General features: G+C 48.5%; 1 protein-coding gene across 1 annotated transcript; it reads right to left on the bottom strand.

Annotated features, from left to right (window-relative positions):
- Positions 1–3150: 3150 nt before the first annotated feature.
- MAP2K2 (mitogen-activated protein kinase kinase 2) lies at positions 3151–63731 on the bottom strand. The gene is made up of 11 exons (XM_029614252.1): positions 62921–63731; positions 57006–57216; positions 56121–56267; positions 23342–23419; positions 22615–22666; positions 22378–22502; positions 15319–15532; positions 14338–14402; positions 8157–8218; positions 6916–6961; positions 3151–6352 (listed from the first exon to the last, which is right to left on the bottom strand). The coding sequence occupies exons 1-11, from the start codon at positions 63010–63012 to the stop codon at positions 6242–6244; spliced, it is 1203 nt and encodes a 400-aa protein (XP_029470112.1). The 5' UTR covers positions 63013–63731; the 3' UTR covers positions 3151–6241.
- Positions 63732–123774: the final 60043 nt, after the last annotated feature.

Genomic DNA, 123774 nt, shown 5'->3' with positions numbered 1-123774 from the left:
GACCTCAAACACCCTTTTGAGATACACCTCCAGCTTCCGGTCCTGCAGGTCTCGCAGTGCCGTGCCACCAGTAACCGAAATAGTCGTACGCTTCATGACCGCTGAGTCAACCTTCGGGACCTTGAGGAGATCCAGGAAGTCCTCCGGAAGGGGGTAGAGCTTCTCCATCGCCCTGCTGACTTTCAGTGATGATTCGGGTGCATCCCATTCCCTGGCTAGCAGCTGCATGAAGGTGGGATGAGTAGGGAAGGCTCTAGCCAGGGGACAAAGGCCCGCTAGAGCAGGGTCCCCTTTCTTCCCCGACGTGGAGGATCCTGGCAGATCCTGGGGCGCATCAATATCTAACTCCTGAATGATATGTGGGATGAGATCATCCAGCTCTTCCCTCTGAAAAATGCGCAAAACCCTTGGGTCGTCACCTTCCAGCTGAGACGCCAGGAGCGGGTCATCCAGGCCTGGCGGTGGATCCGCGGGAACGGGATCCGGAGCTGAGAAAACTCCCTCTACCGGGGGCAGCGCAAGCCCTACCCGGGAGGCCCCATGTGATGTCCCTGACGCCCCGGCCCCAGGGGTATCCGCCACCCTGGGGGCCTTAAAAGGTGGTGGTCCTGGCGCTGGGTCTGGAACGTGGCCCATACTTGCCACATATGCATTGTGCATTAGTAACACAAATTCAGTGGTGAAGGGAGAAGGCCCCAAAGGGGCCAGCGCAGGAGGGTCCCCAGGCTGCCACTCGGAGACCAAAGGCTGAACCGGAGTGAGAATCGGAGGCTGGCTATGCACTAGATCCTCCATTTCCTCTCCCTCCGGCGATGAACGTGCTGCCTCCGAATTCAAAATGGCCACCATTCGCACCATGGACGGGATCGGGGCCGACCCAGCAATCTACAGGCGCGCTGCATCACGCGAAGAAGGCCATCTCGTCGGCTGCAAGGTGCCCTCCCCACCAGGGAGGCACCTCGAGCACACCCCCTCGCGGGAGAGCCGGAAACCCGGCTCCCCGCAGGCAGAGCAGCGATGAGCTCTCGGCATGATGGCCGAGAGGGAAGGAAGGAGGGAGGGGGGGCCGCGAGGAAACCTATGCCGTGGGCAACAGGAAGACGCATCCGCTGTACCTCAGCCCCACTGCTGAGCAACGTGCTCTTCGCAGTCGGCAGCCCCGAGGAATGCGCATCTCGGGGCCGCGGGTCAAACCGCAGCAAGGGGGGAGGGGCTGAAGTCTTCAGCGATCACCCCCGAGCAAAAACAGATCCACCAATCCTGAAAACAAAAATAACCACCAAGACTTACCCCTAAGAAGTCAGACTGGAGAAGAAAGAAGCAGAAATAGGCAAGCCCCCAAGGGGCAGAATTGTTTGCAAGTTCTGAGAGAGGCAGTGCCCGCTAATAGTGAAACTAAACTTTTTTTTTTTTAAACAAACTTAATCCACCAACACAGGATAACATAAAAGAGAAACAGGGAGAAAGAACAAAATCTCTTCAGACCCAGGGGAGCTGAGGCTCCCCATCTCCTATCTGCTGGAGTCAGAAGAATACTGAGACTCCACAGAGGGTGCACTGGCTTATAGGACAGCACCCTCCGAAGCTTTGTTCTGACTCCATCTGCTGGACAGGGGACATAACCCACCGTCTGGACTGATCCAGGTACGTACAGGGAATGAGCATTTTATACGACCTCAGTCACTCCCTCCAGATTGTGGATCTCCTTTTTAACTGGTAGACTGCAACCATCAACTGAAACTGGCCCCCCCACACTGAGCCTATCTTCACAATTAGGAATCCTCTATTCTTATCCTAAGCCTTCTTGAATTACCTTACTGTTTTTGACTCCATGCTTTCACTAGGAGATTGTTCCATGCACCCACCACCTTGTAATGGGCATTGTGAAAAATAAATCCTGCTGTTGCTTCTAAGTCAGATCCTCATGGTATGACCTCTTGTTCTAGAACATTCTTTTCTCTGCAAAAGGTTTGCTTAAGCCTGTTTCAAGCATTTGAATGTCTCCCTCTTACCTCCAGTCAACCCTCCTTCCCCCTAGTCTCTTCTCTCCTTTAGTTTATACATTTAGATCCTTAGTTCCATTAAACAGAGTTTTGCTGTAGACCTTGCACCATTTTGATAGCCTCTTTGATCTGCCTATATGTATCACTGTGAAGGTATGGTCTCTAGACCTGGACACGCTTCTAAAGGAGGTCTCACCAATGACCTCTAAAGAGGCTCTCTCAACTTTTTTTTTTTTTTTTGTATTGGTTATGCCGCTCCCTGTGATCTAGCATCCCTCAGACTTTGGACAGCACCTTATCACATGGTTTTGCTACCTCCAGCTCATGATCATACCCTTGGTACACAATTTTGCATTTAAGTAGAACCGCCAAGCATTGAACCACAGGCTCTCTTAGATCTTCTCATTCTGTCTTCTCCTTCAGGGGTGTCCAAGTCTGTTGAAGATCTGCATCATTTGCAAAAAAAAAAAAAAATCCTCTTTCTTGGATCCTCCTTTTTCTTTCTTGCCTCTATCAGAAATTTAGAGCCCATAAGTATTCTAGTTGTTTTTCAAATGCCATTGCAATTACACCTTCATGTGTATTTAACCACCACCTGAAGAAGGAACTTTCATGGCCCTGGAAACTCATGTATTACTTAGTTCTCACACTCTACAGACTCAATACAGCTACTGGGCATGCGTATTTCAGGGTACTGAAAGCAAACAGTGTAGTGCGCCTACTAGTTCCCTTCTCTCCTGGCAGGCTCCCCACCCCCATAAAAAAAAAAAAGCTGCACAATAACTTGCTCCTAATGTCTGTGAAATAGGAAGGTAAAGCCTTTTTTTTTTTTTTGCTTCAATTAGTGTTCACTATTTTTGATTTTATGTGCACTATTTGGAAAGTAGTGCACACTAAAAATTAACAAAAAAAAAAAGCATAACATGAGAAAAATTTACAAAGACAAGTTTGACTGCACAGCCCTACTATGAAAATGATACTTTTCAAAATAATTAACTGAGAAATTAGATAAATAACTCTTCACTATTATTGAACCTGAGTTGTGAAATGGTATGAACTACAGCAGTGGGTTCAGGTAAATAGTCCAACACATTGTCATTAAAAGTTAATATGAAAAAGAAAAAAAAAAAAGAAGCAAAATGCACTGTTATGCTTTTATCTCTTTATTGTTTTGGTTCATCTGTTTTAAACACTCAGCATGTCTGAACCACAATCTGCATGAAATGAACCTTGTAAGGACAGCCCCTCTCACAGGACTAATCAGTAATGAATCAGTCCCAGAGACTTCAGGGACTCCAGTCAGTGTTGTCCCCTTCTCCCCCACCAGTGAGATAAATGCAGCAAAACCTAGCAGCAAAATGACCCCTTCCCCCCACTGTCTCGCTCCACCCTAGCCAACTTCCCAGCCACCTACTACAAAGGATCTCAAACAGAAAAAGACCCTGTCTCTTCTTGGCTAAACTCGTACCTGGAGGCAGTACTATGCGCTACTGAATCCAAAGCACAGGGCAAAAAAAAAAAAAAAGTGCTGACAATTTTTTTTTTATTTTTAATATATCTTTAAAATCCTCCTGCCCAGCCACTGGTCTCATCTTCCCCTCATACCCAGTATTAATAATCAGAGAACAGGTGAAATTTAACACACCTCAGCTTATTCAAAACAAAAAAACCATGAACATCCTTAAAGCACTATATCACTTTATGGACATAACGAGCACATAATTCATTAATAGCTATTAAAAATAAATGTTATGTTTTAGATACAATCTCTGCCTGAAAAGCAACCCTGAAGTGAGAGAGGGAAAGGGGGCAGAGAGAAGAGGAATTAGGGGCATATTCTTCTATATCATGCTGTCCTATCTTCCTGGTCATCTTTATTTGAAAAACAGACATATACAGCTTCACATTACAGGATGAGCAAACAGCGGATCTATTTTTTTGCACGAAGAAGAGCTGGAATTCTCAAGGGCAGCATCAAACCTTGCGAGTCCCTACATAATATTCTGTCAGGATGGGCAGTTCCATGACTGGATGCTGTCCGAGAAGTGCCAAAAGCACATGCATTGTCATCTAAAATCACCAGGAACCCTCAGCCATGGAAAAGTCCTATGGAGATGACCGGCTCACATTCTCAATGTGTTAGATGGAAAAGGGTTGAAGACTGGGCAGTTAGGGGAGATGAGAAAGGGTTCAAATGATCAAACTGTGGAAGGGGTTTTTTTTCCCTCCCAGCATAAGAGATACTCAGCTTTTAAAGATTTGCTTAGCCTCTCTTTTGGAAGTGGCTAACCTGTCCACTGTCTGGAATGTCCTTAATGCAATTCACCAAGCCAAAGGAGAGACATGCTAAGACTCAATGCATACTTGCATCAAATTCAGACTTGCCCATGCTTCAGCAGCTCAACCATAATGTGGTGCTGTTCTGACATCTCAGAAGCCCCACCTTCTCTCCCCTAGAGATTCAAGGGTTGCAATATGGATGCCTCCACCGCGTACAGAAAAAAAAAAAAAACTAGAACCAAATTTTGCAGAGCTGATTAAAAAAAAAAAAATTTCACTCACTTTTTACCAATGCCTCCTTTCTCTCAGTGAAAAATTCTCAGCAAATAATTAAAATTCAGCTTAAAGCAGAAGTGTGAAAAAAAAAAAAAAGCAATTTACTGTTTTTTCGGATCAGCAAAAAAACAAAACAACAAACAAAAAAAACATTAAATAAAGCACAAGTTTGTTTTGGTTTTTTTTTTAAACAGGAATCCTCTTTCTGCATTTCACAGTCTGCATATGGTACAGAAATGACCTCTGTTGGGTCACGTGTCACCACTCAGGCTGGCATCATGATTTAGGCCTAAGTTGCCTATTGAACCCACAATACAGGAGGGATTAATGGACACATTTTCTCAGCTAACAGCAAAAGTACAAAGCAATTCTAAAATGTCTGGGGTCAAGGATTTTTTGTTTCTACATTCAACAGAACAGTGATATTGATTAAAATCCAAGCTGCTTTGCTTTTCCTTCTTCTCACCTCAAAGCCACTGAGGCTGGCTTACTCTCCACACCTATTGCACTACCTGAGTACAGTGGAATGGTGTTTAAAAAAAAAACCAAAAAACAATCCAGAACTGGATCTGGTGTCAGGTAGCAAGGTTTGATGTGTTGACCCTCCTCTGCCTCACGGCTGTAGGAGATACAGGCAGTACTAGGTATGGTGCAAGCAGTCAGGGCACCCTTTACACGCAGCTAATCAATGATCACCCACTCAGACAGGAGGCAACAGCACAGTTGACAAACCCAAGGAAACCAAGCTGCATTCGGTGTTGCTTTAGTTCTGTGGCTGCAGGGGCTTATCCCTTGGTAAGAAAGCAGATGACTTCTTCCACCCATTCTCATCAAAGATGGATCTCTGATTAATGCTGCACCTACTTGTCAACCCTCTGATCGCTAATAATTCAACCCCAAAATATTAGTACCCAGAGCTGAACATTACTGTATCCTCTCTATCTAAAGAAGCACATAGCTAGGGTCTACACAAGCCTACAAGGGCTTTATATCCTTCCAAAACACAAGAGTCATGAAGTCCCCATTCCCTCGACCCTAGAATTGAGTGGTGACGTATCAGGGAAGAGGAAGCATTCTTGTGCAAGATAGAAAGGCCTCTGGGTCCACCCATTTCACATCCCACTCTCAATCTCCAAAAATACCAAAGGCCCGTTTGCAGGACAGATTTCTCTGATGCAATCCCAATCCTGCTCATTTTCCACTCCCCTCAATGAATTTTCTCAACAAAGTTCTAATAAGCAAGATACAATTCACATTCTGCATCAGCAGCTCTTTCTTTGATTCCATAATCACACCACTGAAAAGAAAACAAAAGAAAAATAGAAAGGAAACAGACCCTAGTATGAAGCCCGTGACCTTTTCCAGCTCTCCCCTTAGCGACTGCTTCAATAGGTCATGAGTGAAAAAGCAGCAGCAGCATCACATTTCCCAGAATGTCCAAGGCCTCAGTACGACTGAGCCGTGAATAAAAGAACAAATAAAAATCCAAAGCAAGCTGTCTGCAGATTTATTCCCTTCTCGCCCTTCCCCCAGTGCCCTCACTGTCAGGGGGAGGGGTCTTTCATGGACAGTGAGGTGTAATAAAGGGAGCAAAGCAAGGGGGTAGGGGAAGGAGCAGGAGACTGTTCTGCTTCCCACAGAGACAGATGGATGGATGGACACAAGATGGTCTGGCTTGCATTTTACACAGCAGTGCGGGTTGGGGTGCTGGGCTGGTTTAAGCCCAGGGTTTTACACAGCCAGCCTGCAAAATCCACCTCTTCCACCTCTGAGCGCTTGATGAAGGTATGATTCTACAAGGCAAGATGACATCATTACTTTCTCTACAGTAGCCGTTCCCCACTCCCCCCCTACCCTCCCCCCCCCCCCCTTGCAAACTGGACCAGTTACACACACCAGAACTGGTTTACTGCCCCATAATACACTAAACCCAGCAGCGGTAACTGGTTTCTCTTTCACATTATGCCAGTCTGACATGCAGAGCAATCTGCAAATATAGACAAGTGGTTGGAAATGGGGGACTGGCACAATCCTAGAGATCCCTGGCAGCAAGGCGGCAACAGGAAAGGCCAGAGTTTGATTGCAATCTATGGCACTGTGCCGGCAAGAACTGAGCAGACTGGATGGGCCAACTGTGCCTAGGACAAAATATTCTAACACTTCCAATGCCCATGTCCTTATTTACTGGTATACCCTAAATTTCAAACTTTACACAGCCTAGGCTTCTTTGGGCACAATGAAAAATCTTCCCATTTTTGGCCTTCAATAGACAGCTGTGTTCTGGAAAACTCAAGCCCCCGGAGTTCCACACAACAGTCCTCAGACCGAAACTGACCCTCTCCCAAACCATCCTTACCATCAGCATCTTCAGATCTGCCCTGTCTGCTGGATTCTTAATTAAACTGAAAACAAAAAACAGAAGAGGTAAGTTCTCAGCACTTTTGCTTCCCTTACAGCACAAGGGACTGTTGTGTAAAACGGGAGTGTGATTGGGATTAGCGCATTTCAAAGGGGCATAGCTGCTGCACAGGCTGGAGCCAACACCTCCTCTCCCTCTGCCTACCGCCCATTTACCGAGGTTTGGAAAGAATTTCACTCATAAATCCAGTACTGAACAAGTCAAGAAGCGAATTTTCAGAGATCCCTGAGCGGCTCAATTTGGGTTCTCATTTACTTTGTTAATCAAAAATGCTTTTCTTTTGGGCTGAAAATCAGCTTTAAGACAGCTATTGATCTGCCCAAGTTAAGAAGCCCAGCACTGGAAATCAATGCTGAGTGTTTAACTTCATTCTCCTGAGTGGCCCTACCCACTTTTAAGAAGCCTCAATTCTGATGCTCAGCAGGGGGAATTTTCACATATGTGGTTCCCACCATCTCACATCAGGTATATAGATCTTTTCAGTATTGACCTCCATGTTCTCAATCAGGAGCACCCTTCCAACCTCCAATTTCAAAATGTTTACCTGTATAGTCAACATCCAATAAGAACACTGGACAAGTTTTATTCTGTGTGATTTAAGAAATCTTTGTATGGAACAATGAACAAAAAGTTTTAGAAAGCAAAAAAAAGCGTTTCATGTTAAACCAACATAGGCTGAAGATCCAGTCTCTTTAAAGAGCAGTTAGTATGTTTGGCAGGAGAGGGAAAGATTTCAATGCTAGAGCAGCAAGAGATGCTACAGACCAACAGTAAACTGCACTGGAAGAGCTCAGTACTGAACCCAAGGAGTCCTGCAGGTCATAACTCAGGGCAGATCTGTGTGTGGGGGCGGGGTCTCACTACTGGAATAGCAGGAGGTGCTGCTGGGCAGGAGTGAGGTGCATTGGCAGAGCTGTGTGCAGGGGCTGGGTGGGGGATCTCAATACTGAAATAGACAGTGCTGCAGGGCAGGACTGGAATGCACTGGCAGTATATCCCAGTACCGTTTCAGTGAGTGCTGCTGACTTATGCCTTGGCAGTGTTGTTTGTGGCACAGAACAGGAAATAATGAGTGCCAGAAGCCAGTACTAACGGAGAAAAACGCCAGGCTTAGGTGTTTCCTAAATGCAATAGCTGTTTAGGGATCTCTCACTTTTGCTACACAGCAAAGTCCTTACCATTTATGTACAAACTCCTGGAAGTCCTGCGTGAAAACTCCACTTGGTAGTTTCGGAGGAGGCTGGGAGACAGGAGGATAAGCAGTCAGCAGAAACCCAAATCAGCCTACCCTGGACAGCAACCAGGAAATCTACAGCTCTTTTCTTAAAAGGTTCACCACATAAGAAAATTATTCCTTACCTGCTAATTTTCATTCCCCCTTCCAGCAGATGGAGTCAAATAGAACTTTGAAGGATGCTTCCTTATAAGGTAGTGCACCCTCTACTAATCCTCAGTATGGAGTATATCAAAGCAAAGAGGAAAATCAGGATGGATCAAGAACAATAGAATTAAGTAACAAATAACAGTGTGCAAAAGGCACAAAACAGTGTCAAACAACAAACTTGCAGAATGAACCATTAACCAGCCAAAGGAAAAAAGGCACTGAAGAACAATTTGAGCAGAGAGGCAATCCCAAACCCAATAAAACAGTCAGGGAGGGCATCTGGACTGATCCTTGGTACTACAGGAATGAAAATTAGCAGGTAAGGAATAATTTTCTTTTCCCTGTACGTACCAGGATCAGTCCAGACAGTGGGATGTACCAAAGCTTCCCTACGTAGGGTGGGCCCCGGAAAGCCCTGCTCGAATGACCCTAGACCCAAAGGAGCCAAAAGTAGGCAACTGTATGTGTAGACAATAATGATGAGCAAAGGAATATTACGATTTCCAAGTTGCTGCTCGACAAATCTCCTGGAACGAGACAGATTGCATCTCCGCCCAGGAAGCAGCCCGAGCTTGAAGAGAACGGGCCTCGACACCCGCCGGAGGTTGTCGACCCGCTCCAATGTAGGCCACAGAGATTGCCTCCTTCAGCCAGCGAGCAAATGGTAGTTTTCAACACCTTGGCCCCCTTCCTCGGACCATGCCAGAGAACAAAAAGATGGTCCGACAACCGAAAATCATTAGTGACTTCCAGACAGCAAATGAGGATATGCTTGACATCTAGCTTGCGTAGATCCGCCGATGCGTCCGCTGAGAAGGACAGAAGTTCTACCGTCTGATTCAAGTGGAACTCTGAAACCACCTTGGGCAGAAAAGCAGGCACAGTGCACAAGGAAACTCCTGAATCCATAAAACTAAGGTAGGGCTCTCTGCATGAGAGTGCTTGAAGCTCCGAGATTCTGCGGGCAGAACAAACAGCTACCAGGAAAATCGTCTTGAGAGTGATATCCTTGAGGGTCGCGGAACGCATGGGTTCAAAGGGTGGACCGACGAAGATTCGGAGAACGAGATTGAGACTCCACAAAGGATAAAGAGCGTGGACCGGGGGTTTCACGTGCTTCACCCTCCTGAGGAATCGGATGATATCCAGGTGAGAGGAGAGGGAAGTTCCCTCTCGCTGATGAAGTAGAGAGCCTAGGGCAAAGACTTGCACTCTCAGCGAGTTGTAGGCCAGACCCTTGTCCCGTCCCTGTTGAAGAAAAGATAGGAACTGAGCCACTGAGGCGGTCCGTGGCAAAACAGGTATGGAAGCACACCAGTTCTCAAAAACTTTCCATACCCTGATATAGGAGATGGAGGTAGACGTCTTTCTAGCCTTGAGGAGGATCGAGATAACGGCCTCTGAGTATCCACGCCGTCTCAGCTGGCGCCTCTCAAAAGCCAGGCCGCAAGACAGAAGCGATCAGCCTGGGCGAAAGATACCGGACCCTGATGCAGCAAGCGTGGAAGGTGACCCAGACGAAGAGGTCCATCCACTGCGAGGTTGATCAAGTCTGCAAACCAGACACGACGGGGCCATTCTGGCGCCACCAGCATTACCGGACCCTGGTGGGACTATTCTCCGGAGCACCTTGCCCACCAGAGGCCAAGGGGGAAACACGTAGAGGAGAACGTGACGGGGCCAGGGGAGGAACTAAGGCATTCACTCCCTCTGTGCCGTACTCTCTTCTGCGACTGAAGAACCAAGCTGCCTTGGCATTCCGGGAGGTTGCCATTAGATCCAGATAGGGGGTCCCCCATCTGTGGAACAAGAGATTCACCACCTCCTCTGAGAGTTCCCACTCTCCGGGATCTAGATGTTGATGACTGAGAAAGTCGGCTTGAACGTTGTCTATGCCTGCGATGTGGGAAGCCGCTAGGCAGGAGAGATGAGTCTCCGCCCACGCCATCAACCTGTCTGTCTCCTGAGAGATATGCCGGCTTCTCGTGCCCCCTTGGTGATTTATGTAGGCCCAGTGGTCGCATTGTCTGAGAGTATTCGGACTGCGTGATGATGGACGAGAGGTAGGAAGTGTTTCAATGCCAGACGCACTGCTCTGGTCTCCAAGCGATTGATCGGCCAAGTTGCTTGGGACGGCGTCCACTTCCCTTGCGCAGAACTCTTCTGACACACCGCTCCCAAGCCAGAGAGACTGGCGTCCGTCGTGACGATTACCCATTTCGGGATGTCCAAAGGAACACCCTGGAGAAGATGAGACAGGTTGAACCACCACGAGAGACTGTCCTTGGCTCCCTGCGGGAGAGGAAGGATGGCTTGGAAGTCCCGAGACACCGGCTTCCAGCGGGAGAGCAAGGCGAGCTGTAAGGGATGCATATGTGCAAACGCCCAGGGGACCAGATCGATGGTGGAAGCCATGTATCCCAGGACCTGGAGGTAATCCCACACCGTTGGAAGCGAGAGACCAATGAATCGCTGTATCTGAGCTATGAGTGTATGACCCCTGTCTGGGGACAGAGACACCTTGCCCAGCGCTGTGTCGAAATGTGCCCCCAGGAAGTCCAGAGACTGAGATGGAGAAAGGCTGCTCTTGGCGAAGTTGACCACCAACCGAGGGAGTGAAGAAGCGTCAACACCTCGACCGCCCAGTGGCACTGGGCTGAGGACTTTGCCTGAATGAGCCAGTCGTCCAGGTATGGGTGCACCAAGATTCCCTCCCTCCGGAGAGCGGCAGCTCCTACTATCAGCACCTTTGTGAAGGTTCGAGGAGCGGTCGCAAGACCAAAGGGTAGAGCCGGGAACTGGAAATGCTGTCCCAGAATTTTGAATCACAGAAAACGCTGATGCGCTTGGAGGATGGGAATGTGTAGATAAGCTTCCATCAGATCCAGGGAGGCCAAAAATTCTCCGGAGTGTACCACCGCTATCATGGAGCGCAAGGTTTCCATCCGAAAGTGGGGAATCTTGAGGGCCCTGTTTACCATCTTGAGATCGGGCGGAAGGAACCTTCCTTCTTGGGAACTACGAAGTATAACAAATAATGTCCCCGGCCTACTACCAGGGAGGGGGGAGGGGGGGGGGGGGAGACCGGACGAATCGCTCCAAGAGCCAGAAGCCTGTCGAGTGTCTGCCGGACTATGCGTTGTTTCTGGACTGGGCCACCTGGCGAGAAGAGGAACCTGTCTCTTAGCGGCCGAGCAAATTCCAACGCGTAGCCGTTTCTTAGAATATCCAGGACCCACTGATCTGACATGATGTTGACCCACTCCTCGTAGAAAAGGGAAAGACGTCCCCCTATCCTGGGGATCGGGGAGTGGGCCGGCATAGCTTCATTGTGAAGACTTAGAGGACGTCCCCTGGGCCGGATCAGAGCTGGGCTGTCTTCAGGCACGAAAGGACTGAGTCCAGGATTGAGATCGAGAGGACAGCTGACGAGGAGCTGCAGTCCTTGCCTGGCGGAAACGACGTTGATTCCTGAATCACTTCTAGTGGAATTAAAAGACCTAGAAGAACGAGGGCGATCCTCTGGCAGTTTGTGTACCTTATTCTCTCCGAGGGACTTTATAATCTGGTCCAGATCCTCCCCAAATAGTAGCTTGCCCTATAAGGGTAGGGATCCCAGCTGCGACTTGGAAGAAGAATCCGCCGACCAGTTGCAAAGCCAGAGGAGGCATCTAGCCGAGACTGCAGAAACCATAGATCTGGCCAATACTCTCAGAATTTCATATATAGAGCATCTGCTCCATATGCTATGACGGCCTCCAGGTGGTCTGCCTGAAGTGCTTCCTCAGGAGGCAAATCCTGGGAGCTGAGCAGCTGTTGAAGCCAGCGGAGGACTGCACGCTGAGCGAAGGAACTACAAATGGCCGCCCGGACCCCCAGGGCGGACACCTCGAAAACTCTTAAGATAAACTTCCAGCTTTCGATCTTGAAGATCTCGCAAGGCTGCACCACCCGTTACTGGAATGGTAGTTCTTTTCCTCACCGCTGAGACTGCAGAATCTACTTTGGGAACCTTAAGAAGCTCCAGGAAATCATCCGGGAGAGGATATAGCTTATCCATGGCTCTGCTGACCTTGAGGGAGGTCTCCAGAGAATCCCATTCCCTGGATAACAGTTGAAGGAAAGGACCTACACGGCGGACGTAGACCAGCCAGAAGGGGGTCCCCTTTCTTCGCTGGTGGATTAGGCTCAGGCGGGTCCGGAGGGGCCTCAATGTCCAATTCCTGTAGTATATGTGGAATGAGGGGGTCCAGCTCATCCCTCTGGAAGATCCGCAGGACTCCAATTGAGCCGTCGTTGAAGGTTCATCTGGATCTGGGTCCTGCTGAGGAACAGACCCCCCCCCCCCTGCAGAGGGGTGTACCAAATGGACCCTTGGAGCGCTTGAGGTGGTTGGAGGTACACCTGGTCCCAGGACCGCTGACCCTTGGGCACTCCCCACGGTCTGGGCATTTCCAAAGACCTCAGTGGAATCAGCCAGTCTGGGTACCTTAGGAGGAGGAGGTCCCGCCAAAACTTCCTGGTGCTGGCCCATTCTGGCCAGGTAAGCATTGTGAAGCAGGAGAACAAAATCCATGGAAGACGGAGGTGGCCCCGATGGAGGAAGAGTGGGAAGATCCCCTGACGGAGGAAAAAGCTCCAGTGGTGGAACGGGTGTCAAAACCGGCGGCTGAGATGAAAAAGGAGCATCCTGCTCTTCTCCTGTTAGCGCCGGAGCAGCCGAGTCTGGAGACAAAAGGGCCGCCGTTCCCGCAATCAGCCCCTGAGCGTTGAGGCGTGCCAGAAGACGAGAACCAGAGTGGCCCGGCAAGCTGTGCAAATCCCCTTAAGGGAGAGCCTCGACCTGGGCTCTCCACAAGCACAGCACCTGGATGAACGAGGCATGAGGAACCCCGACGGAGCCGCAAGGGAACCAGCTGTTCTTAACGCGAGAAACAGGCAAGGTTTACAGCTGCGGGAAAAAACCGGTTCGTGGCTGTAAGAAGTGGGTAATAGCCTCCGCTTCAGTCCTGTTCTCTCTCTATCCCTCAGCAACCCACAGATAGAGACACAGAGGAATAATGCCTCTCTGTGCCGGCTGCCCAGAGAAAAACGGCGTCTCAGGAGCAGCGGGTCGGACAGCAGCCACAGGGGGAGAGGTCGGCACCACTGACTTGCACCCCGGAGAGAGGAAATAACCTGTCAAAAGGAAATAAAAACAAACTTACCCCGAAAACGGAGATGGGAGGGGTGGGGAGAGCTGCAAATAGTACTGCCTGCAAGCAATAGAATGCTCCCACTAAAACAGGAGCGGAGGCTACAGGAAAGCTCTCCAAATAATTCCCTCAGAAAATTCAAAATTCAAAGATTTTTTTTTTTTTTAAATTAGACTTGATCCATCCAAAAGAAAGGAAAGCTGAGGAAAATAGAGAAAATTCCTAAAATAGCTTTCTAATTATCTCAGTGGGGAACGAAAGCCACCACTTATCTGCTGGAGTCCAGAGAATACTGAGGATTAGTAGAGGGTGCACTACCTTATAAGGAAGCGTCCTTCAAAGTTCTATCTGACGCCATCTGCTGGAAGGGGGAGATAACCCACTGTCTGGACTGATCCTGGTACGTACAGGGAACAGTAAAAGATGCGCAGGATTCACTCTTTCCCAACTCAGAATGTTACCAGTCATCCAAAGAAAGAGCCGGGGTCTTTAGCAAGTTTAATCACAACCCACAGCCTGGAACAACCCCATGGATCCACCCCACATACTGTATCTATCAGCACACTCTCACAGCCAAGCATGCTAAAGGAAAACAGAGAGCATTTTCAGAACGGCTGGCTTTTGGGGGGCAGGGCATAGTAGACAACAGAACTTTGCTAGGAATCCCACGATTCTTTTGATTGATACAGACAACTTCCACCTGGAAGAACTGCAAGGCCACACAGTGAAAATGACTGCAGGGTTTAGAGGGGTTGAGAAGGAGACAAATAATGTACAAACCTCATTGACAATGTAGTCCAGGAGCTCAAATATGGCCATAGCTGGCCGGCTGTCCATGCCATGCCCTAGAGTGAAAACAGTGAACAAATCTTAAGTATGCCTGTCTTAGGAAAGATGCCCACTGGAAATGCTCCCAATTTAGCCTCCTTCACAAATGCTGTTTGTATAAGCGTTCCCAGAATGCTCACAACACCACCTCTCTGGCTTTTCTCAACTTCTTTCCACATTTGAACCTAGCCACTGAGCTGGGGAACCAGACCACCTAACCTTGAGGGTAAACATGGCATCCAGCAATTAGAATCCGTACTCGGTCAAATACTATCAGGCCGATTCAGTAAGAATTGTGGGAGAATGGGCACTCCATGTTCAGCGCTTGTTCTCCCAACGTGCCCAGCAACCTCTCCTGGGCGCGTGATCCTGTATCTAAAATGAGGGGTTGTGCTAAAAGGAAGCCCTAGGGATGATTATGCGTCCTTAGCGCCTCCTTGGCTCAGGAGAGGTGGCTCTGTCAGTGAGTTCAGGAAACCCGCACTCAATTTTACGAGCGTCTGTTTTCCGAACCTGCTCGGTTAGGAAAACAGATGCCGTTAAAATTGAGCCTCTGTTCTCCTAACCGGACGGCACATTTTTAAAAATTTTTTTACATTTTTGGGCAGGCGTTAATTTCTGAGCATAAAATGTGTGGACTGGCCACACATTTTACTTTCAGTATACCGAGTGACTAACTAATAGCCTTATCAACATGCAAGTGATGAGTGCTATTAGTTTCTAGGGGGGTTTGGCGGTGCGTTTGACGCGCTAAACCCCTTACAGTATAAGGGGTAATAAACGTATGTCGAAAACACATTGCCAATCGCGTGTCAAACAGTGCACTCTGTCGAGCGCACTTTTCAGAATCGGCCGATTGTGTTTGCAAAGTCTGAGCTGTTCGCCTGCCTGGCCAGCAGGTGTCACTATGAGAACAGCACTTCAGGATCTTACCACTGATAGGGCGTCCTGGGGGTCTTGGCCGTGGTGAGATACTGTGAGGTTCTCCCTCTGCCCCATCCACCACAGGACGGCCAAATATCGCTTCCAGCTCCTTGGCATCTGGTGGGGGTATGGGATACCTGCCGATCGAGAGCTCCACCAGGGATAAACCCATACTCCAGATATCGGACTGAACAGAGTAATGTGTACCTTGTAAGCGCTCCGGCTGAAAGAATGAACACAGGCAGATTGCAGTTAAATTGCTATCCTCAAACAGTGCAGTAGAGTCTGTGGTTGAGAGATCTCATCAACAATACAATACAGATCTAAACAACGGCGTGGAACTGGAACAGACTTTTGCATTTTTTTTTTTTTTTTTTGAGACAAACAAATTTGCTCATGACATAATAAAAGTGTACAAGAACACAGGAAGAATCTTTCAAACAAGGATGCTGTGAGTGCAGTACTGTCCCATAATGGAAATCAGCCCAAACTCTTTCCACTGTGATGACTTTTTTTCACTGCTTTGCTGATCCTACAGGCCCCACACCCCACGCTCTGGGCCTTTATTCCTACAGAAGCTGAGATGTCATCTCATCCCAGCTCTCGAATTTTCCCTGTCCCTATCTGGACAACAAGTTCTCCACCCAAGTGCATGGATTCACAAGAGAGCTCCCTGCTGCTAACAGCAACCCTACTGTGCTAGGGCAGCAAAGCTCCAATGTCAGTATGTCCTGCCCTGCTGTGGGAAATGAGGTCATAACGATATCAATCACTACTCTGGTGTAGTTGGAACAATATGGATGCTTCAAGCAGCAGCAATAGACAGCTTTTACATAAGCTACCTTGAACCTAAAAGTTATTGCTTAGCCATTACTGGTATGCTCAGCTGTGAGAAGGGGGGGGGGGGGGGCCGGGCTTTTAATTAATCTGATATTCTCACCAGCACTAATTGCTGCTGGCAGGGTGTGGGGGAGGCAGAGTTTCTCAAACCCAGTTCCCTGTACGTACCAGGATCAGTCCAGGACACCTGGGTTGTGACTCCGCACCAGTAGATGGAGACAGACTAAAACTTGTGGGCGGAGCATATATGCCCCTGTGCCAGTCACAGCCCCTCAGTCTTACTCTGTCTCCAGTAGGTGGTGCAGGTCTGGTCACAGCCCTGTCGGGCCTGATTCTGTGTGGTTAGTCAGGTTCGCTTTTGGCTTTTATTTTCTATTAGGCCTATTTGGGTTTTTTTTCTGCAAATTGAGGTTTGTTTAATTGTTTAGTTTAGTCCCGGTTGCCCTGCCTCCCTGGGGAGTTGAGAGGTCCTGAGGGGACTACCCTCCCCAGGTTGAGGCCGCTGCTAGGGTCGAGGACCCGGCTGGTCTAGTAGCAGCGTCAGGGGTGACACCGGGGAGCCCGGTTCACTCACCCCTGCAGGACATAGGGCTTTTAAGTACCAGGGACAGCGTTTTTTTCTGTTAAAAAAAAAAAAAAAAAGTGTTTTATTTTTATTTTCTGTCGGCTCTCCGTTTCCTGGCGTTGCGCTCCGTTCCACTCAAGGGGGGGGCATCGTCGGCAGGGGGGAGGTTGCCGTTTTCTGCCGCGGTGATTTTCTAATTTTTTTCAGCATCCCTCATTGTTTTTCGGCGCGTACTTTTCTTTCCCGCGGTTTCAGCCATGCCGCGCGGCTCGCAGTGCAGGGCCTGCGGCTCGGCGCGCGCGCGTCTCTCCCGGGACGGCCTTTACTCGGACTGCGTCCTGGGAGACGAGGGATCATCGGGGGCACCTCGGGGGGCCCGTTCCCGGGTGGCACGATCGCCGTCGCAGGTGGGGGGAGCCCCTGACAGGCCTTCTGATCCTTTCCCGATTTCTGCGGGAGTGGCGGCCATCTTGTCCACCGGCCGGGTAGTCTCGCGCGAGACGGTGGGGGGCCTCGGTCTTGCCCCCTGAGCTATCCCCGCAGCGGGGTGCGGCGGGGGAGGGCCCCTCGGAGGGGCCCCGGTCCCGGGGGACTTCGGAAAACGATTCCTCGGATTCAGGCGAGTTCTCAGAGGTTTTGGTGCTTTTGCTGCGCAAGGTGCTCCGATATAGGCGAAGTAAGCACAGCCGGGGGGACGCCTCGCGCGCGCGGGTCCACCGGTCCCCGCCGAAGAAGAAGCCGGCCAGGAGGGCGGCGAAGGTCGCCCAGGGCGCGGACCGGAGCAAGCGGCTTCCGCGAGGGGTGCCGCAGGACTCGGAGTCCGAAGAATCCGCCGGGGCGGACACGGAGGCCTCTGAGGAGCCCGGGCCGGGACGGCAGCGTCAGATGGCTCCGCGCAGCCCAGTACAGGGAAAGGAGCACAGGCCGTCGACGGGGATGACCCCAAGGTGGTGCGTTTGTTCCGTAGGGAGGAACTGTCGCCGCTTATCCCGGCCATTCTCCAGGAGTTGGGGATTGAAGCCCCTCCGGTGGTGGTCCGCCAGGAGGCAAATATGGATCCCGTTCTGCTCGGGCTCACAGGGCCGGCGGTCGCTTTTCCTTTTCATTTTTCGGCCACGGATATCCTCTTCAAGGAATGGGATACTCAGGAGTTGGGTCTGAAGGTCAGCAAAGCCACGGACAAGCTTTACCCTTTGCCGGAGGACGCGCTGGAGCTCCTCCGGCTTCCAAAGGTGGATTCGGCGGTGTCCGCTGTCACGAAGAGGTCTACCATCCCGGTCACGGGAGCAACAGCCCTCCGGGATATTCAAGACCGGAAGTTGGAGGTTCAACTCAAAAAGATTTTCGAGGTTTCTGCCCTAGGAGTGCGGGCCGCCATTTGCATGAATTTTGCTATGCGGGCTAGTCTGCGCTGGGCTCAAGTCCTTCAGGCGAATGCGGATCTCTCTGCAGAGGAGGCTTCTCAAGCAGACAGGTTGGAGGCGGCCATTGCCTATGGGGCTGATGCTCTCCATGATCTTTTGCGCACCTCAGCTCGCTCCATGGTGGCAGCGGTGTCGGCGTGGCGTCTTCTTTGGCTGCGCAACTGGGCAGCGGATGGCTCTTCCAAGGCTCACCTCGGGGCATTGCCATTTAAGGGGAAATTGCTATTCGGCAAGGAGTTAGACGATTTGATGGTTTCCCTGGGTGAGAATCGAGCGTTTAAGCTGCCGGAGGTTAGGGCCCGGCCGCGATCTTCCTTCTCAGGAAGAGCCCGGTTCCGGGGGCCCAGGAAGTCCAGACCGCAAAGATCCTCTGGACCCACATATAGACCGTCCTCCTCGCGGAACGTTCAGTGGCAGCAGTCCTTTCGGGGCAAACGTTTTGGCCGGCAAGGAGGGGCTCCGTCTGGTGCGGGGTCCAAGCCTTCACAATGAAGTTCGGCCGGCCCATCCCTCCTCGCGTCCTCGGCACGTTGTTCCAAACGTGGGGGCGCGTCTCTCCTTCTTCCTCGAGGAATGGGCCAGCATGACGTCGGATCAGTGGGTCCTCGACGTGATAAGACACGGCTACGAGTTAGATTTTGCTCGCATCCCAGCGGACAAATTTCTGGTCTCACCCTGCAAGGATCCCAAGAAGAAGGCGGCGGTGCTAGACACCATCCAAAGACTAGAAAGCTTGGGAGCCATCTCTCCGGTTCTGGCCGATCAGTACGGCAAGGGCCGTTACTCCATTTACTTCATAGTCCCCAAGAAAGACGGCTCTTTCCGCCCCATTCTGGATCTGAAGGGAGTCAACAGATTTCTTCGGGTCCCTCATTTCAAGATGGAAACCATTCGTTCCGTGATCGCGTCAGTGCGCCCCGGCGAATTCCTGGCGTCCCTAGATCTCACAGAAGCAAACCTTCATGTGGGCATCCATCCAGCGTATCAGCAGTTCCTGCGGTTTTGCATTCTGGGCAGGCACTTCCAGTTCCGGGCGCTCCCGTTCGGCCTGGCGACAGCGCCTCGGACATTCACGAAAGTGATGGTGGTCGTAGCGGCGCAGTTGCGACGGGAAGGCCTGCTGGTTCACCCTTACCTCGACGATTGGCTGATCCGGGCGAAGTCTCAGAGTCTGTGTCGGCAGGCGGTGGCCAGGGTGTTACAGCTCTTGCAGTCCCTGGGCTGGGTGGTCAACTACAACAAGAGTCATCTCGAACCTTCTCAGTCCTTGGAGTATCTTGGAGCCCTTTTCGACACGAAACGAGGCAAGGTGATTCTCTCTCAGGAACGAATATGCAAACTGCAGTCTCAGGTACTACGTCTTCTGTCGCTACACCAGCCACGAGTCTGCGATTACCTGACGGTTCTGGGATCTATGGCATCCACGCTGGCGTTAGTCCCTTGGGCGTTCGCTCATCTACGGCCGCTGCAGTCCTCATTGCTTTCCTGCTGGAAACCAGTTTTCAGAGGAGTTCTATCTACCTCTACCTCTCGAGGGGAAGGCGCGATCCAGCCTGAGCTGGTGGCTGGATTCCACACATCTCTCCTGTGGCGTGTCCCTTATGGTGCCCGACTGGACGGTGGTGTCCACGGATGCCAGTCTTTCCGGCTGGGGGGCAGTGGGCCAAGGGAAGTCGGTTCAGGGTCTGTGGTCAGAGTCGCAGACCCGGTGGTCTATCAACCGGCTGGAGACCAGAGCAGTCCTTCTGGCGCTGCATGCCTTTCTACCCCTAGTACGCGGACGGGCGGTCCGGGTATTGTCGGACAACGCTACCACCGTGGCTTACATCAATCGCCAGGGCGGGACAAGAAGTCCTCTAGTGGCGGAGGAGGCGCGGCTCTTGATGCTCTGGGCAGAGCGGCATCTCAGCCATCTCGCTGCGTCCCACATCGCAGGAGTCGACAACGTACAGGCGGATTTTCTCAGCCGTCACCGCCTGGATCCCGGAGAGTGGGAGCTGGCGGACGAGGCGTTTCTCTTCATCTGCAAGACTTGGGGAACGCCCCACATGGATCTGATGGCCATGTGGCACAACGCAAAGGCTCCGAGATTTTACAGTCGACGTCGCGAAAGGGGCGCAGAGGGAGTCGATGCGTTGGTGCTTCCCTGGCCGGCGGGAGTGCTTCTGTATGTGTTCCCACCGTGGCCCATGATTGGCAAGATTCTGCGGCGCATAGAATTGCACCCGTCCAACGTGATCATGGTGGCGCCGGAGTGGCCGCGCCGTCCCTGGTTTGCGGACTTAGTCCAGTTGTCGGTGGCTGCACCCCTTCGACTTCAGGGGTTCGCGGGGCTTCTTCGGCAGGGCCCCGTCTGTTTGGAGGATGCGGATCACTTCTGTCTCGCGGCATGGCTTTTGAGAGGTATCGCTTGAAAAGAAAAGGCTACTCTGATGCGGTCGTTGCTACGTTGCTGAGATCCAGAAAGCAGTCTACATCCCTAGCTTATGTTCGGGTCTGGGTCGTCTTTGAGGAATGGTGCGTGGAGCGGGGTCTGGATCCCACTTCCGCTTCTATTTCCGATATTTTGGCGTTTCTCCAGGCGGGGCTCGCCAAAGGCTTAGTGTGCAATTCCCTTCGGGTTCAAGTGGCGGCGCTTGGGTGTTTGCGAGGTAAGGTCCGGGGAGTCTCTCTGGCTCTTCACCCGGATATCTCCCGTTTTCTTCGGGGGGCTAAACACCTCCGTCCTCCTTTGCGCCTCCCTTGCCCGTCTTGGAACCTCAACTGGGTGCTCTCTGCCTTATGTTCCGCGCCGTTTGAGCCCCTGAAACGTTCTACGCTCAAGGATCTCACGTTAAAAACTGTATTCCTGGAGGCGATTGCGTCGGCCCGTCGTGTTTCGGAATTACAGGCATTGTCCTGTAGGGAGCCCTTCTTGCGCATCTCCGATTCCGGGGTTTCCTTGCGGACGGTTCCTTCCTTTCTTCCTAAGGTCGTGTCGGCTTTCCATTTGAATCAATCGATTGAACTCCCCGCTTTCGCGGTTGGGGAGTCTTCGGACCCGAAAACGAGAGACTTGAGAAAGCTAGATGTGCGGAGGTCCCTTCTTCGCTATCTTGAGGTTACCAACCCGTTTCGGGTGACGGATCATCTGTTTGTGTTGACTTCGGGCCCAAAGAAAGGTTCTGCGGCGTCCCGCACAACCATTGCCCGTTGGCTCAAGGAAGCCATTGGTTCCGCGTACATTCTGTGCGGAAAATCGCCGCCGGTGGGTCTTCGGGCTCATTCGACGCGGTCTCACGCTGCGTCTTGGGCGGAATCTACTCAGGTGTCGCCTCGAGATTTGCAGGGCGGCTACCTGGAAGTCGTTGCATACCTTCATTAAACATTACCGGTTGGATGTTCAAGCTCCTGAAGCTGGGGGTTTTGGAGAGAGGGTACTCCGAGCGGGACTCTCTGCTTCCCACCCTTGGTAAGTTAGCTCTGGTACATCCCAGGTGTCCTGGACTGATCCTGGTACGTACAGGGAAAGGAAAATTAGTTTCTTACCTGATAATTTTCGTTCCTGTAGTACCAAGGATCAGTCCAGGATCCCGCCCACAGTGCTGCGCTATAGTAACGGAGAGTCCGCTCATTATTGTTTTCAGTGCGCTGACCCCTTGTTTATTCGTTCTCCCGGTTGGAGAGTCTGGTTCCTGTAGGGGTGTTGGAATTTTTTTCCGTTTAAATAGCAAGTTTGTATGGTTAGCTATGGTTGCCTTATGGCTTTTCTACTTTGACATTACGTATGACTGAGGGGCTGTGACTGGCACAGGGGCATATATGCTCCGCCCACAAGTTTTAGTCTGTCTCCATCTACTGGTGCGGAGTCACAACCCAGGTGTCCTGGACTGATCCTTGGTACTACAGGAACGAAAATTATCAGGTAAGAAACTAATTTTCCTTTGATCACAATTCACAATTTTGCATCCAAAAAACATAAGCGATAATGAGTGCTGGTGCACATCCCTCAATCCCTACAAGAACCATTTTCTTTAATAGGTATTTGAGACACACAGGGAACTGGTCTCTACATGCACTATACTTAATTTTGTCATCATGAACTCATGATGAATAAGCAAACAGCATGCATGCTAACACCCCCACCCCCTTCTGATCAGCAGGTTGCTGAACAGCCATCAGTAAATATGAATGTACTGTTTGAAAAGCTAGTGACAATGAAGGATGTGAAGCAAGCTAAAGAAGGATATGGTGACATACAGACATGTAGGAGCGGGTGCCCACAAAGGAGTTGGCCATGGAGTCGATGAGCTGCCCACTGACTCCAAAGTCGCACAGCTTGATCTCCCCTCGGGAGTTCACCAGGATGTTGGATGGTTTCACATCTGCAGAGAAAAGGGGGAAAAAAAAAGCTAGGAGATGAGGCAGGGGCTGGAGAAGATGGGAGCAGCATTGGACCCCAATAGCACTAAGGGCAGGAAAAGGCACTCAAGTTACCTCTGTGCATAATCTGGTGCTTCTCTCTTAAATACGCCAAACCCCGCAGAACCTGCAGCAAAAAAGCACTGCGAATGAGAGAGAATTAGGGAAAGGGCTGACAGCAGGGCTGGGTGTCACCTTGAAAGGGTTCTGTATAGAGTCTAAGGGTGCAATATTCAAATTGATTGAATTAATGCAAAACCCACTTGTACTTTTTACCCAGGATCTTTGCATCAATCTTTAAGGACTTTCGCTTTGAACAATGCCAAGGGTACAAAGTACACACGGTCACTTGCAGCTGCTTTTTCTGCAGGTAGAATTTTGCTGGAAAATTATAACGCATACATTTAAAAATGCAATCTACACATATTCCAATCTAAAGGCATCGCTGGGGACATCACCTCTCAATGTGGCTGAATACATGCGCTGTTCAAAGCATCAAGGGAGAGGAATTTTCAGTGGATGTACCTATGTAAATCAATCACTTTGATAAACACTGTCCAGGTGAGCAGCAAGGAGAACTCACCACGATTATGGAGAGCACCTTTCAGCCAGGCAGCCTACAGTCCTACCTGAATACATAAAATTCTTGCAAATCTTATCAGATATACAGCCAATAAAGGATGGAATAGCTTATTTGCCTTGTTTAAAAACAAACTGGCATTTGGTTAATGATCTTGCCTTAAGTTTAAAAAAATAAATGAATAAATAAAAAGTTTAGAGGAAACGAGACTTCAGTACTTACAGCAATGCTGACTTTACCCAAGATCTCTTCAGGGATCCTTCGGGCTTCCTTCAACACCTGGTCTAGAGATCCTCCATCCTACATGGCCAGGAAAAAGAACCAAGATATGAATCCAGTAAGCACAGTATTGCCTTTCTGGGGTCATAAGAACACAAGAAAATGCCATACTGGGTCAGACCAAGGGTCCATCAAGCCCAGCATCCTGTTTCCAACAGTGGCCAATCCAGGCCATAAGAACCTGGCAAGTACCCAAAAACTAAGTCTATTCCATGTTACCATTGCTAATGGCAGTGGCTATTCTCTAAGTGAACTTAATAGCAGGTAATGGACTTCTCCTCCAATAACTTATCCAATCCTTTTTTAAACACAGCTATACTAACTGCACTAACCACATCCTCTGGCAACAAATTCCAGAGTTTAATTGTGCGTTGAGTAAAAAAGAACTTTCGCCGATTAGTTCTAAATGTGCCCCATGCTAACTTCATGGAGTGCCCCTTAGTCCTTCTACTATCCGAAAGAGTAAATAACCGATTCACATCTAATGTAATGCCACTGGATCACTGAATGGGATCCTCACTCTCACCAGAGGTCAAGGCTCGATATATCTGAACAGAATGGTAAGCAAACTGGGAGATGGGAAAATTGAATCTGACCTGCTAATTTTTGTTCCTGGAATACCACAGATCAGTCCAGACTCCTGGGTTTCGCATCCCTGCCAGCAGATGGAGACAGAGAACATTTCACTGACACTGCTACATAACCTAGAGTGCCACCTGTAGTCCCTCAGTATTGACCTATACGCAAGCCAAGATGACACCAATTGCACCAACACTAAGAACCTTGAATCCAAACTCCCACAAGCAGGAAGGTGAAGTAGCCACAAAATGGAAATTTGTTCCCAAAAATAATGTAAAAAACAGTATTGAAACTCTCAATAAATCTGCTTTATATACAAACCATCAGTACAAGTGATGGACTCTTCTCTTCAATGGGCGGGTCTCTGGACTGATCGGTGGTATTCCAGGAATGAAAATTATCAGGTAAGAACCATTTCTCCTTTCCTGTCGATATCCCAGATCAATCCAGACTCCTAGGCTATACCTAAGTTACCCTAAACAGAGTGGGACCTTGAGAGTCCCGCTCATAGAAAACTCTCACCAAAGCACATGGAAGCCAGAGCCCTAACATTCAAGTGATAATGCCTGGTGAAAGTGTGCAACAATTTCCAAAGTTGCCACCCTGCAAATTTCCTGCAGAGACACCTGAGAACCAGTCGAGTGAGACCTTACTCTTTCAGGTACAGGACGACCCTTAGAAATATAAGTCGAGCCAATCGCCTCCTTTAGCCAATGTGCAATTGTAGCCTTCGAAGCCTTACACCCCTTCTTCGGACAACTCCACGGTACAAAGAGGTGATCCATTCTCTGAAAATCACTAATAACCTTCAGATACCTCAAAGTCTGCCTTACATCCAAAGTTTAAGATCTCTCAAGTGAGGTTTGGAGGAATCAAAATCCGGAAAGGCTGGAAGTTCCACAGTTTGACTAAGATGGAACGCCAAAACAACCTTTGGCAGAAGGAAGGCACTGGGCATAACAATACTCCAGACTCTGAAATCGGAAGAAAATTAGTTCGACATGACAAAGCCTGGAGCTCCAAGATTCTCCTGGCTAAAAGCCACAAGAAAAACCACCTTAATAGTTAAGTCTTCATCAGTGGTTCAAACAGAGACTCACACATTTCTCTAAGCACCAGATTAAGATTCCAAGAGGAACAGATCTTTCTCACTGGAGGACACAAATTATTTGCTTCCCGAAGAAAACATATTACATCTGGATGTGCTGACAAAGGATATCCCTGACCTTACCCCAGAGACAGTCCAAGGCCGCTACCTGCACTCAGAGTAAAAGGCCAGACGTTTGACCAATCCCTCCTGCAGAAAACCCAAAATATGACACTGTAGACTGAATAGGCTGCACCCAGTTAACTGTACACCAGGAGTCAAAGATACTCCAAATCCTCACATACACTAAGGATGTGGAAGGTCGCCTAGCCTGCAATAATTTAACTTCTTCAGAATATCCCCTCTGTCTCAGCCATCTCCTCTCAAAAGCCAGGCCATGAGAAAGAAGTGAGCTGTCTGATCTGAAAATACTGAGCCTTGGTAGAGAAGATTCAACAGATGGCCATGTTGACCAGATCTGCAAACCATGGACGATGTGGCCACTCTAGAGCCACCAGAATTACATTACCTGGATGTGTCTTATCCACCGTAAAACCTTGCCCACCAGTGGCCATGAAGGAAAGACAAAGAAGAATGCCTCAAGCCATGATAGAATTAGAGCATAGATTCCTTCTGCAACATGTTCTCTCCAGTGGCTGTAAAAACAAGACACCTTGGCGTTGCGTCTGGTCACTATTAAGTCCATATTGGGTTACCCTCATTTCCTGTGAATGAGACGCATCCCACTTCCCGGGACTGCAAAAATCCACCTGAACATTTTCCACTCTGGCAATGTGAGACACTGCTAGCTGCTCTACTGTTCTGCCAGAGAACCAACTCCTGGGCCTCCTGAGCCACCGCCTGACTTTTCGTTTCTCCCTGCCGATTGATGTATTTCACAATTGTTGCACTGTCCGATAGAACCCACCCAGACAGATGTGTAACTGTGGCAGAAAGGCAAGCAAAGTGTAATGTACCACTATCATCTCTAACCAATTGATAGATCATGAAGTTCTTTCTTTGACCACTAGCCCTGTGCCAACCAATCCTGACACACCCCTCCCTAGCCTGAAAGGCTGACATCGGTGTTGTGTATCATCCAATCTGGAACTTCCAAACTCCACACCATGCTCCAGATTGGCACAAATAAGCCACCATGAAAAACTCTCTCTGCCTTCCTCTGATTATGGATTCCACCGGGAGAGAAGAGCCTTCTGAAGAGGCTGCATATATTCAAATACCCAAGGCACTAGCTCCAATGCTGATGCCAAAGAGCCCAAAGCTTGCAAATAGTCCTAGACCTTGGGCATGAAAGTCCTAACAGGTATCAAATCTTACCCTGCAGGGTCAGCATCCTCTCTTCTGTGAGAAACACTCTTCCCTCCATGTCGAACCAAGCCCCCAGATACTCTAGATCTGACAGAAAACGAGATGGCTCTTTGCCAGATTCATCACCCAGCCCAGACTTCAACCGCCACATTACCTTCTAAACTGCACATCTCTTAAAGCAGCAGACCCTGCTACCGGAATGGTGGTCTTCTTGGTTACTGCTGACACCGAAGCATCGACCTTAGAAGAGCCAAAAGTTACATCTCTGGCAACAGAAAGCTTCACCATTGCACTGCCAACTTTTAAGCTGGTCTCCGAAGTGTCCCACTCTCGAACTACTAATTTCTTCACTAACATATGAAAGAGAAAGGTTCTCGCTGGAACCCGTAATCCATTCACAGGATCCGCCTGTTCCAGGTCAGACTCCTCTTGCGAAACCTTGGATTGCCAGCTCCTTCAGTATATATGGAATCAAGGGACAAAGCTCCTTGCTGCGAAAAAGGTGCACCACTTTGGAGTCATCCTCTTTGGCTACCAGAACCTTCTCTGGTTCCCTGCCTGAGTTTGTCCCTTCAGGTGCCATGTCTACTCCAGGGGAATCCCCCACCACAGAAACAGAATCCTAAGTATCTCCCTTGGCACTTTCTACATGAGAGGAAAGACTCAAAATACGTCAAATGCATGATGACTGCTTTATTTTTGCCTGCACAGGTCTTTTCATTGGCCGAGGACCAACAGTTGACCAAGAATGGGACAAAGTGCATATCCCCTGCTGCCCTCCTTGCTAAATATGCCTTATGCATGAACAAAACAAAATCCTCAGAAAATGCTTGTGATCCATCAGAATCCTAATCCGGGGGAAATCCTCAGAATCAGAGCCTCCTCGCTCCTCCCTGGGGCTGGTAATAACCGACGACAACTGAGCTAGGGATCACCCTGCCTCCGCTGCAGACCTTGTTAAAAAATTCATTATGGCCACCTTCCCGCACTGATAGGGAAAGCCTCCACGGCAGAATCGGACACCCATGAGGCTTCATCAGGCGTAGAAGCAGCACTGGGCACGTCCAAAGTGCCTTCCCACCCGAAATACAAACAGAGCACATGCTGGCACAATTAAGATGAGACCTCGATTTCCCACAAGAACAGCAAAAGTCTTGCCACACGCCATTGCCAGGTGGTCCGGGGCCACACACCGTCTCACTGACTTCAGATAGGGCATCTGGCGATCACCTCTGCAATGAACGGACATCACAAATGCCGTAAACAGCAAGGCAGGCACTAACACTACCATCTGCTGGAGATACAGAAATACTGAGGGACTACAAATGGCACACTAGGTTATGTAGCAGTGTCAGTGAAACTTTCTCTGTCTCCATCTGCTGGCAGAGATGCAAAACCCAGGCGTCTGGACTGATCTGAGGCAGGACAATGATTTATATCATTCATCTAGTAGTAAAAACTTCACATATGGACAGAAAGGACCTCTCTCTATATTATCCTTCTGCTTGGTTAAAAGACACCAAGATAACGGCTAGGGCCATGGTGTCGGATTCTGGCCATGCTCAGAGGAAAGGATGGGAGGAGAAAGCAAACTCTCTCTCATGTTAACATTTCTGGAAGTCACTCATATCCACGGAACTTCGTTTCAGTTTTTAATTTATTTTCCCTGGGAATTTATCAGTGTTTATTATAATGAACAAAAGTGGAAGAAAAATCAATGGAAACGAAAGTTATTTTTTCTACCGATACTAATAAACTCCAGTAAAAATAAAATAAAAAATGAAAATGAAAATCCCTACTCATGTGACAGATGTTTCATTTAAGAAGCAATTTGTCCTGCTAATCCTCAACTTCAATCTACTTAATTGGGGTCCAACAGAGGACTTCCTTTGCTACAAAGCCACTTGCCCTTATTTGGCAGCAACATTATCTGACCTCGATCCCCATCCTGCCCGCTGAAGTGTTTCTTCAGAGAGGGTGAACCTGAAAGCAGAACTCCTCTCAGGTCTGAATCAAGCAGGAAATACCTCCTTGCTACCCTGCTAATGGAAAACCCCTTCGAGAGATTTAACTTGTTCTGCTTCCGCATAGGAAATACATCTCCGAGGTTAGCTTTTTTGGGGGGGGGGGGGGGAGAGGGAAACTATTGTTTATGTTTGGTATGTGCAATTGTTGCTGTGACAATGTGTGGAAATCTACAATTATTCTGTATTGCTGTGTGCCCGTTGTTACATGTATGAAAAATAAACCCAATTTCTACTAAAATACATCCAGCTGCATAAGATAAAAATGAAAGTGTTCTTTTGTGAAAGAGTCCTGGTCTGCTGCAGAGCGCTCTTTTCACTAGCAAGAAGATTAAGAGTCTCGACCCACAAACTGGATGATAAGAACTGCCCCTCACCAAGAAAAGGAAGGTGGCAGCGACAGGATAACAACTTTTCGCAGGCCTCAACTGGACGATTTCCCCAAGCAAAGGGCTGGCTCGTCAGCCACATTTACAGAAACCCACCACGTGTGCTGGAGGCTTGTGAGATAATCATCCCAGGAAGGACTCAGCCACACTGACCACACCCAACTGCAGGTCAGCGTGGGACTTGCACACACAGCATTTCCTCGACAAAGCCTCAAACCTTCACTTCTGTTTTTCATGAAGTGAGCATCTCTATAACATAAAGGCTTGAGTTACCGTACCAGACAGCATATGCAGTCAATGACTCCTGCATGCATTAGAACCTTTAGCAAAACTTGCATAAACCCAGAATAGGAATTCATATTCATCTTATTTATTGTTTCCACCCTAGCTTGAAACTCCTTCTGAACACAAATAAACCCCACTGGCAGCTTTGAGAGTTTGGGTCAATAAATAAAAAGCAGCCTTTAGAACTCAGGCTCGGAGTTTTGCTTTCAGCTAATCTTACATAGCTTTAATTGAATTGTGCAAACCAGCATATCCTGCACATACAGCTGAGACTTGATGTCTTGGTTGATACTGCACATATCTAAAACTGACCATGGTGAAATTACTTCCTACCTGATCATTTCTTTTCCTCCAGAACAGTCTGGCTAGTCCATATGAATAGGTTATCCATACCAACCAGCAGGTGGAGACAGAGCAATAGTCTTGCTGATGTCACCCTTTTATATACTTCTCTGTTGCTACCAGACTATTATTTCTGTAAAAGCTAATTGTGGACAACGTGAAAACATACTGTTCATTACTCTAGAGTTCAACTTTCCTTTAAATTTTTTTTTAAACTTCTAGAAGTGCAAAGAAGCGAAAACAGCAGAATTATAGAACAAAAGTCAAGAGTTATACACACTCAACAGAAAATGAATTTCAGGCTTGAAACGTCTGCAAGATGCCTTCAATCCCCAATTCTAAAAGGGCTTAAAACAGACAATAGCCACAAAAGAGCATTAGGAGGAGTCGAATTGGCTCGACTGTTCTAGAGGAAAGGAAATGATCAGGTAAGAAGTAAATTTCATCTTCCTCTTCATCCAGTCAGGCCAGTCCATATGAATGGGATGAACCAAAACTACTCCTCTCAGGGTGGAATGCTGCCCCAGCCCCTTGCAACACTGCTGAGGCAAGAGAGGATTCCTTCCTAACTTGGATATCCAGACCCTGGAGAACATATACAAGGAAGACCATATTGCCACTTTATAAATCTCAGAGGTAACTTGTGCCTTTGTTGAGTGAGCCCGAATTTGCTTTGGCAGAGGAATCCCCAAGACCACATATACCATTGTAACCACATCCCTGTACCCCTAGAGACCACCTTTCCCTTCTTCATGACACCATACAACACAAAATGAACTGATCTCCAGAACTCAGTCAACTTGAGATACCACAAAAGACATCGTACATCCAATGGACAGAAAAATCGCATAATCCTCAGTCTTCCCCTATTTATCCAACGAGGACAAGAAAAACTGATTTAGGTGAATGTTCGACACCACCTTTGGAAGAAAGGAAGGAATGGAACAAAGCTGTACCTTATCCTGAGTAATTGTCAGGAAGGGTTTTTCTGCAAGAGAGCGCCTGTAACTCAGATATCCTCAATGAACAGCAATGAGAAATGCTGTTTTCAAGGTAATAACCGCAAGGAAATGCCCTTGAGAGGAGAAAACTGCTCTCCTATAAAAAAAAGACAAGACCACATTAAGATCCCAACGAAGAACTGGAATACAAAGAGCAGGTCAAATATGGTTAACACTCCTCAAGAACAGCACACATCCGGGTGAGATGACAGCCTCTATAAAAAGAGTGCCGCCACCTGTATCCTCAAAATTATTAAGGTCCAACCTTTTAGAAAGGCCCTCCTGCAGAAAATCCAAAAATCAGTGGTATGGAGGTCATTATGACCAAAACACAAATCTTCAAAAAAACCCTCCAAACATGCACATAACCTATGGATGTGGAAAACGTCACCACTCTCAATAGAATGCTCACTACCACTGCTAAATAACCTTTCACCAAATGCACCCTTTCAAGGGCCAGACCATAAGACAGAATCGATCCAGATCTTAGTGAAACAACAAACCCTAGCAAATCAAATATATGAGTCAGGAGTTGAAGAGGACAGCCATATAGAGGCCACAGATCTGCATACCACAGCCTTTGCAGCCAATCTGAGGCTATCAGAACCATTAGACCAGGAAACCTCGCAATCCTCTGAAGCAACATGCCTCTCATGGGCCACAGAAGAAACACATACAAGATCTCCCTTGGCTAATCCTGCAGTAGAGCATGAATTCCAGATGACTGCAGATCTCTTCTGCAACTGAAAAATCATCACACTTTGGCATTTCCAGCAGTCGCCATCAAGTCAGAAACGGAAGACCCCATTTGGCGACTATGAAGTTGAAGGCCTCAGATGACAGACCACCTGTCTCCTGGGTCCACTAAATCTGCCTACATATTATTCATGCCCGCTATGTGAGGCACCAACAAGGCCTGTAGATGCTGTTTGGTCCAAAGTAGAAGATGATCCATCTCCAAGGAGACCTCCTGATTGCAAAGTCCACCCTGATAATTTATGTACACCACCTCTGTGACAACGGACATAACTCTTACCTCTTGCCCAAGCAGGCGGGGCACGAAGTCAAGAAGTGGCAATCAAATCACCCAAACTTCCAGGCTACCCCTTTAGCAGTAGAGCAGGCCAGATCATATCCAGCATCTTCCAAAAAGGCAAAAAGGCCACCGCTGGCTCCAAAGATAGGAAATCTTCCCCCAACTTCTCTTGCGCCTCCTGCACCAGCCGAAGCCTCAAGTGCACCACAATACAACAGCATGCTGTGATCTGAAGATTTATGGCAACCACCTCAAAAGCTTGACTTAGCATTGCTTCAATCTTAAGAGCAACATCCCTCTCCACCAGAATGATTTTCTTAAGTCACTGAGCAAATCAGGGCATTCACTCAAGGAAAATGAAACTGCTCCTTCACCTGACGGTCCAATGTATAAATAAATGCCTGCTAGGGATTGTCCCCTTTGAAATTAGCCTAAGGAGTGCCCCATTACAGGCCAATCAAATCCTGCAGTGCTTCATGAAGGGGAAAAAACACAAGATGCCTTCCTCAAACTAACCATGATGGGATCTCCTTTTGACACCTTAGCCACCTCTCCGGTCTCCTCATCCAGCTGCAACATAAAGAGAGACTGCGAGATCAGGGGCAGCATATCAACCCTATGGAAGAGCCACAGCATTGACGTATGGGCTTCCCCTTCAAGGGAAACATCTTCCTCGGCATCCTCATCATCACCTGCAGAAAAACCTCTGGAATCCCCCCCCCCCCCTCCCGGTGGATCCTCCATTTCCTTCCAGGAACATTTCTTTACCCGGGGCTGCATGGAATTCACAGGAACAGGATCCGACCCGCGAAGCCCCCTGGCCCATTCAGAAGACCTGTGGGCCCTTATAAACCTCCATCCAGGAGTAGAAGACATCTATCCCAGAGGCAAGGGGCGCTGACATCAAATGAAGGAGCAAAGCCATCTGTTCCCCAGTTCACTGTAGGGATAATGAAGGCAGTCCAAGTATTCATCAGTACTCTGCTACCCTGACATGGCTGCCAAACCTCTGACCCATGGAGAGGGACCCTCCACCTGAGCTGCTAACCTGGTGCCCCCTGCTGAAACAAAATCCAAGAGCAAGACTCTCTCCCAGGCCGCAGCATACTCCTTGCATAAGTGCAAAGTATCTCCTGGCTGCACAAATCGGGGGGGGAAGGGGGGGGGGGAACAGATTGTGTACAAGGCCCACTTCCTCCTGCACAGGTTGACCAGTATCATCTTGACCTATCCATGCATCTCCTACATTTGCTTACACACCAAAAATAGCCACCAATCTTTTACCCCTCCTAGTCTCCAGATGCTCCCCCAGTGCTGCTATGGTCAACAATGCTAGTCCCTGACTTTCTGGAGAATGCACACAAAGTTCCTGCACTGGAGATCCTGGTGACCTTTTTATTTTCTTTTGAATTTATTGTTCCCCTGACACAGAACAAAAAAGGCTTAAAGGAAAAGTGATCCACAAAGAAGGGGCAGACTCAGCGCCTGGTGGGGATGGGGGTGGTCGGTCAGAAAGATAAGGTCTCTATGCAGAATTTGACAAGACAAGCTACCTTGCCCTCCTGGAAGCCTTTCTGCCAGCTCAACAGATGGAGCAAACACCTTACTGTCAACCTCTGGAGCTCCCTCTCACTTCAGACAGACTGCTACTGGCTTATCTGAGGGAGAGACATTAAGCTGTCACTTAAGAAGCCTCTGTCCTAGTCCACTCTAGCAAGGCCTGAGTCCACAGTACAGTATGCACATCCACCATCTGCGGGAGAGAGAATGCACCACCTGCTGAGACAGTGATATATAGTAAAGGGGCGACATCAACAAGCCTATTGATCCCGTCTCCATCTGCTGGTTGGCATGAATAACCAGTTCATATGGAATGACCTGACTGGATGAAGAGGAATGCTGTGTTAAAATAAAACATGGGTGGGAAGTGATGTCATGGATGGGGATAGACGCCTGAAATTCAATCAGCACAGAATCCTCCTAAAATTCATCAATGAGTCTAGGTGCTCACTTAAGAATCGCCATAACCGCAAAAAAAAAAAAAAAAAAGTTGATTTCCAGCATTTCTCTTATAATAAAGGCGGACTTGTCTGAGACAGAGGAGCAAGAGGTAAGCATGGGCAATGCGCAAGATGGCGCCGACCAGCTTTCACCGCTTGCATATACAGAGGTCGACCCGACCGATCACTCTAACCAGGCGCCCTCCAAGCATTCCACATGGGCCGAATTCCGCGAGTGCTTCGCGAGCCTCCGGGCCGACATTAAAACCTACCGCCTAATAACCACTCCTTCCCTCAAGCACATTCAACAAAAAGTGCAATACTTCTGCTGGAATTTGTGTAATTCTGCGGCGATTACCGCAGAATTACGCAAATCCACAGCACTTTTCAGGGAGACTTGGACACCATTCATGGACTGGGCAAACACAGTTGTTTCATAGATATGCTTCGTTATAGAGCGATGATTTCTTATATTTTTGGGGGTCCATTTTGCAACTCTATTCTACCCAGTTGCATATTCTGAGTTGCGATATTCTTGTATTGTTATTGGTGAGCTCATGGCAGGGGGGTATCGAGGGTCTTGAGGGGGAGTAAGGGTGATGAAACAACCAGTTGAAAATGTTGAATGACTATGTTCCGTGACACAGAAGTGTTATGTATATCCTCTTTGCTTGTTTCTTTTTCAACTTAATAAAATTATAAATTAAAAAAGAAAACCTACCGCCAAGAGATGATAACTCACATGGAGGAGCTAAAGGACGAAATGTCCACGATGGACCACAGGATAAACGAGAGCTGGATACCAGGTTAGACAGCCAGGCTGAGACGCTCAAACAGGCCACTATTATCCTGCAAGGAGCTCCAAGCAGACACTCAGCAACTAAAGGCTAAAATCGCTGACCTGGAAAACAGAGCTAGGCACAGTAACCTGCGCTTTTGTGGCTCTGTGGAAAATGCTGCCAATGAAAATTTCACTGAAGTTCTAAAAAAAATTTTGTAACCACCTTCTCCTTTCTCATGCAGCAGGGGACTTTTATTGCTGGATATTAAATTTGATAGAGCTCATAGGGCTCTCCATGCCCCCCTCCCAAATAAGGGGCATGACATCGTGGCCTGCTTCACGACTATTCAATAAAGGAGTAGGTGTTGCAGGCAGCTAAAGCCCAAAACGCATGGCGGTGAGAAGTTCAGGACATCTCTACATATGCTGATTTATCTCAAATCTCAAGATTTATAGTCATTCAACATTCCTCTTGCCACGCCGACCCGACCGCCAACACCGCGCTCCGAGCTGCAGGCGCTGACCTGCTGGGGTCAGGAGCGGCCAGAACTCCAGGACCCGCAACCGGACCTGGCAACCAGGTCTGAAGCCCGCGCAACAAGAGGTACCCGACAGGCACGCCTGCCACGCCTCCTCCCGGCTTCTCCTGCGGCCCACCTCAAGATGACCCGACATCAATCACGCGACAGTGACGTCATCGCCGCGACGGCCGGAGAGCCCTTTAAATCTGCGGCCTCCTCGGGCGTCGCTCTCTTGCCACGCCGACCCAACCGCCAACACCGCGCTCCGTGCTGCCGGCACTGACCCGCTGCGGTCAGGAGCGGCCGGAACTCCAGGACCCACGACCAGGCCCAAAGCCTGCGACCGACCCGGAGCCAGGCCCGACCGACACAGCAACCAGGCCCGAAGCCCGCCCAACGAAAGGTACCGGACCGGCACGCCTGCCACGCCACCTCCCGGCTTCTCCCGCAACCCACCTCGAGACAACCTAACGTCAATCATGCGACAGTGACTTCATCGCCGCGACGGCCGGAGAGCCCTTTAAATCTGCAGCCTCCGCAGGCGTTGCATGCACAAAGGAGCGCGACAAAGGAGCCTGCCCCTTTGCTCGCCCCTTTGTGCACACCAAGATCACATCCCCCAGCCCACTACCACCTTAACGGACACTCTCCCTTCATAACCCCTGGCCCCCATCCCCCCCACCTCTCATCCAATACCCCCACTCAGCCCTCCATCACTCCCAGATCAACATCCAGGGACGCCCACAGCACACAGAACCAACGCCCTCAATCCACCTCCCCCCACAACATCCCCCCTTCACCCAGCACCACCATGCATACCTACCCCAAAGTACCCCTTCTCTACTGCAACTGACCCCCATACATTAGACATCACATTCCCCCCCACTCAAGACGCCTCACCCCAATCCCCACCACCCTCAACACCCCTCTCACGGCACTCTCAATACTCTCTCTGCTACTCATCAACGCGCAATCCATCTCCAAAAAAGTCCCCATCCTACATGACCTCATAACAGATACCCACCCTGACATCTTCTGCATCACTGAAACATGGCTCAAAAAAATCAGACACAGCCCTAATCAATCAACTCCCCCAAGCAACATACAACATCTTCTCCCTACCCAGACCTTAAAAAAAAAAAAAAAAAAAAGGGGGTGGCCTTCTAATAGCTCTTAAAAAGCTCAACCTCACATACATCCCCATCAACACCCCCCCCCCCACTAGAAATTGGCCTCTTCAAATCCAAAAATCTCCAAATCCTCCTACTATACGCCCCTCCCAAATGCCTAGATCAAAACCTTTCCCCCCTCATCGAAACCATTTCCTCACAAATCAACATGGATCTACCAGCCATAGTATTAGGAGACGTCAACCTCCACATGGACAGCTCCCCACTCCCTCCCCAATGCAAACTCCTCCTCAACACCATGACCGCAATGAACTTCAAGCAAATCATCCACTCCCCTACACAAAAATCAGGTCACACCCTCGACCTGATATTCATCAACAATAAAATCTCAACTTCCAACAACCCACCCACCACCAACAGCATCCCTTGGTCCGACCACCCTACATATCAAAACCCCTCCCCCTCACAATAACTCCAAAAAATACATCAATTTCCACAAACCTTGCTCCAGCGATGACCTCACCGAAGCTCTCCCCAGCGCCCTTCACCACCTTAGACCTCAACGATCCAAACACAGCCATCAACTCCTGGCTGAACATCAACGCAGAAATCGCCAAAAGCAAATGCCCCATCATCTACAAAGCAATCAACAACAACTCCTACAAAACTCCTTGGTTCACCCCAGAACTGAAACACACTAAAAGACTCCTCCGACAAGCTGAAAAAACATGAAGACATCCCTCTCCTCCCCACCTCGACAGTTACAGAACCTTACTCCACATCTACAGAACAGACACCAACAAAGCCAAGCGAGAGTTCTACGGAAAGAAAATCCATCAACATATGCACAACCCCATAGCCCTTTTTGACAGTCTCCAAACTAACGCAACCCAACCTCGTTGCTCCAACCACAGACAACAACGCAAAGACCTGCCAGGAACTCTCCCGCTTCTTCTCCGATAAAGTCACCAAACTCATAACTCCCAACCCCCACACAAAAGAAGAAACACCGACCCTACCAAACGAAGCACTACCCACTTGGTCCAATTTCGAACTCATTGCCTCCACCGAAGTCAAGAAAATCATACAGAAAATCAACCCTGCATTGCACCCCATCGACTCCATCCCAGTCAAGACTCTCAAACTCATCCCTGAGATTATCGCCAAACCCATTGCTGACATAATAAATACCTCACTCAAACAAGGCATCTTCCCAGAAGCCCTGAAATGTGCCATAATCAAACCCATTCTAAAAAAACCACACACCTCAACCCCACCGATCTCTCCAACTACAGACCCATCTCAAATCTCTCATTCATATCCAAGAGCATCGAGAAGCATGTGAATCTCCAACTCTCCGAACACCTAGAAAACCAAAGCATCCTGTACTCCACCCAGCATGGCTTCAGAAAATCGCTCAGCACTGAGACACTCCTCCTATCGCTAACAGACACAGCTCTATGAGGCATCGACGCTGGCCACTCCTACCTTCTCATCATTCGACATCTCTGCCGCCTTCGACACCGTAAACCATGAAATACTAATCACACGACTAACGGAGATTGGACTAATTGAAAATACCAAATGGTTTCAATCCTACCTAGCCAACAGATCCCAAAGTTTACCTCAAGAACTGCGAATCAGACCAATTCCGACTCCCACAAGGAGTACCTCAAGGATCATCCCCTCTCCTCTACCCTGTTCAATATATATATATGCTCTCCCTCTGCAAACTCCTCTCCAGCCTGGACCTCTCATTCTACATCTACGCAGACGACGTCCAGATCCTTCTCCCCATCAAAGTAAGCATTTCAGACACCATCGCATACTGGGATTCCCTCTCCATCCAAATAAAGAACCTCCTCGCCCAGCTATTGCTCACCCTCAATCACAAAAAAACAGAAATCCTACACATTGCAAACAAACCCTCCATAAAAACCTTGCAAGACTTCACCGCCAGTCAACCTATCCCCCCCTCCTTACCAATGAAGTCAGAGATCTCAGTATCACCCTCGACTCCGAACTCAACATGAAAAAACATCAACCTAACCATCAAAGAAGGCTTTTACAAACTCCAAGTCCTCAAAAGACTCAAACCTCTTCTAACAACGCCAACTTCCGATCAGTACTCCAAGCGCTTATCTTTGCTAGTCCCGATTACTGTAACGCCCTTATGCTAGGCCTACCATACACGTCACTAAGACCACTACAGATATTACAAAACACAGCTGCTAGAATTTTAACCGGCAAAAGCAAGAGACCACATCACAGAAACCCTAGCAGAATTACACTGGCTACCCATTGAACAAAGAATTCAGTACAAAGCACTATGCACCATACATAAATTAATACACAATGAAAAAGCAGACTGGCTAAACACAGCCCTTCGTGTACACGTCCCAAATAGGAACCTGAGATCTGCCAACAAAGCACTCCTCATTATTCCATCAGTCAAAACAGCTAGACTCACACAAGTAAGAGAAAGAGCTCTATCCTTGGCAGGACCCATACTTTGGAACACCATGCCCACAGAGTTGAGACTACAAAGCAACAACAAAACCTTCAGAAAAAATCTAAAAACCTGGCTTTTTAAACTAGCTTACCAAAAAGAGAAAGGAGAATAGTACTCAAGGGAAAGCAGGTACAAACAATTGAACAAACACATAACCAAAATCAATGTGTGTAATTTTTAATCAGATTAAGTTTCATTCTTTTAAAACTCAGCAAAAGGGTGAAATTACTATGATAAAGGTAATCTAGTAACCTAAACTGTTAAAATGTGAATTGGAAATGACTCATTACACTTACCAATTTATATCATTTACAAACTATGTTACCGACCCTAAAATGGCACCTATGTAACTTAAGATACATTAGCCTCATTTTATGTGCCTTAATGTAAACCGTTGTGACGGTTCCCACCAAACGACGGTATAGAAAAATGTTAAATAAATATAAATAAATATTCCACCATGATTACTGCACAGTACTACAGTCGCTCATCCTCTCCAAGCTCGACTATTGTAACTCCCTCTTCCTCGGACTACCTGCCTCCACCACAAAACCTCTACAATTGCTGCAAAACACAGCAGCCAGATCTCTCACAAACACCAATCGCTCATCACACATCACCCCCATCCTAAAAAAACTCCACTGGCTCCCAAAACGCACAGGTCACAATACAAAATCCTCACCCTCCTTCACAAAACCATCTACACTGGAAAAAACAACTGGTCTATTGACCCTCCCCAACCCCACGATTGCCAGAGAAACCTGCGGTTCCAAAACACAGGCCTGCTTGCTATCCCCCACACAAAACTAGCCCGCCTTACCTCCACCAGACAAGGTACCTTCTCAGTAGCTGGCCCCACCCTCTGGAACAAACTACCCTCCCAACTCAGACTGGAACCCTCCACCCAATCGTTTAAAAAACAATTAAAGACACGGCTATTCCACAAAGCCTACCAACACACAGCCAACCCCCCACCCTCCCCCCCATACCTCCCTTAAGACTCCCTAATCACAAGATATATATCGTTTACACGCCACACTGTGTATTCTATTCCGTCTCATGCCACCTGTATATATATATCTTAGTTTTTTGTATATATTGTATCTTAGTTTATTTGTTAAGAAGCCCCCCTAACCCAGTTCATTTTCTGACTCCCTCAACTTCCTATGCCTAATTTATATGCTTACTCTTTGTTCTATGTTGATCCATTAAGGTTTAAGGTTACAATGTAAAATAGTATGTCACCCCTGTCATGCTATCACACTAGTTATAATGTGAACCGATGTGATGTACTCTAACGAATGTCTGTATATAAAAGCTAATAAATAAAGCAAGCCATACTTCAGTATCGCTATTCGCTTCGGGATGTTACAGCTTTCCTCAGAAAGGAAAGCATTAAGTACCGCTGGCTACACCCCTATGGACTCTCCTTTTCCTTGGAAGGAGTATCCCACAGAATTCACACGCTGGCTGAGGACCTCCCTATACTGCAACCACGAGGTTTTACTACCACCTTGCCGCAGGCCAGCTCATCCACAGCATCTTCGGCAGGCTTCCCTACCCCTGCATGGCAGAGGGTTGGAAAAAGAAATAGTCGATTGCGGAGGCACTCAGGTGGATCTCAAACCAGCCAAGCCACCACATGAACCTACATCTGCGGAGAGCTGTGAGCATCTCAATCCAATCCGGCTTCATTTTTATATGAACAGGCAGAAATTTTGTTCTCTGGAACTTAAAAGGACACCTGCAGCACACAACCATATTCTATAGGAGGTTATTCCTTTTCTTTGTATAATGTTTTTATGATCCTTACCTTTTTGTTATAAGTATTTGCCATATCGGCGATGGGAGGGCCCTCATCCCCATTTATGACTATAACACCCTCCAGATTAGGAGAGTGTATAGCTTGCAGGGAGGTAAGGCAGGTAAAAAACTGTTCACAGGGGACAAATTACATTTCGTGCTGTTTATTGGTTTTCTCACTGATTTGACCGCAGACGGTCAAATCAGTGAGAAAATGCAACAGGAGTTACCTATTCCTTCCTCACTCATTTCACATCATGAGTCCTACATTGCACTGGGTTTGTTACCTACTGGTGAAATGGCGCATTGTGTCGTGGTCTCACGATGGGGAATTGCCCACCTTCCGATCTGCAAGGGGCGAGCCTCTGTTTTTGACATTTCCAAAAACTAATATGAATGGCTAAAATATGTATTATGTCCCTAAACATAAAGGGGTTAAATTCACCGCAGAAGCGGAGACTCCTTTTTTGGGAACTGGATTTAAGATCTCCCAAGACAGTGATCCTTCAAGAGACCCACTTATCCAAGAGGTATGAATACCTGATGAGATCACCTAAATATAACAGACAATATTTCATGCCCAATAATAAATTACCCAAATATACAGGAGTTGGGATACTGTTTCTGCAAACTTTTATATTTGAATGTACGTTGTCTTTTAGATCCCAAAGGCAGATATATCCTACTTTGTATTAAAGCCAATGGGTCCCTCTATACAATAGTAAACGTCTATGCACCCAACAGAGCTCAGGCCCTCTATCAAAATCTGCTACAACAGAGTGGGTCGGCTAATATTGGGGGTGACTTTAATGTAGTGCTTTCCCATCAATTAAACACCTCCAAGGAACATGTACAGACTGCTAAACTCCACAGCAGGGCCATTAGGGACCTTATGACTAATCTGCAGCTCGTAGACCCCTGGAGGCTACAGTATCCCCACTCTCGATCCTATAGCTAACTATTCCAAATCTCATGACTCCTATTCCCGAATAGACTATATTCTGGTGGCCAAATCACTTTTTCATTATATCCAAAATCCCGAGGTTGGGATCATTACATGGATCGATCATGCTCCTATTAGTCTGGACTCACCATGAGGGGAGATAATGCTGGTAGGCGGTTTTGGAGAGTTAATGATTCTATATTGACTTATTTTTCCTATACACAAGATACAGCCCAAGTCATCAATGACTTCTTCAGAACCCCTGACCCCTGTGGTGGTCTGGGACTGCTTTAAGGCATATATCAGAGGACTCTCTATATCTTGCACTTCGTTCCTTAAGAAACAAAAGAATAAGACAAGCTCTCAGTTACGGGATGAGATCCAACTTCTCTCAAAGAAGCACACTTAGATTGGATCCCCAGCTATTTTAATCCGCCTCACTAAAGCTAGAGAGGATCTCCTCTGATTGGAAGCTGATTCTATTGCTCATTCCCTGGAGCTCTCACGCCAAGAACACTTTGAAGGAGGCGAGAAAGCAGGGAAGTTGTTGGCTAACAAACTGAAACAACTTACCTTCCAAATTATATTCTAAAAATTAAAAATGATAAGAGGCGAGATTCTATCAACCTCGTCAGAGATTGATAAAATTTCAGAAATTGCTGGCCAAACTCTAGATACTGCCAGAGACTATACATTCTTACTTGGGCTCTATCCCCCTTCCCTGTCTCACTATGGAAATGAGGGAACTCCTCAATGCAGATATCTCTACTCCAGAACTGCTGCTGACTATAAAGGGTTTCAAGGCAGGAAAGGCTCCTGGTCCTGATGGACTTACCGCAAGATTTTATAAATTCTTTGCCCCCCAGCTGGTTGCGCCTATGCAAAAATTATTTAATCACTTGCAGACCGGCGGCTCATTGCTCCCCGACTCAAATCTTGCTGGTATTACAATCATAGTCAAACCAAGCCGTGACCCCATCCTTTGTGGCTCATACTGCCCAATATCCCTGATTAATCTTGATTTAAAGATGTTGGCCAAAATGCTGGCAGCCCGCCTCAATGGCTTTATTGCCCACATTATTCACCCGGACCAAGCTGGGTTTATTCCTGGCAGGTTGGCCAGTAATAATGTATGGAAAATTATAAATTTAATTTTGGGGCACACAGCAGCTGCTCATGCACCTCCTTGATATAGATGCTGAAAAGGCCTTTGACATGGTGCATTGGCCATTCCTCTGAGACTCTGAAGGTCATGAACTTTGGCGATGCATTTTACAATTGGATTCAGGCTCTTTCGATAAACCAAAGGCATGTTTGAAAATAAATGGAGGATACTCGGATACCTTCACTGTATAAAGGGGCACAAGATAAGGCTGCCCACTATCACCCATACTATTCGCCATCTTTCTGGAACCATTGGCCATCACTATCCATAATAATCCCCTCAGCGGCTTTCCCTTGGGTTCCGAGACCTACAAACCCTCGTTATTTGCGGATTACATCCTCTTTACAATTACTAATCCACACATATCAATGCAGGCTATTGAAAATAATTTGGCCTCCTTTAGTGCAGTTTCTGGCTTTAAAATTAATTGGGATAAGTCAAAAAATATGACTGTCACGTGTGATTCCCAAACTACGCTGTATCTGAAATCTACTCATCCATTCAAATGGGCACAGTCCAAACAAATATTTAGGAATCCAAATGGGGAAAAATCTATAGGAAAATTGGTTCTTACCTGCTAATTTTCATTCCTGTAGTACCAAGGATCAGTCCGGACCGCTGGGTTGTGTCTCCCTTCCAGAGGGAGTCAGAGAAAAAAAAATACTGAAAAGGCACCCCTCTTAATCTGGGTGCCTCCTGCGATCCCTCAGTATATACGATATCAAAGCAGAATAACCAATAAAGGAGAACAAATCCCCAAACATAACAACCAGTGGCTACACCAATAAGCGCGGTAAAAGAAACAAACCGTACCACCGCATAACATATCAATCAAGAAGATTCCTTCCCATGCCTGAAAAGAACTCTGACGAGGTAAGAAGGAAGAAAAAATACAGAAAATACAGACTCTCCAAAAAACCCAAGGGCGGGTGTCTGGACTGATCCTTGGTACTACAGGAACGAACATTAGCAGATAAAAGCCAATTTTCCTTTCCCTGTACGTACCAGGATCAGTCCAGACCACTGGGGTGTACCAGAGCTGCCCTAATTGGAGTGGGATCTGGAGAGTCCCACACGAAGAACACTGCTGCCAAAACAGTCGACCTCTGGATCCCGGACGTCCACACGATAATGTTTCGCAAAAGTATGCAAGGATTTCCAAGTGGCTGCTCTACAAATCTCCTGCAGCGAGACCAACTGGCTCTCCGCCCAAGAGACCGCTTGAGACCTGGTAGTGCGCGCTTTCAAGCCTTCTGGTATGACACGCCCAGCGCAAAGATAAGTGGAGGAAATGGCCTCCTTCAACCATCTAGCAACCGTAGCTTTGGATGCCTTGTGTCCCCCGTCTAGGACCAGTCAAATAAGAAACAAATGATCCGATAATCGAAAAGCATTGGTCACCTCTAGATAGCGAAGGAGAACCCGGCGCACATCCAACTTATGCAAATCTTTTTCCTTCGCAGAAGTCTGATTCAAATTCGGGAAGGCCAATAACTCTACCGTCTGATTGACATGAAAGGTCGACACCACCTTGGGCAAGGAGGAGGGAATGGTCCGCAGCGAAACTCCGGAATCCGAAATACGAAGATACGGATCCCGACACGACAAAGCTTGAAGCTCTGAAATTCGCAGTGCGGAGGTAATGGCTACCAAAAAAAAAAAAACCAGTCTTGAGTGTCAAATCCTTAAACATAGCCCGCCGGAGGGGCTCAAAAGGAAGACCACATAAGCCCTTGAGAACTAAATTCAAGCTCCAGGCAGGACAAATTTGTCATACCGGCAGGCGCAAATGCTTGCCCCTTCAAAACACGGGACATATCTGGATGAGCTGCCAGTAAAAAGCCATCAATCTTGCCCCGCAGGCAACCCAGTGCCGCGACCTGCACCCGGAGAGAACTGCAAGCTAAACCTTTCTTCAGACCCTCCTGCAGGAAGGATAGGATGTGTGCCACCGAAGCCAGACGCGGGGGGATGTTCAAACCTTGGCACCAAGAGTCAAAAACTCTCCAAACACTAATATAGGCCAACGACGTGGACGATTTCCGTGCTTACAAGAGGGTAGAAATAACCGAATCCGAATATCCCCTCTTCCTCAATTGCCTCCTCTCATAAGCCAGGCCGCTAGATAAAAGCGATCCGCTCGATCTAAAAATACTGGATCTTGTCCAAGAAGATTCAGAAGGTGGGTGAGACGCACCGGACTGTTGATCGCCAACGAGATCAGATCCGCAAACCACGGCCTTCAGGGCCACTCTGGGGCTACCAGAATGACAGACCCCACGTGGTTCTCTATCCAACGCACGATCTTGCCCACTAGTGGCCAAGGCGGAAACATACAGTAGTACGCCGCGAGGCCATGGAAGGACAAGAGCATCCACTCCTTCCGACCCGTGGTCTCTCTGACGACTGAAAAACCGGGGCGTCTTTGCATTTGTCCAAGTTGCCATCAGGTCGAGGTGTGGAACCCCCCAACGACAAGTGATCAGCCGGAAAGCTGCGTCAGACAATTCCCACTCGCCAGGATCTAGATGCTGGCGGCTGAGAAATTCTGCCTGCACGTTGTCCACCCCGGCTATGTGCGAGGCCACCAACCGGACTAGATGTCGAATAAGAAAAGGGAAGTGATCCTCCTCTTGTACAGGTCCTTGGTGAGGCCTCACCTGGAGTACTGTGTTCAGTTCTGGAGACCGTATCTACAAAGAGACAAAGACAAGATGGAAGCAGTACAGAGAAGGGCGACCAGGAAGGTGGAGGGTCTTCATCAGATGACATACGAGGAGAGATTGAAGAATCTAAATATGTATTCCCTGGAGGAAAGGAGGAGCAGGGGTGATATGATTCAGACTTTCAGATACTTGAAAAACTTTAATGATCTAAAGACAAACGACAAACCTTTTCCATCAGAAAAAAATCAGCAGAACCAGAGGTCACGAGCTGAGGCTCCAGGGAGGAAGACTAAGAACCAATGTCAGGAAGTATTTCTTCACGGAAAGGGTGGTGGATGCCTGGAATGCCCTTCCAGAGGAAGTCTAAAACTGTGAAGGACTTCAAAGGGCGTGGGATAAGCACTGTGGATCCATCAAGTCTAGAGGATGTGAATAAAGAGGAGGCAGCAAAACACTGCACGGAGCGGCAGTAGCCACAGAGGCATTCACGGAGCAGGATGACAGTGGTTGGTGTTCCACCTTCAGGGAGCGGAAGGATGGAGGGCTGTCATCTCCAAAAAAACAAACAAACCAGGGGTGGGTAAGAGTATGGGGCAGGGGTGTGGCCTGCTTGTTGCAGCGGTTGCTACCCCTAATTGAGCTGGATGTTCACTTGGATGCAGATTCGGTGCTGCTCTCTACATTGGTGGTGGGGTGGAGGGGAATTAGGGCTGGAGGGTACTGGAAGCCAATAGTAACAGATGGGAGAGAGAAAAAGATTAAAAAAAAGGATAAAGTGCGTAGCTTGCTGGGCAGACTGGATGGGCCGTTCGGTCTTCTTCTGCCGTCATTTCTATGTTTCTATGTCGCTCTGCCCACATCATGAGCCTTTCAGCCTCCCAGGCCACCGACCGGCTCCTGGGTCCCCCTCGGCGGTTTATGTAGGCTACAGTCGTCGTGTTGTCTGTCAAGACTCGCACTACACACTGGACTACCAGAGGGAGAAAAACACGTAATGCCAGGCGTACCGCCCTGGTTTCCAATCGACTGATTGACCACGTCGCCTGATAACTTGTCCAACGACCCTGAGCGGATTGTGACTGGCAAACTGCTCCCCAACCAGTGAGGCTGGCATCAGTCGTAACTATTACCCACTGCGGCTCCTCCAGGTCCATCCCCTGTAACAAGTGGGCCGGAATCAACCACCAATCGAGACTGGACCTGGCTGGTTCCATCAGTGGCAAAGGCAGGCAAAACTCCTCCGATATGGATCCCACTGAGAAAGCAATGTGCGTTGTAATGGTCTCATAAGCGCCCACGCCCAGGGAACCACCTCCAGAGTAGACGCCATGGAACCAAGTACCTGCAAATAATCTCATACTATGGGCAGGGGTAAGGACATGAGCCGAAGGATCTGCACCACTAACTTGAGCCTCCTCTCCCAAGTGAGGAAGACCTTGCCTACCGAAGTATCAAAGCGTGCTCCCAGGAAGCTGAGAACCTGAGATGGTACCAACTGGCTCTTGGCAAAGTTGACCACCCAACCAAGGGACTGGAGCTGGAGTAGAACCTTGCTCACTGCTTCCCGACAGAGGCTCTCCGATTTGGCCCGGATGAGCCAATCATCCAGGTATGGGTGAACCAAGATCCCCTCCCGCCAGAGGGCCGCTGCTACGACTACCATTACCTTGGTGAAGACCCGAGGCGCTGTTGCTAAGCCGAACGGAAGAGCTTGGAACTGATAATGCTCCCCCAGGACCATGAACCGGAGAAACCGCTGACGCTCTCATATTCCGATGTGAAGATACACCTCGGTCAAGTCCAAAGAGGCCAAATATTCTCCTGAGTGGACGGCCGCAATGACCCACTGTAGAGTCTCCATGCGAAATCGGGAAATCCGAAGTGCTCGGTTGACTGCCTTGAGATCCAATATTGGCCGGAAGGACCCCTCCTTCTTCGGGACTACGAAATAGATGGAGTACCTGCTGGCCCTGCGCTCTTCTGGAGGGACCGGAACAATAGCCCCCAGGGATTTCAAACGACTCAGGGTTTGCCCAACTACCTCTTGCTTGGCCAGAGAGACGGTGGGAGAAATCAGAAAAAAGATCCCTTAACGGGTGGGCAAAATCCAACTCATAACCGTGAGCGATGATATTGAAGGCCCACTGGTCCGACGTGATCCTGACCCACTCCTCGAGAAACAGGGAGAGACGACCTCCCACCACTGGAACCGGGGAGAGGGTCGGAACACCTTCATTGGGACTGCTTACCTCCAGAGGCCCCTTGAGAGCCTCCCTCCCAAAATGGCTTCCGACCACGAAAGGAAGTAGGCCAAGACTGAGCCCTCTGAGACAGTTGTCAGGCTGGAAAAGAGGGTGGCCGCAACTGCCGAAATCTGCGCTGTCTTCGGAAACGGCAACGCGCTGCCCCAAAGGGCCTGGAAGACTTAGGCTTGTCTTCTGGCAATTTATACACCTTATTCTCCCCAAGAGACTTGATAAGGGCGTCAAGTTCCTCCCCAACAACAATTTTCCCTTAAAAGGAAGATTGCCCAACTGAGTTTTGGAAGAAATGTCCGCGGACCAGTTTCCAGAGCCAGAGAAGCAGTCTAGCCGAAACTGCAGTGGCCATGTTGCGTGAAGATGCCCACAACAGATCATAATGCATCCGCTGTGTAAGCTACCGCGGACTCCATTCTAGTCGCCTGATCTGCTTCCTCTGGCGGCAACACCTGTGATGTGAGCATTTGCAGGACTCACCCGAGGGTTGCTCTCCTGCATGAGGCTGCATGAGGCGCTGACAGCTGAAAAAATGCGTTTGAGGAGGACTTCTAGCCACCTATCCTGTAAGTCCTTAAGAGCCGTCGCTCCCATAACAGGAATGGTGGTCCGCTTGGTGACCACAGTAACCGACGCGTCCACCTTGGAAATCCTGAGGATATCCAAGGCTTCCTCGGATAAAGGGTAGAGTTTGTCCATCGCCCGTCCCACCCGCAGGGTCGCATCCGGAGATTCCCACTCCCAAGTGACAAATTGTTTAAGCATTGGGTGGAAAGGAAAGGTTTGGGGGTAGGGCACGCAGCCCCAAGAGCACTGGTTTCCCCTTAACTGGCTCCGAACTGGGGACTGGTGCCCTCCACTTCCTCCAGGACATAGGGGATCAAGGGATCCAATTCCTCCAGGCGAAACAGCAGAGATACCCGGGGGTCATCCCCCTCTACTGGAGCGGACTCATCAACACCCCCATCTAGGTTTTGGAGGAGAGGATCCAGAAAAGATTCCAAGGGAGCAGGATCCGGAGCCCCCCCAAGGGCCGAAATGGCATCCAGAGACGCATCCTGCCGCGCAAACCTTCGCGGGAGGGGGCTGCTCATCCTGCTGATGAGCTTCCGCCTCCAAAAAGCGCTATGCATAAGTAAAATAAATTTTGAAAAGAAAAAACTAACTGGCTCTTTAAGGGATCAGATAGGTGAGGGGGAGGAGGAGGAGGGGGGAGGACCGGGCTCCTGAGGGGGGCGGGCCCCCAGATCGCGCGGTCGAACGGGTCTCAGACTGGGAGGAGAAATCGGAGAATCCTCTCCCCCAGTCGGCAGGCAGGGCTCCGACAAAATGGCCGTCGTTCCCGTGCGCGCCAGCGACGGACCAGGACCCGATCGTGATCGCCGTTCCGCGGCTCGTGGCAAAATGGGCCCAAAATCACCCCCGGATGAGCCCTCCCCCCTGGGGAGGCAGTGGGTGCAAACCCCGTCCTGCGAGAGGCACAACCCCGCCTCCCCACATGCTGAGCACGATAGCCCTCGTGGCATCCCGGGGGGGCGGGGGGGGGGGGGGGGGGGGGCAGAGGGGTCCAAACAGCACAGTAGGAAAGAAAAAAGAAGAACTTAAAATACCCTGCCGACTAGCGGCCTTCTGCAGCTCTGGGAACGCTGCAGCACCCGAGTAAAACTCGTCTCGGGGCGCCAAGGGGAGGGACCGGCCCACCGGTTAATCCCCCTCCAGAGATAGATGGCCCTATGGGAACAAGGCGTTTAGAGCTGCCAGCCCCTGCCTTACCTCTACCTGCTGAGTGAAAAGCCTGGGAAAATAAACCGCACTGAGCTTTTTTTTTTTTTATACAACCAACTTGCTGTAGCCAAAGGGTGTAACTAAATCATCCAGAGCCTTAGACTCTGTAAAAAAAACAAAACAAAAAACTACTAACTAAATTTAAAGAAATTGAAAAATCAGGACCACAGGTTCTGTCAACCCTTCTGTTGAGAGTCAGAGAAAATACTGAGGGATTGCAGGGTGGCACACCAGGTTAGGAGGGTTTGCCTTTTCAGTTTTTTTTCTCTGACTCACTCTGTTGGAAGGGAGACCAGTGGTCTGGACTGATCCTGGTACATACAGGGAACTGATCTTTTCCAACTAAGCTACGTCCCTTTGCTGCAAACAATGGAGAGGGACATAGATCGATGGTCACACCTTACCATTTCCTGGTTTGGCAGGATAGCTGTCGTTAAGATGAATGTTTTGCCGAGACTATTAACTTATTCCAAACACTCCCAATCCCACTAGCGTCCACGACTATGAAACGTTGGCAAAAGAAATTAAAATGTGCTTCATAGGGAGGCCCCGCCCCCCCAAGGGTAGCCAGACGTGTTCTTTTTCAAAATAAGTTTGACGGGGGCCCAGGACTCCCAAACTTGTCCTGGTATTATGTTGCTTTGCAACTCTGCCCCATCATTGACTGGCACAGTGCACCAGTAATAAAACATTGGGTACAAATTGAACAAATCTGGTCAGGAGATATGCCACTTCCAGCATGGTTTGGCAACCCAGGCACACTTGGCATCCATGCCCCAAATTGGCTCCTACTACTAGACATACCCATAGAGGGATAGACTGTTGGGTCCGACCCCCTATTACTGCTCATCCCATCTTTTTCATAATACCACTTTTCACTCCATGCATTTCCTTCCTATCCTTCTCTGCATGGAAAGCCTAGAGGCCTCACGCAAATTGCCCACTTTTTGTCAAACGATAAAATAATTCCCTTTACTGCATTGCAAGCCACGCACAATCTACCTCCATCCGACTTTCTAACTTATCTCCAGATAACGCTTTTCAAAGCTAATTTGGAGACGCGATCCCAACTGGCACCTAAGAGATCCCTGTTTGAGGGGTATTGTATACACTCGCAGTTGTAAAAGGGCCCGATATCCAAAATCTACAAACTACTGAACACTCTATTAAGGATTAAACCCACTCATATTAATGCCTGGGAACGAGACTTGGGTGCACCACTTTCTGAAGAACAATGGTCTCTGATATTCACGAAGACCAAGTCTGTCTCAATCTCCTCCTCTATCGTAGAGCATAGTCAAAGTATTATTTAGATGGCACATTACGCCCACTCGTCTAAGCAAGTTTAATCCTTGGAGTAGTGGATTATGCTGGCGTATTGCTCTCAACCGGGCTCTTATCGGCACATGTGGGGGATTGCAAATACATTCAGAACACTTGGTCGTCGTTGGGGAGTCTCCTTTCTGACATGTTAAACGCATCATTCACTTAACCATAACCCATGCACTTCTTTATTTGCAAGATGAGGCCTCAGGTCTCACTCATCCACACTCATTCAGCATTGTTTGTATAGCATTAAGAATGGAGACTGCCTTTTCTTGGAAGAGAGAGTGTAGGCACCGACTCTCCGGGAGGTGGGGGGTACTGGAGAGATTGGACAAAATTTGCACAAATTACTGCTGCCAAACACCATAGAATGGATAAGTTTAATAAGGTTCTCGACACCTTATTTAACCAGGAAGCGAGCACACCCCAACATATTGTGCCCCTAGGTCTGATTACTCTGGGCAATCACATCCCTAATGTACTCGTTGACCCCTTCTGTACACACCTTGTTGCATTATCATCGACTGCCTATGAGTGTACTCCTGTATATGTTTGCTATTATTTACGATTTTCAGACATCTGTGAACTGTGTTATCCGATGATATATGGACACCAGCATGTATGGGGGGAGGGAGGGCGAGGGAAAATAGTCTACAAAATTGAACTGTTAACCTTGATACTTAAAGATGTATTAGCCTTCGGGCCACGTTATGTTTGGTTTGTTAAATGTTTCAAGGAACACAATAAAAATTGCAAATTAAAAAACAAAACATGAATCCAACCAGATGAGATTCTCCTGCTCATAGTAAGTAGTTAATATGGACTGGTTCTAGGGATTCAAGATAAACCAAAAACTAATGCAAGGATACATGACAAGAGCTAGGATCGAACTGGCTAAGGGAGATTAAGGTGAATAATAAATAGGTTGCATATGATGCGAAATAACTGTAGGAAATGAGACCCTGAATGACTGTTGTCAACGGATGCATACTAACAAGGATAGGAGAAGATGGTGCTGTTGAAGAGCCTATGAGTAAGGTGGATGGTTGTAATTATATTAACTTCTGTTAAGCTCCAGAGTGACACTGAGGTTTCAGTCTCAGAGATGCCTTCCCTTCCAATGTTTAAAGGTAGGAGAAGAGCTAAAGGAAATTGGCTTTTACCTGCTAATTTTCGTTCCTGTAGCACCACAGATCAGTCCAGACAGTGGGTTGAGCCTCCTGTCCAGCAGAGGGAGACAGAAAAACTGAAAAAAGTATCCTATATCAGGACAGTGTTCACCCTGTGTCCCTTCAGTATAATCGATATCAAAGCAGCCAAAATAGCAGAGAACCAGGATAAGATCAAGCAAGTAAACAACTGTAACTATCAAATGAAACAAAAAATTCAAACATATATGAAAAATGCTCTTACATAGCTATCAATATATATATAGCAGATACCTCCTGGTGCCTTACAATTTGGATGAACTTCCAGTGTCTTAAAGCTCAAAGAGGAAGTAGAGAAATCCCAAAAAGAACCTGTGAAAGAGAAACTCCGAGCGGACGTAGCAATGTAGATGTAGTCAGGGCGGGAGTCTGGACTGATCCGTAGTACTACAGGAACGAAAATTAGCAGGTAAGAACCAATTTTCCTTTCCCTGTACGTACCCGGATCAGTCCAGACAGTGAGATGTACCAAAGCTTCCCTAAACAGGGTGGGACTGAGACAGTCCCGCTCGAAGTACCTGTCTCCAAAGAGCCAAAGACTGGCGCCTGAACATCGAGGCAATAATGATGCGCGAAGGTATGTAGGGATTTCCAAGTAGCTGCTCTGCAGATTTCTTGCGGTGAGACTGACTGATTCTCCGCCCAAGAGGTAGCCTCCGGAACCGACCAGCCCTGACAAATATATGCTGACGCAATCGCCTCTTTTAGCCAGCGAGCGATAGTAGCTTTAGAAGCCTTATTCCCCCCTTACTTGGCCCGCTCCATAAGACAAAGAGATGATCAGACTCGAAAATCATTCGTCACCTGCAAAATTGTAGTTGGACCCTCTTCACATCTTCGCCGCCGTAGATCGCGCCAGGCGTGTTCGCAATGTCCTCTGGAGAAAAAGCAGGGAGCTCCACGGCTGATTTACATGAAAGGAGGACAACCTTTGGCAGGAAGGATGGGGACTTTTTTGAGGGAAACACCTGAATCAGAAAAAGTGAAGGAAAGGCTCCTACAAGACAGAGCTTGGAGCCAGACACTCTCCTGGCCTGAGCAAATAGAGACCAGACAGACAGTCTTAAGGGTCAGATCCTTAAGTGTGGCTCGCCGAAGGGATTCGAAGGGTGCCTCGCAAAGACGCTGAGACCCAAGGTAAGGCTCCACGACGGACAAATAGCCCGGACAGGCGGGTTCAAGTACTTAGGCATCCCCTTCGACAGATGGGGCGAAAGGGGAGCCACCATTGCATGCTGTCGATGGTAACATCGGAAAGTGGTAAGGGTGTCTGAAAAGACCGGCTTACCAGCGGGATAGCAAAGCTTTCTGCAAAGGATGCATATGCGCAAAGGCCCAGGGAACCAAATCTATAGTTGAAGCCATAGTGCCCAAAACCTGGAGATAATCCTAGGCCGTGGGGACTGTGAGAGATAATAAGATGTTGGAATTGACCCATGAGCTTGAGTGCACGGGCCTCGGGTAACAGAACTTTGCCCACACGAGTGTCGAAGCGTGCTCCTAAGAATTTGAGGACCTGAGAGGGCTTGAGGTTGCTCTTTGAGAAACTGACTATCCACCCGAGGGAGGGTGAGAACCGACAAGAGCTGGTTGACCCGCTATCACGCACAGGTCGACTTTGGCCGAATGAGCCAATCGTCCAGGTACGGGTGGACTAGGACTCCCTCCTGCCGGAGGAAGCCGCCACTACCACCTTGATCTTGGTAAATGTTGCGTGGCGTGGTGGCGAGACCGAATGGGAGTGCTCGAAACTGAAAATGTCGTCCCAGGATGTTGAGACGAAGAAATCTCTGGTGTTCCTGGCGGATCAGGATGTGAAAGTAGGTCTCCGTCAGGTTGAGAGAGGCAAAGAACTCCCCTGTACGAACCGCCGCTATCACCGCCCCTCAGGGTCTCCATCCGAAAATGGGGAACCTTGAGAGCCTTGACGACTCTGAGGTCCAGGATCAGTCGAAAAGAGCTGTCCTGTTTGGGGACAACGAAGTAGATGGAATACTGGCCGGATCCCTGTTCCTGGTGGGGGACCGGGCACCGAGCGCTTGAAGCCTGTCAAGAGTCTGGTACACCACTGGGTGCTTCCGAGTTCCGCAAGGAGAGATCAAGTAGAGGTCCGGGAGATCCCGAGCAAACTAACGCGTAGCCTCTTTCGATTACTTCGAGGACCCTCTGATCCGAAGTAATTTTGGCCCATTCTTCGAGAAATAGGAACAGCCGACCACCTAAGTCTGGAACGGAGGAATGGGCCGGCCGTATCTCATCGTGAGGACTTTGCGGCGGTGCCTTGATGGGTACCATCTCGGAAGGGCCATCTGCCCCAAAAGGAGTGAGACCATGCTGGAGACCTAGTGGAGGTGTTTCATTGAAAAGCTCCATGCGGCTTGTTGTATCTGCGCTGCCCCTAGAAACGAGAGCACGACGGAAAAAAAAAAAAGAAGATCTGGACTGCTTGGGGCAGTCCTCCGGTAGCTTATGAACCTTGTTGTCACCCAAGGATTTGATAAGCTGGTCCAGGTCCTTGCAAAAAGTAACTTACCCTTGAAGGGTAGACTGCCCAACTGCGATTTAGAAGAGGAGTCTGCAGCCCAATCGCCTGGCTGACAACGCTGAGACCATAGCTCTGGCTTGCACTCTGAGGAGATCATAGAGAGCATCAGCCCCATACGCAATCGCGCCTTCCAGCCTTTCTGCCTGTTCCGTCTCTGCAGACGGGAGGTCCCGGGTGCTGAGTAATTGTTGAAACCACCTGAGGCTTGCCCGCTGCATGAGTGCTACAGACTGTGGAGACTGAACCCCGAGCTCCACCAGGACTGCAGGAATGAGGGGTTCCAACTGCTCCCTCTGGAAACAGACGGACCACCTGAGGGTCATCACCCTCCAAAGAAGCCCGTTTCCCTTGCTCCTCAGCTATGCCCCACCCCCCCCCCCACCGCAGGAGGGGGAGGAGAGGCTCTTGCACCTGCAGCCGCACTGCCCGGCAGACCCTCCTGAAACCACCGCACGTTTACCCTTGCGACCCTTAGAGATGCAGGAACATCGGCATGCTTGGCTACCTTGGGGGGCAGTCCCTGCGTAGGTCTGACTGGCAAGGCACCACCTTGCAGAGACCTGGAAGCCAAAAAGGCTTTATGCATAAGGAGGACAAAATCTAAAGAACAGGAATCAGAATCAACATCCTGATCTCCTGGAAAAGCAGGGTCCTCCTGTAAAAAAAACAAAAACCTGATCCTGATCTGCATTCTCATCAGGAGTTACAGGGACTGGATACAAGGAGGAAGCTCCCCCTCCCCCACAACCCCTTGCCTGAGCTGCAAGCACATGTACTTAAGATGGCTGCCATCCTTGCACTGAGGGAGAGAAAGGATCAGCTCTGAGCTCCCGCGGAGCCCTGATGTTTTTGAGCCCCCTCGAGGCTTGGCTGTTGCTGCAGACCCTGAAAAAGAGCTGCCCTCCCCCTGGAAGGCACCTCGAGCAAATCCAGTCCTAGAAAGCCATGCGGGCCGATCCACACATGCTATTATATACCAGAATGGCTGCAGCATGGTGGGGGGGGGGGGGGGGGGGGGGGAACAGATAAAAAAAAACACGAAGAAATCGGCCAAAAACACGGCGATTCAGGTAGGCAGGGGTCCTCCTGGACTGCAGCTGACCAAAAGAGAAAAAATTTTCAAAAATTGTTTTTGGGTTTTTTTTTTTTACACAGTGCTCAGACGGACACAGGTGAAGAGAGGGACTGGACCACCAGTAATCACTTCCCCAGCTGCTTACCTTGCTGGCACCTGCAATGAAAAGCGCGGGTAAACTGTGCCTCTGATGTTTTGGGTTTTTTTCCAAAGAAACGAGCAGAGGAATGGGAGCCTCTCTGCTAAAAGACCTGAGGCAGGCATGAAAAGGGGGAGTGACTGGACCACCAGTATCACCCCTTTAAGCCAGGCAAGTGGTCACCGGGAAGAGGGGGTCCCAGGCTGAGTACTCAAGGGGAAAATCCCCCCTGGGACCCTGTAAGAGCTGTGAGACAGAGCTGTCTCACATAGACAAGAAGTTTGATTTCCTTCAAATTTTATTTTTTTTTACATATAGAAATTAATCAATTCTTGATCCTGGAAACAATCAGGAGAAAGAAAAATCACCACAGTGTGGAAAACAGAGAAAGCTAGGGAACCACAGGTTCAACTGGCTGCCTCTGCTGGGAGACAGAGAAATACTGAAGGGATGCAGGGGTGAACACTGTCCTGATATATGATACCTTTTCAGTTTTCTCTGTCTCCCTCTACTGGACAGGAGGCTCAACCCACTGTCTGGACTGATCCGGGTACGTACAGGGAAATGGGGCTATTTCAGTATAACTGGAAACAGTGTGGCCATTCACTAGAATAGCAATGCCAGAATGAGAACTAGAGATGGGTTGAAAATCAGAATTGTAGACCTTCCCCACAATCAGATCTGGGACATTGCCATTCCTGCTCCTGCACCAACCCAAGAAATGCTGGCTGCAAGAAATGCCCAGATTACGGCTTGAGATAGGCCTTTTTGGCCTCATTCTTGTGGGACTCACCATGTGCTCCATACAGATGGAGATCTCACCATCACTGTAGAAGGCCCCATAGAAGCCCACGATATATGGGGAGTTACATTCGTGCAGCACCTGCAGCTCCCGAATGATCTGGTTTCGGATAGCTGGTTTGATCTCTAGATGAATGAGCTTTAAAAAAAAAAAAAGGAGGGGGATTATATGCAAGACACATTGTGGAGAGAGAGTGTAAGTATCCCTGACAGCAGGCAGAGCATCAACATCTCATTTCAACACAGCATCAGCACTCCTCACAAAGCTGATAAAATAACTTGTTTATAAAGTGGCTTCTTCAGATTCTGCCTCTAGGATAAAAAGCATTAGTAAATTGGATCTAAATGCTTTCCCTAGTATACTAAGGAAAGAATTTAAACGAAATCTGCTCTGGAAGTCAAAGCCAACGCAGATCTCACACACATCTCAATGAGGTCACCATCACTCCTTACAAACATTACTTCAGAAACATGGAAGCAGTCACCTCCGAGGCAGGCATCACGGCAGCTGTTTTACCTCAAGGATAATACCGGACAGCTGACGAAAAGGGGAAAAAGAGTAATCCAACCACAAATGGGCAAACTGATAACAGGAAGAGACAGTGATCCAAGTAGGATCTTTTGGACATGGAATGGCAGATGGGGGAGTTCAGTGCCAGAGAAGCTAGAATGATACAAAGCTTGGAACCTGCTTCAGAGGACTGAAAGGCACAACCAACAGATTAAAAAGGACAAACTGCTTCACAGCACATCTTTACATCTAATGACATGCAAAGAAAGGATGGCAGAGAAGTGGGTTACCGCTACCCTGCCAGCACTTTCCCTGACACCCTACTAAAAGTAGCAGAGGGCAATGATTTTGACATCAACCCCTTACTTTGCGTGCCATCACCAGTCCAGAGGGCCTGTGTTGAACTTTGGTAACTACTCCTCCATTCCCTGCTCCCAGCTCGCAGATCCTGTCAAAGTCATCATCCTTCAGTTCCCCGACCTTGGCCTTCTGGGTAAGGAAAGCCTCCAGACGTTTCTTCTGCTGCTCATCCAGTTCCAGCTCCTCCAGCTTCTTCTGGAGGTCCACAAGATTTGCCCTGCAGAAAGAGAGAGACTAGGGGTGAGTGTGCCTCAACAACTGTTTATTGAAACCAACCAATCTGTGCAGCCTTAGGTTTAAAAGTTCTACAGTAGGGTCCAGGCAGCATCTGAAGAGGAAAAGGTAAGTATCAGATTCTGTTAAGGAAAGGATGGAGCCCTAACATAGCAAAGAAAAATTATCTGAAATATAGGCCAGGAAAACCAAGTTATCAAGAGAAAATCTGAGATTGTAGCATATTTCTAAAAACAAAACAAAGACAAGTAGTAGTCGCTCGCTGCCACATCAAAATAAAGACTACTTTTGAATTACACTGTGTGTGTCCCGCCTCTGAAGTGATAAAAAAAATTTAAAAAAAGAAAATTCCAAATGTCCAATACAATAACACATCAACTTTAACCTGCATACTGAGCAATACTTTAAAAGCGCACAGGACAAACAATAACACCTCTATCAACTGAGCACCTAATTATGAATTTATTTTTTCTAAATTTTGAAAGCTGTGTTCCTGCAATTCCCTTGAACTGCCATGTTGCAATCACCTCACAATCAGTACATCCTATTGGTCCATACTGTTCAGTATGTCATGTGTGACATCATGCATCCAGAAACTGCATGAACCAATCAGATTTCACACTCTGCAAGGAAGTTCTAAATGTGGCTACTTCCATGGTTTCAGGAAGAGTCCTAGGAAGGTAGCTTAAAGAGAACAAACTGGACAGAATAGATTAACATTATGAGGCTTATCTGCCATCAGATTCTATGTTTAAAGTGTTTTAAAAGTAGCAGGAATATTTATAATTGACACAGGATAAGCATTTACAACTTGTGTGTACATTTGAAATACTGCACATTATTAAAGTACAGTTTCTGCTTCCACCATCAAATGTCCACAGTAAAACAGGCAACTTTCCAAGTAAACAGGAAGCAAACCATCATCAGTATTCTTATTCAAGCCAGAATTTAAGGGAATCTGCAGACATAAGAACATAAAAAAATGCCATACTGGGTCAGACCAAGGGTCCATCAAGCCCAGCATCCTGTTTCCAACAGTGGCCAATCCAGGCCATAAGAACCTGGCAAGTACCCAAAAACTAAGTCTATTCCATGTTACCATTGCTAATGGCAGTGGCTATTCTCTAAGTCAACTCAGTTAATAGCAGGTAATGGACTTCTCCTCCAAGTACTATCCAATCCTTTTTAAACACAGCTGTACTAACCACATCCTCTGGCAACAAATTCCAGAGTTTAATTGTGCGTTGAGTAAAAAAGAACTTTCTCCGATTAGTTTTAAATGTGCCACATCCTAATTTCATGGAGTGCCCCCTAGTCTTTCTATTATCCGAAAGAGTAAATAACTGATTCTCATCTACCCGTTCTAGACCTCTCATGATTTTAAACACCTCTATCATATCCCCCCTCAGTCGTCTCTTCTCCAAGCTGAAAAGTCCTAACCTCTTTAGTCTTTCCTCATAGGGGAGCTGTTTCATTCCCCTTATTTTGGTAGCTCTTCTCTGTACCTTCTCCATCGCAATTATATCTTTTTTGAGATGAGGCGACCAGAATTGTACACAGTATTCAAGGTGCGATCTCACCATGGAGCGATATAGAGGCATTATGACATTTTCTGTTTTATTCACCATTCCCTTTCTAATAATTCCCAACATTCTGTTTGCTTTTTTGACTGATGCAGCACATTGAACCGACGATTTCAATGTGTTATCCACTATGACACCTAGATCTCTTTCTTGGGTTGTAGCACCTAATATGGAACCCAACATTGTGTAATTATAGCATGGGTTATTTTTCCCTATATGCATCACCTTGCACTTATCCACATTAAATTTCATCTGCCATTTGGATGCCCAATTTTCCAGTCTCACAAGGTCTTCCTGCAATTTATCTCAATCTGCTTGTGATTTAACTACTCTGAACAATTTTGTGTCATCTGCAAATTTGATTCTCACTCGTCGTATTTCTTTCCAGATCATTTATAAATATATTGAAAGAAAGGGTCCCAATACAGATCCCTGAGGCACTCCACTGCCCACTCCCTTCCACTGAGAAAATTGCCCATTCAATCCTACTCTCTGTTTCCTGTCTTTTAGCCAGTTTGCAATCCACGAAAGGACATCACCACCTATCCCATGACTTTTTACTTTTCCTAGAAGCCTCTCATGAGGAACTTTGTCAAACGCCTTCTGAAAATCCACGTATACTACATCTACTGGTTCACCTTTATCCACCTGTTTATTAACTCCTTCAAAAAAGTTACCCCCCAATAAGAAAGAATTGGGGGGGGGGGGTGAAATCTTCAGAAATAGTAGTCAGGCGCATTCCAGAAACTAAAGACGAAGAAAATGAGGACCACAGGTATGCCCACCACTATTTCTCAGAACGTTTCGTCTCTTAAAACAGCAGCCCAAGGTTCTTTACCCTTTTGCAGTAAGGCTATCCTCCCCATTTGCATCAAATTGTATTTCACTTCATGGAAATGACTTTTAGTCATCATAAATGTGAGCAGTTAGAACTGGAGGTCAATTTACTCCTTTACTGGACATTACAAGTGGAATGAAGGCCAACATCCTCTGTAAAAACTCAGTCCAGGAATGATATTGGTTTGCCTGGTTACTGCTCGAAAACCCATTAAATAAGAACCTAGTGTAATGCAACGCAAGATTTTATGGCCAGAGGAGGTGAAATGTACTGCAACACAGCACGGAGGAAAAAGGGTGCCTCTGATAAAGAACAGAACCAAAAGATCCGATACTACACTGTGGAAGCCAGTATAGTTTATCTAAAGAAACTTGGCAAAATCTGTTTTTGTATATGGTATGCTGTGTGGGCTTCTGTCACATTTCCTGCTGCCTTCCCGGGCAACATTTCCAGTGCCAACAAACCTAACCAGACCAAAGAACACTACCTGCTTCTAAGGGAGCTCACAGAAAGGAAAGCAATCTTCAACCAGGGAAAATTAGTTCCTTTTTCAAGCCACTTATCTGCTCAGTTACTAGCTCACTTTTTTCTTTTTGATCCCATGACAGGGATGGTATTAGATCCGATGGGACCTAGGACAAAAACTAAGGCATAGGACCAGCCAGCATCCTAAAGCCCTGACTCTCTGGACTTTATTCCACTTCTCTTGCGGTATTTATATCCTGCATTCTCCAATACATTACTTTAGTGTGGGTAGCAAACAAACATTCATATAATAGCGACATACTGTATTATTTAACATAAAATGTAATAAAGGCACCCTAAAAACAAATTATAAAACTAATTATTTTATCCTAAAAACATTCTAAAACCATCAAGTCTCAAAAACATTTCAAAATCAATTAACTAACTAGAAGAAGGCATTCTGAAACAATGTTTTCAGGCCCTTTCTAAAATTTAAATCAGGCTCCATTTTTAGCTCTACTGGAAAAGCATTCCACAGGAATGAAGCTGCACAAGAAAGAACTCTCTTCCGAGTCGATATTCTCAGGTATAGGGTATCTTAAGAACATAAGAAATTGCCATGCTGGGTCAGACCAAGGGTCCATCAAGCCCAGCATCCTGTTTCCAACAGAGGCCAAACAAGGCCACAAGAACCTGGCAATTACCCAAACACTAAGAAGATCCCATGCTACTGATGCAATTAATAGTGGCCATTCCCTAAGTAAACTTGATTAACTGCCGTTAATGGACTTCTCCTCCAAGAGCTTATCCAAACCTTTTTTGAACCCAGCAACATTAACTGCACTAACCACATCCTCTGGCAACAAATTTCAGAGCTTTATTGTGCATTGAGTGAAAAAGATTTCTCACCCATTAGTCTTAAATGTGCTACTTGCTAACTTCATGGAATGCCCCCTAGTCCTATTATTCGAAAGTGTAAATAACCGATTCACATCTACTCATTCAAGACCTCTCATGATCTTAAAGACCTCTATTATATCCCCCCCTCAGCTGTCTCTTTTCCAAGCTGATCAGCCCTAACCTAGTCAACCTTTCCTCCTAGGGGAGCTGATCCATCCCCTTTATCATTTTGGTTGCCCTTCTCTGTACCTTCTCCATCGCAATTATATCTTTTTTGAGATGCGGTGACCAGAATTGTACACAGTATTCATGGTGCGGTCTCACCATGGAGCAATAAAGAGGCATTATGACATTTTTCGTTTTATTAACCATTCCCTTCCTAATAATTCCTAACATTGTTTGCTTTTTTGACTGCTGCAGCACACTGAGCCGATTTTAAAGTATTATCCACTATGATGCCTAGATCTTTTTCCTGGGTGGTAGCTCCTAATATGGAACCTAACATCCTGTAACTACAGCAAGGGTTATTTTTCCCTATATGCAACACCTTGAGAAGCCTTTAGAAGCCTTGTGCCCTCTATTTGCAATGCACATGTAGACTCATACCACTGCACATTAGACACAACATACATCTAGTCTCTGAATATAGCAACTTATGTAACAGTACCATCAGTTTGAAATGAGACAAACAACCAGCAGGCAATGCAATTGCACTGTTTGCCTCCAATCCTCAAGCAAGCCTTTCCCATGTCTTCTTCAAAACAAACTCCAACATTGAAAAGAGATTCTAGAAAGCAGGTCCACCAGGTCTTATCTATTGCCTAGATCAATGATTCTCAAACCTGTCCTGGAGGAGCCCCAGCTAATTGGGTTTTCAGAATACGCACAATAAATATGCATGAGATAAATTTGTATGCACTGCCTCCACAGCAAGCTAATTTTATCTCATACATATTCATTGTGGATATCCTGAAACCTAACTGGCTGGGGATCCTCCAGGTCAGATTTTGGAAACTTCTGGCCTAGATATTGTAATGCCAGTGAATGATTTATCAGATTGGAAGAGAACATTAATATAAGAGGGTCTTGATTCAAATACATTATAAATGATAGTGAGAGGGAGCAGATGCTGAAAATAACAGTTTAAGCAGCTTGACTACTGGGCCATGAAACACAAAGAATAACATTTCTCTACCCAAGGATACACCAATCACAAAAGGAACCTTGAGACCCTCTTGGTTATTGGCCTCTAGCACTTTCTAACCGACCAGGCTGAGATCTTCCCTTTTCTATATATCTTTCACACAGCACTAAAAGAAAAAAACAAATTCTATATATAGGGGTGTTAACTGCCATCACCCCACTTAGATGAGAGGAACTCCTAATGAGCCTATCTGCAATTTTTTAATAACCATTTTCTTAACGATATAATGTGCATTGCCTGTGTGTGTGTTTTGTTTTTTTTAACACTGCAGGATGTTCCAAAAACAGGATTTATAAACAAGGACTCTGAGGTAGGTAGGTAGGGCAGGGATGGAGGAAGGTCTCTGAAAAACTCAGGACCTGGTATTTTGAAGCTTTCACATTTGACACACTCGTTTTTCGTGGTATGTCCTAAAATTTCATTAATGACACTTCTCTGTAAAATTCACTGGCTGAGCTATGCTTCAAGACTTCCAGTCGTACGCGCCAGATGTTTCTTCCTTTATTTAAATGGTCCAGGTTTTCATATTACATTGGTAATTCCACTAAACGTAAGAAAGGATCGGAACCTCCTAGATGCCACGCATTCCCGGTCTCTAAACCAACAACCTCAAGCGCTCCTTAAATCCCCGGTACCCCGAAGAGCAGGTGCCAGTCTGGAGCCCCACTCCCCGCCCCGGTCAGAAGTTCGTACTTACTCCGAGGAGCCGTCGCTGGTGGGAGAGGGCCCCTCTGCAATGGTGGGCGCAATGTTCAAAGCCGGCAGCACGTGCTTCCTTTTAGCTGGCATATTGTCCTTAGGGCCGACAGTTGGTGACCAACCAGCGACCCTCTGGTATTACCGGGAGCTGCTAACCGGGGTCCCTCGCCCTCTAATTCTCAAGTCCTCGCGGCTCTGAATTTCAGGCTCTTCTCCTCCTACTCCAGCCCCTGCGCCCTGAGGAGCCTTCTCCCCTCACACTCAGGTTCGAGTCCTGGTTGCGGGGTATCCCCACGCGGGCTCCTGGACCTCGGGGACGGAGGTATCGGGGGTCTTTCTCCAGTCTCTGGAAGGGCCCTCTCCCAACTCGCGCGTCCTGGGGGCGCCTCTTACACCAGGGTCCAAGTCCTGAGGGAGGGGACTCTCCCTTTCTCCAGACCGCAGGTTCCGAGGGGGGGGAGGGGGCGGTGCCTTCCCAATCCCTGGTGAGGGATTTGTGTCTCGCTTTCTGGACCCCAAGTCCCGCTTGGGAGCGGTTGGAGGAGGCGGGAGGTCCTCCGATCCCAGTCCCGGGCCCTGGCTCCCTTCGGACTCTAAGAGAGCAATTGGCAACTACGGACTCGAGGGGAACCTCGGGCCTCTCTCCACCGGCCGCGACGAGAGGGCGCGCCTGGCGACGTCCAGCAGGAAAGCGGTCGGGGTGGGCCGCCACAGCCCACCCAGCTCAGGCAAGGCCGCGGACGCCGCTCAGAACGAGGCTGGAGCCAAGTCCCACCCCTTTGCCTGCAGGTCTCGCGAGAGCACAACCGGGGTAGCTCCTCCAACCCAGAGCCGAGAAGCGCGATGAAGGGGGAGGGGGGCCACGCCCGGTCCTACCCATTGCATATTGGGACTTGTAGTGCTACGCTCCTTTAGCGCTTCAGGAACTACATCTCCATGCATGCAACAGGGGTCAAGACCGTCTGCAGAGTAATAGGACATACCAATAAATACAACTCATAATATAATATAATCATATTGAATATTGTATACTATATATGTTCATATCCTGGAGCAGGGGATAAGTGATTTAAATATTGTAATAAATAATGCAATACTTAGAAAAATGTTCAGTATAAGCACAAGAAGAACAGTTAAAATGATCTAAGACCATGAGCAACATTATAAAAATGGTATTTTTCTTTTTCCTTTATTATTTCGTTTATTTCAAGATTTACAAAGCAAGTTAAACTTGAACAGAAACAATGATTTGATTCCAATAGCATAAAAGGAAAAAAAATCACAAACCCAAACAAATACTATAATATCTTGGGTTAGTATCCGCTTTAGACCACAATGGGAGAGGAGCATGAAAGGGAGAAAAAACTAAGGAAATGTATTTATTTATTTTAAAAAATTTCAAGGAAAAAGGGCATAGTAGCATAAGCCAATCACAATATAAACATTGCCAAGAAAAGTGTCAAACAGAACTCATTGAACTAGTCAGTAATCTTTTGTATCTAGAAAATGGAGGGGAGAGGTGAATAGAGGTTAGGGAATGAGAGAGAAAGGATGGGGATTGTGGTGAGGGTGGAGTGAATGAGAGGAAAGGAGGGTAAGGGAAAGGATGGAAGGATGGACGAGTGAAGGCCAGGAGGAGACACTGGGGGGGAGCCTGTGAGAGATTATTCAGGATGAGGATCTATTTTGTGGACGCTTAGCTTTGGAGAGACGCTCTAGGTAAGTTATTTATAGCCTATTTATTTATTTATTTATTTATTTAAGGTCTCTTTTATACCGACATCCGTTGACACATCGCATCGGTTTACAAAAAACAAAAACATTTGGGCAGAGCCCTTACATATAACAGCGGAACAAGATTAACTTTTGGGCGGGGCCCTTACATATAACCAATAGAGTACATTATTTCTGTGCATTTTGACATCCCAGGAAAAAGTCTGACCCCTCTGTGCATACCACATGTGCCTGCGGCCTCCAGACAGGCGTCTGTTCTAGGCCATTGCAGCATCAGAAAAAAAAAATCACGTGCAGAGAGAGTTGCAGCTGCATTTCTACCCAGGGTCATCTCTCTCCCAGAGGATCAATTGCTGGGAGGCAGTCCTGGAGGCAGTCCTTCACCTCCTCGCTCACAGGTAAATTTTAAGATGCACAAGATTTAAAGTTGTCGGTTTTGTGTTTTGGTATGTAGTGATACTAAAGCAAATAGGGGAAAAAAATTGGCCATACTATTGGTTCACTAAAAAAAAACTATATTTGTTTACTTTCTGCTTTATTTATTTAAAATCTTAATTGCATGATAAGGTGTTGATTGATTTATGTAGTTGTTGCTGGTTCAATAAGGTCTTTCTTGAGACTTTGATAGTCCTAAAATGCAATACAGAATAAAGTTATTTCTCAAGGATGATTTTTCATATATTTATTTATTTTGTACAGAATTCCCCCAACCTTGGTCTCCTCTCTCCTGGAGCTTCTGTCTCATACCACAGACTCAACCTTGCCCATCTCTCTTTCACTCTCTCTCTCGCTCTCTCTCTCTCTATTCAACAGCTGTTTTGAAATATTTATTCTTTGTATGATTTTCTTGTATGTTGTTCTTTCTGTGTTCTGTATGTGTAACCAGGGTGAGGGATTCTACTAGAGTATAGTTTCTGTTCTTGTTCTTTGTTGCGTTCGTGCCTATTCTCGCCCTCGCTCCACCCTCTCTACCTTTGTGGCGACTCCCTTTGGCTCTGATGGACAGATGCTGCCGCGGCTTCTCCCTGCCTCTTCGTCCCGGAATCCCCGGGCTGGCTTGACGCTACGGATCCGCCATGTTCCTGATGACGTAAGGGCGCACGTGCGCGCACGCTCCAGACTTTGTACCAGCAAGGGCGCGAACCTCGGGGGCGACCCCCCGAGTGACATCATCCGTTTTCCATTTATAAGATCTTTGTTTGCTAACCTCAAACGAGTTAGCAAGGAACTCCAACGGGACTTGCTTCGGCAGTCCACGCTACTTGCAACATCGATCCGAGTCAGCTATGGGGAAACCTTTCTCTACTGCTCGGTCTTTTCAAACTTACCAGGAGTACCTGCTCCTCGGGGGCTCTGCTCTCTCTCTTCTTGATTTCAGATTGTTGAATGGGATCCGGTACTCGCTCCTCGAGGGCCTACGTTCCCGAAGACTCAGAAGACTCCCATTGCCTGGAGGCGATCGCAAATGTGAACACAGTGAGTCCTTTTACGGACAGGAACCGGTACTCACTCCACGAGGGCCCATGTTCCTAATCTCTAAGACTCCCCTCAGTCAAGATGTTATTGCAGGTACGGAGATCGTGAGTTACCATTGCAGATTGGAACCGGTACTCGCTCCACGAGGGCCTATGTTCCTAATACCTTTCTCAAACTCCTTCTTCCTCAGAAGATATTGCATACTTATATCTTATGGATTACTATTCAGTTTAACAGATAGGAACCGGTACTCGCTCCACGAGGGCCCTATGTTCCTAAACCTCTCCTAGCCTCTCTTCTATTCCAGAAGCCATCCCAAACACAGTTATTGTGAGTTCTATTTCAGACTGCCTATAGGAACCAGTACTCGCCTGCGGCTCCTGTTCCTGAATACTGAAGACTCTCTGTTGCATAAGAAGACATTACAGATATCTACAATTGTGAGTGTATCATCTACCACTGGTTATGCCCAGCATACCCTGTCTACTCACTACCTATAGTCTCTCCTTACAGCTCAGCAACTCAGAGATCATATTTCCAGTATCAGAGGGACTTCAGTCCTGCCGGGCATATCAACTCACTACTGCCACCTCTGGTGGTTCTACTTCCAGTCTAATAAAGAACTATCTGTGTTTGTCTCAATACTCCAGCCTAGCCGATGGTTCCTCTTAGGATCTCCACTTGAGAGCGCTGTCATCTGCCATCGGCCCAGGGATTCACTATTTCTTCTAAGTGTTACTCCTTACACTAATAGAATGGTATTATCATCTGCCATTCTGTAGGAGCCAACCCACATCAGACCATTACTCCTCTCTCTGCGGAAGCTGATCGATTCCAGATCGCTCACTCCGTCCTCCTGGCAGGGTGAGCGCTAGCAGGTTGCTAACTCCTTGGCAGATTCCTACAGATTGCTAACTCCCTAGCAAGAACCGTAACAGATTGTTAACTCCGCCCTCCTGGCGTGTGAGCGCTAACTCCTATCTGATGTCGCCGCCCATCCGGCATCAGATCCATAACAGATTGCTAACTCCTCCCCTCTTGAGGAGTAGAGCATAACAGATTGCTAACTCCACCCCTCTGGGGGAGCTGAGCGCTAACAGATTGCTAACTCCTCCCTCCTTGAAGAGTGAGCCTTAACAAATTGCTAACGCCACCCCTCTGGGGGAGCTGAGCCATAACATTCTTTTCTAGGGCCTGTTGTAATATTTGCAATGCTGCTCTTTCCTGGTAGGGTTGTTGCTGTTTGAGTCCTGGGAGTTAGTGTTGTTTTGATACAGCAGATTTGTCTCTTGGGGTAAACTATATTCTTGGCAGGCTGTGATAGCTTTTATTGGACTGTGTAAGTATTATCCAAAAATACTGTAGGTGTGTTATTGAGACAATGTAGAACCTGTCTTTTAATGTGAATATCTCTGATCTGACATTTAAGCTCTGGAATTTGTTGCCAGAGGATGTGGTTAGTGCAGTTAGTGTAACTGGGTTCAAAAAAGGTTTGGATAAGTTCTTGGAGGAGAAGTCCATTAACTGCTATTAATCAAATTTACTTAGGGAATAGCCACTGCTAACAATTGCATCAGTAGCATGGGATCTTCTTGGTGTTTGGGTACTTGCCAGGTTCTTGTGGCCTGGTTTGGCCTCTGTTGGAAACAGGATGCTGGGCTTGGTCTGACCCATCATAGCAATTTCTTATGTTCTTATGTAAAGAAGGGACCCATGTAGTTTTAAAAGCTTTTATACAATGTTTGTAGGTACATATGCAGTAATATAGGTTCACTGAATTTTTAATGTCCTGCATTTTTCTTTTTTTTTTCCAATTTGCTACAAATCGTGCACATCCTGAAGTTAATATTCTCTTTTTGTTGTACAACTGAGTGCATAAAATGTTATTAACTTGAAAACCCTCAGTGTGTGCGTGAGAGAGAGAACCTGTGTGTGTGCGTGAGAGAGTGAACATGTGTGTGTGTGTGAGAGAGATCTGCAATGTACTATAATTTTAAAGTTCATGGGAACTTTAAAATTATAGTACATTGCAGATCTCTCTCACACACACACACATGTTCACTCTCTCACGCACACACACAGGTTCTCTCTCTCACGCACATTTTGCTGATGATGTATATAGAGGATAGGCTGTATGGATTCAGAGTTTCACCCAGATACAAACTAGTTTGAAGGCCACAGGCCAACCTCCGAGTGAACTCCTGTTACTCTTTTACACTGTGAAATGTTTACGAACAGGCAAGACTGTGTTATTTAGTTAATCCATTAAGTCTATGATGAGAAAGCAAGTACTTAACTTATACTGTAGCCTGAGAGAGAGAATGAAGCCCGCACAGCTGTTTCTGAAAACTGATAAGAACTCAGAAAGAGGGAACGCTGTTGCGTTTCACAAGCGTTTGTAGTGTATAAGGGGAGCCAGCAAGAAAGAGAGAGGGGAGAGAGAGAGCCCTGGACATGATAGTACGGCTGATCCTTTGAAAATGTAAGCTTTTTTATCTATGAGGCAATTGTTATTATCTACCATTACTTCTCTATATTGTTATGCCCCTGCCCATGGCCTGTATCCCGTGGACAGTTGCACACCTTTCCCAGTGCCGGGCTGACGCTGCTGCTCTCCCTCGCGGCAGGACTGCTGCCGAGCCGCGCTTCTCTTCGCGGCTGGAGCCGCGCTGCCGACTCTTCCTTCAGGGGAATCCCCTCGCAGGGATTCCTCCCCTTGCCGTGGCCCGAGTGCTGCTGCTGGAGTTCTCCTCGCGGCAGGGAGCCGCCCCTGCCGTCTTCAGGCTCCACGACGCTGCTACAGGCCCTAGCTCCACCTGTCTTCCTTCCTGGGCTCCCTCTAGGGGCTGGCCACGCGTCTCTCTTCATCTCTTAGAGGGCCAAAGACAGGAAGCACTCCTGTGCCCTCCCAGATGACGTCTTCAGGGCTCTTCCTGGTCCTGCCCTATAAAAAGGCACTGCGACAGTTTCTCAGGGCCTTCGGATGGAGTTACAACCTCTCCACTTTCCATCTTCGGAGTTACAAATTCTCCACATTCCATCCTTGGAGTTTCACCCTCCATGGAGTTCCACTGCATCCATCGTGGTCCATCTTGCTGCCCCTGTCTGTAAGACGTCATGTTCCATGTCTTCTTCCTGATGTCTTTGTCCAACGCTCCAGGTTCCATTCCTCGTCGGATCATCCTCGTGGTATGTTCCAGTCCTTGGCTTCCCTTCCCGTAAGCCTTGGGGTTCCTCGTCTGTATCCAGAAGTTCCTGATGCCCAGATGTCCTGATGTTCAGATGTCCTCTGGTTCAAGTGATTCAGATGTCCAGGTGTCCAGATGTCCTTCGTCCTATGTCCATCATCCCAGATGTCCAGTGCTCCTGATGTCCAGTTGTCTTCTCGTTCTGAGATCCAGATGTCCAGGTGTCCAGATGTCCAGGTGACCTGCGCTCAAGGCTTCCCCTCTTGCATTTCTCCTTCCTGAAGGATCCTCCAGCAGCCTTGTTGTCCCCCGGACTTCTCCTCCAGTTGTCCTTCGCAGAATCATCCGGTGTCCCCGGTGTTAGTCTTCAGGTGACCGGAATTGTCTCCAGTTAGAATTCTCTCAAGTGCTGCCCAGACCCTCTTCTGTGTCCTGTGCACGTCCCATTCTCCACATGGTCTGCGACCAGCCTTCCAGGTTGTGTAGGGCGTGCAGTGGGACAGGGTGGTCCGTGACCAGTCCACGCTGGGCTGTGTAGGGCACCCTGAGGGATAGCACTCTCCCAAGTTTCCCTGAGCCTCGTCTCTTCTTCGTCTTCAAGAGTATCCCCTCATTCAAATCTTCAAGAGTATCGTCTTGTTCAAGTCTTCGAGTGTCTCCCCTCGTTCAAGCCTTTAAGCATATTATGTTGTCCAAGTCTCTGAGTGTCTCCCCTCGTTCAAGTCTCCAAAAGTATCGACTTGTCCAAGTCTCTGAGTATCTCCCCTCGTTCAAGACTCCAAGAGTATTGTGTTGTCCAAGTCTCCACTTCTTCAAGATTCGTCCAGTCCAGGAGTCCTCTTCTCGTCCAAGTTCCAGGAGTCCTTGTTTTCCTATGTACTCTGACTCTTTGATTCTCTCGGGTCCGAAATCTCCTACTCTGGTGCCTTGTCTCAGAGTTTCCAGCCCTCTGTCATCTCTAGTACGGGTTGGTCCAACAGAGGGTTGACTCACTTCATTCTCCTCCTGTGTTCTTGCTCCACCCATGCTTGTACTTGCTCACCTGCCTCGGGGTATGTCTTGGGACTCCTCCCTGCACTACCTCAGGGCAAGCGATCGCGCCTCCATGCCCTTCCCAGGGCTCCCTGGGCACGTTCATAACATATATGATCTGATTTTATTTGTTCTATCCTCCTACTGCTCAAGTAAACTTACTTTCTTACCCAGAACCGTGACATACTGAATCCAAGTTTGTGTGTGGCTCTTTGTGTTGGGGATAAACTCCTGGGTTCAAGCCCCCAGTTTTAATCCCAGTAATTGTGTGTGGCCATTTGTGTAGGGGATAAGCCCCTGGGTTCAAGCCCCCAGGTATAATCCCAGTAATTGTGTGTGTTCATGAGATTAGTCTCCCCTGGGTAGGATACCAGTGTGCATGGTCTGAACCCGTAACACCATATGATAATTTTGTGTTTCAGAATCTGGAAACACTGGTTTTAAGTGTTGTCCATAGCATTTTTTGATCACATTGCTTACCAAAAACATTTCTGGGGCACAAAATAAGAAATGAAAAGCTCAACAACAAATACAACTCCAAAAGGCTGCTGGTGCTATGATGAAAGTCTTGCAGGCCACGTTGGCAGCGGATTCTTTGACTGAGAGACTTGAAAGTGAAAATATTGAATTAGATTTCCCAACCAAAGACAGCACTGAAGCAGATTCTCCTTCAGATCAAGATTTAGTTGATAATGAAGAAAACACCAAAGAAACTTCAAATGGAATGTTGAACGAGGGGGAAAAATCCAAATATGCTGCTTATCAGATCTTTAGATCTTGCATTATGGCCAGAACAATTGCTTTTCAGATTTTTTAAAGTAATTGTTTCTACAGGACAAAATAACATTGAAAATATTATTCATCCTCTGGATGAAAATTAATGTAATTTTTATAAAACCCAGGCTGAAAAAATGTTGGATTATGGCGAGAAGCAGCAGAAGCGCTGGCTTTTCTATTCTAAAAGTTCTAACAAAGTGTTTTGCTTTTGCTATAAACTATTTCGTATTGGAGCAGGTATTTCACTTGGTAGCAGAGCTGTAGCCAGGCAATGTGGCGCCTATGGCCAAGTGAAAACCTGCACCCTCACCCATTACACAACACATGACCAGGGCCGGCGGAAGCACTAGGCGAACTAGGCGGTCGCCTAGGGCGCCAGCTTCCCGGGGGCGGCACTGCCCCGGTAAAATTAAGAGAGCCGCGCTCAGCCGCTGCCCCGGTAAAATTAAAAGAGCTGCATTAAGCCGCCGCCCCCCCCCCCCCGATAAAAATAAAAGAGCCGCTGCCGGCAGCCCGCCCCAAAAGACCCATCTGACCTCCCCCAGCGGTTCTCAACCAGTGTGTCGCGTGCTCCCGGTCTCTCCCGCTGCTCTTTCTTCCCTGCTGCCGTTGCCGCCGGGCTATCAGCACATTCAAGCCCAGTGGGAACGGCAGCAGTGCTAAAAAGCTGTGGCACTTGTGGCTGTCCTTTTCTTCTTCCCGCGTGCTTGACCCCCCCCCCCCCCCCGTGACCCGGAACAGGAAGTGATATGCCGTGCGCGGGAAGAAGAAAGAGCAGTGCCGCGCGATAAAGTAGCAGCGGCCGCTGCAGCATCGGCCCCCGAGCAATTGAAGCAGCCGGTAATCGGGAAAGGAGTCAGCAGCATGAGCCTCCCGCGGCCGATGGGATTCTTCTTTCTTGGCCTGCGGGGGCTGGAGGAGGAGGAGACTGCTGCAGCTACCATTTGTGCTGGGGGGGGAGAGAGGAAGTGAGTGAGAGAGAGAGAAGCAGCCAGCCAGTGTGTAAGTGAGAGCCTCAGCGTGTGTGTAAGTGAGAGAATGTATGTGTGATTGAGAGAAACTGGTCAGAGAGCTGATGTATGTGTATATGTGAGAGACAATGAAAGTGACTGCTCAAGGAGATGACTGATGTGTGAGAGTGTGAGACAGTCAGGGATGTGACTGATGTGTGTGTGTGTGAAAGAGAGAAAAAGCATGGAAGTGAGAACTCTGGGTATGTGAGAAAGCATGGGAGTAAGAAGCCTGGTGTTGTGGGGGTGTATGTGAAAGAAAGCATGGGAGTGAGAAGCCTGATTATGTGAGAGAGAGCATGGGAGTGGGAAGCCTGTGTGTGTGTGCATGTATGAGAGAGAGACTGGTTGGTAAGGTGACGGTGTGCATGAGAGAAAGAGACTGGTGTGTGTGAATATGAGAAAAAGAATGTGATTCAGGGAATGAGAAGCCTGTGCAGTGGAGAGCGAGCATGGAAATGAGAGAGAGACTGGTGTGTGTGTGTGTGTAACAGAGAGAAAGTGATTATGGGAATGAGAAGTCTGTGCATGTGAAGAGAGTGAGCATGGGAGTGAGAACCTGGGTGTGTGTGAGACACAGCATGGGAGGGAGAAGCCTGTATATGTAAGACAGAACAGGTGACTGGTGTGTGTTTGTGTGTATGTGAGAGAGAGAAAGAAAGTGATTATGGGAATGAGAAGCCTGTGCATGTGAAGAGTGAGCATGGGAGTGAGAAAGCTGGGAGTGTGTGAGATACAGCATGGGAGTGAGAAGCCTGTATATCTGAAAGAGAACTTGGGAGTGGGAAGCCTGTGTGTGTGTATGCATGAGAGAGATCAGGTGACTGGTGTGTGTGTTTGTGTATGTGTGTGAGAGAAAGAAAGTGATTATGGGAATGAGAAGCCTGGGCATGTGGAGAGAACAAGCATGGGAGTGAGAGACTGGTGAGTGTGTGTGAGAAAGAGAAAGTGATTATGAGAGTGAGAAGCCCATATATGTAAGTGGAACACGGGAGTGGGAAGCCTGTGTGTGTGTATGGCATGAGAGAAACTGTTCAGGAAGGTGACTGGTGTGTTTGTCAAAGACTGTTTGGGAGATGATTGGTGTGTGAGAGACAGAAACTGGTCATGGGGGCATGACTGATATGGTGTGTGTGTGTGAGAGACATGGGCCTTAAGGAAGAGGACCATAAGTATAGAGCTTAGCCACTACTGCTGCTTCTGGTGTGTGCCACGGCCTGTAGGGAAGGGGAGTAGGAGAGCTGCTGGAGGGGGTAAGTAAAGATGGCTTTTTAAGTTTATTTTTCTTGATTGACTGCCATTTTAATTATTTAATATTATGTGATGTGTCTGCTTTTTTTGTTTGAGCAACAAGTATAGCTTTGGTTTATGTTTATTTTATTTATTTATTTATTTATTTATTTATTTATAAAAGAGTTTCTATACCGTCGATAAGACAAATCATCTCAATGGTTTACATGGCATAAAAATGTCAAATAAGTGTTCGGTTATAAATACAGACTTCGTTATTTTCATTAATGCACAATGTAAGTTAATTGTGTGTGGAGGTGGGGGGGGGGGGGGCGGCATAGCTGACGTTTCGCCTAGGGCGCCTAATACCCTTGCACCGGCCCTGCACATGACACCTCGAGTGGGAGACTTTGTACAGTAATGTCCACAGCCAGTGCACGGGAATTAGGTGCCCTAGGAAAACTTTACTGCCTTGCACCCCCCACCTCATGACACCCTTCTCATGCACAATTAAAAATTATGTATTTATAATAACAGACTTTGCATGAAAAGGGATATTCAAATCACAGTCTTCCAAGGTAAAAATATCACTTACAATATGTATATTATATTTACATGCACTGCTGTACTGCCAACCAGAAATCCCTGCAAAAAAGCAAGAGACACTTGGAACCTATATGGTATTAGGCCTACTGTAATGCATCTTGGGCATGGGCATGATCCTCAGAAATTACAATGCAATAAACTTTCTATATCAAAATAGCACTAACTGCCAGCACTCAAACATCAACAACCCTACTTATGAAAGTTAGCACTGCAAATATTCCACCAGGCCTAAAACAGCACTACACTCCCTATTAGGAAAACAGAACAAGCCAATCTGATATAAATCCCTTCAAAGAAACTACACATTATTGGAATACCTCATCTCAGTTACCCATGTAAAACACAGATAAACCCTCAAATACAGCATAAAGAGACCATAAAGCCACGCCATCTTATCCCTAGGCCTCGCAACAGTGAGAGATGGCGGTGTGAGGGAGAGCAATAAAGGAACTAAAGTATAATCCCTAGCATCAAGCTGAATGCCGGAGGGTTCCTGACGAAGCGAGCTGCGAAACATGATCATGTCGGACTAAACTCTGGATTCTGAACTTTCATTCGAAAGGGAAGTGTTTCACACTTATTTAAATTTAATGCATTAGGATTTTTAAGAAAAGGTTGAAAGTCCTTATAAAATTGAAAAAATGGAGAAAGATTTAAAAAGACTATGAACTTTTGGACCAATGATTAAAGATGACCCCGAAGTGGTAAAAATATTGAGTAAAAATGCTCTCTGTCTGCGGGGTATTATGAAGGTCCAAGTGTGAAAATACAAATATAGTAACTGGGATTTATAAAATTGAACAAAAGTGAATAATTCGAAGCATTAAAGTAATAGACTCTGAAATCAATGTTTTTAAAACAGAAACATTACCATTCCTCCTAAAACAATAAAATTAGTAAAACCATACTAATGAAAAGAATAATTCAAAACAACTAATCAGTAGAAAAACATTCAATAATTAACGTCATACACATTTTCCAAACACCAATAAAATATTTCAAAACAGATACATCAAATAACACCAATAATTAAAACTAATAATTAAAAAAAACCAAACAAACCCATTATCCATAGCTGGGAACTTTTGATTTCCAGATGCCTTGAAATTGTCATGCATTAGCAGGCAGATAGGAAGTGGGGTTCTTGTACCCAATGCTCCCTCTCATACACACATATGCTCTCTCTCTCTCTCTCTCACGCACACACACACATGCACTCTCCCACACATACACCCATGCTCTCGCTCTCCCACATACATACACACATGCTCTTCAACTCTCCCACACACATATTCACATATTCTCTCTCATTCTTCCACACACATGCTCTCTCTCTCAGTCTCCAACACACATACTCACATGTTCTCTCTGACTATCCCATGCACATACACACATGCTCTTACTCTCTCACACATATACATTCATGCTCTCTCTCACTCTCCCACACATTCTGTCTCTCAGTCTCCAACACACAATCATACACACTCTTTCACTCCCATCTACCCTGTAGAAGCACCAGGCAGATGCAGTCTCCTTCTTCAACCTCCACAGACAAGGGAATGACATTGGGCCATGGGGACAGCCGATGGCAGATGACTGCGCCCCCAGGAGAATATCCTGAGAAGGACCACTGGCTAGGCTTGGGTATGGAGACAGACACAGATAATTCTTTTATTAGACAGGTTAGTAGAACCACCAAAGGTGGCAGTAGTGAGTTGATATGCTCAGCTCCTGTAGAGGGCGTAGTTAACAATCTGTTAGAGGTTAAGACTGCGGAGCTAGCAATCTGTTATGAATCTGTTGCTGAAGACTCCTGTTGGAGAAGGAGTAGTAATTTGTTATCAGCGGAGTGCTTGGAGAGGGCACTCAGCTGTAGAGGAATGTAGATAGGTGGATCCTTGGGCCGATGGCAGATGACTGTGCCCCCAGGAGGATATCCTGAGAGGGACCACCGGCTAGGCTTGGGTATGGAGACAGACACAGATAATTCTTTTATTAGACAGGTTAGTAGAACCACCAGAGGTGGCAGTAGTGAGCTGATATGCCCGGCAGGGCTGAAGTCCCTCAGATACTGGAACAGCGATCCCAGGGTTGCTGAGCTGTAGAGAAACTATAGATAGTGAGTAGACAGGGTGTGCTGTGTTCATAGCCAGAACTAGATGACAAAACTCACATAAGGTCTTAAGGAAGCTCAGTAGCTGGAAAGGGTTAGGCCCTCGAGGAGCGAGTACCTGGTTCCAGGGAAAGCTCTGAGAGAGCGATGGTAACTCACAAATGTCTGTATCTGCGATAGCTTCCAGGCAATAGAGAATCTTTAGAGTGTCCAGGAACATGGGCCCTCAAAGTGCGAGTACGGTTCCTATCTGCAATCTGAAATAAAGAAAAGAGAGCGAGGTCCCGAGGAGCGGGTACCCCTGGTACGTCCGAGGAGGCAGTGTAGTGTAGAGAGACAAGTGAGTCCAAAACAATCCCCGCTATCAATCCTTGCTAACTCGATTCGTTAGCGAATACTGAGACCTTTTATATTGGAAGCGGATGACTCATCTCAAGGGGACGCCCCCGAGGTTCGCGCCCTTGCTGGTACATCAATCGGAGCGCACGCGCACGCCCTATTTCATCAGGCAACATGGCGGATCCGCAGCGTCGAGCCGGTCCGGGGACGCCGGAGGGAGACGGCAAGAAGACGCCGCGGCATCTAACCATCCATCAGACCCGGAGGGAGTCGCCACAGAGGTAAAGAGGGCGGAATGAGGGCGTTGAGCAGCGACGGACGCAACACTTTGCAACAGGTCTTCTCATACTCTGAGTACTCGTTGCTGATACAGAATCCTCTCTATTCCTTGTTCCTGACATTTGTTGTTCCCAGTTCCTGTCTTCATCGTTCCTGCCCTGTCTATGTGTTGGACTGACTCTAAGGATATTGACTTTGCTTTGTTTGACTTTTGCCTATTTCCAGACCCGGACCCCTGGTACGCCCAACTACTCTTCTGCCTATCTCCAGACTCGGACCTCTGCTACGTTTGACTACTCTTCTTCCTATCTCCAGACCCGGACCTCTGCCACGCCTGACTATTCTACTGTCTATCTCCAGACCCAAACCTCTGCTACGTCCGACTAATCTTCTGCCTATCTCCAGACCCAGATTTCTGCTTCGCCTGACTACGTTTGACTTCTTCGTGATCAGACCATCACCTTGATTGACTATGCTTGACTTCTCCATGATCAGACCATCGCCTTGATTGACTACGCTTGACTTCTCCATGTTCAGGATTCTACATTGCTTGCCAAGACCTCCACTTGCCGCCGGCCCTGATCCAAGCCTGTCATTGACGCCTCTCCTAGCCTACTCCCTGGACGTAGACTTATCAGGCTGAAGCCTATCTTTGCTCGAGCACCTCCAGCTACTCTCTGTTCCATTGGCGCCTGAGTTCCAGTACCATACCCAGTCCAGGGTAGGACTACGCCATCTATAGACTGCTGTATCTGGGCTGAACCAACTTCTCTCACTAACACACCTCGAGGCCCACCTAAGTCCTGCTGGCCCCAGCACCCAAAGGCTCAACCCGTGGGGAACGAGGGCTGGTATTTATTTATTTATTTTATTTAAAATCTTTTCTATACTGTCGTTAAGTTGTATAGGTGAAGCTCCAGCGGCCTCTACCTTCAGCCCACTCCACTTGCCGACGGTGGGGACCCATAGATCATCACCTATGGTTTGTGTCAACCCAACCTTGGCCCAAGGGTCCACCTCTGTTACTATTCCTTCTGTAGCTGTGCCACAGGAGGCATCTCACCTTTTTCTGGAGGCCGATCCAAAGACAGGGCCTCGCCTGAGCAATTGTCCGGTTTCTGCTCCACGGCCTGGGAGGCCTTCGGTGTTGTTCGGGGCCTACTCGAAGCCTGCTCCACTGCAGCCTGGATGTTCTGGTGTGGGCCACACCCTTATCCTAAGGGGCGGGCCCTCGGCTCCTCTCCACTCTTATAGAGCCAGCGAGGGACGGCCCATCTGGACTCTTCCCAGGGAGTTGCCTGCTCCTGGGCTATAAAAGCTTTGCTCCAGCACTCATGCTTTGCCTTGCATTGGAGTTACACGATTCTGGATGTCTCCTCTTCCAGCACTCCGTCAGGCCTTCGTTGTTTGTTTCAGCTTGGTGTCCGGTGTCTTGCACATCCTGATGTTTCCTTGATGTTTGTTCCTGATCCTGATGTTCCAACCCTGCTTCAGACTGCCGGTGTGCAGTGCCTTGCTTCAGACTGCCGGCGTGCAGTACCTCGCTTTAGACTGCTGGTGTGCAGTACCTTACCCTGGACTGCTTGTGCAGCACTTTTCCTTTCCTGTGCTGGTCCCGCTTCTGCGGGTGTAGGACAGGGTGGTCCGTGACCAGACCAGTGATACTGGCTGTGTAGGGCTCCCTGAGGGACCGTGCCAACGTCTGAACCTCCCAAGGTCCTGAGTCTACATCTACAGTCCCCGAGTCCTTTCTTCAGTTCCTGAATCTTCGTTTGTTTTTGTTCCGCGCTGCTTCCACTCCCGCGAATGTAGGACAGGGTGGTCCGTGACCAGACAAGTGGTACTAGCTGTGTAGGGCGCCCTGAGGGACCGTGCTACTGTCTGAATCTTCTATGTTCTGGAGTCTACGTCTACAGTCTATGGTTCCTGAGTCTTCGTCGTCTGTTTCTGAACCTTCTTCTGCCCACGCCCTGAGTCCGGCCTGCTGCCTCTTGCCATCCCAGCGGCAGGTCCGAAAGGGCCAGGAACGGTCGGAGGACTGTTCATCACCAACACTCCACAGTTGGTTCCAGAGGCATGCAGGTCTGGATGGGGGTCGGGCTATCTCTCGCCACCCACATTACACCTACCCTTGGCTCGGGATCGTGCCAGGGGCCCAAGGGCACACTTTCTCTAAGGGGGACCGCTCTCCCAGCGCTCCCCGAATCAGAATGCAAGGCCATGGGCCCGGTGTACGTGGTCTGGTGTTAGGACTTGCTTTGTTTCTGGACCCAGAAATTTTTTTTTTCTGGTTTTCATTTCTTCGACCTGCTGGAGGCGCCAGCTTTCGCTATTTTCACGACCTGCTGGAGGCACTAGCTGTCTGTTTCCCACGACCCGCAGGAGGCGCCTGCATCCAGACCCTCACCTCTTTGTTTCCAGGATGGAGTTCCACGACCTGCAGGAGGCGCCTGCGCTCCTCCTGATGTTTTTTCCATAGCCTGCTCCCGCCCTGGATTCCCTCACTTGTTTCCTGTTTCCTGTTTCTGTTCTTCTTTTCTTTGTCCTGCTTTTGCTCATTTCTGCTGTGGTCCTGCTTTTGCTCGTTTCTGCTGTGGTCCTGTTGTTGCTCATCTGTGTTGTCTCTGCTTGTTGCTCGTTTGTGCTGTGTGTGGGTTTCGCTTGTCGCTCCCCATTCTCATGCTCCCCGTTCACGTGCTCCCTCTTTTTTTTTTTTTATGTCGTTCGCGTGTTCACCGGTCTCGTGTTCTCTTGGTCTCGTGTTCTCTTGGTCTTGTGTTTCTGGTCCTTCTAAAGGGGGGGGGGGGGGGTACTGTTACGATTCCTCCTGTAGCTGTGCCACAGGAGGCATCTCACCTTTTTCTGGAGGCCGCTCCGAAGCCAGGGCCTCGCCTGAGCAATTGTCCAGATTCTGCTCCACGGCCTGGGATGCCTTCGGTGTTGTTTGGGGCCTACTCGAGGCCTGCACCACTGCAGCCTGGATGCTCTGGTGTGGGTCACGCCCTTCTCCTAAGGGGCGGGCCTGCGCCTCCTCTCCACTCTTATAGAGCCAGCGAGGGACGGCCCATCTGGACTCCTCCCAGGGAGTTGCCTGCTTCTGGGCTATAAAAGCTTTGCTCCAGCACTCATGCTTTGCCTTGCATTAGAGTTACACATCTCTGGATGTCTCCTCTTCCAGCGCGCCGTCAGGCCTTCGTTGTTTGTTTCAGCTTGGTGTCCGGTGTCTTGCATGTCCTGGTGTTTCCTGATGTTCCTTGATGTTTGTTCCTGATCCTGATGTTCCAACCCTGCTTCAGACTGCCGGTGTGCAGTACCTTACCCTGGACTGCTTGTGCAGCACTTTTCCTTTCCTGCGCTGGTCCCGCTCCTGCGGGTGTAGGACAGGGTGGTCTGTGACCAGACCAGTGGTACTGGCTATGTAGGGTGCCCTGAGGGACCGTGCCAACGTCTGAAACTCCCAAGCTCCTGAGTCTACGTATATAGTCTACAGTCCCCGAGTCCTTGTCTTCAGTTCATGAACCTTTGTTTGTTTTTGTCCTGCGCTGCTTCCACTCCCGCAGATGTAGGACAGGCTGGTCCGTGACCAGACCAGTGGTACTGACTGTGTAGGGCACCCTGAGGGGCCGTGCTACTGTCTGAAACTTCTATGTTCTGGAGTCTACGTCTATAGTCTATGGTTCCTGAGTCTTCGTCTTCTGTTTCTGAACCTTCGTCTGCTCACGCCCTGAGTCCGGCCTGCTGCCTCTTGCCATCCCAGCGGCAGGTCCGAAAGGGCCGGGAATGGTCGGAGGACTGTTCATCACCAGCACTCCACAGTTGGTTCCAGAGGCATGCAGGTCCGGCTGGGGGTTGGGCTGTCTCTCGCCACCCACGCTACACCTACCCTTGGCGCGGGATCGTGCCAGGGGCCCAAGGGCACACTCTCTCTAAGGGGGACCGCTCTCCCAGCGCTCCCCGTAACAACCTCCGACGCAACACCAACCTCTCAGGTAAAAGAAAGGCCACAGAGAAGGAATATGTCTATAACACTTGTTGCAAATGCTGTTTTTTTTTTTTTTTTTGTAATACAATTTTTATTGAGTGATCCTCAGACACAATATGAAACTTTGCCGATAACAGACAAGCAAACATAATACAGCAAACGATATTGATGACACAAATCACAGAACCATGAGGAAACACTCCTCAATTTTCCCCTTCCAGATATCTATAACTGTGTCTAAGACATCTCTAGAGCCACCCTAGAGAATACTCATGTCGCCAACAAACTAGGAGAGGCTGCACTCTGATACCTCCCCCAGTCTGACATATTGAACAACTATAGCGGGCTAGCTCTGCTTAAACAAGAAGGAACAGGAGTCCAGTATGCTTATCCCCAAACCCTCACCCTCTCCAAACCTCCCCGTCCCGCTTCTCCCCCTTTACCCCCTTCCCCCCCCCTTCCCCTACCCAAGGCCTGGCTGACAAACCAGTTGAGACATCCATGTATACTAGAGTCCAATCATAACATTGAAGGCATGGGTCTATCACTAACCCAAAAAACAAAAAAAGAAGAACAAACAAACATCAGGCATTGAGGATCAAGCTGCGAGCCCGATGTGGCAAAGTCTGCACATATACCTCCCAGGTCTCCAAGAAAAGTCTTCGGTGCGTTGGCGACAACTTAGAAGTAAAACTGTCCATATACATCATTCGATGAAAATGATTACGCCAAGTCCAATACGATGGTGCAGATATCTCCAACCAATTAAGTAGAATAACTTTTTTCCCCACCAGCCAGTCCTTTTTAATCAGAGTTCTCAATCCCGCTTTTCTTATAACCGACTGGGGAATGCAATCAAAAAGAATCAGCTGCGGGGTAACTTGAAAACGTATTTTCAGGAGGCGTTGTAAGTAATTTACAATTTTCTGCCAGAACTGTTGAACAAGGGGACAAGCCCAGAATGCGTGAGACAAAGTGCCAATTGCAAGGTGACAACGAGGGCATGTCGAATCTGTTATGAGCCGCGCTCTCCACGCAACCTGTGGAGAGACAAAGGCCCTCCGCAGAAACTTGTATTGCATTTCCCGGTAATACATATTTTCACTGGACCTTTTTAAATTCCCCATACATGCAGAGAAGATTGCCACTGTAACCGTGAATACTCCATCTTTGGTCCAACGCTCTACTGAAGTCTCATAGGTACGCTGTGACATACCTCGTTGAAGAGCCCTATAATATGTCGAGAGAGATAATGGCCGCTCCCTTCCCAACTGAAAAAAGGATTCTAACGCCACTAAATGTGTGGAAGTCTGAGTACCAATCTGCAATGATAATATGTAATGTCGGATTTGTAGATACCCAAAGAACTGGACCCGGGTCAAACCATATATACGTTGTACTGTGGGGAACGGCATTAGTATCCCTTCTGGGTTCACCAAGTGCCCCAAATGAGTGATACCCTTTGAGGCCCATCCCCGCAGACTAACATCTTGGGATCCTGGTAAAAACTCTGGGTTGCCCTGAACTGGGAGAAGGTAAGGGTTACATCGAGGCAGTCCCAACTTCTTTGTAAGGTATTGCCAGGATTTTCGAAACGGGACAACCAGTGGATTCCGAGAGATTGCAGACGGTAGCTCCTTCCCCGGCCCCATCAGTACATAGGTCAACGCGAAGGGGGCCACCAATGTGGATTCAGCCACCAAGTCAATACAAAAGGGGATTCCCAATATCCATTCCCTAACAATCCGGAGGTTGGCCGCCACACAATAAGACTGAAGGTCGGGAACTCCCATTCCCCCTGCTCCCCAACGCAACATAAGCCAGGACAATGGTATGCGCGCCTTTTTCCCCTGCCAAAGAAATGCCCGCATCATCTGTTGAAGGGCGGCCAAATCGTTACGTTTTAGAATAAGAGGTAGGTTCTGCAACACATACAACCATTTAGGTAGTATGATCATCTTAAACAAATTAACTCGCCCCCCTACGGAAAGAGGGAGGCTTTTCCAAAGTTTGAGCTTATCTCTCGTGAGTCTCAGTAATTTTTGGATGTTTAAGTCGTATAACTTAAGTAAATCTAAGGCTATATCAACCCCCAAATATTTTATTACACCGTTCGCCCAGTGCAGTGGGAAAGGGCCCTCCCACTGCTCCTGTATAAGAACATAAGAACATAAGAAAATGCCATACTGGGTCAGACCAAGGGTCCATCAAGCCCAGCATCCTGTTTCCAACAGTGGCCAATCCAGGCCATAAGAACCTGGCAAGTACCCAAAAACTAAGTCTATTCCATGTAACCATTGCTAATGGCAGTGGCTATTCTCTAAGTGAACTTAATAGCAGGTAATGGACTTCTCCTCCAAGAACTTATCCAATCCTTTTTTAAACACAGCTATACTAACTGCACGAACCACATTCTCCGGCAACAAATTCCAGAGTTTAATTGTGCGTTGAGTAAAAAAGAACTTTCTCCGATTAGTTTTAAATGTGCCCCATGCTAACTTCATGGAGTGTCCCCTAGTCCTTCTACTATCCGAAAGAGTAAATAACCGATTCACATCTACCCGTTCTAGACCTCTCATGATTTTAAACACCTCTATCATATCCCCCCTCAGTCGTCTCTTCTCCAAGCTGAAAAGTCCTAACCTCTTTAGTCTTTCCTCATAGGGGAGTTGTTCCATTCCCCTTATCATTTTGGTAGCCCTTCTCTGTACCTTCTCCATCGCAATTATATCTTTTTTGAGATGCGGCAACCAGAATTGTACACAGTATTCAAGGTGCGGTCTCACCATGGAGCGATACAGAGGCATTATGACATTTTCCGTTTTATTCATCATTCCTTTTCTAATAATTCCCAACATTCTGTTTGCTTTTTTGACTGCCGCAGCACACTGAACCGACGATTTCAATGTGTTATCCACTATGACACCTAGATCTCTTTCTTGGGTTGTAGCACCTAATATGGAACCCAACATCGTGTAATTATAGCATGGGTTATTTTTCCCTATATGCATCACCTTGCACTTATCCACATTAAATTTCATCTGCCATTTGGATGCCCAATTTTCCAGTCTCACAAGGTCTTCCTGCAATTTATCACAATCTGCTTGTGATTTAACTACTCTGCACAATTTTGTGTCATCTGCAAATTTGATTATCTCACTCGTCGTATTTCTTTCCAGATCATTTATAAATATATTGAACAGTAAGGGTCCCAATACAGATCCCTGAGGCACTCCACTGTCCACTCCCTTCCACTGAGAAAATTGCCCATTTAATCCTACTCTCTGTTTCCTGTCTTTTAGCCAGTTTGCAATCCACGAAAGGACATCGCCACCTATCCCATGACTTTTTACTTTTCCTAGAAGCCTCTCATGAGGAACTTTGTCAAACGCCTTCTGAAAATCCAAGTATACTATATCTACCGGTTCACCTTTATCCACATGTTTATTAACTCCTTCAAAAAAGTGAAGCAGATTTGTGAGGCAAGACTCGGGAATCCCATGGCCTCTGATTTCTCCCAATTAATGCGAAAACCCGAAATACCACCATAGTCCCTAACCACCTCCAAAAGGGCCGGCAAGGAGTCTCTTGGATTAGTAAGGAATACCAAGAGATCGTCCACAAACGCGGCATATTTGAAAATCTCCTTTTTCCCCGGCGCCTGAAATAACACCCCTCGGATCGCTCGGAACGTTTGAATAGCCAGTAATAGAGGCTCCAGGGTCAAGAGAAAAAGGAGAGGGGATAAGGGACAGCCCTGTCGGGTACCCCGAAAGACCTGGAATTCAGGGGAAAATTGACCATTCACCATTAACGAGGCAACCGGGCCCGAGTATAGGAGTTGCAAGGCTTGATAGAAAAAACCTCCAAATCCCATGTCTCTCAATAGGGCAAACATAAACCCCCATTCCACCCAGTCGAAAGCCTTCTCTGCATCTAGACTAGCAATGAGGAAGGGAATATTGTGTCTGGTGCAGAGATCCATAGCAATTGTTAGCTTCCGGATATTAGTCAAGGCATAGCGTTTTTTCACAAAGCCTACTTGGCCCGGTTGAATCATCTGTGGCAAAACGGCACTCAATCTATCTGCCATAATTTTCGCCAACAGTTTATGGTCCACATCTAATAAAGAGATAGGGCGATAGGAAGCAGGGTGCAGGGTATCCTTCCCAGGCTTGGGAATTAGAGTGATGTGGGCCCTATTCCCATGCACCGGAAAACTTCCCTTCGAGATTAGTGCTGTAAAAACTAATGGCAACAAGGGGGAGAGGGGCTCTGAAAGACACCTATAAAAGTCTGCACTATATCCATCCGGCCCTGGGGCCTTAAACCTTGGGGAACTCCGAATAACCTGTCGAACCTCATCCTCCGTAATGGGTCGGTTAAGCCCCTCTTGCTGAGCCTGGGTCAGGATAGGGAGGTTTAACGCAGCACTAAATGAGTCCCATTGACTTGAGTCCCAGCCCTCAGCCCGATACAATGCCGCATAATAATCCCGAAAAACTTTTAGGATTTTAGGGGTTTCATGAACTATGTGGCCTTGTGGCGTACGAAGAGCCGTGATATGCCGGGACCCTCTATTAGACTTAACTAAGTTGGCCAGAAGCTTCCCAGATTTGTTACCATATCTATAGAGCCTATGTTGGTGATATAGAATGCTGTGTTTAGCCCTCTGGTGTAGCAGCGAGTTCAAAGCTGATTGAATGGTTCTATAATCACTCTTGGTTACCGATGTGCAAGAACGATTTAGTGCCCCTTTAGCCTGTTGCAATTTCTTTGTCAGGGTCAATAATTGATTATTTAGCACTTTTTTCCGATGTGATATATACGAGATAATATCTCCCCTAAGGACAGCTTTAGCAGTGTTCCAGAACAGTACTGGATCACTGCTATGTTGGGCATTTAGGGTTGCAAAATCTGTCCATCGTTCCAATAAAAAGGTTTGAAACGCTGTGTCCTCTGCCAGATAATAAGGGAAGCGCCAGCCCCTACAGTCACTCACTTGAGGGAGCACTGCCAGATCCACCCAAATTGGGGCATGATCTGAGACAATAATGTCTCCAATTCCTACTCCTGAAATTTTGGAGAAGGAATGTGTGCTGACTAACCAATAGTCGATACGGGATTGTGTGGAATGAGCTCTGGAGACATGTGTAAAGTCCCGCTCAAAAGGGTTTAGAGCTCGCCATGCATCAACCAGGTGCAAACTCTGTTCAAGGAGCTGTATCCCCCGACCCTTGACCCCCGTCCGCCGCAGAGTGGCAGAGCTATCTAATTCGGGGTCCCGTAAAGAATTGTAATCTCCCCCCACTACCAGGAATTTGTCCATATATGAAAGTAACATTTTATGTATATTCTGAAAGAAAGGCATTTGCTGAGAATTCGGGGCATACAGGTTGCACAACACCACAGGCATCTGATTAATTGTTACTTCTAAAATAAGAAAGCGACCCTGAGGATCTTTATGTTCAGAAAGAACTTGTAGCGGGAGATTTTTGCGCACCAGGATAGCTACCCCCGCTGACCTCGTGGTGGCGGAGGCATAATACACCGAACCCACCCAAGACTGACATAATTTCAGGTGCTCCACATCTGTAAGATGGGTTTCCTGCAAGAATGCTATGTCCGCAGCCTGTCTCTTCAAGGCCTGTAATACCTTCGACCGTTTGACAGGTGTATTAATACCACATACATTCCAGGATATCAATTTGAGATTACGCATAGCCATTTACCCCATATCACGCCATAGAAAAGTAATTTGAACAATGAGAATTTCCCAACTCCAAGGGAATGATGACCACCCCAGCTCTGGCCATCTCCCTGTGAATGTGATTTCCCCACGCCACATGCCACCAAAATGTTTGAAATCTGTATCATGCCAGCACCTTGTATCTTTCCCTGACCCTCCTCCCCGCTCCATTCCTCCCCCCTTCCCCTTCCCCCCCCCCCCCCCCCCCCCACCCTCCCTTCCCCTAACTAGACTCCCCAGAAGTCTCATCTCCACTAATTCCCCACCTAAGAGATCCTGTTAAGACACTCGGGCTCCTCTGCCCCCTCCCCCCTTTCTTCACCCCCCATCCAGCTTGCAGCAACATAACAAGGGATGGGACTCCATAGAAATAACATAACATAAAAGTTGAACAAATAACAGCTTTTGTTCCCCCCTATAAACAATTTCACAATACAATATTGAAACACCTATAGTATACCAATATCCCATTGCAGCACAAAGTGGAGATCTGTTCACACCGCTCCAGCATGTGCCAGAAACTTGGAAAAAGAGAGAAAAAAAACAGTGAACAGACTTAACTGTCAAATATTAAGTAACCAGAGGGTGCAGGTCCCCCTGCCCCCATAAGCAATAGATTAGGCAATGCATGCCATGCCGGTAGAAACTTCTCAGCTTAAGTAGCTGGCTGCCTGTCCTGTACATTTATCCAGTATCCGACCCAGGGCTGCGTCCGCCCGGTCTCTCTCCAGCCCCACGATCCAGGGTTCCAATGTAAGCTTTTAAGTCAGCGACCTCACTAAACCATCTGGGTCCTCCAGGTGTACTTACACGGACCTTTGCTGGGTATACTACCACAGCTCTCTGACCCAGATTAAACAACTGTGTACACAATGGGGAGAAAGCCCTGCGCTGTGCAGATAGGGCCCCTGAAAAGTCTTGGAAGATCAGAATCTTCTTTCCCTCATACAACAACGCTTTCCCCCGACGGCTGGCCTGCAGGATCGCTACTTTGTGAGCATAATTTAACAGTTTTATTATTACTACTCGTGGTTTTTCTTGCTGAGCCCTTTTCTGCCCCAACCGGTGAGCTCTTTCTATTCTCAGGGGACCGTGCTCAGTGCCCAGAGACAGTTCGCGAATCAACCAGTTTTCTATTTTTTGGGGCAAATCTCGATCCGCAATTTCCTCTGGGAGGCCTACCAGACGTAGATTGGACCTCCTGGACCTGTTTTCAAGGTCTTCAATACGCGCTGTGTGTCGGGTGATCTCCGCATGTAGCTCCGCTACCTCTGACCGCATGGCCTGGGCGCCATCTTCGCCGTCCGAAACCCGTTGCTCTAGGGCTGAGAATCGCGCTTCATAGCCAGCAAGCGCTGCGGTCACCTCACCGAGTTGGGACGAAAGTTTTTTAAACTCTGGCTCCAGTGCCTCTACTACCGCGGTGCGAAGATCTGCCCAGCTCGCTGGTGCTGGTAGGTCTGCCATGCTGTGTTCCTCCTCAGAGGCCGAGTCAGTAGGCCTGACTTTTTTTTTGCCAAATCCTTGTCCCTGCGCGCCGTGCGGGTCGACATCTGGCTACCGTTCAGCTCACCAATAATAGCCGCTGGGATATTGAGAGACTTCCACGCAAAAATGAACAGCAATTAGGGCCGGATGGGGTTAGATTAGAAATCAGGGAACCCGAGAGGGTCGGCTACATCCGCTCCCTCTCACGTGTCACGTGATCTCCTATTTGACTTTAATCATGCTGTTATTTTTAAGAGAGTCTTCTCTAGATGTCTCTGGGAACTTAGTTATTAATTTTCCAAAGGCTATGCAGATACGGTACTAAAAATGCTTATGTACTGAAATCATAAGAACTGTTAGTCTACAGTCAGACCAGAAACCTGGGTGTAACAGGGGATGGCAGTAAACACCAGACTGTACCAGGCAGATGTGCTGGATTGTGATAAAATCAGTGTTACGCCCGTTGGTCGCAGACGGCTGCGACCACTCATGCTCACCTCTTTTTTTTTTCTCTGCACTGTCAATCCTAGGAAAAATGGCGGCCTCCGCCAACCACCGCCTACCTGCCCGGCATCCCCGGGACGGCGTGGGCACTGCCAGCTGCCATCTTGTCTCCAGAATCACCTAAGGCACGCGCGCAAGGCCTCCTTTGTACATGTCATGGTGAGAACCTTGGGGGCGTCCCCTCCGGATGACGTCAACTCACTGCTGTACTTAAGCTGACTGGCCCTTTGCTTCAACGAGTTAGCAAGGAGTTTCCTCGATGCTGAATCTGCTCCATTGTTGGACTTCCAGTTCTAGATTCCGCTCTTGGTGTGTGGATGCTCTGGGTACCCGCTCCTCGGGGGCCCTTCCATGTTCCTGGCTATCCGCTCCTTGGAGGGCCTTCCTGCCTTGAACTACAACCTGACCTGCTTCTCGGATCACTCTCCTGGAACTACCACTTGTGAGTACCTTACTACAGACTTCAACGATACTAGCTTTACTGAAGCTTCTCTGCAGTGTACCCCGTGCCTCGGGCCACTACTGTTCCTCTTCAGTAGAAGTTGTTCCAGTATAACTTATGCTGTAGGGTTTTGCCATACCAGCTACAAGATCCATTTCCAGGTTCCTACACCTCAGACTGTTTCATCATCATCTTCAGTACAGTCATCCTCGGCGTACCCCGCTCTGCGGGCCACTACCGGATCTTCACATCAGTGGTATTGCCCTGGGTATACCCCACTGCTCAGAACTGTACTTATTTGCATTTCCCGCTCTGCTTTTCCTTCCTTCATAATAAAGTCTCTCTCACAGCTGTGTCCTACGCTGTTGAGACCGTGCCTATCGACGGTGAGGCCCACAGGGCTCCTCCCTGTGGGCGGAGACATATCTCATCTCGATCCAGGGTTCACATCTATACAAAAACATAACAATTAGTAGGAGGAAGGGGGACTCCAGTACTACTTCTAGCAAGTGAGGATAAAAGTAAGCATAGCTGTGAGAACAGCAACGTTGCCTGTTACTTATTTCAGACTTCCAGAGCTGAACGGATTTTCTTGGGCCCATTTCATCTGTCATTAGGAACATAAGAATTGCTTTCTTTATATGTATCTTGTAATACTTGTCTAGTTATTATTATTATTATTTGCTTGCAATTACCTCTCCAGTGCTTGCTGTTAACCATTTGTGTTATTATCTTCTTGCATAGTAAGTGCTCAAATAAACTTTCCATCTAATACCTGGATCCTGGTGTACTGGCTCAGTGTATATGTAATGTTTGTATTCAGATCTGTGCTAGGAGTTAGCAATCTGTTAGAATCAGGGTTGCGGCCTCCTGAAGGAAGGAGGAGTTAGCAGTCTGTTAGAATCTCCGTGAGGAGTTAGCAATCTGTTATATCTGCTGTTATCTGGACTGCGGAGTAGCAACCTAGTTAGAATTGGGGTTGCGAGCTCCTGAAGGAGTGGTGAGCTAGCAATCTTGAAGTGTCTCAGATATCATCTTGCTATAGAGTAGCAATCTGTAATGAATCTGATATAGTAGTGGCTGGATCCCTGGGCCAGTGGCAGATGACCATGCCCTCGAGAGGATATCCCGAGAGGGACCACCGGCTAGGCTTGAGTATGGAGACAGATGCACATTAGTTCTTTTATTAAACAGTTTATGAAACCACCAGAGGTGGCAGTAGTGAGCTGATATGCCTGGCAGGGCTGTATTTCCTCAGGTACTGGAACAGCGATCTAGGATGACTGAGCTGATGAGAAACTATAGAAAGTGAGTAGGCAGAGTAGGCAGAGTTCATGAACAGAACTAGATGACAAAACTCACATAAGATCTCAAGGAAGCTCAGGAGCTGGAAAAGTTTAGGCCCTCGAGGAGCGAGAACCTGGTTCCAGGGAAAGCTCTGAGAGAGCGATGGTAACTCACAATTGTTTGTAGCAGCGATAGCTTCCAAGCAGAAGAGAATCTTCAGAGTGTCCAGGAACATGGGCCCTCGAGGAGCGAGTACTGGTTCCTATCTGAAATAAAGAAAGAGAGCGAGGCCCCCGAGGAGCGAGTACCTCTGGTAAGTCCGAGGAGGCAGAGTAGCTTGGATAGCCGAAACGAATCCTTATCCATATCCTTGCTAACTCAGATTGTTAGCGACAACAGAGACCTTTAAATATTGGAAGTGGATGACGTCATCTCAGGGGGACGCCCCTGAGGTTCGCGCCCTTGCTGGTACATCAATCAGAGCGTGTGCACCCTAGGTCTTCAGGCAACATGGCGGATCAGCAACGTTGAGCCGGTCCGGGGACGCTGGAGGGAGACGGCATGGAGACGCCGCGGCAGCCAGCCGTCCATCAGACCCGGAGGGAGATGCTACAGAGGTAAAGAGGGCGGAGTGAGGGCGTCGAGCAGCGATGGTCGCAACAGTTTGTTTGTGTATCAGAGAAGCCCCGAGGTATAGAAGCCCTTCAGTATCTCCCTCTTTCCTGAGAATTAGCCCCGAGGTAGGCCTGTGGGAGTACAGGCAAGTCACTCAGTGTATTCTATATGTGTGTGTGGCCAGAACCCAGAAAAGGCCCCCACTGCCACAACTCATGCCTGTAATGGGTGGAACCATTCCTTCGCTTACCTTTGGCAGCTACTCTAGTGGGGCTGCCCCCACAAATCGCACAGTATATCAATGTTTTCACCAAGAAGGAGGCTGAGACACTGCCATTTCACAGGGTATACAACTGTGCCTTCATTCTGCTTCCCAATTCCGAACCACTTTGTGGCAGGGTGTATCCGCTATCCATCCTGGAGGCTAAAGCAATATCAGAATACATTAAGGAAAACCTCGATCGGCATTTCATCCAGCCCTCTACTTCTCGGCAGGGGCTGGTTTCTTCTTTGTCACTAAGAAGGATGGCTCATTACACCTATGCATTGACTACAGGGGGTTAAATGCAATAACAAATAAAGACCGGTACCCCTTACCACCCATTGCTGAATTATTTGACTGTCTCCAGGGATCAAGAGTGTTTACAAAGCTGGATCTCCACGAGGCCTACAACCTCATTCAGATTCGGCATAGAGATGAATGGAAGAAATCATTCAATACACGCGACAGGCACTATGAGTATCTTGTAATGCCTTTTGGTTTATGCACTTCCTCTGCAGTATTTCAGAAAACGATGAATGAAATCTTCAGGGATCTCCTTTTATGTCTGTGTCATTGTATATCTTGATTATATTCTCATATTTTCTAAGGACATCAGCTCTCACTGCCAGGATGTACGTCTAGTCCTCCAGTGACTGAAAGTGAAGTGTGTTTAGTCCTTTTCTAGGCTACATTGTATCCAGCAAGGGCTTCCATATGGATCCAGATAAGGTCAGGTGTATCCAAGACTGGCCGCAACCCTCCAGTCTATGTGGCCTGCAAAGATTCTTAGGCTTTGCCAATTATTATCGGCATTTCATTCCTAGTTACTCCCGGATTGCGGCTCCACTCACAGCCCTCATCCGAAAAGGGGTCAATACCCACCATTGCCTTCCAAGAAATGAAGGATGCATTTTTTCAAAAGCCCCGTCTCCATCACCCAGATCCCACTCACCCCTTCATTGTTGAAGTAGACGCTTCCTCCCTGGGGGTAGGAGCAGTTCTGAGTCAGTGCTCTGGAAAAGGGGTTTTCTACCCTAGCTCCTTCTTTTCACAAAAACTCTCCCCCGCAGAGGTCAACTATTGGTGACAGAAAGCTGCTGGCCATTAAGCTCGCACTTGAGGAATGGCATCACTGGCTCGAAGGAGCTCAACATCGCATTACTATTTACACTGACCACAAAAACTTGGAACATCTCCATCATGCACAATGGTTGACTGCTTGTCAGGCCTGCTGGTCTCCTTTTTTTGCATGGTTCAACTTCGAGCTACGGTACCGACCAGCCACCAGTAACATTCAAGCGGACACACTATCCCGCATTTTTCTGGCAGAGGATACTCTGGAAACTCCCAGACACATTATTGACCCTGCTCGCATTCTTCTGGCTGCCACCATGACTCTCACACCTGGGAAGACAGCCAACTCAGAGAAAACATGTTAAAGTAGCCCAATGACTCCTCTGTACAGGTCACCCTGGATGGGCCCGAATTCCCACGATGCTCCAGCAATACTAATGGTGGCCCCAGATGCAAAGAGATGTCCAGGCCTATAGGGACTCCTGTCCCACCTGCGCACAGCAGAAAACTTTGGTGGGACGACCCTGGGGGCTGTTACAGCTGTTGCCAGCTGCCAGGGAACCCTGGACCTATTTGTCCACAAATTTTGTGGTGGATCTTATATATACTTATATACATATGGTTACTGTAAACTGTTTTTATCGACATTGTCTGTAAAAGAAGTATAGAAACATTTTAAAATAAATAAATAAATAAAAATCCCCAGGCTAATGGATTGTCCGAGTAGACCAACCACACACTGAAGACCTTCCTCAGAGCTTATGCAAATGATTTTCAGTATAACTGGGCCTCCCTTCTCCTGTGGGCGGAGTTTTCCCACATCAGCACCGCTACAGGATCTTCACCCTTCCAGATTGTATTTGGGAGACAGCCATCCCCCCCACCCTTGCCTATCCCATTGGTCGTTCCCTCACCAGTGGCGCAGCTGATAGCCCAGGAGCTTCAAGAACTATACACCAAGGAGATGCTCCAAAAAGAAGCCAATATGGCCAGGAAAACTACAGAATGGAACCTACTCGGAAGAAAGAACAGTGTTAAGTAGAGTGCCACAGGGATCGGTTTTGGGACCGGTTCTGTTCAGTATTTTGTGAGCAACCTGGTGGAAGGGATAGAAAGTAAAGTTTGACTATTTGCGGATGATACTAAAATCTGCAACAGAGTGGACACGCCTGAAGGAGTAGAGAGAATGAAAAGTGATTTAAGAAAGCTTGAAGAGAGGTTGAAGATTTGGCAGCTGGGATTCAATGCTAAGAAGTGCAGAGTCATGCATCTGGGGTGCGGCAATCCAAAAGAGCTATATATAATGAGGGGGTGTGAAAGACTGATGTGCAGGACTGGGAAAGGGACCGAGGGGTGATAGTGTCTGATGATTTGAAGGCGGAGAAGCAATGTGACAAGGCGATAGCTAAAGCCAAAAGAATGCTGGGCTGCATAGATCCTTGGTGAGGCCTCACTTGGAGTACTGTGTTCAATACTGGTACCCATATCTCAAAAAGGATAAACACAGGATAGAGGCGGTCCAAAGAAGAGCAACCAAAATGGTGAGGGGTCAGCATTGGAAGACTTATGAGGAGAGGCTGAATATGAATACCCTGGAAGAGAAGAGGTGCAGGGGAGATATGATGCACAATTGTCAAACCTTTTCCGTTGGAAAGAAATCAATAGAACTAGGGGTCATGAAATGAAACTCCAGGGAGGACGACTCAGAACCAATGTCAGGAAATATTTCTTCACAGAGTGTTGTGACCGCGACATACAGATCCTGATACGGACGTGGCCGCTAGTTCATGGGAGAACGTGAGCCCCTGAACCACGGCATGACTCAGAGAGGAGCCCCGAGCCACACCGTAGGAGGTGAGCGCATGCAAGCATGGACGGAGCAGGAACTAAAACAAGGAACTCGGAACAGGCACCAGGCAGAAATAGCCCTCCGTTGGATCTACAAGCACCAAGGAGACCCAGCAATGCAATGCTGGTCTCAGGAGTAGCCCTCCAGCCACTCGAAAGCCCTTCTGGACCCGCTGCTTGGGAACGACGAGTGCATGAGGCCAGGCGGAGGCTGAGAGCTGGAACAAGACAAGGACTTGGAACTTGGAAGGACTCGACAAGGATTCAGGTTACTCAGAAGACTCGGAACAAGGATTCAGGTTACTCAGAAGGCTCAGGCAAGGTTTCAGGACTCAGGCAAAAGTACTGGGTGAGAACTGCATCGCAGCACTCCCTACACAGCCGCACATGGCTGGTCGTAGACCACACTGAGCGCAAAGCAGACTCCAAGCGAAGTAGTGGAACTTGAGACTGGAACATATCGAAGATTCAGTAGAGGCCTGCACTGGGGCGCGCCCTACACAGCTGCCTGTGGCTGGTCGCGGACCATGCTGAAGCGGAGCAGGTTCTGGCAGAGTCTTGGGCATGGACGGAAGCAGGCAAGGAACTCCGAAGACCGGGACAGGATTCAAGACTCAGGATTCAAGACTCGTAACTCGTAACTCGTAACTTGGAACTCGGAACATTAAAAACAAGGGTCTTCTGGAGACTTGCGCTGCAGACGAGAAGAAGGCCCTGTACCACGAAGCGCCCTACACAGCCCCCCATGGGCTGGTCACGGACCATGACGGTGGCATACCAGGAAAGGTGGACGCAGGAAACTGGGAACTGGTTGCAGAGGCGAAGATGAAGGCATCAGGACCAAGACATCAGGAACACGGAACATCAGGACTCAGGAACGGAACCACGGAACATCAGGTCATGGAACAGGCGACGAAGGAGCTCCGACGAAGGATGAGATCAGGAACATCAGGACAAGGAGACCAGGAACACGGAACGAAGAGCCATCTAGACAAGTGAAGACTATGGAGGACCTTGACCCGAAGAGGAACACAGACAACTGTGAATTCTGGATCCGAAGGCCCCGAGGATCAGGAACTGAGCCCTTTTATAGGGCTGAACCAGGAAGTGGACTGAAGAGGACCTCTATTGGGGCCGTGGGCTTTTCCCACTGCTGGCCCTTTAAATACAGCGAAGAGGCGTGAGCTGGCACTTAGAGAAGGGACCAGGAAGGAACAGGACCATGGACAGCGGCGTCCCTGTTGCACAGAACAGGAACGCATCGGGGGCGGCCTTCAGGCCGCAGGATGGCATCGTAGTGGCAGCGGCTTCCCTTGCCCCTCGAAGGAGTCCCGGTGGCGTTTTCCCCACCATGGAGAAAGAATCAGCAGTGGCGGCTTCAGGGCCGCATTGGAGGCAGCACCCGCGGCTTGGAGCCACGATGAAGTGGATCCTGGTAGCGGCTAGGCCGCGAAGATGAAAATAGCGGTGGCGGCACTCCTGCCGCATAGAAATGGTTCCCGGCAGCAGCTAGGCCGTGAAGAGCAGTGTTTTAGTGGTGGCACTAGGCCATGAAGACAGCGGTGGTCCGGGGCGGCAGCGCTGGCTGGCCGCAGAAGCAGCCTAGCAGTGAGTGAGGGCCTGATCACGGGATGGGCTCCGCGAGCAGGATCGTAACATAGAGAAGGTGGTGAATGCCTTGAATGCTCTTCCAGAGGAGGTGGTGAAGATGAAAACAGTGAAGGAATTCAAAAGGGTATGGGATAAACACTGTGGATCCCTAAAGGCTAGAGGATGGAAATAAAGAAAAGAGTGCATGGGGGTAACTGAGGGTAACTTGCTGGCGTGGCAATTGCTACCCTTAACAAATAATCCTTGCTACTGTTAATGCAACTCCATAATTGCTCTCTGCTTCAATTGCAGTGAGAAAAGGGGAGTTGGATTCAGACAGCAATCAATGAGGGCCCCGATTTTTAAGGTTTGGGGAACAAATAAACATGGGGGTAACTTGCTGATGCGGCTTTTACTAATCTTAATCTCTAATACTTTTAATGCAGCTCCAACATTGCTCTCTGCTTCCACAGCAAGGGTTAAGGGAAATTGGATTCAAACAGCATACTAGGGCCTTGACTTTTATGGTCTGGGAAACTGATAAACATGAGGGTAACCTGCACAGTGTAGCAGATACTGGCATAAGCTGTTGGATTCGTGGACCCTTGGGCCGATCGGAGCCAGAAGAAGAGCTGCTGTAGGTGGTTGCAGCAGCGACCCCGACCGGGGGGGCGGCGCGGACAGACTGGTGGCTGTCCGAAGGTGGAACTCTGGGAGCCCTATGCGACCAAGAGCTCTGGCGAGGAAGGAGGTGATGATGGCGCTGGCGCTGTGTTGAGAAGACCTTCGCCCTGGAAGCCGATCCTCCCCCGAGAGGAGCTCGTAGGAGTCCGGCCGCTGGGACTTAGGAGATTCACCCTGGAAGCCTGAGTCCCCCCAGGAGGAGCCCGTAGGAACCCGGCCGCTGGGACTTAGGAGGGCCCGCGAGAGCCTGGTCAGCTGTAGTCCAAGGTTGAGTGCCGAAGGGTCGTCGCTCGCCAGTCCAGAGTCAGGAACCAAAGGATCACTGTAGGCCAGTCCGGGGTCAGAAGCCAGAGAATCAACGTAAGCCGGTCCGGGGTCAGAAGCCAGAGGGTCAACGTAAGCCGGTCCGAGGTCAGAAGCCAGAGGATACCAAATGCCAGTCCGGGGTCAGAAGCCAAGAGTAGGACGTAAGCCGATCCGGGGTCAGGAGCCAAGTAGGAGACAACGAAGCAGGAACGCAGCAACTGGAGACAGGAAAAAACCCTGGGAACCTCGTTGCAAGGCAATGGCTTGGCTGAGCTGCAGGGTATAAATACCCTACAGCATCTGACGTCACCCGGAGGCTTCCCCTGCATTTTCCCGCGCTGGCCCCTTTAAATTTGGGTCAGAGACACGCGCGTGCTTCTAGGGGGCGGGGCCAGCTGCCGAGGAACGCCGGCTGCTGCGACGCAGCGAAGAGGAGCCGGCAGGAGCGAGCACAGGCCCGGGCGAGGCGGGGGAATGCTGAACCCGCGCTGGCTGAGGTCCCCGGAGGTCCGGGGAGCGCGGGCCCAACGCGGAGCCCCGAAGAAGTGAGTAGCGATTCTGGGGCCGACCCGGAATCGCAACAGTACCCCCCCTCCTACGCCCCCTCCCGGGGGGCCGCGGCTTGTCCGGGTGCGTGGCATGAAACAGGCGAAGAAGGTCCTTATCCAAAACATGGGAAGAGGGCTCCCAGGAATTCTCCTCCGGGCCATATCCTTCCCAAGACAGGAGGTATTCCCACTGACGGCGTTGGAACCGGACATCCAGCACCTCTTTAACCGTGTACGTGGCCCCAGGGTCAGCAGTGACAGCAGCAGGCGTCGGAGGCAAAGGACGAAAGCGGAAGAGGACCACCGGCTTGAGGAGAGAGACATGGAAGACGTCATGTATGCGGAGGGTAGATGGGAGGCGTAGGCGGTAGGAAACCGCGCCAACACGTTCGACTACCTGAAAGGGACCGATGTAACGAGGCGCTAGCCTCATGGACGGAAGCCGGAGCTGGATGTTCCTAGTACTGAGCCACACTCTGGAACCGGGCAGTAACACTGGAGCGGAGCGCCGAGACTTATCCGCGTAAGCCTTGAAGCGTGCGGCGGTGTGGCGGAGCTTTTCTTGCGTGGAGTGCCAAAGCTGCTGAATCTGGCTGGCCGTCAGTTGCGCTGCTGGCCAGGAGGTAAAGACTGGTAATGGTAGTGGCGGCTTGGGAACCTTTCCATAAACCATCTTGAAGGGAGACTGTTGCGTGGCGGAGTGTCGGTGGCGGTTGTAAGAAAACTCCGCCCAGGGAAGAAGGGCAGCCCAGTTGTCCTGCTGTTCCCCTACAAAGGCTCGGAGGAACGCCTTCAGGGTACGGTTCGTGCGTTCCACTTGGCCGTTGCCCTGGGGGTGAAACGCCGTGGTCAAGTCTAGTTGAACCCCGAATTTCTGACAGAGCGCACGCCAGTATTTCGCCGTAAATTGGGGTCCTCGATCCGAGGCGATGTGCTGCGGCAAACCATGCAGGCGGAAGATGTGTCGGATGAACAGCTCGGCTAACTCCGGGGCTGTAGGTAACTTGGGCCAGTGGCACAAAATGGGCCATCTTCGAGAAGCGGTCAATGGTGACCCAAACCACTGTTTTCCCCTCGGACGGGGGCAGCTCTACCACAAAGTCCGTGGAGATGTGCGTCCACGGTTCCGTAGGTATCGGGAGTGGTTGGAGGAGACCCCAGGGACGGCCTGGTAACGGCTTCTGCTGTGCGCATGTGGGGCAAGACTGGACGTAAAGGCGGACATCCTCCTTTACTCGTGGCCACCAATAGAACTCGGTTAGTAGTTCCAGAGTCCGGGAGATTCCAGGGTGGCCCGCTGTCAGCGAGTCGTGCGCCCAAGCTAGCACCTTTTTCCTCGAGCGGAGAGGGACCACCGTCCTACCATCGGGAACTAGGTCAGTGGCAGCCAAGTGGACTTTTGCAGGATCCAGGATGTACTGAGGGGGTTCGGAAGAATCCTCTATTTCTGTGGTGCATGAGAGGGCGTCCGCCCTAATATTCTTGGCCGCCGGTCGGTACCGGAGGGAGAAATGGAACCGGCTAAAGAAGAGTGACCAGCGTGCCTGTCGGGGGTTGAGTCTTTGTGCTTGGGATAGGTACGCCAGGTTCTTGTGGTCCGTATACACTACGATTGGGTGTTGGGCCCCCTCCAACCACTGGCGCCATTCCTCGAAGGCCAGCTTGATGGCCAGTAGCTCTTTGTCCCCAATACCATAGTTCCTTTCGGCAGGCGAGAATTTCCGGGAGAAATAGGAACATGGCCGGGCCTTACCATCTCTGGAAATCTGGGACAGAACGGCCCCTACAGCCACACTGGAGGCATCCACCTCTACTACGAACGGGCGTGTGGGGTCCGGATGCCGGAGACAGGTGTCTTGAAGGAAAGCTTCCTTTAGGGCCTGAAAGGCCTGCACGGCGGTTGGAGTCCAGTTTCGGGCATCGGCGCCCTTGCGTGTGAGGGCCGTAAGGGGAGCCACCAAGGTGGAGTACTGTGGAATGAAGTGACGGTAAAAGTTGGCGAAGCCTAAGAAGCGCTGGAGCGCCTTTACTCCCGTCGGCTGTGGCCACTTCCGGATAGCTGCAACTTTATCGGGGTCCATGCGGAAACCAGTCGAGGAGATGATGTACCCTAGGAAGGGCAAGGATTCTTCTTCGAACTGGCATTTCTCCAGCTTGGCATACAGTCGGTTCTCCCGTAATTTTAGCAGCACCTGGCGTACATGTTGGCGATGTTCTTCAAGGTTCTGTGAGAAAATCAGGACGTCGTCCAGGTAGACAATTACTGAGGTGTACAAGAGGTTGCGCAATACCTCATTCATTAAGTTCTGAAACACGGCCGGAGCATTGCAGAGGCCAAAGGGCATGACGAGGTATTCATAATGGCCGTCCCTGGTGTTAAAGGCGGTCTTCCACTCGTCTCCCGGTCGTATCCGTACGAGGTTGTACGCCCCTCTAAGGTCCAATTTGGTGAAGATGCGAGCCCCCTGCAAGCGATCCAGGAGTTCCGGAATGAGGGGCAATGGATAGCGGTCTCGTCGGGTGATCTGGTTCAGGCCCCGGTAGTCAATACAGAGCCGAAGAGACCCATCCTTTTTGGCCACAAAGAAGAAACCGGCCCCTGCGGGGGATTTAGATGGTCGTATGAATCCTCGGTCTAGATTCTCCTTAATGTAGGCTGACATGGCCTTGGTCTCAGGCAAGGACAGAGGATAAACTCTACCACGGGGAGGTGTGGTATCTGGCAGCAAATCAATCGCACAGTCGAAAGGGCGATGCTCAGGTAATAACTCAGCCTTTTCCTTAGAGAAGACATCCCTGAAAGCCTGGTACTGTGCTGGTACTGTCAGCGGAGCGGTAAGGAGTGGAAGCGTCTGAAGTGGACGAGCAGGAAGACAACTGTGGGAGCAGGTTGGCCCCCAAGACGTGATCTGAAGCGAGTGCCAGTCTATTACTGGCGAGTGTTTTCTTAGCCAGGGCAGTCCGAGGATGAGCGGGTGAATGGATCTCTCAAGGATGAGAAAAGAGATCTCTTCCTTATGAAGGAGCCCGATCTGAAGCTGGAGAGAGCTCGTACGAGTAGTAATGGAGCCTGGAAGGGGAACTCCTTGGATGGATGATACTCGCAACGGGGGTTCCTGAGGCAAGACTTTAAGGTGCAATTGTTGCGCCAGGTCCCGGAGAATAAAATTCCCCCCAGACCCGGAGTCTAGCAGTGCCAGGGTGTCGAACCCTCCTTCAGGAAGACAGAGTTTAGCTGGAACCGTACATGGGGAGTCCGGAGAGGTACTGCCTAGAATCAACTCCCCGCTAGACTCTAGGTTCTGGCGTTTCCCGGACGCTCGGTGCAGCGAGCCAGGAAATGACCCTTACCACCGCAGTAGAGACATAGTCCCTGTGAGCGTCGACGCCTTCGTTCTTCTGCCGAGAGAGGACCCCGGCCCAACTGCATGGGTTCTTCAGGTGGAGAGGCAGCTGCCGCAGACGGTGACGCTCGAGCCCGCGGAGGCGTGGTTCGACGGGCGGACAGTCCCTGGGCGGACCGCCGCTCTCGGAAACGGCGCTGGATACGCCGGTCCACGCGTCCAGCCAGTTCGATGAGTTCCTGTAAGTCGTCCGGAAGGTCCCGGGCTGCGAGCTCGTCCTGGAGCCGAGGGGACAGACCCTCCAGAAAAATCCCATGCAAACTGTCCTCGCCCCAGGCCAACTCGGTGGCCAGGGTCTGGAACTCCATCGCAAATTCCTCTAGGGGGCGATTCCCTTGCTTCAGCTGGAGGAGTTCGGAGGCAGCTGTGGAGGCCCGGGATGGCTCATCAAAGATCCTCCGGAAGGCTTTGACAAATTGCACGAGGTTATTTAAGTGGGAATCTTGGCGCTCCCAAAGAGAGGAAGCCCAAGCCAAAGGTTTCCCATCCAGAAGGGAAATAATGTAGGTCGTCTTTGCCCGGTCCGTGGTAAACTGCGCAGGCAGGAGGTCAAAACGGATGTAGCAGTGATTGAGGAATCCTCGACACGTCTTCGGATTCCCCGAGTACCTAGGAGGCGCTGGCATCTGTACCGGAACAGGGGAACCCGGGTAGACCTGAGGCGTGGATGCTGCGGAGCGAGCTGCGGAGGCCCCTTCTACGCGATCCGCCAGGCGTTGGGCGGTAGACATCAATGTATCCAGACAGGATTGTTGCTGCTGCAGCTTCTGGGCAATGCCCGGAATGGCTTTTAGACCGGCAAGGTCCGCCAGGTCCATGGCCTTGCAATCTGTTGGATTCGTGGACCCTTGGGCCGATCGGAGCCAGAAGAAGAGCTGCTGTAGGTGGTTGCAGCAGCGACCCCGACCGGGAGGCGGCGCGGACAGACTGGTGGCTGACCGAAGGTGGAACTCTGGGAGCCCTATGCGACCAAGAGCTCTGGCGAGGAAGGAGGTGATGATGGCGCTGGCGCTGTGTTGAGAAGACCTTCGCCCTGGAAGCCGATCCTCCCCCGAGAGGAGCTCGTAGGAGTCCGGCCACTGGGACTTAGGAGATTCACCCTGGAAGCCGGAGTCCCCCCAGGAGGAGCCCGTAGGAACCCGGCCGGTGGGACTTAGGAGGGCCCGCGAGAGCCTGGTCAGCTGTAGTCCAAGGTTGAGTGCCGAAGGGTCGTCGCTCGCCAGTCCAGAGTCAGGAACCAAAGGATCACCGTAGGCCAGTCCGGGGTCAGAAGCCAGAGAATCAACGTAAGCCGGTCCGGGGTCAGAAGCCAGAGGGTCAACATAAGCCGGTCCGAGGTCAGAAGCCAGAGGATACCAAATGCCAGTCCGGGGTCAGAAGCCAAGAGTAGGACGTAAGCCGATCCGGGGTCAGGAGCCAAGTAGGAGACAACGAAGCAGGAACGCAGCAACTGGAGACAGGAAAAAACCCTGGGAACCTCGTTGCAAGGCAATGGCTTGGCTGAGCTGCAGGGTATAAATACCCTGCAGCGTCTGACGTCACCCGGAGGCTTCCCCTGCATTTTCCCGCGCTGGCCCCTTTAAATTTGGGTCAGAGACGCGCGCGTGCTTCTAGGGGGCGGGGCCAGCTGCCGAGGAACGCCGGCTGCTGCGACGCAGCGAAGAGGAGCCGGCAGGAGCGAGCACAGGCCCGGGCGAGGTGGGGGAACGCCGAACCCGCGCTGGCTGAGGTCCCCGGAGGTCCGGGGAGCGCGGGCCCAACGCGGAGCCCCGAAGAAGTGAGTAGCGATTCCGGGGCCGACCCGGAATCGCAACATAAGCTTGCTGGGCAGACTGGGTGGATCATTTGGCCCTCTTCTGCTGTTATTTCTATGTTTCCTTGGATGTACACTGTAGACCAGCGCCACACATTAAGCCAGGAGACAAAGTCTGGCTCAGCTCCTGGCACATTTGCCTCCAGATGCCCTCCACTTGGCTTGATCCCTGCTACATCGGACGATTCCCAGGCCTACGACAGCTGGGCCCAGTAACTTATCAGTTACAGTTACCTACTTCTCTTGGGATTCAAAACGTATTCCATGACTTGCTCTTAAAGCCTTTAATTCTTACATGGCCCTCCAAGTGACAGAAACTCAAGAAATCTCCTCCAGGGATTATATTACCTAGCAGGAAAAAGAAATTTTGAACATCCAACGACAAGGCAAGAAGTGGGGAGTACCCTATCTCCTGGGAAGGGTGTGGTCCGGAAGAGAATACCTGGGACTCTGCTGGCAATATATTAGATAAGAATCTCCTGAAGAAATTCCATGCCACACACCCCAGGAAATCTAAGCCCTTGGTGGTAGTGGGGTTTAGGGGAGGGGGTACTGTTGCACTTGGCGGTCCCTGTGGCAAGATTGCGGACCACTGCACTCGCCTGATCTCCTGACGCCAGGCAGGCTTCCCACTCCGCAACGCAGCTGGCTATTGCACTCCTGCAGGCCTGATGCAGCCTACAGCAGGATGCAGCCAACTGCGCCTTCCCCATCCTCCTATGCATGTATGTCTCTTTGGAATTTAAAGGGTACATGGTGGGAGATTCCCCTCGTTGCCTTCTGATGATGCCAGGACATCACCACTGCTTAGAGCCCTCTCCAACACTACAAAGATTCCTCAGCAATAAGTCAACTTTGTTTGGAGAAATGCATTGCCTCTGCATTCCTGGTTCCTGTTTCCTGCTTCTTGCATCCTGGTTCCTGAATCCTCTGTGTGTCATTCCTGAGTTCTTGTGTCCTGTTCCTGGTTCCTTGGCACTACAGTTTGTGTTCTGAGTTCTTGCATTCGTGATCGGTCTCCCCTTCATCTGTCTTCAGCATCTCATCTTGTTCCTGTTGTCCCTTGTCCTCCTTCCTCCTCTTCATTCCTTGTCTCATCGGATTGGACTTCTGGCTGTTGCGTCTGTCCATCTCAGACGGCTTCGTTCGACGTGCCTCACCTCTATCTCAGCCTTCTCCACCAGCTTCGGGAGAATGGCGTCCGTAGCGTCTCCTTGCCGCACCCTCCGGCTTCCCCGGAGTGGCTCTGACACGGCGTCCCACCATGTTGACCTGAGGCCTCCTAGGGCGTGCGCGCGCCTCACATCTTGTAGCAGTGTTGGCGCAAACCTCGGGGGTGTCCCCCTGGTGTGACATCACTGCTTCCGCATTCAAAAGGTTGCCCATTTGCTGACTCTCGCCGAGTTAGCAACAGATTGGATTCGCTCCGGTCTGAAGCTGCTCTACTCTTCTGGAAGCTACCTTCACCCTCCGGGGTTCTACTAACCTGGGTATCCGCTCCTCGGGGGCCCTTTGCTTATTTACAGGTGCCTATCCTGAATCCAGGTACTCGCTCCTCGAGAGCTTGTGTGTCTATCCTGGTGCCTGCTACCAATTCTTCAACCTGCTGGAACACTACCTAACAGCTACAGAGAGTGAGTACAACTTCTTCCAGTCTATCTACTCAGCTACAAGGGAGTTTATTATAACATCTGCCAGTCTGTCTCTCCTACAGTGCCTTACTGGACATCTGCATCGGGGCCTTACACCACCACTGTGGGATGGGTCTCCTATGCCAAGGATCACAGACTGTTGCCACCTAATCTACTCTCTACTGCCACCTTTGGTGGCCCACACTAGCTGTTTAATAAAAGATATATTCTCTGTGTTTGTGCATCTGAGTCTAGCTTGGTGTTTCAGTTCCCTACGGGCTCTTCCCCGTAGGAGATTCCATCACTGTTGCCCCTGAGAATCCACTAAACACCTCAATATCATAACAGATTGCTAACTCCATGGATTTGGCTCAGCTCACCACGTTGCAGGCCATTCCAGGCCTGGCCCAGCGAATCACTGAACAACAGAACTCTCTGGATAGCTTGACTGTGGCCTTTAATCTACTGCACTCACAGATGAACGCTTCTACTACCTCAGGTAAAGAAGAAACACCACCAGAAGTGACGATTAAAACAGTTGTACCCCTTTCCACTCCTATTCGCTTCTCTGGAGAAGCCTGGAGATGCAGGGGATTCCTCAACCAATGCTGGATGCATTTTGCACTTCAGCCTAACAATTTTCCCACAGCCTATGCCAAGACTACGTATATCCTGTCTTATCTGGACGGAAGAGCACTAACATTGTGAAGGACCTAGCTGGAATTGTTCAAATTCGTATTTGATGACCCTGCCAGGTACACGGTCACAGGATCCACATTGATTCATCTACAGCAAGGTAATAAACCTTTACCAGACTTCGCCATCGAGTTTAAGGCTTCAGAGTTGAACTGGGTCTTGAGATGCTTGAAGACCCTTTTCTTTGAAGGCCTGAGCTCCTGACTGAAAGATGAATTGGTGGCCCGAGAAATGCCTGAGACCTTGGAGGACCTGATGAAGTTAGCCACAAGAATTGACCAACGACTTCGGGATAAGGTTCAAGAAGTTAATGTTGTTATTTAGGAGAGTTGTGGGTGGATCCTTGGACTGGTGGCAGATGACCGCGCCCCTGGGGGAAGATCCCGAGAGGGACCACCAGTCAGGCTCAGAGTATGGAGACAGGCACACACTAATTCTTTTAATAGACAGTATACTGAACCACCAGAGGTGGCAGTAGTGAGCTGGAATGCCCGGCTGGACTGTAGTCCCTCAGATATTGAAACAGCGATCCCTGGAGGCTGAGCTGTAGAGAAACTGAAATATAGTCAGTAGGCAGGGTATGCAGGGTTCATGTACTGAACCAGATGGTAACACTCACGCAATGTCTCATAGAAGACCAGGAGCTGGAACGTATACGCCCTCGAGAAGCGAGTACCTGGTTCCAGGGAAAGCTCAGAGAGAGCGATGGTAACTCACTGATGTAGTTGGCAGTGATGACTTCCAGGCAGAAAAGAGTACCGAGTAAGTCTAGGAACGAGGGCCCTCAAGGAGCGAGTACCGGTTCCAGACTGTCACCTGAAAAACAAAGGAGAGAGCGAGGCCCCCTAGGAGCGGGTACCCCTAGTAAGTCCGAGGAGGCAGAATAGCTTAGGTAGAGTAACCCTTGCTAACTCCATCAGTTAGCAAATTCTAAGACCTTATATATCTATCGCGGGTGACGTCATCTTCAGGGGACGCCCCCAAGGTTCGCGCCTTCAGTCGGGGCTGCACCACGGGCGCGCCTCTAGGCCTCCAGGAAACATGGCAGTTTGTAGCGTCTAGCCGGTCTGGGGACGCCGGAGGACTTTGGCAGAAGAATGCCGCGGCAGCCAATCTTCCCGCGGGTGAAGAGGGAGGCGCCAAAGAGGTAAGGAGGGCGGAGAGAGAGCATCGGGAACCGATGGACACAACAGTTTAAGGTTCCAAGGGGCCAAGCCAGGGAGAAATCCGAGTCAAGACTTTACCTAAGCCTATTCAGTCTAAAGTGGTTGCTGGCGAAGAAGAACCTATGCAATTGGGCTGTTGTCCTCTGACTTCTAAGGAGAGAAGAACGTGGAGAAGATTACGCCTCTGCATGTATTATGGTCAAGCAGGCCATGCAATACAAACATGCCCTATCTGTCTGGGAAACGGGCAGACCTAAGTCCTGTGGGAGGACTCTTCTTAGGTCTAACTGCTCCTCTTCCACTCTCTCTGCCAGTCTCCTTGATAAACGGACCACTTGAATTCCAGACTCTTGCCCTAGTGGACTCCGGAGCAGGAGGGAATTTTATACTGAGACGTCTAGTGGAACATCTGCGAATCCCCACTATGACTATGAAGCCTCCGCTTCTTTTATCCTCTATTCATGGGGAGCCCTTACCGGGTGAAGTAACCCTACAAATGGAACCGGTCAGTTTGAGGACTGGAGCTCTTCATACGGAATCCATTTCCTTCTTCATGCTTGAAAAAGCTATGCACCCCTTAGTACTTGGGTTACCATGGCTACAAAAGCACATGCCTCAATTCAACTGGGCTACACTGGAGCTTTCACGTTGGGGCCCAGATTATCATGGCAAATGCCTGAAGGAAGTTTCACCACTACTCTGTATGCCTACAATTCCATTGATGCCTGGGTTACCACCTCAATACGCATTGTTTCAAGATGTGTTTTCTAAAGAAGCAGCTGATATACTTCCTCCATATAGATCTTATGACTGTGTGATCAACTTGAAACCGAATACGGAACCACCCAAGGGAAGAGTATACCCCCTCTTAGTGGTGGTAAATAAAGCAATGTCGGAATACATCCAAGAGAATCTACAATAAGGTTTCATAAGGCCATCCAAGTCTCCTGCAGGAGCAGGGTTTTTCTTTGTGGGGAAGAAGGACGGAACCCTACATCCATGCATTGATTATCGTGGTCTAAACAAGATCACGGTCAAAGACTGCTATCCCTTACCACTCATCTCTGAGCTGTTTGACTGCCTACAAGGGGCTAAGATCTTCTCCAAGCTGGATCTTAAAGGAGCGTATAACCTTGTCCGCATTCGTTCAGGTGACGAATGGAAGACAGCTTTTAACACCAGGGATGGACACTTTGAGTATTTGGTGATGCCCTTCAGCTTATGCAACGCCCCAGCTGTCTTCCAAAACATGATGAACGACATCCTGCGTGACCTACTCTACCAATGTGTCGTTGTCTATTTGGACAATATCCTGATTTTCTCTCAGGATCTGAATACCCATATTACGGATGTCAAGAGAGTGTTACAAAGACTGCGGGAGAACCGTCTATATGCTAAACTGTCCAAATGCGAATTCCACAAGGAGTCTGTACCGTTCCTAGGGTACATTGTGTCTAACAAAGGGTTCCAGATGGAACCACAAAAGCTGGAGAGCATTCAGAAATGGTCCCAACCTACTGGTCTAAAGGCTTTCAGAAGGTTTCTGGGATTCACAAGTTACTATAGAACCTTCATTAAAAATTGCTCCTCACTAACTGTGCCTTTAACAGCTCTGATGAAGAAAGGTGCTAATGTTGCCAATTGGTCTATAGAGGCTGTCACCGCTTTCCAAAAGCTGAAGGAAGCTTTCTCCAGCAAGCCATGTCTCCATCATCCGGATCCTACACACCCCTTTATTGTCGAGGTGGATGCCTCTGATGTTGGTGTTGGGGCTGTATTAAGTCAAACCAGTGACTCCAGGATCCTTCTCCAGACTATTCACACCGGCTGAGAGGAACTATGGAATCGGAGATAAAGAATTGTCGGCGATAAAGATGGCTTTCGAAGAGTGGAGACTCTGGCTCGAGGGTGCTCAACACCAGATTACGGTTTTCACTGACCATAAAAACCTAGAATACCTTCGTCACGTTCAGCACCTCAACCATAGACAGGTGAGGTGGTCCCTGTTCTTTAACAGGTTTGATTTCATCTTAAAGTACCGACCTGCAGATAAAAACGTCAGAGCAGACGCCCTATCTCGCTCATTCCTTTCTGAAGATGTGCCTGATGCTCCGCAACACATCATTAAACCTGAGAGAGTCATTCTTTCAGCCACTCACCCAGTAGCTGCGGGCAAGACGATTGTGCCTGCCAACCTTCGGAAGAAAGTACAAGCATGGGCTCATGACTCTAAATTGGCTGGATTTCCCAGTCAACAGAGAACCCTGGCAAAGCTGCAAAAATTCTACTGGTGGCCGTCGATGAGAGAAGACGCTTTCGCTTATATAGCAGCCTGTACCAACTGTGCCAGACAAAAGCCTCCACCCGGTCATCCTTGGGGCCAACTACAACTTTACCCATACCGGATGAGCCCTGGACTCACAGCGCCACAGACTTCATGGTGGACTTACCCCTCTCCGGGGGCAACAACACTATCTGGGTAACGGTGGATAGATTCTCAAAAATGGCTCACTTTTTGGCGCTACCTGGCTTACCATCTGCCAGTGGACTAGTAAAACTCTTCATCAGCCACATATTCCATCTGCACGGAATTCCCAAGCACATAGTCTCAGACAGAGGCGTACAATTCACAGCCACATTCTGGAAAGCTCTTTGCAAGAAGTTCGATATCACTCTCGACGTCACTTCATCTTACCATCCGCAATCCAATGGACAAACTGAGAGGATGAACCATACCCTCAAACAGTTCCTCAGAGCCTACGTCTCCTCATGCCAGAATGACTGGACTGAACTTCTACCATGGGCCGAGTTTTCCATCAACTCTCATCCAGCAACATCTACTGGATCAACAGCATTCGAAGTGGTATATGGTCAACTACCTTCACCACCTTTGTCACTTCCGCTTTCAGTGTCATCCCCGGCAACACAAGCCACTGCCGAAGAAATTCAACATCTTTGGAAGAAGACAAAGGAGATGCTCATCAAAGCTGGAATTCGAGCAAAACGAGACTATGACATGCATCATGGCAAGGCTCCTGAACTTAAGCCTGGTGATAAGGTCTGGTTCTACGAAGCATCTTAGATTAAAGTTGCCATCTGCTTGCTTCGATCCACGCTATGTCGGACCTTTCCCTATCCTCTGATGTCTGGGCAATCTCTCCTACAGTCTCAAACTTCCTTCAGCAATGAAGATCTATAACACGTTTCACGTTTCTTTACTGAAACCGCTGATACTCAACAAATTCAGCACCAAGACACCAGATCCCCCTCCTGTTGACACAGAAGAGGACCTCAAGTTCAAAGTAGACACTATACTTGATGTACGGAAGAGAGGCAGAGTATGGGAATACCTCCTGTCATGGGAGGGCTTTGGACCAGAAAATAACTTGTGGGAACCGATGTCTAACATTTTGGACAAAGAGATGCTATCCAGTATCATCGTTCACATCCTCGGAAACCAAGACCAGGTAGGGGGTCTGGAGGAGGCCCTTTGAAGGGGGGTACTGTTGTGTCCGTCAGTCTCAGACAGCTTCGCCCAACATGCCTCAGCTCTATCTCAGCCTTCTCCACCAGCCTCGGGAGAATGACATCCGTAGCGTCTCCTTGCCGCATCCTCCGGCTTCCCCGGTGCAGCGTCCCGCCATGTTGACCTGAGGCCTCCTAGGGCGTGCATGCGCGCACGCCTCACATCTTGTAGCAGTGTTGGCGTGAATCTTGGGGGCGTCCCCCTCGAGTGACATCACTGCTTCCGCATTCAAAAGGTTGCCCATTTGCTGACTCTTGCCAAGTTAGCAACAGATTGGATTCGCTCCAGTCTGAAGCTGCTCTGCCGCTTCTACTCTGCTGGAAGCTACCTTCACCCTCCGGGGTTCTACTAACCTGGGTACCTGCTCCTCAGGGGCCCTTTGCTTATTTCTAGGTGCCTATCCTAAATACAGGTACTCGCTCCTCGAGGGCCTGTGTGTCTATTCTGGTGCCTGCTACCAATTCTTCAACCTGCTGGAACACTACCTAACAGCTACAGAGGGTGAGTACAACTTCTCCCAGTCTGTCCATCTACAGCTCCTCGCTGCCCATCTGCATCGGGCCCTACACCACCATTGTGGAACGGGACTCCTCTGCCGAGGATCACAGACTGTTAATACCTATCCTCTCTCTACTGCTCATTGGTAAGTCTATCTACTCAGCTACAAGGGAGTGTTTATAACATCTGCCAGTCTGTCTCTCCTACAGTGCCTTACTGGACATCTGCATCGGGGCCTTACACCACCATTGTGGGACGGGTCTCCTACGCCAAGGATCATAGACTGTTGCTACCTAATCTACTCTCTACTGCCACCTTTGGTGGCCCACACTAGCTGTATAATAAAAGATCTATTCTCTGTGTTTGTGCATCTGAATCTAGTGCGGTGCTTCAGTTCCCTACGGGGCTTCTCCCCATAGGAGATACATAGAAACATAGAAACATAGAAATGACGGCAGAAGAAGACCAAATGGCCCATCCAGTCTGCCCAGCAAGCTTCACACATTTTTTCTCTCATACTTATCTGTTTCTCTTAGCTCTTGGTTCTATTTCCCTTCCACCCCCACCTTTAATGTAGAGAGCAGTGATGGAGCTGCATCCAAGTGAAATATCTAGCTTGATTCGTTAGGGGTAGTAGCCGCCGCAATAAGCAAGCTACACCCATGCTTATTTGTTTTACCCAGACTATGTTATACAGCCCTTATTGGTTGTTTTTCTTCTCCCCTGCCATTGAAGCAGGGAGCTATGCTGGATATGCGTGAAGTATCAGTCTTCTCCCATGCTGTTGAAGCAGAGAGCCATGCTGGATGTGCATCGAAAGTGAAGTATCAGGCACATTTGGTTTGGGGTAGTAACCGCCGTAACAAGCCAGCTACTCCCCGCTTTGTGAGTGCGAACCCTCTTTTCTTCTCCCCTGCCGTTGAAGCAGAGAGCTCTGCTGGATGTGTGAAGTATCAGTTTTTCTTCTCCCCTGCCGTTGAATCAGAGAACTATGCTGTATATGCATTGAAAGTGAAGTATCAGGCTTTTTTGATTTGGGGTAGTAACCGCCGTAACAAGCCAGCTACTCCCCTCTTTGTGAGTGCAAATCCTTTTTTCCACATTTCCTCTGTTGTTGAAGCTTAGTAGCGATGTTGGAGTCACAGTAAGCAGTGTATGTTATTTAATAAGGGTATTGACTCAGGCAGTAGCCATCATTCTGGCGAGTCACCACTCTTCATTGGCAGCATCTTGACTTTATGGATCCACAGTGTTTATCCCACGCCCATTGAAGTCCTTCACAGTTCTGGTCTTCACACATCCTCCGGAAGGGCATTCAGGCATCCACCACCCTCTCTCTGTTGCCCTGAGAATCCACCAAATACCTCGATATCATAACACTGGCTTTAACTTTGGATTGGACTTTTGGCTTGACCTCAGATTGGACTTTGATGCTGCTTGACCTCCACCTGCCTTTGACCCACAGCCTGCTGACCATTTCTGATTGTACTCTGCTGCCCCAATCACTGTCTCAACCACGACACTGAGTGAACTGCACCCCTTCTCTGACCACAGCCTGAACCTGACTCCATTTGCCTGCTGGCCTGTTCTGACTGCTGCTTGTCCTGTCTCCGCTTTCGTCATTGTGCTGGTCTACAACCTCTTCTTCACAATGGATCTTCACCTCCAATAGGCCCACGCCTGTCCAGCTGGCCCCGGCACACGAGGGCATAACCTAAGAGCAACGAGGGCTGGAATTGGTGAAGCTCCAATTTGGCCTCTTTTCCAATCAGCTCTGCCTGCTGGTGGTGGGGACCTGCAGGGCTCCTCCCTGTGGGTTGCACCAACTCTGCCTCGGCCTAAGGGTCCACTTCTGCAGCAAAACCCCAAATTTTTCTCCAATTCTTTCTATTGAACCTCCCCAGATTAATATATATTCCTTTAGTAAGGGAAACCTAAGTTTCCTTACAGCTGTGTGGCCTTAGAACACCTATACACCTCCTGTTGGTAGGAGAAGACTGGAGAACAAACAAGGTGGGCTGTTTTCAGATCCCTACACAGAAACTTCAAGTTCGCAGAATCTCTCATCTCATTTACACATACAGAACCCAGCTGACCCTTCTCAAATATAGATAAAGGGACCACAAACTAGAAGCAGAATTATGCAAACAAAATCTGAACTGGAAACCTCAAGAAATTGGACTCTGCATGCAGTGCAACACCAGAAAAATAGAAACTGAAGTGCATTTCCTCCTATAGTGTGATTGAGGAGATGCACATTTCCAAAAATTGAGAGAGAAAACAAGACTTCCACAGAAAAAAAAAACAAGCAGGAAAATCCCTTGACATACTGGAGAGAAACAGAAGAAACAGCAGCGAATGCAGCAAAATACATTGAATCCTGCCACCAAGCCAGAAACATAATCTGTCCAGATACAAAATGGACCAGCATCAGAATTATGATTGTCCTGTTTGGTTTTGGTAAATGTATGTTACTGTTATTATAATATTTTTTTCTCTGCCTTCTTTTATTTTTGGCTGAAAGCTGCCTTCCTTTGTCCGGCTGACAGTCCATGCAAACTGTCACAGCTTATGGACTGTAGCCGGGCCGGGGTAAACAGAGGCGTCCCTGGAGGCACGATTAGATTGGTGAAATAAAAAAGTGCCCATGCCTGATGTTTTCCAAAGCCCATGTGCTGCTTCACTCCTGCTGCCTGCACAAAGAACAGGTGCAAAGTGCATGGGCAGCGCTTTTAGAAAGCATGGACTTTGTGGCTCCTGATTTTCAAAGGGGGATGGCACAGGCGGTTTCCCTTCAGAAATTGCAATGCATATGGGCCAAAGGTTGCCCATATACATAGCAAACCATGCGGGCTAAGTGAAAACTGCTCCCTTTATGCATTACTTTGGCAGCATGCGGAGAAGCGGTCTTAACAATAAAGACAGTAACTTTTAAACAGCCGTGCGGGCACATGTGTATGCGTGTATGCCGTCTCACGCCCATGGACGTGGCCATTTTATAACATATGCACATATATGCACACATGGTGTAAAATAAGCTGTATGCGCGTACATGAGCATACAATTTCATAAAGACACTCGCATGTGTACACAAATGCTGTCTGTACACCATAAGTGGGGGAATTTTAGTAGATATGCAGTTTTCCCAGTTTCCCCAGTTCATTCCCAGTTTGCTCAGGTAAAGGATAGGACTTTCTAATTCCCTCTAGTTAAACAGTCTCCTGTTTACCCTGTTAGCCCCAATCCTTAAAACCCCACTGACTAGTCTAGTTTTTTTTGTTTCATGCAGTAGGGGACCCTGGCATGCACTGGTGCGCATAAGTACTTATGCACTAGTTTCACTGGAAAATCCAGGAATGCCCATGCCCAGCCCAGAACATGCGCCGCCCCTTTAAAAAACCCAAACATTTTGTGTGCGTATCGGGAGAGACGCACATACTCGCACGTCTTTTAAAATTCAAGTGGCGCGTGCCAGCCCGACTTCTGCATGTATCTCCTGCCTTTGGCACAGATAGGGCTTTTAAAAGTTTCCTTAAAGGTTTCTGCCTTTAAATCTGTGTGATCAAAACCTTCCCTCTTTCCCATCACCCTTGCCCTTCCCCCAGTCAGACGCTTTCCCAAAGAGGAACATTGCCCATGCCCTTTCCTGCTCAGCTCATGGCACGTATAGTCTGACTCCTATTTTATTTTATCCATAAATGTGATGAGATGGCAGACTGTATTGATCAAAGGTCAGAGGATGGGTCCCTGCAGACATGGTAAGGACTGGCAGAGAGAGCAGCCCGATTACAACAGCTTTGCTCTCTGCATCTTTTGATAATCACAAGATTGGCAGTAACCCAAGCACTGGCAGACCCAGTGGTGACATCTTCAGCACAGGAAGGAGATAAGAAAAAGTGAACCACCTTTCCAAAAGATTTGCATTCTGTGGACTTTCCTTTAATATGAGCCGTTATTGAAATAGTCTTGGTTTCACTCCGTCACATGTTTTGGGTTTTATTTAAATAAGCAAGAAAAAAAATCGTGTAGGTCTGAATGTTATGATTAGAGAACATTATTGCACTAGGGCAATGATTACCCAACCTATTCTGGGGACCCCCTGCTAGTTGGGTCTCCGGATACCTGCAATGAATATGCATGAGGTTTGCATTAAATGAACAGTGTTTGATTGAGCATTGCAGCTGTCGGAATAATAAAAAAGGACCCAAGCTCCCTTGGTGGAGCACAGTCATTCTTCCCAGGATCATAAATGGACTGTAGTGGAAGAAGCTCTGATCTCAGGATGAGGAGATAAGGAGGCTTTGCCGAACAAGCGCAAGTAGGTTCTGGATCTTCACATTGAACACTGTGCAGCCCAGAGATTTGAATGAAGACACTGAATGTCAGGATGTGCCATGAGATGGGAAGGTGGTGATATGATTGGCATTTATCGTTTAGCTTATCAGTGCTGTTGCCTTGATCTGTATCATTACTGGTGTAGTCATACTGCGTGGATAGCACTTCAAATGGTGGCTCATTTGTGCAGGAACACCTTTGGATAGAAGCAGTTCTGGATACCCCTAACGCATATGCATTTTGAAACTCAGGACTGTGTCGGGCGGGATAAGCCCTTTTGTTATGCATGCTGGAGTATTTGAAAGTTTTTACTGCATCCAAAAGTTGTTTTTTTAAATCAATTATATTTATTAAATTTGTAATCCACCAATCCACAAATCTTGGCAGAGAACAATATAACAAGTAAAGCAACGACGAAATACAGCACACAAACCCAGCAAGGGACAAGACAAACCTCAAATTCTCAAAGGAATGAAGCTGAGCTTCTGGCTAAAGAAGAAAGATAACCAGTAATCTTGGGTAGAATCAGCCAGCACAGGTGAATAGGTGAACAGGTGAGTCTTTAGTGATTTGCGGAAGTATAGAAAGTTGTGTTCAGCCCTCATCTCATCAAGGAGATTGTTACATAATGCCAGACTTAGAAGAGAGACCGCAGGGGAGGATCTAAGATGGCCGCCGAGTAGGGATGCTGCGAGAAGCCTCTTGCTGCGTTTTTCTGAGATTGAGACTTTTTCCTTCAAAAATATGCCGCACATGAAAAGGAACGTGAGACGTAGAGGGATGATATCAAGCTCACCCTCTATTGATCCCTCCCAAACACGCATCGAGGGATTCTTTGCAGAGAATTTGACTCAAATGCCTGGAGGAAGGGTGGAAGAGCGAACACCCTCCCCCTTGACCCTTGATACCACGCTGAGCCCCGGTGCACTGAACAGGCCTGCTCCCACTGGCCATGAGAAAATGGACGAACCGGCGACAGCTAAGGTCTCTCCCGAGATATCTCAGGGAGATTTGGAGCAGGAGCAACGGTGGAGGACCCCAGGAGAGAATATGGGGTCTTGAGTCCTTGATGGGATGAGTTCCATCAGAAAAGAGGGAGGAATTGATCGAATCCCTTCTGAAGCGACAAGACCAACTAAGCTGGTAACATCAGAACAAGGTACAGTATTGGGAGCGGGCACCAGTGTGGATATGGGTGGTGCACACCCTTATGCTCTAGAAACTGAACTTAATCGACGGTGTCCAGAAGCCATGGAAGGCATGGGGACAGCTTTAAAATCTATAGAATTATCTTTAACTTCTTTATCACAAGCAGCACTGGAAACAAAGAATCAAGTTTTAGTTAATACTAATTTGCTATCTACATATAACCTTAAAGTTGAAGAAAAGGAGCAGCGTATTTCAGCTACTGAAAAGGTTCAACAGAAACTGGTTCAGTCGGATTCAGTTAATAATAAAAGACTGGAAAATGTAGAAAATGCTTTGAGAGCACATAATTTAAGAGTTCTACATTTTCCTGTTGTTAACCTTATTTCTCCTTTGGAACTTTTCAAAATGTATACCCTGCAAGTTCTAAAAATCCCTGAATCTGCAATGCCAGTTATTACAAAAATATATTACCTTCCGCAAACTATACCTGAGGATTTAATACAACCACTACCATCATTGGATATACCAGAAATTTTGGAATTGTCCCAGGAAGCAGAAGTTACACAGATAAGATCTATATTGGTTTCATTTGCCTTCTTGATGGACTGTAATAATGTTCTGAAGTTATTTTTCCATAACAGGCAATCCTTATTTTATGACTGGAAGCTCTGGATTTATCCGGATTTGACTGTCAACTCAGATAAGAAAGAAAAATTTTCTGTCACTATGAGAGCAGAAACACTTCAATTGGGTGCAAAATTTGTACTTCGTTATCCATGCAAGTGCTGTATTAAACATCAGAATGTTAATTATGTTTTCATTGAGATTAACCAATTTAGAGCATTTTTGGATGGGCACACCCGATTGATATCCACTACTAGTTCGGCATAGTTAGTGAATATGTCATATACCTTCTTGGTGTCCTTAGCTATTTGACTAGGTTTTTCCAATGTTTTTTTGCTTATTTTTTCATAGCCTCTCCCCCTATTTCTTATATTGTGGTATATGTTTAATATGCTGTTATAATCTGGTATGGTTGTGGACCCTGGATTGCAGTGAGAGCTGTCTTCACCCACAGGGAGGAGCCCTGTGGGGACTCACCATGATAGGCGTGGCCTCAGCTGAGACGGACACAGATAGTAACGAGACTTTATTAGACTGGAACGTAGGTGAAGCACCCACCGAGTGGGAAAGAAGACACAGTCCAGAGAAGTAAGGAAGCTCTATGAAGATATCCCTGGTAGTGGCCTGCGGAGCTGGGTACGCCGGGGAACAACTTCTACTAGGATACACTTCTCAGGGTAGATCCGGTAGTGGCCCACAGCGCAGGGTACGCCGAGAATCAGCACTGTAGATGGTAAGAGAGGTGCAGGAAGGCAGCAGAGCTAGGCAGATGAAGCTATTCACTCTGAAGAGTAGAAGATGGTTGCTGAGGCGAGCATGGTAGTGGCTCGAGACACGGGGTAGACCAGAGGTTCTGTCAGCAAGATGGTATCAAACGTGAAGTATACTCACAAGGCTGAACGAGGCTGAGTCCCAATCTAGAGTAGATGGATTCTCCAGGCAGGAAGGCTCTCCGAGGAAAAGATAGCTGTTCAATGCTGCTCCTCCAAGGGGAGGAGCTAGCAGTTTATAATACTGTGTAGGCGGAGCCAATGGTCTGTTGTAGTTGACTCCCACAGAGTGGCAGTAATGTAAGGAATGGCCACTTAGGACTTGGTGAATCCCTGGGTCGATGGTGGATGACAGCGCCCCTAGGAGGAGAACCTGAAAGGAACCACCGGCTAGGCTGGAATATAAAACAAGCACAAATAGTTCTTTATTAGTCTGGAAGCTGGGCCACCAGAGGTGGCAGTAGTGAGTCGCTGTGTTCGGCAAGCTGAAGTCCTTCTAATACTGGAATATAATCTCTGGGTCGCTGAGTTGTAGAGAGAGACTCTACAGTAGTGAGTAGACAAGGTATACTGGATACAAGATGGTACACTCACAATAGTAGATGTCTGCAATGGTCTCTATGCCACAGAGAGTCTTCAGTACATTCCGGAACAGGAGCCGTAGGCGAGCACTGATTTCCACAAACAGTCTGTAATAAGAACTCACAATTGCAGTAAATGAAATGGCTTCTAGAGAAGAAGAGAGTCAGTAATAGATTCTATGAACATGGGCCCTCGTGGAGCGAGTACCAGTTCCTATCTTCTATCTTGCCAATGTAACTCTTGATCTCTGTACCTGTGATAACATCTAGACGGAAGGGAGTCTTCAGAGCAATAGGAATGTAGGCCCTCGTGGAGCGAGTACCGATTCCTCTGTAATAGAATTCACTGTGTTCACATCCGCGATCGCTTCCAGGCAAAGAGGAGACCTCCGAGTGTACTGGCAATCTGAAATCAAGAAGAGAGAGCGGAGCCCCCATAGAGCGGGTACTCCTGGTAAGAAAGAAAGCAGAGTAGCTAGGCGAATCGTTTACGTCCATCAAGAATATCATCAACTTGGTACTTGATGTCCTCTTCGGCAGTAAGAGGTTGCAGATCCGGAGTCTTTTTTTGAAAACCCGGAGAGGATGAGTGGCTTCAAGAGAGATATGTGGAAGGCATTGTGTATCTTCATGGAAGTGGGTAGTCGCAGGCTGTAAGTTACTGGTCCCAGGCGGCGGAGTATGAGAAAAGGCCCAATGTAGCTTGGAGCGAATCGAACAGATGGCAGCTTGAGACGGATGTACTTGGTACTGAGCCATACCTTGTCTCCTGGTTGGAATTGAGGTGCTGCTCTGTGATGAGCATCGTAACATTTCTTGGCCTGTTGTCCTGCTTTTTGTAAAAGGCCTTTGGTTTGTTTCCAAAGCTGATGGAGTTCTTCAGCTGAAGCCTGGGCTGCAGGAGATGAAACCGACAAGGTTGGTAATGGAGGTAATGGCTGACGGCTATACACTATTTGGAAAGGTGTTGATCCAGTAGCGGCTGATGGGTATGAATTCAGGGCGAACTCGGCCCATGGGAGCAACTCTGCCTATTCGCTTTGTCTGGAGTTGACGTTTGAGCGAAGGAATTGTTTGAGTGTACGGTTCATTCTTTCGGTTTGACTCTTTGATTGTGGATGGTATGCTGACGTTAGGTCTAAAGAAATATTGAATTTCTTACAAAGGGCTCCCTAGAACTTAGCCATGAACTGTACACCTCTATCCGAGAGGATATGCTTCGGCATGCCTTGCAGGCGAAATATATGCCATATAAACAGCTTTGCCAATTCTGGGGCAGATGGTAGCCCGGGTAATGCCACAAAGTGCGCCATTTTCGAAAAGCGGTCTACTGTGACCCATATGGTGTTGTTTCCGCTGGACACTGGGAGATCAACGACAAAATCCATCGCAATGTGCGTCCAAGGTACCTCTGGAGGTGATAAGGGCTGGAGAAGGCCCCAAGGGCGACCGGCTGGAGGCTTCTGTCTTGCGCAGGTGGCGCAAGATTTGACGTACTCTTATATGTCCTCCTTCATCGAAGGCCAACAATAATATCTCTGTAAGGTGGATAGCGTATGGAGTTGCCCAGGGTGACCGGCTAATCAGGAATCATGAGCCCATTTCAGAAGTTTCTTTCTCAGGGTCCGAGGTACCACCAACTTCCCAGCTGGAATGGAATGGGTAGCAGCCAGAATCACCTTCTCAGGATTGATGATATGGCGAGGTACATCCGGGTCATCCTCTGAAGAGAAAGAGCGTGAGAGAGCGTCTGCACAGGTATTCTTGTCAGCAGGTCGGTACTTGAGCAGAAAGTCAAACTGATTAAAAAACAAAGACCATCGAGCTTGTTTATGATTCAGTCGCTGCGCATGACGCAGATATTCCAAATTTTTGTGGTCTGTGTATACAGTTATCTGATGTTGTGCCCTCTTGAGCCATGGTCATCACTCTTCGAATGTTAGCTTGATAGCCAACAGCTCTTTATCTCCTATACCATAATTTCTCTCGGCTAGAGAAAAACGCTGGGAAAAAAACGAGCAAGGGTGCAGTGTATGGGAATCACTATTCTGGCTAAGAATGGCTCCTACTCCGACATTGGAGGCATCAGCCTTGACTATAAATGGTTCTCGAGGGTCCGGGTGGCAAAGGCAAGGTTTTTTGAGAAAAGCCCCTTTGAGGGTTTGAAAGGCAGCGACAGCTTCTGGTGACCACTGTGAAGGGATGGCTCCCTTCTTAGTCATGGCAGTAAGAGGTGCAGTCAAGGTAGAGTAGTGGTGGATGAATGTGCGATAATAATTGGTGAAGCCGAGATATCGGCGGAGTGCTTTGAGACCAGTGGGTTGAGGCCAGTCCTTTATGCTTCTGGTCTTTTGTGGATCCATTTGAAAGCCCCTGCTGGACACCATGTAGCCCAAAAAGGGAACTGACTCTTGATGGAAGGCACACTTTTCAAGCTTAGCGTAGAGACGGTTATCCCATAGTCTCTGCAGGACTCTGGCAACATGTACTTGATGACTGTGTAAATCTTGGGAGAAAATTAGTATGTCGTCTAAATACACAACCACGCATTGGAATAACATGTCTCGCAGGATCTCATTCATCATATTTTGGAATACGGCCCGAGCATTACACAGGCCAAAGGGCATGACCAAGTACTCGAAATGGCCATTGCAAATATTAAAGGCAGTCTTCCACTCGTCCCCTTGACGAATGTGGACCAGATTGTATGCCCCTTTTAGGTCCAACTTTGTGAAAATATTGGCTCCCTGGAGTCTGTCGAATAACTCTGAAATCAGAGGTAAAGGGTATTGGTCTTTTATGGTGATTTCATTAAGTCCTCTGTAGTCTATACATGGGTGAAGGGATCCATCCTTCTTGCTGACGAAAAAGAATCTAGCTCCGACAGGTGACTTGGAAGGCTGGATAAATAATTTTTGCAAATTTTCTTGAATATAGGCCGACATGGCCTCAGTCTCTGATAGAGAAAGTGGGTACACCCTTCCTCTAGGGGGCTCTGAGTCAGGCTTTAAATTAATAGCACAGTTGAAGGATCGGTATGGTGGCAATACGTCCGCTGCCTTTTTAGAAAACACATCTTGATAGGACGAGTACTGTGACGGCAAACCTGGGAGAGAGGTAATGGTATACATGCAGGGTATAGGTGTTACTCTCTTCAAGCATCTATCATGGCAAGCTGCTTCCCATTGAGATAGTTTCAGAGTGCTCCAGTCAAACTGGGGTGTGTGGTCTTGCAGCCATGGGAGGCCAAGTACTACTGGATGAATGGCTTTGTCAAGGACCAAAAATGAGGTGGTCTCAGTATGAAGAGAACCAGTGCGCAGGCATATTGGTTGCGTGGTGTAGGAAACCTCTCCTGGTAGTGGCTCAAATGTGTAGAGGAGAGAAGCAGCATAGTAGGTGTTGGCACGATAGGAATCCATAGGTGCTCTACCAGCCTTTTAAGTATAAAATTACCACCGGCTCCAGAGTCTACAAGTGCCAGAGTTTGGAATTCAAGAGTCCCGGAGATGATCGAGACTGGAAGAGTCAGTGGAGGAGATGGGGTAGTAAGACCGGCGGATCCTAGGTCTGCATGTTTCCCAGACAGATGGGACAGGATTGAACCACATGGCCAGGTTGTCTGCAGTACATACAGAGACCTAATCTCTTACGGTAGCGTCTCTCCTTGGCGGTAAGGTGTCTGCGGCCTAATTGCATGGGTTCATCTTCTTCAGTGATAGCAGAAGGCAGGTTCTGAGTTGCAGGTTGTGCTCGTGAGCACATACTCCCTGATGGCTATTTCTTAGGACTCTTTACCTCCTATGAACGTTCACGCAGGCAGCGATCAATTCTCCCTGTAAGGTCAATGAGTGAATCCAAAGTGTCAGGTAATTCCAATTGCTGCTAATTCATCCTTGATGCAGGAGTTAAGGCCCTCTAGAAAAATCACACGTAGGCACCCCAGGTCCCAGTGAAGCTCTGAAGATAGGGTCTAAAATTCAATAATATAGTCCGGAAGTGGCTTGGCTCTATGTTGGAGATATAAAAGAGCAGATCCAGCGACTGTCGTGCGAGCTGGGTCATCTTGAAGAGAGCAAGAAAACCTGGCAAGTCGCTGAGGATGGGGTCACTGTGTTCCCAGAGAGGTGAAGCCCAGGCCAGGGCTTTCCCATCTAAAAGAGACAGTCTTGGCTACTACATTAGGGAAGTAAGTAGATTGTAGCGAGAAGTGCATACAGCACTGGTTGAGAAAACCCCTACACAACAGGGAATCTCCTGAGAAGCGAGTGGAGGCTGGTAAAGGTACTGCAGCTCGTACAGAAACCACTTGCGGCGAAGCATCTTTATCAGGCATAGTAGAAATGTTCAGTCGGGAATTCAACTGATTAAAAGCATTAGCCAATGTCTCTAAGGTCCTCTGTTGTTCAGCAATATGTTGGGCTGGGCCAGGCCAGGGATGGCCTGCAGGGCTGAGACCTGAGCCGGGTCCATGGAGTTAGCAATCTGTTATAATCTGGTATTGTTGTAGACCCTGGATTGCAGTGAGAGCTGTCTCCACCCACAGGGAGGGGCCCTGTGGGGACTCACCACGATAGGCATGGCCTCAGCTGAGACGGACACAGATAGTAACGAGACTTTATTAGACTGGAACATAGGTGAAGTACCCACCAAGTGGGAAAGAAATCACAGTCGGGAATAGTAAGGAAGCTTTGTGAAGATAGCCCTGATAGTGGCCCGCAGAGTGGGGTATGCCCAGGAACTCCTCCTTCTAGGATACACTTCTCAGGGTAGATCCGGTAGTGGCCCACAGCACGGGGTATGCCGAGAATCAGCACTGTAGATGGTAAGAGAGGTGCATGAGAACAGCAGAGCTAGGCAGATGAAAGTATTCACTCTGAAGAGTAGAAGATGGTTTTTGGGTACTTGCCAGGTTCTTATGGCCTGGATTGGCCACTGTTGGAAACAGGATGCTGGGCTTGATGGACCCTTGGTCTGACCCAGTATGGCATTTTCTTATGTTCTTATGTTCTTATGAGGCGAGCACAGTAGTGGCCCGAGACATGGGCTACACCGGAGGTTCGTCAGCAAGATGGTATCAAACGCGAAGTGTACTCACAAGGCTGACCGAGGCTGAGTCCTAATCTAGAGTAGATGGATTCTCCAGGCAGGAAGGCCCTCCAAGGAGCAGATAGCTATAACGCGACAAGGCCCTCGAGGAGCGGGTACCTATAGTGTCCAAGTCCCGGTCTTCAGGAACAGTCAGAGTAGTGAATAGCGAAGCGTCTCCAAGTGGAGTGGAATTCAGCAGGAAGGAAGTCCTTGCTAACTCGTAGGAAGCATAGGCCGGATAGCTTAAATACACCGGCGGGTGACGTCATGCGGAGGGGACGCCCCCGAGGTTCCTGCCAAGATGTGTATAAGAGAGGGCCTGGCGCGCGTGTGCCCTAGGTAATCCCCAATTCAAGATGGCAGACGGGATCGCCCATGCCATCCCGGGGATGCCGGGGAAGGCGGCGTTTGCAAGCAGAGACCGCCATTCTTCCAAGAATCGCTGGTGCAGGGAGAAGAGAGGTGAGCAACAGAGGTCGCAGCCATCTGTGCCCGATGGGCGTAACATATACAAGTGATATTGTAATTCCATTTGAGCTATTGCTTATGTGTGTACCGTTACTACTTTAACAAGATGTATGTTTGTGAGAAATTTAAACTCTGAAAATAAAAAATTATAAAAAAAAAGAAGAGAGACCGATGAGTACAATTGGGATGTCTGTCTAGCAAACAGAAACACTTGGTCCATGTATGAAGGTTTGTTTATCTATTTATACATATATATATTGCAATGGTTATCATATAAACCGGGAGAGGTTGAGGCATGAATCCTCAAAACCCAAAAAAACCCAGGTTAGCGGAAGAGATCTTTCTCTGAGAGGCACTGGGGGAGAGGGAGGGTTCATGTACAGAAAGGGAGGGACGGCACAGCCTGCTCCACAACAAGAGGGTGGGACACCCAGGTGGACTGGGAGGAGCTGGGGAGGGGGCCGGACAGGAACAGGAAGAAGGACTACTAAAGGCAGACGGGGACATGAAGGAGATGGAGGTGGATATATTGGAGAGTCCAGAACTGGGGCCAATGCCGATGGAGGTGGGACTGATGGAAACCCCTTCAAGGAGATCTGGATCGCCAAACAGGTTAGAGTCAGCTAAGAGGAAACTGCTGTGGGTGGATGTAGCTGTAGTTAGACAAGGCGCAGTGTCTAAGTCTCCCTCTATAAGCTACGGTGGGTGGTGGCAATAAGAGCTTGGTTTCCCTTGAACCAAACCCACAGGCACTTGATTCGGTCATGAACAATCCTAGTGGCAGGAACCATAAACTGGTGCCTGGAATAGAGGGGTTTAAACCAGTGGCAGGAACCATAAACTAGTGCCTGGAATAGAGGGGTTTAAACCAGTGACAGGAGCCATAAACTAGTGCCTGGAATAGAGGGGTTTAAACCAGTGGCAGGAACCATAAACT

The sequence above is a fragment of the Rhinatrema bivittatum genome, chromosome 8 (assembly GCF_901001135.1).
Source record: "Rhinatrema bivittatum chromosome 8, aRhiBiv1.1, whole genome shotgun sequence".
NCBI classification, from domain to species: domain Eukaryota; kingdom Metazoa; phylum Chordata; class Amphibia; order Gymnophiona; family Rhinatrematidae; genus Rhinatrema; species Rhinatrema bivittatum.
This window is presented reverse-complemented; position numbering and strand designations above follow the sequence as displayed.

What these genes read in the sequence shown, in the direction of transcription:
- MAP2K2 (XM_029614252.1), bottom strand. Translation starts at nt 63,012, where the DNA reads ATGCCAGCTAAAAGGAAGCACGTGCTGCCGGCTTTGAACATTGCGCCC. An exon ending in GCACCCGCTCCTACATGTCT is followed by an intron (nt 15,533 to 22,377) that starts GTATGTCACCAT and finishes TCATTCTTTCAG; the next exon opens with CCGGAGCGCTTACAAGGTAC. An exon ending in CCCAGGACGCCCTATCAGTG is followed by an intron (nt 14,403 to 15,318) that starts GTAAGATCCTGA and finishes TTTTCACTCTAG; the next exon opens with GGCATGGCATGGACAGCCGG.